Here is a 144,179-nt window from a genome sequence, read left to right on the forward strand (position 1 = left end):
CCTCGCCTTAACCTGCCTCATGGCAAAATCTCAGGTTTCTTTCATTCCTAATCAGGGACCCTGGCATTTAATATTCATTAAATGAAATGGATATATGACACTGAGAAAGTTCCTGCATCATTAGGCACAGGCTAGAATTTCTTTCCAGGGTAGCAGCTATCCCACTGAAGCACACACTCTCTTGCTTTTCCTCTTCCTTCTTGCTCCCCAATCATCTGCTCCTAGTTGCCAAAATGTATTGGCTTTTAAAGAAGGACTGGAGAAGAGGGGGTTGGACTCAATGATTGGGGGTCGAACTCGATGATCTATTGAGGTTCCTTCCGACCCTAACATCTATGAATCTATGAAGATTATAGATGATGCTGATTCTGTGCCCTGGCAGCTTGCACACTTTGCTGGGAGCAAGAGATGCCAGGTCAAATCCCTCCAAGTGACCGGGACTGAGAACTTGGGACTCCCACTCCCTGGACAAGTGATCTCACTGCCCTTCTCCTCTGTTTTCCTTCCAGTCGTTACATGCAAGGGCTAATTCTATTTCACCACAGGGAGGCAAAACGTCTTAGTCTATCCGAGTTCCCAAACTGTAGTTAGATGGCTATGGATGCACCACTTGGGCACAGAAAGTGAAATAGCATTTCAGTCTAAGGATTTGGTTTAAGTTTTATGTATATATTAGCAAAGTGCCCGTCAAGGATGATGGCAGCGGGGACACAGTGCCATCACCCACCACCCTGAGCTGCTGCCACTCCACATCTGGCTGCATGCACTCCCCCCCACCCCACCCCCAGCCCCTCTGCTCTGGGTCCAGCCCTATGCGCCCCCCCTCACACCTCAGAGACACATCCAGCCACATGCCACACCCACCCACCCACACCCACCCACCATCCAGCCACATGCCACACACCCACCCACCAACACAGCACACACACAGCCACACACCACACACATCCAGCTACCCACCAAACCACACACCCCACACACACCCAGCCACATGCCACATACACGCACATCCACCCAGCCACGTACGCGCACACACACACACACAAACCCAGCCACATGCCATACACCCACACCCAGCCACATGCCACATACACACACAGCCACCCACCAAGCCACCCCCCCACACACAGCCAGATGCCACACACACATACATCCACCCAGCCACACACACACAGAAATCCAGCTATATGCCACACACACACACCCAGCCACATGCCACACACACAAACCCAGACACACCCACACTCAGCGACATGCCACAACCAGCCAGCCACATGCCACACATACAAACATGCCCAACCACCCACATTCCACCCACCAAGCCACACACACACATGCCACAGCCACCCACCCAGCCACACCCAGCCACAGGCCACACCCACCCAGCCACACACCCACCCAGCCACACACACACACCTGCACGCCCCACCCCCATAGCCTGTGGGTGGTCCTGGTATGGGAAGGGGCATGGTGTGTGGTGTGTGGCTATAGGGTGCAACACAGGGAGTGTGCATGGGGGATGTGCCCTGCCCCATGGCTGTGTGATGCATTCAGTTGGTGCTGCCCACGTCCCCCTACCCGCTGCCTGCATGGCACCCTGAGGCCATGCACCATGCCCTCTCCCCCCATGCAAGGCATGCTCCCCATGCTGACTTCCCACATGGCATTCTGCAGCCATGCACACAGCTAAGCGCTTCCCATGTGGGCAGGGGTGTGGCTGCATGGTTCCCCGCCTCACAGCCATGGCTGGCCTTGTGACTTCCTGTGGTGGCACACCATGCCCCCCAACACGGCCATACGTCATACCCCCCCTCCAAGATCACAAGCCACGCCCTCCATGGCAATAAGTCACAATCCCGCATGGCCGGTTTCTGGTCCCCACAGCGGAGAGCACATCCTGGCTCTGCCCGCCCCAGCCCCTACCTCTGCCTCCACTTGTCCATCTGTCTGTCCTAAGGCTCTGGGCCGCACATGAATAGTTGGTTCGGAGAGTTATGGACAGAGAGATGGAAGTGGTATGGCTTTTACTGGATTAGAATATTTACATATATCTGTGAGAGAGAAAGAGACTTGGGGGTGGAGGGAGAGGAGGTGTGGGGGGGGTTTGACTTTTTAAACCTTTATCATGAAAATATAAATACCAGAAAGGTGGACATGAAAAAGTGTCTGTGACCTCCCCACCACCCCCAAGGGCTGAGAATGAAACATTAATCGAAAAAACACCTGTATCACTAGAGATTGAAATTCCCTAGCCTCCAGCAACCTTCATGGGGTTAAACATGAGGCCAGCTGCCTGTCTTTCACCTTGCATTGTGCCCCCACAGTGGCCCAACATAATGCAAAATGGTCCACATCATGTAACAAGGTGAAGTATCCAAACTCAAATGAGACGTGTTCAGACCATGAAGCAGAAGAGTCAGGGAACATCAATGAAACCAAACCCTCCAAGCAGGTTTCTGCAGCTGTTCAGGGTTACCATTTTGGCCTGGCCCAGCAAGGAATTGGCCAGGCAGATTACGCTCCCTTCAGCTACTTAGTACAAGATAGCACAAATGTTCACTGTCTTGCAGAAGTACAAGTCCAACACACCAAGCAGGGTTCTGAGGGCAGTAGGGAGCCAGGGACTGATCAGAAAGGGGAAGCCAGTCTCTACCATCTCCTCCTTACAGAAAGGGCAGGCTGCTGGCACTGCTCAGTCTAAGTGGTGGACAGAGGTGTCCATGGCCAGAGCTCTGTGCAGTGGTTATCAATGAAGGTCATGAGTTCTTCTGGTGATGGGCAACTTGTACAGGGTGTGCCAGGCCAGGTAGTTTTGTTCTGATGTTGCCACCAACATCATAACAAGATGGGGTCATCTGACCTCGGTTCTCTTTCCTGCCAGTGGCAGGGGGTCGGACACGATGATCCATTGTGGTCCCTTCCAACTCTACAATCTATGAATCTATGAACCACTGGGTGCCACCTCCAGGAAGCTTGATGCATGGGCATGATGCACATGATGCACTTGGACTGCCCATGTGTACAATGCCTTCCCAGACAAGATCTCAAAACAGATCCCACCACTGTTCTCACTGGGCATGGGGAGGGACCACAAGGTACTGGGCCTGCCACTCTCACCACTGTCTATGGCCAGAGACGTAGGCAGCAATGGCGGGATGGGAGAGGGGCGCTGCCTAGCAAGAGAGTGGAAACAACATACTAAAGGAAAAGAAAAGTATTTTTTTGAAACAACAAACAGATTATGAATATATTTAGAGCCATCTAAACTTATTCCTTTCCATAAATAAGGTTAGATAGACCTCCTTCTAAGTTACTTCAGCACACTAGAACTAATTTGCTTTCTCTGGACCCATGTAGGTCCTGTTGAGTGTCTATGAGATAATTAAAATACCTTTGATCCAATACTTACATTACAACCTGTTTCCAACAAACAGGAGAGAAAAAAAAAAAAACTATACATTTTATTGCCTAGCTCTCTTCTACATTTGCCTGCCTAAATTTAAAAAAAAAAATCCACTTTTCATGACAGGTACCAAGTCCATTTGTGGTATCTTAATAATGAAAATCCTTTCACATGGACAGAATCTAACTGGATATCCACTGATATCCATGGAGTTTTCTGCAGACCCATGGAGCATATCACAGAATCAGGGCTATGGTTTTCAGAGATGTGTATTTTCTGGAAAGCAGCATCCACAGCATCTGTAATTAACACCAGCATAGAAATTAATCCAGTTGTTCCTGTATTGAGTCCAAAATCTTGCATTTAACCAGAACATATTTTCAAGCCAGGCATCTGACCTTGATTGGAAGATATCAAGAGAGACTCCATCACTTCCCTTGGTAACTTGTTCTAATGTCTAATAAATGTTATTGTGAAAAAAAATACCATCAGATGTTGACTAGGTCTGACTTTGGCTTCTAGCTGTAGATCCTGGGTGTTCCTTTTCCTAATGGACCAAAGAAAAGAAATAAGATATTTGATGCCTAAGCAAAATAGGGTTCCTCAAACCTTATTGGCATCATGGGGAATTAGAGCAGTATAAATACTAATGGTGTCCCCACCAACCATACTTTCTTTCTTCTTTATAACTCTGAACTAATCTTTCCTGTTGTGGGTTTAGAAATATAGCAAGTTTGTGTAGTGTTTATTTTCTTCTTGCTTATTTGTTATCATCGTGTCACTGTTTTATTTATTTCTGCTGCCTTATATGCTGTAAGCAAATTTTAACTGGAGATAAAGAAATGCCTGTCCAGACATTTCCATTGTTGACTGATTTGTATAATAGTGGGTGCATCTACATATGACATTATGTTGCCATAGGAATACGATACAGCAACGTAGCATCGACAGCCACAAACCGTGGCTCTGCAGCTACGTTGCTGTAGCAATGCGCTCCCTTGTTATAGTGCATTGCTATGGTGACATAGCAGCTAAAAAATAACCGTGTGTAGCACATACAGCTCACTATGGGCTGTTACTGCGCCATCATTTAGTACTTCCTTTTGGTGTTGTAAGGACATGTGTAGATGCAACCAATAAGTAGTTCATGGTACACTTTTCCATCTTCATTTTTCCCTCTTGTCTTTTTTAGTATCCACAGACCATATTGGAGTAACCCATTGGATGCCATGTGATCAGCAGATAATCCAGTTTTCTCTATTAAACTTCCCTTGAGAATAATTAGAAAGTACTTGTAAATAAATATAGGACTAGTATCTGAAACCATGCAGCAAGCAAAGTTCAGAATAGCTCACCAGGGACTGAGAAGCAGAATTGTTTGCCATCTGTACCATTTCTGACCAGCCATCTGGAATTAGCATCAAGCATAGCTCGGTCCATTTACTTTCCTCTGCATAACCCATGGAAAGTCTTTTCCAAGACAAAGGCAGCCTACTTCCATGGAATGGCTTGTGGCATGTTTGATGCCCATGAAAAAATTCATATTTAGTCATTTCTTTTTCAGCTTTTCAATCTAACCCTGGCCGCCAAAAATAACAGACTCTCTAAAGAGCTTCATCTAGAACCTGGGCCTTACCAGGAAGATTCTGTGGCTCCAGAAAACTATTTGTTATCACTCTGTAATACTTTTCCAAATATGTTACAAAACTCAGGGGAACTGTTTGTAGTGTGGGGGAATCTCTTAGAAGAAAACCTGAGACGATCACAGCTGTGCTAATATATTCTATTGCAGTGACAATTGAATATATGCCATTGAAGGAGAAGGAGAAACATCTGTAATAATGATTAACCATTAAGCAAACAGTGCTAAATATCTGATGTGGAAGCAGTGGCAGCCCATGGTAAGGTATTTGTACTTTGCCAATTAGGTAAAATCATCAAGATGTCCTTTCCACAGGTGTTTGGCAGCAGCTAGTAAAACGTAACCACAATAGAACAAATTGTTTTTAGATTCTTTTATTCAATAACAGCCATTAAATAGACAAGTCTATGGCATGAACTATTTATCCTTCTCTGTCACAAGATTTTCTGTTTGGTTACCCAGCATAAACAAGCCACTAAATGTGCTATACCTAAAATTAAAATCGAACAACATGGATCTCTTGAACTGCATTGTACTTAATTATGCTGGAGAAGCTTACCTTCTGGGTAAGCTTGGGCCAGGTTCCATTCCAGCTGTTAGGAGCCCGTAAGTGGATGTAGATACCGAAGTATGATTCTATTCTACTCAGCTCAAGTCCCTAAAAAACTGTTAATGTAAAAGGTAGGCAGATCCTCTTTCCCTTCAGTGTGTGTGCTCACGTGCATGCACGTGTGTGCACCCACACGTACGTGCACCCACACGTGCATGTTATTTTATTCAATATTAAAGGCGAGATGATGGTATGTTACAAAAGTAGAGCCATTACTGGATTCTTCAGGACTTAAACAGGGTAAAGCAGAATCACCCTTATGCACTTAAGTCCACTTAGAGTAATGGGCAGCATTGAATGTGGCCCCTTGACACGAAAATGTATTTAATCCAAGAAAACAATTGGAAGGTACAGCAAAGAGAAGAGGGATGCTCATATATTAATAACAGGGCATGTCTACATGTGCATTAATCTGCTTCAGTGAATGCACATTCAATCTAGTACCTCCATGGAGAGGCACTAAGCAAGTGCCCATTAGCCTGTCTTAATGCATATTAAGTAAACTGCAGGTTGTTGTTTTTTTCAGTGATGCTTTAATGCGCATTAAAATAGGCTAATGCACATTAAATTGAACTTGTAAACATGCTTATAGTCTCCACACATGAACTTTTCCTCTCTTTTGTAATAGCATGCATTGCATCATTCCTTGTGATCATTAAACATTGTTCCATTCACTGTGGATGCGTCTACATATGTGCTTTAAATATTTTAATACACATTAGAGAGCCACTAAAAAAAATGCTATTTAGTCAATACACATTAAAATAAGCTAATGTGCATTAAGCGCCACTTTAAAAATTACTCTTTATTTAATGCACATTAAGACAGGTCAATACACATTTTCTTAGTACCTCACAATGGAGGTGCTAGCTTTAATGTGCATTAATTAAAGTTTGTTAACACTTGTGTAGAGGCATCCTATATGGGAAGATAGTTCTTGAGATATTCTGCTGTGATTTTTTTTTAGTTAAAAGACTGTGATTCTTTTGTTAAAGGAATTGTGATATGCTTAAATAAAACTTGATCACAGTCCGAATGTCTCCACTCAAATTAATTCTGAGATGCAGAACTACAAGTTATAGATGACATATGCAACTGAAACTATGGTATGGGACCAAAATGAAGATGCCTATTCCCTATTTTGATATTTCTAGTTCTCTGCACTGTTTTCACCATGTTTTTTAAAGGATTTAGCTTACGCTGTCCCCTTTTCTCTTCTCATTTCTTTCTGTCAGCTTAATCTTCCTTTCACTCTAGTAAATAAGGAAGATAATCCTAAGAAAGTATGATTATGCATGTCTGACTCCTTGAAATTAGAAGACATCTTATCCTGGTTAAGGATATTAATTGCAGTAGCAAGGCAATGCCCTTGTATTTTATACATGGTAAACCATTTAACAACATTCGCATATAAATGAAAATGTAATTCAACATTATAAAGTTATAGGGCAATTTCTGACAAAATAGGCTTTCTTTGGAAAGGGTCAATTAGACAAAAACCAATGTTTTATAAAAACCTGTTCTGCTGAGTTTCCAAGGAAACACAAGTGGGTTCCAATGGAATTCACCTGGTTTCATGCTCACTTGCCTGTTTGATTACTGGACCATCTGGGCTTCTAGATACCACCACTGCAGTGCCCCCACCACCATTTTGAAGTATGGTGACACTGAATAAATGAGACGCCAAGGCTGCTGAAGCATGCCGATAAGCATGCTCCAGCAGACTCGATTAATTGAGTATACTCTGACATGCTATAATTATAATGCGTCGGAGCAGATGCCCGCACATCTACAGGCACCCAAACCGTGCATCTTTGATACAGCATATCTCAGGTCATTTAGGGACTTCCCATCATATCTATTTTATTTCCCAGATTTTATTAAATTTATTTTTAATCCGCAGTCAAGGGAATTAAATTTGGTGCTAGGATCTGGATCCAGAGCCCCACATGCCTGCCAGAGCAAGCATGGAGAGGTATAGCAGGAGTGAGAAGAGGAGGTGCCGCTAGAGGCAGGGGGTGCAGTCACACCAAGGACAGCCCCGACCGAAGCTGTGCACTGACCAAGAACCAGGCTAGTGGGTGCTGGTGGGAGTGGGCAGAGCATGGCTCCATGTGGAGTACTGCAGGGGCATCGTGGGTCAGATCCAGTCACCTGACAGGCTGGATCCAGCCCGTGGGCCATATTTTACCCACCTCTGTTTTAGAATGTGTTGCTCCCTAACTCTTTGTTCTTTCCTCTAAATCTCACAGCCCCTCATCTGAAACGATTGTTCACACTACTGCAATTATAAGACTTATGCACCAAAGCCAGGAATGCTACTGATGCTTATTCTTCATGATGGCCCTCTGCGGAGATGAATTTCGACCATGGAGAGCAAATGCAACTGATACATGATTTATTGATCACACCCAATTGCATAAAGGGTCTTCACTCACCCAGTCCTTCAGTTGCTATTCCATTTCTTCGGCAGGAAGAGTTTTCACAATACCCAACGGAAACAAGATACTGTTCTTCAGGCCCTAAATTGAGGTTGCCATAACAACTCGATACAGGTCTAATAATCCTATTTTTATTACACATCTTTAAGTCAAAAGAACAAGATATATTTGTTCTCAGTAAAGTAACTACAACTCAGTCAGTCAAAGGAGACCTTGCTCTTTAATTAGACATAAGGCACCCCATTCACATCTCGGTTACAGCAGCGTATAGCTACAGTAACCCCACTGGAATCAGTAGAATTAGTTTGGATTTATACAGGTGTAGCCAAACTCTGAGTGTTGCCCAATGAAGACTAGGCCTAGAAAAAGAAAGAAAACTTTGTAGTGCACACCTGAAAGGATGAAAAGCAGCCAAACCACTGGAATACAGCACAGGTGCAAATCACAGCAGAACAAAGGCTTTTTGAAAGTTGGTAAGAAAGACAAATAAGTAGGAGGTAGAAATGTCTGAATTTAACACCCTCGGCTCCAGCTCTGGAGACCTGGCTTCCATTCCCAGTGCTGCAACAGATAGTCTGTGCCACCTCAGGCAAGTCATTTAATCTTCTTAATGCCTTAACTGCCTATAAAATGGAAAAAAAAGTCATCTTTCCTCTCTTCCCATTCTTTTCCTCCCTTGCCAGTTTAAACTTCAGGTGCCTAAGGGCAAGGATTGTTTGTTTGTTCAGCACCTAATGCAACTGGACCTGTATGAGCTCCTCGATTACTAACCGTAATCAATAAGGTCGGCAGAGAATGTAAAAATTTAACTCAAGCTTAAAGAGGAAGAAACAATGAGATGAATGGAGAGAACAAACAAAGGGAGCTATTCACCAGGGAGTTGAATGCAGTTAGTGAAGACCATTTGCGTGGGTTTGGTGACTTTGATTGAGCTGAGCATTCATTAAAAAAAAAAAAACACAATAAAAAAAAGCAGTGACAAAAGAGGTCTTGATTGAGCAAGTAAAATGCCTCTACATGACAGCCTGCTTTTTTATGGTTTATCACACCCATTGGACTGATTGGGAGAGCTTCTCACTTTTGTCACCAGGAAGATTTCTCTCAAAAACATAGTTTGGGACAATGGCACACCTCCTGGATGGTTGATAACACCATAGTCTGGCAACACATCAGCTGGGAGGAGCAAGTGGGTACATACATGTGAAGAAGGGGAGATCGATTAGCATTGTTTCACTGAATGAATAAAACTTTACTGATTTACAGAAAAAATATGCTTTTATGGTGTTTGTGGCATTGCTCAGAATGAAGTGGAAGACCAACATTAATTAACCTTGCTGGGGAAGCCTCGTATTACTATACGGAGAACAAGAGCAACACCACAGCAGCTTCAAAAAATGCTAACACGTTGTCAGAGGAAAAATCAGTGAAGTAAAAAGCAAGTTTCTTGTGCTTCCTCTTCTTTGAAGAGACTCAGCATGATGGATCAGAACATTAAACAATACATGTTATGTGGACTTGGAGGTTCCGCATGAAAATGATTCACAGTAACAGTGTAAATGGAATACAAGAAAAAAACCCACAAATGATCAATTTTCATATTAAAAATATTAGGATTTTGAATTCTTGATTGATATGCAGCTTCTCAGACAATCTTTTTCCTGCTCAGAGATATTTCAACAATCTAGGAGGCTCTTTATGGCAGGGAGGGTAATCATGTCACAGCCAGCATTTGTTTTTCCTAATATTACCCAAAATATCTGTGCATTAGTAACACTGTGGGTTCAGATAGATGACTGGTGGGATGAGAACAGCAACATTGTGCAAACTTGTGGTATTTCAGTATTGCAGTGCAGTTCATTGAAGTGTAAAGTCCCTGTTGAAGTATTGTTCATAGTGTGTGAAATAGTTATATTTCACATTTGATGAAGAAGTTTCGACGCCTATAGCACACAGCAGACCTGATACTCTTTTGCTAGCGTCTGGTGAAGGCACTGATATTTGTACTAAAAGAAGTGTACAGTACTGGAATAAATAATCATACATGTAGACCACATCTACACATGCATTTAACTGCAGAGTAGACTAATTAGCTGCAGAGTAAAGTGTCACCATCTACACATGCAACACTATTAGGCTGCAGTTAACTAATTAATGCCACCATAAGATAGTACTGTCAGGGATGGCACTGTCTTACAGCGGGGTAATTAAGTGTGATTAAATGCACATGTAGATCCTGGCCATGGGTGTAAATTGTGCCCGGTCAGCCCAGCCAGCAGGTGGCCAGATTCCTGCCTGCTGCCTAGCCACACACCTCTGCACTTTCAGCATGCTTATGCCCCAGCCAGCCCCTCTGCTGCCCAACACAACTGCCCAGAGCCAGGGCTGGCCCCCCATTCTCCCAGCTCTGGTATAAACTGCTCTGCTGTGGCTTAAATTGCTGCTGTCCTAGGTGCACATGTAGATGCGGACCTGGGAGTAGTTTAGTCCGGCTCAAACTCTGGAGTTTATTGTTTCAAAGTAATTGCAAATATAGCTGCACCCATGCTGAAGAATAGTGTGGGCCACGTCAGGGGTTTAAACCAGAGATACTGGGCCTCTGTCATCTGAGATAAAGGAGAAACTAGCAAAGGTAGACTGTTGCTCTCTGTTAGGCAAGCCAGTGAAGGGAATGACATGTTAATATGCACTAAATGAGGCTTCAACTCCAGAGTTTTATATTTCACTAACTTGTAGCAATCTTGTGTGACCCTGAAAACCCCAATTAATTTCTCTCATAGGAGAGAGGTAAGAGTTGCAAAGGTTCAAGCATATTTGTCCACATTTTAAATGAACACTTTTGTACTTCTTTCTGCTTTCCCCGAATACTGAAGTCAATGAAATATTATATCAGCTGAGCACTGGGACCTGTGTCACTGGACTTCCAGTTATGCTCTAGCCACACATTTTTGTCTTGAACATTATTCTTTCTTGCAGGCATCTCATAGAAATCTATAGCATTTGGTATTTTTGGCACCATGAGACGATCTCAGACTGTGTGGATGCAAATGTTCTACCTTGACAAAGTTTTAAATAGAACTAGTAAAAAAAAGCAATTAAATAACTGTAGTTATTTGAAAATTATCTTTGTATTTTATATTAATTATTTTGAAAAAAATAATCAGTCTTCTAGTTTTCCATTATTTTGTACATATTCGTCATTCCTTTAAAATATTCTGGACTGAAAATATTACCAAAATGATTTGGGAAATATTTAATTTTTTTTTCTGATGAACTTTTCATTTTAATGCTGGGGTAAACATTGCTGATAATTTCATTATAATAAAAACAATTCCAATAGAAAATTTCAGAGGCTTTTCCTGTGTTTCATTTCACTTGTTTGTTTAATTGGAAAAGTACGAGGATGAAAACATATTTAAAAATTGACACTTCCCACAAACCTACTTCTGAATTTTTCAGCAATCCGGTTTTTAGCCATGTTATTCTGAAATTTCTGAAAGCAGAGCAAACCTCACCACAGCTGTCATTTTGACGTTATTTTCAAATTGTTCATTGTAAAGGTATTTGCATTTCAATGCCAGCCGGCTCCTTGGGGACCTCAAGACAAACTAGCATTTTTCATATTCCATGACACTTTTAGGATGACTTTCCTTATACTAATGGGAGGGCGGGGGTAGTGGTCTCACGATGCCCTGTATGTTTTGGTTTCATAACATAGAGAAAATCAAGTTTAGGGTAGCTGCTTTTCTTTCCCAACGATGATGTCACTTTGAATTCCAGTGCGCACAGAAAAAATTTGTTAATGTTTCCTCCTTGAAAAATAAGAAAGGGGGCTATATTGTCCCCTATATTGTATAGACTTTGGTTTGAATCTTCAGCTGATGTAAAGCACTGCCCTTCCCTGCCTTCAAAGTTTATGTCTTCTGAGAACTCACTCAAAAATCCTCTTTTCTTAACTATGTGCTGAGCTAGACTTGAAATCTGGCCACATTTCCTAATGCCTGCAAGGAAGCTGAGAGCTCAGTTATATATCAAGCCCTTATGGCTCACCAAAGCTGGCATGGAAAGTCTGTCAAAGAGGTAGGACTGCAACCCAGATCTTAAGAACTATATGTGATACCGACCTTTCTGAGTTTTACCTCCCAGTAATTAATTCAAAACTTCATGTGATTATAAACTGCTCTCTGGTTTTGTGTATTGCTTTAGTTTCTCTTAGACTTACTTGGTGTGCAAAAGAATCTGCCAACTGCATGGTATCTTCTCTGGACAGTCATCAGAAATTAGTTTGGATGCCACCTGTCTGATTACTCATCTACTGACGCCAGTTCTTGACCATGCCAAGAGTGGAACAAAGAAGAATGGAAAATGTTCTGCTTTTATACAAGGCAAAATCAGCATCAGGAATTCCCCAGACTCAAAGGAACCTTGATCCAAATTGCATGCACCTCAACTTGTACATGTGCATATGAAAAACATGAAAGGATTGGACTCTAAATCTCTGAAAATTTGAATATCTATGTTTAAAATGTCATATTTAGCAATTTATTTAATTATATGAGATATTCCATACATTCAGGAATGCCTAGGGATTAGCATAGACATGAATTTTCATAAAGAGTCCTAAAACATGCGGTACATTGTGTCTGCAGATCCCAAATGAGGAACTGAACATGAATGACAGGTGCATAATGATTCCATTGAAAGCAATGAGTTTTGCCATTGACTCCAATTAGGCCATTATTTCACCTTCACTGTTTATTTAGACCTCCAAGGTGCTGCGAGATGAGACAGGAAAACATGTCACAACCTCAGGTCTTATAACATTTCCATTGAATCCCATTCCTGACAGACTCAACAATAACACAAGAGTAGGGGATTTCTTTAAACAAAACAAAACACATTATTTGAGCACTTTGAAAGGACAATCATGTTTCTGAACTTCAAAAAAAAAAAAAAAAAAGGTTTAGTGTGAGTTTAGTTATTCACCAAGAACTTGGGAGGGAGGCTTATTCATTATGAAGGAAAATAGCTCTCAAACTTGCAATGAAAGATGCATCTATCATTTGATATGCATCTGGGTTCTGACAATTTACCACTAATTATAGAAGGAATGAAAACCAGTTAATTATTCCAGCAGCTTTATTGGGAGTTAATCAACCAGTTACTGTATGTAACTTTAATGTGTGTAGCTGTCACAGCTCATACATGTTCCTGGTAATTGAGTATTATGTACACCAGCTACTTTAGCATTATATAATCCACAATAGGCCTATGTAGTATGATACAATTTAATATCTTCTGAGTGTTTCTAATGAAATAACCGGGACTGAGGGGTAAAACATAAATAAAGAGAGACAAGCTATTTAATACCTCTTAAAGGACATTAAAAACACTTTGGTTATGGGCACATAAACAAGTTACGATGAGGTAAGCTAGGGTGTGAATTTATAACACAAGAGTTACTGCTCATTAACTGCCTGTGTACATGCTTTTATCCTGAAGCAAATGAGAGGCAGGTAAGCCATCAGTAAATGGGAGGTAACTGCTCTTGTAATCACCCAGTGGAACAAGTGTGCACACAGATACTTACTGAAGAGTAGCTGGCATCAAATCATAGAGAAATAGGATGGGAAGGGACCTTGAGAGGTCATCTAGTCCAATACAGCTGCCTGAGGCAGGATCATCCCTATCCAAACCTTTCAATACAAATCCATTGTCTAAGGTATTAGCAAGATTGCACAGTCAACTCTGACACCACACAAAACATAAGACCCTAACCCGCCACAGGTTAAGCCAGGAGACCATGGCAGCCATGACATTTATCTTGACTGTTGTTTAAGGGTCATTAAAATACACTCAAGAGATCCAAGGAAGAGGGGGACAGCCTGCTGCTACAGAAAAAAGCAAAAACACATAGTCTGTACCATTCTGACCTGGGATAAAATCCCTTCCTGACCCTAATTATGGTGTTTGGTTTGACCCTGAGTGGGAGGCAAGACCCTCTAGCCAGGAATTTTCAGGTTTGAATACCAACACCACCGCTCTCTGGGATGAACCCAGAGAGCGGTGGTGGATGGGTCGGTTTCTACCTGGAAAGATGTGGGCAACGATATTCCCCAAGGCTTTGTCCTGGGACTGGTACTGTTCAATATCTTCATCAGTGATTTGGATGAGGGTATAGAAAGCACTCTGTCCAAATTCACAGATGACACCAAACAATGGGGTACAGTAACCACATTAGAGGATAGGGAGCAAATTCAGTTGGATTTGAATAGACTGGGGGAGTGGGCGGATCAAAATAGGATACAGTTTAACAAAGATAAGTGCAAAGTGCTGCACCTGGGGATAAGGAATCACCAATACACCTACAGACTGGGAAGTACTATTCTAAGTAGCACAGTCTACAAACTCATTGGGGGGAGGCGGAGGTCAGCGGGGAATAGGGAATCCTCTGTTTACCAGGACGCCTCTTGGGGTTACTAGAAACAATGGCCATAAACTAAAGGAAAGTAGATTTAGGTTGGACATCAGGAAGAAATTCTTTATGGTGAGGGTTGCCAAAATATGGAATGGGCTTCCAAGGGAGGTGGGGTTTTCCCCTACCTTGGAGGTGATCAAAAGGAGATTAGACAAGCACCTGGCTGGGGTTACTCGACCCCAGCACTCATTCCTGCCCAGAGCAGAGGGCTGGACTCAATGATCTAATAGGTCCCTTCCGACTCCAGAAATCTCTTAGATCTATAAAATCTATGAAACCAGAAGAAAAACTAGCCTAGCCCAGTTAAAACCCTAGTTCACTTCATGGTGGCTTTTAAAAGTACTGCAGACCTGCCCGCAATCTTCCATCAAATTATTTAAATAGTAAACACTTTGGTCCCAGATCTGGCCATCCACATCCCAGTGGGAATGGAGAGGGAGTGTGCCACACCTCAGTGGTACTGCTTCCCTCTTCTGCCTGCCATCTGCCTACCTCTATAGGCCCCTGCCACACATATTATGCAGTTAACTAATAGCACAATAAATTTAGATGTGCTACACCTGCAAATCATGCCATAAAAATGTCCATCCAGCTACAAAAGTAGTGCTTGAAACTGTGTAACAAATTTATAGCTGGTTTATATCTAATTTTAATTTGAACATGTGGCAGAGCCCTATGGCACGAATAATGTGTGTTGGAGCACAAGGTGTTCTGAGAGTCATAGTCTTGAAGAGCCCCAGTGCAGTTTCCTGCTACCAGTAATCTTTCACCTTATTTTTTGGTGCCAAAATTAATATTTTCATTCTTTTGGACATTGGCTTTGTCAGGGGAAAATGGGGTGAAAATGTCCTCTCTGCAGCAGCAAACTTCATTGCCAATGCAAAGAACTATCATTCCCAGAATGCCTTCCACTCCAGGACCTTACCCACCTCTCTGCTCTGTTCCTGAATCTGCAATGCAGGGGGGGGGAGGGGGGGGGGCTTTCCAGGACACATTTTTTCCACACCACATCTCTGTTGTTTAATATTTTTATTAATGACTTGTTTGCAAGAACAGAGAGCCTTCATGACAGTTTGTAGCTGACAGAAAACTAGGAGGAGCTGCAAACATTTTAGAGGGCAGGAGTAGAATTCAAAAATGTTTTTAGAAGATTGGGCTATAGATAACACAAAATTGAGCAAAGACAAATGTGAGGTGCACAAATACAAGATGAGGAATAATGGGATGGGCAATATTATTGCTGATAAGAATCAGGGGGATTTTGGTAGGTCACACACTGAACATGAATCAGCCATGTTAAGCACCTGCTTAAAACCAACAAATGCAATGCAACTCCTTTAACAGAAGTATTGTATACATGACATAAAGGTCATAGTATTGCTCTACTCCATGCTGTTTAGGCTTCAGCTGGAATATTGTGTACAGTTGTGGGCTCTACATTTTTTAAAGCATGCGGAGAAATGGGGGAAAAACAGCAATAAAGATAAAATGGCTGGAATGCAGGTTACATGAGAAATGTCTGAGAGAACTAGGTAGATTCAGTTTGGAGAAAAAGAGACTGCAGGGGGGAGCATATTACCTATTTTCAAATATTTAAAGGCTGCCACAAAGATGGAAGAGAACAACTGCTCTCCTTTGACACAGAACGCCTAGCACAGGTGAATTGGTGTCAACTGAAGCAATGTAGGCTCTCTTTAACTGTTGGGAGTAGAACTTCATAACTGGAAGAACTTCAGGACCATGCAACGAGCTGCCCAGGGAAGTTGTGAAGCTTCCTTCATTTCCGGAAGAGGTTGGCTAAGCATTTGACTGACATGGCATAGAAATAACACCTCCTCCATTGCTGCAAGCATTGGACTCAATAATCATTGAGGTCCCTTCCAAAACCATGACTCCATGATTGACTGGGCCACAGATATTCTGTAGTATCTGATGATTATAGGAGTATTAATCATATTGCTGTTACCTTGTGTTTCCTGGATCTCTTCTATGGATCTGTGTCATCTTGGCAAGAAGTGGGCAGTGGTGTCCTGCAGAGGTTGGTTCTTGTTCCTGTATTTTTCAACATCTTCATCAGTGATTTGTATGAGGGGGTAAAGAGATCACTGGCCAAGTTCACAGATGACACCAAGTTATGGGGAAGTGTGGTCATGCCTGAAGATAGACTACAGATACAGGCGGATCTAGATAGGCTAGCAAGTTGGGCGAGTCAGAACCAGATGAAGTGCAATGTTGAGAAATGTAAAGTGCTCCACCTGGGGATGAACAATCCCCTGCACACCTACAGGTTTGGCAATGCCAACCTGACCAGCGCTATGAATGAAAGAGACCAGGGGGTAATAATAGACCACAGCATGAATATGAGCCGGCAGTCCAACTCTGTTGCCAGCAGGGCAAATAATACTCTGGCACACATCAATCGATGCATCTCCAGCAAGACCAAGGAGGTGATTCTTCCACTCTACTCAGCATGGGTGAGACCCCAACTGGAGTATTGTGTCCAGTTCTGGGCACCACACTTTAACAAGGATGTGGCACAACTTGAGAGAGTCTGGAGAAGGGCCACCTGATGATCAGAGACTTGTGTGGCAAGCTATACAAAGAAAGGCTGAGGGACCTGGGACTCTTCATCTTCAAAAAGAGAAGGCTGAGAAGGGACTTGGTAGAAGTTTACCACTACCTCAGGAGAATACACCAGGGGCTCGGTGAACAACTGTTCATCAGGGTACCTTTGGGGAGAACCAGAAGTAAGGGCCGCAAACTCCTGGAAAACCATTTCAGATTCAACATTAGGAAAAACTTCTTCACAGCTAGGGTGTCCAGACTGTGGAATAAGCTCCTCCAGAGATGGTGCAATCACCTACCTTGGAAATCTAGAAGAGGAGACTGGACAGTCACCTTGCTGGCATCACCTGACCCCACCTGCCTTTCCTGCTTGATGCAAGGGGCTGGACCTAATGATCTTCCAAAGTCCGTTGCAGCCTTAAAATCTATAAATCTATTCATTGTAGTCACCTCATCATATACTATGAGGTTTCAGGGGCATGGACCATCATTTTATTATGCATGTAAACAGTACCTAGTACAAAGGGCTTTGTTCCCTGATTTGCTGCCTTTAGGTATTACAGAAATGTCAATAGTAAAATATTAAAAGTATGAAAATGGATATCTGTTGCTATATTTTGTACATCAAATGATTGACCACTGTGTTAAGATGATAATATGAGTCCAGTGATAGAGGAGTCTATTTATGCTAAAACCTGAGAGCTAAACAGGTAGTATTTTTTTTTATACTACTTATATACTGATTAGATCTATATGGCAAATTAAAGTAATATACCAGCCTCTGCACTGCTGCTTTCCTACCACTAGTGATGAAACATTTATTTCTGAGGGGGCATGTCTACATGTGCATTTATGTTGGCTTAAATTTACTGTGCAGTAAATTACTGTGAAGTAAGCAGAAATAGGCCAGAATTTACAAGTGCAGGTGTTAAAATACATTAACACTGTAGGTGGACTGACTTGGGACTAAATTTAGTTCCAAGTCAGTCCACACACACAGTGTTACTGCTCAGTAAGGCATCTACATATGTGTTACTGCACAGTAACTAAATTGGGTGTAAATTTATGCTCAAGTCAGCCTAAGTCACCATATTTACTGCACAGTACAGGCATGCATGTGTAGACACACATCCATACTGTGCAGTGATTGTGGTTACTGCTCAGTAAATGCTCCTGTGTAGATGCACCAGGGTGTTATAAAAAGACATCAATAGTTCACTCATTGAGGATAGCAGTGTCATAGCGCCAATACACAAGATGGCATAATAAAGCCTATGGGACTTCAAAGCAGTCAAAACAAGGTAGAGGGTCAAAAGCAACAGAGAAAAAAGGACAGTGTATACTGGAAAACATCTTTAAAAACTACAGGTATAAGAAAGATGAGCTCAGACAGAATATGATACATTATAGCTGGACAAAGGTTATAGCTTCTATCAAATTCTCTGGGGCGGAAGTCACACAGACAAAAGCAACAATGATGAGCACAAGGCCATTGCCTATGGGGACTTTATATAGAAAGGTGTGGTGGAAGAAGGCAACCTCTTTCAACACTCCCATGGAATCAGCATCTGTTAGGTTGATCTGCAAAAAGTATTTGCCTTGAATCCTTCACAGTAATTCTTGTTTGTCTTAAACAATATATGAGCTACTGAACAGTGGACTATATCACAGCTAGCCACTCTCGGAGGTAGAAACCTACAGTGACCACATACAGCTTTAGGCCCAGATGCTGTTATACCTCTAAGACATCTACATGACATTTATACTGCCTTTAGGCATATAAGGATGGACTACTTTACCCTCTGTGCACCTAAAGTGGCAGTTTCCCAGCTGCATAGGTGGCTTCTTGGCACTTGCACTTAAGCAGCAATTCTATTACCCCTGTGCAGTGGATGCATAAGCATAGCTGCATAGATTGAGCATGCTCAGTAAGTCATGTAGTTATGAGGCTTCATATGCCCTGAAAAAAAAGGAGGGGAAGAAGGATCCTCCAGCCTTTTAGTCCCCATAGGTAAGCAAGATTCTATGTCCCCTGTTTGCAAAGGGGGTTTGCACCTGCATTTCTCCAACTTCTCAGCTAGGGTTGCCAACTATCTGTAAATTTACAGACACTCCATTAAAAAAAACAAACCCAAAAAACTAAAAAAGCTCTCTCTGTAAAAAGATTTTCGCTTCTGTAAAAAAAACATGTTTAGTAGTTTTCAACATGTGGTCTGCAGACCCTTGGAGATCCATAGACTATGTCCAAGGAGTCCCCAGAAGATGACTATGATCAATCAAAAGTCTGTGGATATGCACACTTACAATTCAAATGGGTTTGCACTTTCCTTTGAAATTTTTTAGGAATCCGCAGATGAAAAAAAGATTGAAAACTGCTGCTCTAGCTTACACTTTTCCTTCTAGCCCCCACATTACCTCCCTCTCTTGGCTGCCCAGGGGACCAGCTTCAAAAGAAGCACTGTGGGATCTAGGTAATACATAACCTGTGGTGTAATAGTAATAGCACTATGCTGGGAAGTCAAGGAAATACAGGTTCAAGCCACTTCTGTGCATGATGGAGCCTGCACCCTCTAAGGCCAACATTCATTTTACTCCATTCAGCCTCAGGGATCACAGAATCATAGAAAATTAGGGTTGGAAGAGACCTCAGGAAGTCACCTAGTCAAATCCCCTGTTCAAAGCAGGACCATCCCCAACTAGATCATCCTAGTCAAGGCTCTGTCTACCCAGGTCTTAAAAACCTCCACCAATGCAGATTCCACCACCTCTCTGGGCAACCTGTTCCAGTATTTTACTACCTTCCTAGTGAGAAAATTCTTCTTAATATCTAATCTAAACTTCCCTTGCTGCAACTTGAGGCCATTGCTCCTTGTTATGTCATCTGCCACCACTGAAAACAGTTTATCTCCATCTTCTATGGAACCCCCCTTTAGGTAGTTAAAGGCAGGTATCAAATCCCCCCTCAGTCATCTCTTCTCTAGACTAAAGAAGTCCAGTTCTCTCAGGCTCTCCTCACAAGTCATGTGCTCCAGCCCCTGAACCATTTTTTATTGCCCTTCGCTGGACTCTTTCCAAATTGTCCACATCCTTTCTGTAGTAGGGGGTCCAAAACTGGACACAGTACTCCAGATGTGGCCTGACCAGTGCTGAATAGAGAGGAAGAATCACTTTCCTTGATCTGCTGGCAGTTCACCTACCAATACAGACCAGTATGCCGTTAGCCTTCCTGGCAACAAGGGCACACTGCTGGTTCACATTCAGCTTATTGTCCTCTGTAACTTCCAGGTCCTTTTCTGCAGAGCTGCTGCCCAGCCAGCCAGCCCCCAGCCTGTCCCAGTGCATGGGATTGTTCTGCCCTAAGTGCATGACTTTGCACTTGTCCTTGTTGAATCTCATGAGATTTCTTTTGGTCCAGTCCTCCAACTGGATCAACCCCTAACACTGACTTAGTGAAGGAGAGCCCAAACAGCCAAGTCAGGAAGCTAGGGATAGGCAAAGGCATCACCCCTTTGCTGTCGAATCTGAGTTACTAAGCAGACGAGAGCAAAATGTATGGAATCTGGAGGCTGACTGTGTAGCTTATTAAGGTTGTGACCTTCACCACCAATGTTGTTTATCTGATGCCATTTAATGCAAAAACAAACAGCATTAAAAAGAGGTGGCAGCACTCAGGTTTCCCACCTTCCCAGGAGAGTGCCTGCCTCACTGGGCTAGTCAAGCCCCATCTTTCATGCTTTCTGATTGTTTCAGCGGGTGTAGTTTATAAAAATGTTGTTACAAGTGATCTCCTTCTTTCCAGATTACTGCTGAACACATTGAAACACAGATTCTTTTCCTTGCATTCTCAAGAAGATAAATCAATGACACAGATCTCAAAACAACGTTGCAAAACTAAGAGAAGGAGGTTAAGGACAAGCAACAAAAAGTATTAGTGGCCTGGAAAAACTCCTATCTGAAAGACTGAGATCATTTACCATAGACACAAGATCAATGAAGCAGGGACAGGATAAAATGGATGTATGCAAAAGAAAAGCCATGAGGAGGTAATCTGGGAGCTTCTCTTCTTCCTATTTCATATTGCAAGAGCAAAGGGACAATACATTGGTGGTAAATTCAAACCAATAAAAATAAATTCTTCACACCATTGCAATGTGGAATTATTTGCCATTCATTGTTGTGGAGTTGAAAAATATATCTAGATAGCAATAGTAGCTATCTATAATGATAGTTGATACTAACTTGGGATGAGACAGAGCACCTCATTCTTCATCTTTTAAAGATGTTATAAATTAGAATCTCTAATTGGAGGGCAGATTAATTCTCATCTAAAGAATATGAGGTTTCTTAAACCTTCCCATGAAGCATCTAATACTGGCCACTATTGAGGATGAAATACTAGAGAACAGATGGAGGTCTGATCTAATACCATATTTTTTTCACATGTAACCTCAGCCTCAACCCCCACAAAAAAATTAGCCTCTCAAAACTGAGGTAAGTGGGGAAGCTGATTGTCTGTCTGGGATAGAAGCACCCTGCTTTGATTCCTGCTCCACAATGCAGTAGTTGTTGCATTACTATTCAGGTAGCTCAGAGAATCAAATGACTTACTGGCTCTTTGTACTTAACAATTGTCTCTCTTTCAATGGTCTTGATGGTCTATTAATCAAGCTAACCTTTCTTAGGGCAATTTTGCACTCTGCTAGCTGATCTTGGTCTCTTGCCTCCTATTCCACAGCCTGGAAGACTCTTTAGCTCATTTCAAAACTGTAGATCCATCCATGAAGTCCAATCTTTAGCAGCTGCAATGGTTGAGTTTCAGTTGAGTAGGAAAGGGGGAATGGGAGAGTGGAGTCAGCTGATGATTAGGCTCTGTCCCTGCTCTATGCAACCATAACTCTGGAAAAAGTTTTTGGGTTTTGTTTTTTTTTTCCTTTAGTGTGATTTTAAAAAGTAAGGTACTTATTACATTGTGGGCCATACTGTATGCAGGAAGATATAGCATGTCTATGAATATATAGGCTCGTAGAAGCACAGTAGGTTTCAAAATTAAGCTTTACCAGAATCATCGTGGTTTAACAGCTCACATTTTTTTGTGCTATAGGCAAACTTATGCTTTGATCTCTCTTGAAATAGAGTCCAGATAGCAGATGATAAAGCTAACAGAGCTCCATATATTTCATACGCTCAGGGGCTTGACAAACTATCTTATTTCCAGCATAAGAAGGGAACTTACTTTCTATCACCGCTCCCTTTTTTTTCTTTCTTAGATAGAGAACATAGGTTCAGTGATAAATAGACCAAATGAACAATATCAAACAAAACAGGGATCATAGCTGAAGTTCCTGATCAATCAACACAAAGTATTTCATGAGCTACAGAAACAAAAGTATTAGGTAGCTTTCCTTACCCATTTTCTCAAACACTGGAATAAGTGGGGAGGTTTGTCCTTCACAATTGTTGAAATAAGGTTAAGAAGCCTTGCATACTTTTCTATATTTTCCATACTTCCAAGAGATCAATTTATGGGATGTAGTAAATATGTATGGCACCATTTAAACCTGTTTTATATCATTTGCTTTTGTACTTTATTGCGGGAAAGGAAGTGGCTACTAATATATTCAGATTGCACTAATACCTGGAAACAATCAACCATATAATTCAGTCATTACCCAGCGAGTAATAAATATCAAATGCAATTTTTAAAGTGAAGAAATAAATCTTTCTGGCTAATATTTTTCTAAGATGTGGAGAGATTTCTGATGTCAGTATGTATATCTCCACCCTGACCAAAGTCTATCTTTATTGGATGAACAGGCAAGTTGAACTGTTATGCAAATGTGACCTTCAAGAAAATTGAGACAGTGATAATAATAAAAAAAAAAAGATAACATCATCTGTCCAGAAGTATCTTGCAAATGCTTATTTTTAAGCAAAGGAGTTACTTTTATGCTTTAAGATCTCAAGTTTAATCATCAAAACAATCTCTTTGTGTGCTCTGTAACATAAAAAGGCTTACTGCAAAATGTCCTTGCCAGTCTCTAACCTCAGTTCTGAGAAGAAACCAAGTAATGTGAGAATTCCTAAGGCATAAGTGATATGCCTTAATATCTGAATATCTGAAGTTTGTTTGGTTTTATTTTTATGGATAGCTTGGGGATTGCAAACTGTATAATCCAAAGACCAATACTCTAGTAGGATAATTCTGTCAGTCATCATTTTTGAAGGATCTCTAAGCCAACTCCATGCTTAAAGAGTTGCAAACAGAATGCTCTGACTCAAGCAAATACATAAAAAACGTTTGAGATGAGCACTGAATTAACTGAAATCCCAGCAATTTGAAGAAACGTGACTCATCTACAAGGTATAAGGCACCTGTAGTAAGTGCTGCTCTTGGGTTGAGGTGCCTAACTCTTCTCCCTAACTTAGGGATCTACTTTCAGCTGGGGCACAAAAATATCAATGTTGTATTGCTTGGTGTGGAAGTGCCTAAGGGTATGTCTATACAGCACAGTCATAGGATCTTAGTAAAGTAGACTTCACAAGGTCATCTAGCCCACCCCCCCTACTCTAGGCAGAATCACCGCTGGCCAAACCATCCCATCCCAAGTGTCTGTCCAGCCCACTTCTTTAGGTAGCCTGTTCCAGCTATGACCATGCTCATAGTAAGACAGTTCCTCCTAATCTCCAACCTAAATTCCCTGTGACGCAGCTTGAGGCTGTTGCTCCCTGTCCTCTTCCAGAGAAAAGTCCATCTCTTCCTGTCTGCAATACCCTTCAGGTATTTGAAGAGTTTCATCTAATCCCTCCTGCTTTCCACTTCTGCAGACTAAATTATCCTATTTTTCAGTCTTTCCCCTTTATAATATAAAAACATATTTTGAATTATCTGGATTCTTCCTGCATTTTTTTTTAAAGTGACCCTCATGCAGCCTCATCTTTTGACAATACAGTTTGAATGTGATGGCCATGAGTTCTAGGAAAAGAGGCATGATGCACAGAAGGTTTATTGCTATATGATGGTTCCCATTTATAGCAAACTCAAAGAGAAGTAGAATGGCAGTCACTTTCTTGTTTTGCAATAACTGTTAATTTTTTTGTTTAATTATAATCAACCTCCGCCTTTAAGGACTAATTCAGAGCTCACTGAAGCTAATAGAAATCTTAACTAATTCCCCACACCAGTCTTCAAGGCCTAGGGTGTGTCCAGGAATGTGGACCTTATAAGATAACATGCCAATGTACAGTCTTCTAACACAGAAGGAATTTGATTTGTTGCTATATAATAATAAAATAATACGACCACGGCTACTGTTTTGCAGTTTTCCCCGTTTCTGAATTTTGAATCATTGCTGCCAAGGAGGACTGTGCTAGTTGTCACATCAGAATCCTTCTTTTGCATACCGTTCATGAAATATTGAAAAATAACGCAACACTCCAATGTTTATTGGCATGACTGTTCCATTTGCTTAAAGCATAAATATTTATAATCAATGCATGGCTAGTACTGTGACAAGGCACCTCTCAAATACAATAATGTTGCATATTCTGAAGAGATAGGGATGTCTTCACAACAGTGACTGTATCTAAGCCTCTATCACACAGGCAATATTAGGCACATCAACCAACATTTGGGATTTTGACACTAGATGGTACCCCATTACAAAAAGTGGCTTTGTATTTGGGAATTAAGCTAAAGAAAATGATTAATATTATTCACTGAAATGAGGTTTTGTCAAATCAGGCCATGCGAATAATATATTTGTATAAATTATTAGGAAGTGGGTTTTAATATCCTCTAGCACTCGTTACATATTTGATCATTAATAATTATGGTGCCTAGAGGATGTAAGTGGCACCTAGACCACCCCATGCTAGATTATACATAACCAGATAGTAAAAGGCAGCCCCTGCCATCAGAAAGCCTGAATAAGAAAGAGTTGAAAGGTGAAGGAGAGGGAAAGGTGAAGGAGAGATCCAATCAGATTAAGTGATTATAGCCAGGTATTTCAGTGGTCAGTGTCCGAAACCAAACCCAGGTCTTCAGACCTTAGCCCAGTGCTTTGACTGTGAGAACAAACTTCCCTTGCTCTGAACTGTATTGGTAATTATTACTTTTATGGGCAGCCAACATGTCACTCATGGTAAAACTGGTTGGAAAATGTTTGTTCAGGGGACATTTCAGTGCAAAAAGCTCCTTTGTGTTGAAAAATAAATAAATAAATTGATTAATTAATTAATAGGATTTAACTGCATTTGGGGAACAGAAAGAAAACAAAGTATTTCAACACTTTCATAACAGAGTTTTTCACAGATTTCAAGGCCAGAAGAAATCAATGGTTTATCTAAGCTAATTCCATGAAACTTCTCCCAGATACTAACTCTAGTTGGACTAAAGCATTTCTGATTGCAGGGAACTAAGGTGTCATAGCACAGATAGAAAATGAGAGAAACCAGAATCCTATCAATTCACCAGATCTCTGTAAGGGTGTGGAGTCAAATGAGTATAATAGACTCATATAAGTTTAATAAATGATCCATTTACCATGTTGCAGCGGAAGGCAAAATCTCTCAAGGTTGCAATCAGTTTGAGCTGGGGAAAACTTCATTCCCAACCCTACATTTGGTCTCTATTATCCATTAGAGTCCAAGATATGCTAGTTGCACACTGAAGCAGTGGCTTTCTCTGTATCACAAAAGTACTGGTCTATCATGTCCTTGATCCCGCCACCAGCTTTAATGTTTCAGGTGAAAGCAAAGAAACCCAGAATACATCTAGCCAATTTGACCAACTCTGTCCTGGCCAAGTATTCTAGCATTTCCCGACCCAGCAGAAGGTAAATGATGGAAGCATAAGATTTGGTTATCATTGTCTTAACAGGTCTTAAAACAAATGTTATGAGCATGGTGAGACAATGCAGACAAGGCATTTGGACTCAGTAAATGGCAAAAGCATTGATTCTTTATATAGAAAAAAAAATAAACATTTTGAACAGTATAAAATGAGCATGAAAAAATCTGATTTGTAAAAAGTGTAATTTAGACAGGATCTTTGGAAGAATTTAAAATGTCACACTTTGGAATGGGAGAAAAAGTCAAACTTGAAGAATTTCCCTCAAAGACAGAAAAAAAATGAGTCCTGTCCTGCTCTAATTTTCAGATGAGCTGACTTTTATAGGAAGCTTACACCAGTTGAACAAGCTAAATAAACTACAGCTGTCGAATAAACTACACCTTTTATGGCATGCATTTATAAAGTAGCACATAATTTGCCTTTGATTTAAGACAGAGGATTAGTAATTGGTAAATGTAAATAAAATGTCTAATACAAAATCATCAGCATTAAAAGCCGGTGTGTTAGTGAGAGGCAGTTTCCCTCCCTCCCCGGGAACTCACTTCAGTGAAAGTATGGTGTTTTGACTGAATGCCTTTTGACAGAAAATTTACATTTTTAAATTGAAATTTGTCCTGAAATAGTTCATCTTTTGGATATTGAAAATTGATTTTTGTGGGTTTGGGGGGTTTAATACTCTCCTCCTCAAAAAGCCATGAAGAGAAACATATTAGAAAGAAAACATCAATTTTTAGAGACGTCGAAGATGGCATTTCTAGCATTTTCATGAACAACACTGAGCTCCCGTATAAAAGAAACTTCATTTTTACAGCAGAGGTAATATTTTTAAAGTGCCACGAGCACAGTTAGGTTGGAATGTAGCTGTTTTATTGTGATTTTCTCCATTTTCTATTTCCATCAGTTTGAATGATTGTTGTGGTCACTTTTAACTTTAAAATGCATTTATTCATGGGAGCAGTGTTTCACTACAGTATTGTATATGGTGCTTTTACAAATACAAGTATTATGCAGACCTAGCTCTCCTTTCTTCAACCTCTTACATCAGTGTGTGGCCTCTGTACTAGGAACACCAGTCAAGAAGTTACTGGTGACATAAATGCCACCATTATCATTATTTAAGCTACAGCAGTACACTCAGCCCAGTACCAGGAGCCTAACCACAATGATTCTACAAATAGTCCTGCTCCTAGGCCCAGCATAGTAACCAGCCCATAAATAAATTGCCCACACTGAAATGCACTGAGACACCCGCGGGGTGATGTTAATTTTGGCTCTAACCCTGCAACTCAGTCCACACATTATAGCACACTAATGTCACATTAGAGCATGAATGAAACCCCGCTTCCAGAAACCCCACTTTCCAATATGGAGACTGCACTTCAGAGTGTATTTCTTTTGTTACAGAAATACCTAGGAAACGTAAGCAAGATTATTATCCCACTACCTTTGGGCGTTGCACAAACATACCGAGGGACACAGGTGCTAGGGGTTCTCTCCACAAAAATTATTCATTTCAACAGACATACGCTTTGGGAGAAAAAAGTTTGGAAAATGTCAAAGTGACAAGTTTGAGCATTTCTAAGGGAAAAAAAACAAAAAAACAATTTTACCTTTCAAGATACTATATTTTACATAAAGCAGAATGTATCAAGATCAAGAAGAAATGAACATGAAATGATTTTTTTTTCCCCCTTCAGAATCTCATTTTATTAAAAGCTTTGAAATGTTGCCTGTCATCCCAATTTAGGATGGCTCTGGCTATGTGTGTACCCAGGGGAGGGTCATTTACATGTTGGACCTCCAAAAAACGATTTTGGTAAAGGAGGTTTTCCAGCTTTTCAGCTGGTACAAAGAAAAGTCTTTCTACTTATATCAATGCAGCCAAGCCAAAAAGAAACTTTTCATGATCTGGCCCAGTGATTTAACTGGAGCTAAGGGAACCTGCGCTGGGAGTATCTACACTTGCCCCTATGGCACTGTTGTGACTGCGCTGTCATTTAGTACTTCCTTTTAGTACTACACATAGTGTCACATGTAGACACACCCACTGTTTCCATCTGGCCCTCTTATTTCAGTAGAGCTCTGTATCATACACACAAAAAAATATTTTAAACTGATTTGCACCTTCTTAAAAACCTGGGGTTTTCTACTGCAACAGATGAACCACTCCACTTTGTGAGCTCACCATTTCTCCTTGCCAAATACAACCTTAATGGATGTTGGCTGCTTTAGCAATGGAATGAAGTGCCAGATGAAAAGTGCTGATGGCAGAATGGTCATGCCCAAGAAAAGAGGAAATAACTTGGGGGACATTATTGAATCTACAAAACAAGCACTTTGAATGCATTTCATCTTCCATTTCACTGAATAGGAGAGACTGGCAGAGAATGAACAAACAGCCATATTGTGAGGAGAGAGAGGGAGCCAGGCAAATTAGCTCTGATATCCCAAATGAGGATAAGAGGAAATATTTTGAGCTCATATATCAAGGTATTACAGAAAACATGCCTATTGAGGCTAAACATAATAGGCTAGAGGTGAGTGTGGCAGGAATGGACCCCCATAGAAAATGCACTTAGTCAAAAATATTTCATTACCAAGTAGTACTCAAAGGTTTCCAGAAATGGCCAGCACTGGCCTAGACCTGTTCCTGCTTTGGTCTTGGGAAATTATACCATAAGCAGGTACAATTATGTCAACATTGAACACTGTTGAAAATCTTTCCCTATATTTCCAAAGACATCTTGTTAACAAACTACTTGCTAGACACAGATAAGTCCAAGATTTCCTTTCACTCTGGAGATAATGCCTTGAGTTTATAGGCAGGAAAGCTTGAAAATCCCCTATGAGCTGGCACCTATTAGGGACGCTGAAATCCATTAGATTAAAAAAAAATAATAATTCGCTTAATTGTTTGATGAATACCTTAGATTTTTTCAGAGGCAGAAAAAAGTGTAGTCTAATGAGCTGAGCATATGCCTGGAAGACAACCTTCTGAGTTTATCTTGGCAGCCTTTGCAAACTCGAATACATTTTCTTCCAGAAAATGCAGGCTGTGCTTTTACCTGTTTCCAGTTTATTCCTGCCAGTTGATAGCCCCGCAAAGTTAAAATCCTTCTTTAGCAGTCTTCTGCTGACACTGGCAAAAATGGCCATTCATCAGACCAGGAGAAACAAGCTGTACAGAGTTACCTCACTGTGACTATGGGGCCTATTTCTTTCCATTTTTTCATTCAAGTATCCGGGCAGAGTTCCTCCGGGTGATATCCACCAATTCCTTGCCTTCTTTCTGGGAACAGTGGGCATTTCCAGGAGCTCTCTGCTCAGTGACAGAAGAGGGTAGCTTGGCACCTGGCTGACATCTCACCCCAGTCAGAATAGAGGAACAACCCAGTGTCTCCCTGTCTCCAGGTGAGTTCCTAGACACGAGCCATGCTCCCTATGGCTTTGTCTCTTTCTGGCCAAGTGAATCCCGAATATATTCTTTGGCACAGCTTCATTGTGGGGGTAGAGAGCATCCACACTCAGAATAGCTTGTAGTTAGGTGGGAGAAATGAGTTCGAACCCACTCAGGACTTGAATCCAAGTCCTCTCACTTGCTGGGAAAGTCCTGTAGTTCCTAGGCTGTTGTATAAAACAGGGGCCACTTCTTTTGAATGTGTTTTAAAAAAGAGTGAGTTCTGCAATGCTCTGAAAGAAAGGGGATACATGCCTACATCCCAGAGTGGGATCTCAATAAAGCCCTGGTAGAGGCAGATCTGAAGATATCCTTATGTCCTGACAGCAGCAAGTGGTCCCTGCTCAGCGTGCTGACTGCAGGCAGCTTCCTGTTCAACATGTGTATAGTCCTGGATTCCTTTTTAAGGTGCCTTTTTCACACTAGGTAGAGAGCGCAGTGAGGAGGCAGAAGCTAAAGACGAAGATTAAGACCGTTAGTCTTTTACTGGACCTAGCCCTAAGTGTTTTGGTGGCACATTAGAGCCAGCCTGATGAGAGAACATGCTAAAGGAACTCAACGGGCAGTCTGCACATTTCCCACGGCCAGAGAAGGAGGTCAGCAGTCAGTTCAGACACTGCATCAGTGAAAATCCAGAAGCAGCTGTCATTTTGTAATGCATTTATACCTACAGCTGGTCTTATCTGGATGAAGGGAAAAGAGCAAAGGCATCATGTTGATAGTTACTCCTATAGATGAGCCTCTCTGTTGGTTTGTATGGGGAAGGTAAAACACAGGAGGAAGGGATGGTACTCACACGTCAGCTTTCTGGGAGAACAGAGGGATTGGCCAGATGTTAGTTAGAGGTGGATGCTACCTGATGGTATTTGTAGCTGAAACTGTTCTTCTGATCAGGGTCATTTTGAAGGCTGGGCACAACTGCAGCCTTGTCTAGAAATGCTTAAGATGTATTAAACACAATGGGGCCAGACCTTTTGCCTGGGTAAATTATCATTAGCATTAGTGGTGGCATATCAGTTACACCAACCAGAAACTATGCTGTGCTCTTAATTTTTTACTGTAGCTATTCATGGGACTCTAGGACAGTGTTGGATTTGGGGTCTGTTGTGCCTCAAACTAGTAAACATTTATTTTTTTGGCACAGAAAGGGCAAAGTCAAGGGGAAATGATACTCTGAATTTCATTGATGCTGGGTAGATATCTTTAAGGCATAGATCAAGTTCCCTATTTCAAATAAAAACTCAGGTAAGAAACAAGGGACAGGGTGAGTCAGGGGGCCAAAGGTTTAAGTAGAGGCAGCTTGTCTAGCAGGAAACCGATATTTTTTGTCAGTGTTTGCTTGGTTCCAGTGAAGAAGGAAAGGAGGACATAGAGGGAATGATAAGTAAAATGAGTCACTGTCAGACAGTAACTGGAGGAAAAAAAGTATTATTCATTTTCACTGTGATCTTAGGAGGGCTGGTATCCGGATTTTGGGTTGGACGTTCTGATTCATAAACAATGAGCCAGAACCTGGGAACGAAGGTCTGGTAGCTGATGCACACAATACACATCTTTTCAATCAAAAAGAAATGAGAATTGCAATATATACCTACCTACCCTCAACTACTGAGACGGGGGAGAGGATAGTGTTAAAATATCAACGTATAGCATTAGTATTGAACCTTCAATCTGAGAATCTCAAGATGCAAATGTCAACAAACTAAGCCAATATACAACTGTGGGGGTAAAAAACTGCCCTAGTTAAAAAAACAAAACAAAATAATTAAGTCCCCCCAAAACAACCCCTCTTCACCCAACATTCAGATTCTGTCCCTCTCTTCTAGCCACGCTACAGTAGCCTAGCCTCAAGGTTATGAAGGCATAGATGATGGTGGCCAGATCTGACTCTGAAAGAAAGGGTTGCCACCTTCTCATCAGATGTAGTTGGTGAAAGGAGTCCCCAGTCACCACCGCAACCTAAGAATCCAGGTGCAGTGAGGGACCCAGGAGTACCTCAGATCTGAGTGACAAGACAAGTCTGAACCCCATCAACATTAGATGCCCCAGTTCCCCCCCAGATCCATTGCCCACCATCACACCTGACATGTCTGGATTCAGCTTCAATGGATCACCTGCATCCAGTACCCAACTATAGCCAGTTACTAGGAAAGGACCTGAGCCTGCTGGGCCTGAGCCAGATGAAAGAAAGAGATAGATCTGGGTGTCATCGGCATACTGATGGCACCGCACTTCAAATTTCTACATGAATGACCTCAGATACACATTGAACAGGAAGAGCAACAAGATTGACCATGAGGATCCTACAGGAGAGGGCCCATGGGAATAACAAGCACTTGCCCATCAGCAGCCTCTGGAACCTTCATGTAAGGAAAAAGAGGAGCCAGTTAAGAGCTGTTCTGTAAGTACCCATTGAGACCTGTTATCAACACCCCATGGACAACTGTATCAAAGGCAGCTGGAAGATTTAATAGGATCTGCCTCATAATGAGAATATATCCAGCCTAATATCCAATCTAAATGTTCTGTGTTGTAGTTTAAGACAATTATTCCACCTGCCCCACAGAAAAGATGGCATATGAAGACTCTTGTCAACCCCCACATCAAGTCTTCTCTTCCCCAGACTAAAAACTCCCCATTCTTGCAGTCTTCCCTCTTAAGTCATGTTTCTCAGATCTTTAATAATTGTGTTGCTCGCTGCTGTACTCTAGTTTGCTTATGACTTTTGTGAAGAATAGTGACCAAAACTAGGAATGGTACGCCAAGTGAAGTGCTGAACAACTTCTTCCCCATGACTTGTAAGTGATGTTCCTGTTAACACAGCTATTGGTTTTGTTTTTTGGGGGCAAGGGGTGGGGGGTGTTCATTTGCAACAAGAGCACACAGTTGGCTCATATTCAGCTTATGATTCACTATAACCCCTAGGTCCATCTCTGCAGTAGTGCAGTTTGCCATTTATTCCCCAAACCTGGTAAAGTCTGTGCTACTGAATCTTCTCTGCTCTTGTTAACTATGCTGGTCAAAGGAAGCTGGCCCAGGTCTTGTAGTCCAGTGCTTTTCAACTTGTGGTTCATGCACCCCTGGGGGTCTGCAGTCTATGTTGAAGGCATTCATGGAAGTTGATTGTGATCAATCAGAAGTATGTGAATACCCACACTTACAATTCAAAGGGACCTGCATCTCCACTCAGAAACTTTTAGGGGTCCATCAATTAAAAAAAGGTTGAAAACAGGTGTCCTAGCCCATGCTACAATTGCATTCATTTTGCTGCATAGCCAGATCTTAAGAGAATCAAAGTGATGAAAATGGTTCTTTGACAGCACCTCTCACCTTCCAGTTTTCCAGCATCAGTCAGGTCCCACTACAGCAGAGCAAAAAAATATACTTTCCTTTTTATAAACTGAGTCAATAAAATGGTATGCCAGCATCCTTTTGTCTTAGATCATAATAAAGCAAGATGGTGTTTATTACTAATGAGTTGTTGTTGATCTGGCACATGCAGGATAGTAGGAGTAGGAAGTGGAATACTACGCCAACTTGTCAGAGCAACCTTCCGGCAGCATCGTTCTACTTCTTACCCAGGAAGGGTTTAAGGAAAAAGGAAATTAATTAATTGTTTGTAGATTATTAGATTTAGTGAAGCTAAGGAGTTTGATTAAGAGCCAGGCTAGACCTGCAACAGTAAACAGTAAGAGGCAGACACATTGTTAATTAGGCTGCTGTTATATGAAGCAGAAGTCGGGCAATGGTTCCAAGAAACCAAGGTTATAGAACTGATATGGGATGTCCCTGAAAAATAAATGTAATAAAAACCCACACAGCTGCTTGGCATGCTTGGCTTAAGATGCAACCACAAAACCGTAATAAAAAACCCACATATTAATACAAAATAATCATAGTGTTAAAGAGGCAATGGGGTATATTAAATATACAAACGGGATAAGCTAAGTAGCTAAAGTAATGAGACTAAAATAGTATTAAAAGGGGTGCTAGTCTCCAGTTTAAAATACATATTGGCATGCTGTCTAAACATACTCATAACTGCTTCGGCTTCCGGATGAACTGTGCTTTAAAGTGATGTTTTGCTTTTACAAGTAGTTGCTGTTTTGTGCGATTTTGCCACTATCCTATGGAAATGCTAATCAAATGTCAGAGATCTTTAATATTTTTTTTTCCTGAGGGTTCCTTACATGTCAATATTGTTCCTTTCCAATCCTTCTAGGGTGTCAAAATTAAGCCAATTCCATCAGCGTAATCATGCGGCTAAAATTAAAAGGGAAAACAAACACATGCATGACACACAAGGTAAAAACAGTGCCATGTCTAACCCTCAAGACATGGTTCATTCAAGGAACCTGCAGACTTGCCTCCACTCGAACCATTAAACTATTTATGGAAAAACTACACCAGGGCATGTGGGTCAGCGAGTGGGTGTGAGATCGTCTCACGCTTTTGTTGACTTGCTTTTAAGCTGAACAAATAACATCAGGTCAATGCCAAAACATCCTGCCTTTCTCTTCTCGTTTCTGTAAGCAACACACAGAAGTGGCATGCTGAATATCCCAGAGGCTTTCCTGCAGGAAACATCTTAAAGAAGACCTAGAGGAGTACAAAGCATTGGTGTTTCACTCTGCTCTGCAATACCATGCTTCAGGGGCAAATGAAGCAGATACTTCACTTGGGAAAGGAAAAACAAAAAACAAAAAAAACCCAGAAGTTAGTTTTCCTCCCCTGGAAGAGTGAATGTAAGTGAAAAGTTCCAGCATGAAATCCTGAAGCTGAAGTGTGTAGAATAGATAAGACACAACTGGCTGGAAAAAAAAGACACAATGAGGCTGGAACAATGTCTTTGGGGGAGTTTGTCGGGATCTTTTTTGAACACACATTTAATTTGAAGAACTTTTTATTTAGGGTGGGATGGGGTGAAACTGTAAAAACTGGGATTTTCAAGATAAAATATTCTTTTTTTTTTTCCCAAAAAAAGTCTATCTGGTTCAGTCATTTGAATAGATATACATGGAAAGCCACTTTCTTCCATTAAAATAGTTTTAATGAAAAAAAAATGGAGAAGATGTACTATTTTTAATTATTGAGCAGTACTTTGATACCCCGGGGAGGAGTCTGTGCCTGTATCGGACTTAGTTTCCCTATGGTGTCTAAATCCTAACCTTCAGGGTCACTGCTAACGGTGCAAAGATAGATCAGTTACTAAGGTCTTCTCAGGCACTGGTCATTCTGACACCAAGATGCTAATTAGTGCCATCCATCACCACTGGAAATTTAGCACTTGAAAGTTGTGTTGCCATGTGATAAGCAAATTCAAGTCCTAAGCAATGTACATTTGGGGACTGATTAGTCACTGCACATTCTACTGCCATTGGCATCTGTTCAAAGAAACGAGCAAGGAGAAAATTGGTGTGTCTTGCCACTATGACACCCAGCACAGTGAACCACACTGATTCGGAGGGTAAAATACGTGCTACACAGATATAAAGCTGCAAGGTCCAGATATAGTGCAGCACCTTAGACCTACATTGCCTGCAGAATATCTCATGATTCCAGTAACTCTGCAGTGGATGATCATCCCAGTGTGACATCCTTCCAGTGAAATAGAATTTCACTGGAAATTCCCACAACTGAAACAATTAGACAAAATCAATGACAATTCATGAATAAGTTTTGTTGATCTGAACTTAGATTTTGGATGAGTAAGTCATTCAACCAAAAAAAAAAAAAAATCTCACCCATTGCTCATGTGCTCATGCTCAGCTTTGTCTCTTATGACTTGTAACTGAGAAAAGTAATAGAAGGGTGGCCACCAAAGGTTTGGAAAGAGGACTAGAGCTGAGTGAATAATGGGGAGAAAAAAACAGAGACATCTTAGGGGATTTCAGCAAGAACACAAAAACACCCAGAGCACCTTTTGTTCAACCTGAGACAAAAGTGTACTCTTAAATTAACCTCTCTTCTAATTTAGGACTAGGTTTCATTTCAAAGGTCTGCCATTTAAAAGTTGAAGTTTCTGAAATTTCACAGAAATAGGAGTTTCTGGAAAGTATTTTTTTTTAATTATTCATTTAATGGCATATAGTTTTTTGGGTGTGGGGAGGCATGCATTTAAAGAAAAAATTAGCAAGTACAGCAAAAGCTGTGTTAACCGGCACTTTATTAGCCAGAAAACTCTGTTAACTGGCATCCGAGGGGCACAGCAAAAGTGAAACCGGAAGTACCACTTCTGGGTTTCGCCGCCACCGCAAGCAGAGTTCTTGCCCTTTTCTCGGCCCATGGCCCAGGGTAAAGCAGCCTGTGCAGGGCAAAGCAGCCTGCACAGGGCCCCCCTCCCTGTCCCCCGGCACACTGATGCTGGGGAGTGCACCGGACGGTATACATTTGATTAACCGGAATATTTAATATTTGATTCCCAGGTAATGCCGGATAACAGAGCTTTTACTGTAATGGAATAATGGACACAGTATGATCAAAGGATCCAGTGATTTTTCTCCAGCTTTGATCTTTGTATTATTTAATTTCCCTTCTTTTTTCACCTCTTTTCTCTGCTGCTTTTTCCATCTTTCATTGTGTGCTGATGCTGAGTTGCCACCTGGAGTACCATGGTGAAATTGTCTTGTTCCCTCTCCTTGGCATGAGACTTCATTGTTAGAGGAAAAGCTCACAGAGCACTGTCAACCACTGCTGCAACCTCAGTAAACACTGCAGCCTGGAGAACATGGGTCTGCACTAGGCGTGTGCAAAGTGGGCCCTATTTGATTCAGATTTGGATTCGGCCCGAATCAGGGACAATGATTAGATTCATTGATTTGGAATCACTGTCCCTGATTCGATTCAGCTAAATCTGAATCTGAAGATTCAATGCTGATTTGAAGAATCAGCAATTTGGACATAGATGCAGCTTTAAATGTTTTTTCTACATACCTTGAGGTACCAGCATAGCTTGTGAACACTGTGATGATGGGGCGGATGGAGTGTCACACGGGAGTGCTGGGGGGGGGGGGGGGGGGGGGGCTCCACATGCTCAGCGGTGAACCCAGAAGTGGACCAGAAATACGTCTGGTCCACTCCCAGATCTGCCGGGAAGCATGCAGGGGGGTCCCCCATGACCCCCCCCCCCCCCCGGCTCGGCAATTGGCCATAGGGGGACCTCAGGTGCCCCTCCCTGACCCAGGAGGCACCAGTCACTTAGCCAAGAGGGCACAGGGAGGCCCCTCTGCGTGCTCCCTAGTAGACCGGGAAGTGCTTCTGGTCCACTTCCGGGTGTGCTGCCTAGCACACTGGGGAGCTCCCCGCATGTCTCTGGCATGCTTCATCTACCCCAGCATCTCAGCATTCATGAGCTGCCCGCTACCTAGAGGTATGTAGGAAAAACGTTTAAAGCTGCGTCTATGTCTGAATCTCCAAATCTTTCTGAATCTCTCCGAATTGATTCGGAGGGTTCTGATTCAATTCAGAGAGATTAAAGGGTATTCGGATTTGATTAAGATTTGGAGATTCAGGCTGAATCTCTGCTGAATCGAATCAGGGACCAAAGCTTCACACAGCTTTAGTCTGTATCTTGTAAGTAGGCTAAACTAGAGGGGTTGGATTAGGAGCACAAGTGGAAGAACCTCTGAAGATCAAGAATAAACTTGGGGAAAATCATAAACCAGAGAAATGATGAATCAGCAGAAATTGACTGAAATGTAGCCACACCAAGTGAAGTGACACAGAAGAATATGAATGTGGCCTCCTTCAACTTGTGTTCTCCCAGGTGCAACAGTCTACAAATCTGAGTAACTCCAGCAAAGTTGATCAAATGCAGGGCTTACAGCAGCATAGCAAGGCTGAACCTAGCTAAAGCAGGCACTGTCTTAACAAAATATAAAGAGACTCTTTAAAAAAAAAGGCCTATTAAGAGGACATGGATAATTTAGTCTCTCAGGCCTTCTCTGCAGTGGTGAAAACAAAACATGTGTTCTGAATTCAAGTTAACAAACCTACATGAAAACCAAAAGCTGGCACCGTTACCAGGAAGTTATTATGAATTAACTCAAGTTAGATAATTAAATTTAAAAGCATGTTTTCTAGCGATGACCCTGCTAAGGGGACTCCCATTAACACACTCACTAGGTTTGCAGTACACTTTTCTTTTACTGTCCAATTCAGTCTAGGGAGTTCAAGTCAAACTTCTTTTTAACGTTCTTTAATCATCACTACATAGAGAGATGCTGAGAAAACAATATTTGTTTCAGCTGGAAGTTTTAAAAATGTAGCCCATCTTTCCCCCTGAAACAAGTTGCCCAGGCTCGGATCCAGTCCCCCCCACCCCCCACAGACACACACACAGACACACACAAATCAAAGGTTATTTAGCCTCTGTCTGGGTAAATCCAAACCAGCAGGCCATATGCCCTATGAGCAGCAGATGCCTCAACCTGGATCACTAGACACCTCCCTTTTTGATGCAAAGGCTCTGTAGGCCCTTCAGTTCTGCTTTTGCACATGCCAAGGACTGTTCCGCTCTGAGCATCTAGGCTCCCAGTTTCTGGCTAATGCCCAGTAGGATTCAGAACTTAGGCAAAGTGGTACCCAATTCCATAAGGTTCAGAGGATGTCCAACACCCATTGACAGGATCAGATTCTTCAAAATCCCATTGTGGCTGCATAATTTTTAAAACCCAACCAAACATTGTGGTGATACCAGCACCCACCTTTTATATGATGGCCTGATTTCTGTATGGGAAATTTCAAATTCTTTCTAAACCTTCTGCCCTCTCTAAGCTCTGGGCCCACATGGCAAAATGAGCTTAAAATGGCCAGATGCGGTGGTACAGTCTTCACAACCAATTCCTAAATATAAACTGAAGTGTTTATTACAGGGGGTGGCATATCTGAGAGCACAATGGGCACTTACATATGTGGAGAGTCTGCTCTGATGCACTGAAAATCCAGGACATCAGAGCAGACTCAATTAATCGAGTCTGTTCTGATATCCTGGATTTTCAGTGCATCAGAGCAGATTAATCAGATTAATCGAGTCTGCTGGAGCATGTAAATTGACGTACCTGGCGCTGCATTGGGTGCTGATCTATAAGTGGTGCAGTGCATGTCAGCACTGAGAAAATGTTGGGTGGTATGCTTTGAATGAACATACGTTTGATGCGTTTCAGTTCAAAGTGCGCTGTCATTTTCTCATCGCTGACATGCGCTATGCCACTTATCAACTAGCACCTGGCACAGTGCCAGGCACTTTTAATTAGCACAATTTGCTAATTAAAAAAGTGTCTGGTGCTGCATGAGAAACACATGTAAAAATGCCCAACTTGTTTCACTGGGTTTTCTAACAGCTCTGTTGATTTCATCCATTGCAGTCCCACAATAAACAACCAAATAACCAGGTCAGATTTCATCAATAATTGCAGAAGAGCTCTATATTCATCACAAAAAGTTGATATCATGTATTCAGGAAGTCACCTTACCTTATAATCTCCCTATTAAAATGTTCTTAGTAACTCTACAATTAACTTAGCTAGAAATACGGATCTGGAAACATGAAACAGTTTAAGATATCAGATGGAAGAGATGATCCACAGAGGTAAGAGATTATAAAGATGTGGATCATTTAGTTCATGGACTGAGATTATTTTAACAAACCAAAGTTTCTCACTTTATCATGTTGTTATACACCACGCCAATTAAGCTAAACTGAACTCAATATAAAAACATTTAAGAGTAAGCCATTTGAATCATCCAGGAAAGGTGGGAGGCCACTTCATTTGGAGGATAATAAAATGGCTAGATGGAGAAGTCAGCTGAGTTTAATGGGGAAAAAAGAGCACACCAAAGAACAATCTGTAAAACTGGCACTCATTGATATGATGAAACATTATACCAGAAGACAGCTTAAGGGCTTCAAGCCAGAATGCTTTCTGGATGATTAAGGAGTTCTCTCTGTCTTTCCCCCACTCAACCTCAGAGGAAGTGGGGGGAAGGGTCTGGGGAGTGGGGGAGGAAAACTTTTCAGCAACAAAAGGCATGTGTCTACACATGCATTTATGCTGGCTTAAATTTACTGCACAGTAATTGAGAATAGGCCAGCATCTACATGTGCAGGCATTAAAGCACATTAATGCTGTGTGTGGACTGACTTGGCACTAAAGTTACACAGTGTGTTACACAGTGTGTTAAAGAATTACACAGTGTTAATGTGCTATAAGGCATCAACATGTGCATTACTGCTCAGTAACTAATTAGGTGTAAATTTGATACCTGCATAATGCAGGTATCAAATTTACATTCAAGTCGGTGTAAGTCACCATATTTACTTCACAATATGGGTGTAATTTTTATTATTGTGCAGTAACTGTGTATGTGTAGACAAGCCTACTGAGAGATTGTGGGGTGGGGGGGGGGTTGTTTTCATGTTTAATAAATGCCCAATTTTGGGAGTCTCAAATCCTACTAGCTCTGAGCCAGGGTTGAGGTTTGCAACTTTCTGCTCCCAGTGGAGCTGGGTGACACAAACTACCTGCAACCCAGACCTGGAGGGGACACCTGGCTTTTCCTCTTTATTCCAGCCAAGCTATGTGGTTGGGCCAGCTGTAGGTAGTAATTCAACCTGGCTCACTTTTCAGTTTGTCCTGCAGTTTCCATTTCATCAGGTCTTATAATCCAGCCCCATAGTTTTGGGGTACATGCATGCTGCCTAGAGCTACAGTCACCCCCCCCCCCCACAATACATACATTCTCTCCGTGGGAGCAAAGATCAATGCTCTACCACTTCTCCAGAAGCAACAGGGTCCCTTGCAATGCAGAAGGACCCACACTCTTGAGCAACTCCCCACAGCACAGTGAACCCAAGGAGCAGCTCATAGGACTCTCCAGTGTAGTTCCCCCTCTCCAGCCCATTGCTGAAGGGCAGGTACAGGGGGGCAGGCCCCCAGAAATACCCTTTGGGGATTCCCCAAGTCTGAGACTCCCTAGGTATGGTTGAAGCCTTCCCCAAGAGGGTGCCACCTATAGATTTTGCTTTGTGGTTAATAGTGTTTTCAAGTCATATTTAGTGATATTTTTTTGTTTGTTCATAGATTCATAGATTCATAGATGTTAGGGTCGGAAGGGACCTCAATAGATCATCAAGTCCGACCCCCTGCATACGCAGGAAAGAGTGCTGGGTCTAGATGACCCCAGCTAGATACTCGTCTAACCTCCTCTTGAAGACCCCCAGGGTAGGGGAGAGCACCACCTCCCTTGGGAGCCCGTTCCAGACCTTGGCCACTCGAACTGGGAAGAAGTTCTTCCTAATGTCTAGTCTAAATCTGCTCTCTGCTAGCTTGTGGCCATTGTTTCTTGTAACCCCCGGGGGCGCCTTGGTGAATAAAACCTCACCAATTCCCTTCTGTGCCCCCGTGATGAACTTATAGGCGGCCACAAGGTCACCTCTCAACCTTCTCTTGCGGAGGCTGAAAAGATCCAGTTTCTCTAGTCTCTCCTCGTAGGGCTGGGTCTGCAGGCCCTTGACCATACGAGTTGCCCTTCTCTGGACCCTCTCCAGGTTATCCGCATCCTTCTTGAAGTGTGGCGCCCAGAATTGCACGCAGTACTCCAACTGCGGTCTGACCAACGCCCTATAGAGGGGAAGTATCACCTCCCTGGACCTATTCGTCATGCATCTGCTGATGCACAATAAAGTGCCATTGGCTTTTCTGATGGCTTCGTCACACTGCCGGCTCATGTTCAACTTGGAGTCCACTAGGACTCCAAGATCCCTTTCCACCTCCGTGCCACCCAGCAGGTCATTCCCTAGGCTGTAGGTGTGCTGGACATTTTTCCTCCCTAGGTGCAGCACTTTGCATTTCACCTTGTTGAACTGCATCCTGTTGTTTTCTGCCCACTTGTGCAACCTATCCAGGTCTGCCTGCAGCTGTTCCCTGCCCTCCGGCGTGTCCACTTCTCCCCATAGCTTTGTGTCATCTGCAAACTTGGACAGAGTACACTTCACTCCCTCGTCCAAGTCGCTGATGAAGACATTAAAGAGTATCGGTCCCAGGACCGAGCCCTGCGGGACCCCACTGCCCACACCCTTCCAGGTTGAGACCGACCCATCTACCACGACTCTTTGGGTGCGACCCTCTAGCCAATTCGCCACCTACCAGACTGTGCAGTCATCCACATCACAGCCTCTTAACTTGTTCACCAATATGGGGTGGGATACCGTATCGAAGGCCTTCCTGAAGTATACGACATCCACCCCTCCTCCTGTGTCCAGGCGTTTCGTAACCTGGTCATAAAAAGAGACTAGATTGGTCAGGCACGATCTGCCCGCCACAAACCCATGCTGGTTTCCCCTCAGCATAATTTGCCCTGCCGGGCTCTCACAAATGTGAGCCTTGATAATTTTTTCAAATACTTTACCAAGGATGGAGGTGAGACTGACCGGCCTATAGTTGCCCGGGTCCTCCTTCCTCCCCTTTTTGAAAATGGGGACCACGTTAGCCCTTTTCCAGTCCTCTGGGACTTGGCCCGTGCACCACGAGCGTTCGAATATTCCCGCCAGTGGCTCTGCAATGACGTCGACCAGTGCCTTCAGCACCCTCAGATGGAGCCCATCCAGGCCTGCCGATTTAAAGTCATCCAGTTCTTCCAAGTGACTCTGCACCACCTCAGGATCTACGTATGGAAGTCTGGTGCCTTGCTGCTGCCTCTCTACAATCCCAGTGAGAGACTTGTCGTGCCCCTCACTTAGGAACACTGAGGCAAAGAACTCGTTGAGGAGTTCAGCCTTGTCCCCCCTATCTGTCACCAATTGTTTCTGCCCATTTAGCCCATTTGTTTTTATTCTCTAATAAAATTGTTGGGGTTTTTTGTGCTTACACTGCCTATGAAGAGGGGGTTTGTTTATACAGGACACCCCGGCAAATTCAATGTTCCTAGATTTATGGGTGGAGGCTTGAGCCACTGGTATAATTTATGGGGTGTCCCAAAATGTGTACCTGGCCCTTCTCGCTGCTGACCAATGCCCAGCAGAAGGGTTACATTTGCATCCAGTGCCCCAAGACAGTGTACTCCATCACTGCTCACCCTGAGTACTCTCCTTTCATACTGCAAATTCCAGAAGAGCTCAGGATCAGAATAGAAGGGAGAAAAAAAGATTCCAAAATATGTGCTCGCAGTAATAGCCTGTTCCTGACCCCAGACCAGTGCCTCCTCAAGGCATCCACTGCTATTCTCTTAGCCCTGTCAGACAGGAAACACACTGGCTGCAAGGCAAGATCATCACTGAATTGTTGGTACCAGTTTTCAGATAGCTCAATATGGGGTGAATAGGCCTATTGGTAAGTGTATGGAATTGACACATCCCAGATGCCATGCTTTCCCCTTCATCAGCACTACTGTTTCTGAGAGTGCTGCACACTTGGCAGAAGGAAGCTATGGCTACTTCCTGTTTCTGCCTTATCCTCCCATGGAAACCTGCGTAAGTGGATCTGGTCCATTGCATAAGTGTAGTATATCCAGAAGTGAAAATGCACTGAATTTGAGAGGTGCCCAGGATAAGCTACCCTTTATCTCATTTTCAAGGTGGTCTTGAAGTTTTCACCACAATAGGAAATGATGCATATACCTTGACACCACAGCACCCATGTCTTCTTTTCCTGTCAGGGTCTCAGCTAGGATTTAAGCCAGCATGATTCTATTGATCTCATTGGTGCTATGACAACTAATACCAACTAAGGGTTTGGTTTATGACATTTTCATCTCTGAAATTGTATATTGTTGTCTGGATTATATGAAGTCCATTTCATAATGAGATTCTGCAAGGTTTATGCCATTATGAAAATTCATAGGGGTAGCCTCACTGCAATTCAGCATGAAAATGAACTTGGAATTTATGGCCTTGTTACACATTAATTTTAGGTGACTCTTGGAGAGCTTAATCCCTGGGATTGTCCGTACATTAATACCCGAGACAAATTTTAAGCACACTTTAGGTGTCTTAAAGATATCCCACTCCAGGGCAGGTTGCTCTCTGATTTGTGTTATCCATCTTCTGTGTTCCATTAATGTGTGGCCACCCTCCACAGATGAGTCACCCAAGTTGCAGTCTTCCAGCCTCGCAAGATACAATGTCCTCCGCACCTTTCCTGTTCTATGGGGACAAGCTTTCCAGCCGCTGAACTCTACTGCCCAGAGTACACTTCTGGCACCAAGCTAAGTCCCCATCTCACTTCCAGGGGTGCAACCCCATGAAAACAGCCTGCAGAGAACATACCAGCTAACCAGGTGGGGTCCAGAATTGAGGTCTAGGAGGGGAACACAATAGGGGGCCAGACCATGTTCCCATGAGCAGGGGTTTCCTTCCTGGAGCAGGGGCAGTAGATCCCCCAAAAGTACCTTCTCTCACCATTCCCACCCACCCTTGGAAGTATGCCCAACACCTCCTACATGCCAATTCCAATTTATTAAAGCATACGTCTTTTTTTAATTTACTTCCTTTTTTTCTTTCAAACTTTTTTTAAAACTTTTTTTTATGTCCTTCAGTGGCTGACTTTCTTCATTTCACCACCCTTTCCCTACCCCCTGTTTTTTTTTCCACCTCCCATTTCATTACCTACCCCCATCCCATTAACTCTCCACCTCTTAGCTTCATGTCTTCCTGCAACCCCCACCTAGAGCAAAGATGGAAGCCTGTTCTGACTCATCAGCCCTGGGAATAGCAATTTACAGCTGTAGTGCCTAGTCAGGCCCCTACTTGCCAGTCCTCTGGTGGCAAGGCATAGCTGTGTAGGTGGGGGACAGTCAGAGAAGGTTTTTTGCCTTAAGATGTGATTGTTCCAAACTCGAGCTAGCAATACCACCAATCAACATGTGAGCAGCACAAAAATGCAATATGTAAGAAGGTTCTCTGAGTTAAAATATGCAGAGGGTTTATTTTTAAATTATATACCTTTTAATGACTAACCATATTGCACACAAGAGACTTGCTATATTAAGAAAAGAAAAAAAAAACCCTCTGAAATCACTTCCATCAATTAACAATATTATACTTAAAATCTAGATAATTTACTGAGAAACATCTCTTACTACTGTGGGAAAACCTAAATTGAATAAGAAAATGCAATCACCCCCTCCCTTTCTTTAGGAAAGACTGCACATAAAGTTCCCTCTTGAGTAAGATCCATCATGACCGTGATTCAGTTTGACTTGCTTTCCTTGCAGCTGCTAAGGACTTAAATCAGATTTTGTGTATTTTTAGACAAAAGCAAACAGGTAGAAAGAGACCAAAAGAATTTGGTTGAAATAGGAGTCAACCTGACCCAAACCCAATGTGAAATTCAAAGGGAAACTAATGGTTTAGATTTTTTCTTCTTTGCTGTCCAAAATGTGGTCTGCTAAACTATATTTTCCACTCTGAAGTAGGAGCTAGAAGCAGTCACCCAGCTACTTTGATGGCATGGATACATCAATAATAAAATACGTTCAGAACAAATGCTTATTATGCAACAAATGTCACACTCCTCTCCTCAAAGTTACATTATGGGTGCATGAGGATGCCTGTGACATCCTTAGGCTTCAAATTACAGAACACCGATTCACAAGTCACTTATTGTATTTCTTCATCATGTACTCTCTGAGCGTGATGACAGACAGGTGGGATCCTTGTTTTTCACCATAGGGTTAAGCCACATGTCTTTTTTTTTAAAGAAATTTCTTCGGTGAAGTTGGTCACTGGCATAATAAATGATAGCTTTACAGAAGCACAAATTTGCCCTTGGCAAGAACCAGCACAAGAACTGTGCATCTTGTAAATCATACTTAGTCTATTTTAAGTATTTTGGAAACAGGAGATAAACTTTGTAGTAATATTGTTCGTGCCTAAACATGAGTCTTCTAGGATGTTCCACACTGTTCTGAACATCTCTACACAGTCAGTTTTCACCTGGGATCTGGCATAGACTTGCTAAAATAGCAGAAGGCATGTACACGCTATGCAAACACACACGCACCACACTTTCACACTGTATTTTAGCCAGCAGGCACAAGCTTTCAGGGATCTCATGAAAATCCCAGCTCTGCTTCAACTCAGAAAGGTCAAATCATTTGGGAAAGCATCTAAAATGTCGGGAGTTCATCTGAAATGCTTTCAGAATAGGAAGATTCACAAGTCCCTGTCTGAAATTTAGGATCAGGTTGTGTTTCACCCTTCACTGGGCACTCAAGGAATTTTTCTGGTTCTTGGACAAGGATTACAAAGAACAAATCTCAACAGCTCCCTTAAGCACAATGACTTGTGCTCTTGATGCTATCTAGGATGCTCATCCCAGAAACATCAACGTCACATCTGAGAGAGGTAAGGCCATGTTCCCATCCTGCCTCAGCAGGTTTGATGAACTACCCAATGGACCATAGACAGGTTTCCCTTACTTAATGCAGGTTCTGGGTGTTGAATTTGCTCTTATGTGCTGACCCTTTTTATACCAAAAATTTGTTATATGAGAGGTAAATGCACTCTTATGCAATCAGTGTGGTGGAAACCCGCAGTCAGCTGTTTTGTGCGGTACATTGTGAGAGCAATGTGCACCAAAATATAGTTTCCTGCATGGATCTGTGCTCCTCACTTGTTGTCTGTGATATGTTTCTGTAGTTGCCATCCCCCATTATGGTAACGTTCATCACCACCCTGTGCTTTTGTGTACTGTTTGCTGTTGGTGAGTACCAAAATTGTCTTGCAAAAGTGGTAGAAATGGGTCTGCGGGTCAGTACAGTCGAGGTCTTGGAACATATCCCTACTTGTTACATTATAAAGTGGGTTCCCTTTATGCAAATTCGAGTTATGCGCAGTTTTCCAGAAACGCATGTACAACATAAAGCGAGAGAAACTTGTACTGAAATGTATATGAACAAAGAAGTATGTAACCCAAAAATGTTTCCCAACCCAACTGGGCAATGTGGTTCCTATATAAAGCTGTAGCTCAAAAGCAAGGGATACAGTTCCCCGAGTTAAATCTGTAGTCACTGTTGTTCTCCTCTACCAACCCTGCACCACATAGAAGCTCTCATATACTTTAAATAATCTGATTGAGATGCACCTAATGCAAAACTTCTTTATTTAAGACTATCATGAAAAATATTAGAATTTGTGAGAATTATTTAATAAACAATTTTACTGCAGAAAGGCAGAGGAACACAATACGTATTTCAAAGAAATAAAGATGATAAAAGGTAGGCTTGATCCAAGTCATTTCCATCATGTAATAAAATGGAGTGGTATACCTGCTCAGTGTTTTGGGTGCACTGATGAAAGTCAGGAAGGTTCCTTTGAAGCCAGGTGACACCAGCTGATGATCCTGCCTGAAAAATTCAATTTAAGAGTAAAAAGAAACAAGTTATTGGAAGAGAAAGCAAGCTGGTATTCATGATGTAATGCATCTGAGACACGGAATACTGAACCTGTATGAATCAACTCAGTTTGATATCACTTCAGCAAACTCATCAACCAACTACACCAATTTGCATACTGCAATGATGAGAAGAACTAGAAAGTCCAAAAGATGGACATGGAACAAAGTGTGCGGGGAGGAATCTAAAATTAAAACAAGACAACAAATCTGCTACATCTCCCCCTCCAACCATAACCCTAACCTTAGTAGATTTAATTAAAATGTGGACTCTTCTCTTTTAGACATTATTCTTTCAACTGCTGCTTTGTCACTGAATTTATGGCCCTGGCATAGTTCATAAAATGACATCAGTTTTGCTTAGTAAAGATATCTACTGCCAAAGATCATCAGTGGTGATGTATGATGTCCAGTTGCTAAAGCACAGGGCTCTAATACTCAAGCTAAGAGAGAAACTTGGGGCCTAACTCTCAGGTGATATATGTTGGTGTGGATGTTCATGCCAATGTGGCTACTCCAAGTCAGTGGTTCTCAACCCTTTTTGTACCAGGACCTACCAGGACCTTTGTAAACATTGATGGCCTGTTCCAACCCAGTAAATTGCTTAAGTAGAAAACAGCCCCCTGGCCCTGCCAGTGCCCCTCACTCCTGACCTGTTGCCGCTACCACTAGGCCCCAGCTCCCCAGTGTGTCAGGTTGGAGGGAGTGGGGGGCATGGGGGCCTCCAAGCAGCCTTTTGCAGGCTGGAACTCCGTTTCCTACATTTTTCCTGCTTTAAAGAAAAAACCATTTTTTAAAGCTTGTCCACAACCCTTTCATACATTCCTGTGACCCACTTTTGAGTGGTGACCCATGGGTTGAGAAATGCTGCCCTAAGGGATACCACCAGAGGATTTGGAACCAGCAATCTACTTCAGAGCTATGGGGATTTTTAGGTGCGTCTGTAGTAGGCTTGAACCTGGGAACTCTAAGACTAATTTGTATCTTTAACTTTAGATTGTAGTCCAAAGCATGTGAAATGTTTCAAGACGGAAACCTACTGAGATGAGGAGTTCTGCATTATTTTACCACTATCCCCAATTCATAAAAACAAGTAGGCTTCCAATTCCTTCTCTGATTAAATGTCAGACTCCATGCCTTATGCTGTGCTATGGTTGCCACATTGCTGTGCTCCTGCATCTGACACAAATCAGAAGGGAAAGGGAACCTCAAAATACTTTAAGCAGCTCTCACAAAGCTAACGGACTGTTTGTCTCCGATTATTGCAGAGATCTGTAAGTCACCCATGGCCACAGTTTTTCAGTGATGAGATCCACCCTAAGTGGCCCTGATTATCCTTCAAATTAGGTTTAAAAATATGCTGTGAATACTAGGTTATGAGATTTATTCAATTTTAGTGAACTTCATAATTCACTTAGACTTATGTACTCATTGGTCATTAGAGTGTTTCATAGCATATTAGCTTCAGCTTGGCACATGGTAATTATAGAATATACTACTACATGGATACAATTTCCATTTCAATCTTGTTCTCTCCTCCCATTCAGCAGTGACAGTAGCTATGTAACATTGCATTTTCCATAGTGCCACAAGTAGTACCTAATGCCATAAGAATCCCAGAGGTAAAAGTCTTGTATTCTAATACAATGAAGTACCAACCTTCTAGCTCACTTTCAGAAGCATATAATTTAATTACAAGGATGGCACAAAAAATAAATCACTTAAATTTCATTACATTCTGTAGTACGTTTAAGAGGTGAATGAGATAAAATATCCGAAAAAGAATACTTGCAATAATGATTAGAGTTGGCAGAACAGCAAAAAGAGTCACAATTTGCTGCAAGATTTAGTGTTATATAATTATCCATTTTTCACAATGTTAGGTAGTAGTTGAATGGTCATGTTAACTTTGAGGAAGCTCAGAGGTTTAATAGATTTAGAACAAAACTTTTATTTATCCAACAAGGTCACACCAAATATATGTTGTTTGTTTTTTTTTGCAAATGTTTCTTATCCTGTTTAAGTTTTGAACCAATAGGATAGGGTAACAGGAAAAAAAAAAATGAAGTTGCCAACCATCAGACCTGATTAATGAATAGAGAAGGCAAGTAGGCAAAGTATACCATCTAGAAGAATACCCACAGGTTTGGGGGCTTGTTTGCTTTTTAAAAATTGATCCAAACTAGACCCACTTCAAGTTTCTATCCTGGGTTTCCCACTTTCCTGGCAAGTAGCCTGACTACTAAGTATTATACAACAAGATAGCTGGCTGCTGTTGCTCCTCCTCCATCTACACCTACATCTCCCTGGAAGGAAGCTGAATTGCTATGGAATATAGGCACATAGCTTCCCACTAAAATAAAAGAAAGAGAGAGAGAGAGATGTTTAAGTACTTCCCTGGGTGGTTTAGGTTTTAATGATAGCTGCTTCTGTCAGACTAGGAGGGCTACACACTTGCATCTGTGCAGGGTGGGTTAAGATTGGTCCCTGGGGCGCACCAGACTCTCCATTAATGGAATGGGTGTGTTTTCCCACATAGATTAGGACTGCATGGACAAAATATACATGTTTTGCAATATCTGCAGGAAGGACCAGAAAAAAAAGATGTTGGCCTGAATGGGAGTCACTTAATATCAGCACACAAATGCCTCGAGATGGAGTAAAGGAAATAGATTAAATTTCAGGCATGCCAGTATTCGGTGTCTACAGGGCTTGGGAACCACATTCAGCTGCATAGGGGTATCTTTTTCCATTCAGTCCAGAACCCTCTCCAGTGGGCAGGCAACAGAGCCCTTTCCTACATAAAGGAAGCAAGGATCTATGTTTTACCAAAAAGACTCATTCTTTTCTTGTACAACAAGGGTCAGAGCCTTCACGCAAGACTAGGGGAGCCAGGCTTTGCATTAAACGATAACTGGATAAAATGTTTATAAACAGTTCTAGACTCAGAGATGGGATGGGAATGTAGGATATGTTCCCTAACCACTAGGTAATAGGTCTAGCCATATGCCAAGGTACAAAGGTAGGCACCTGAGGAGCTTTAAAATCAAAGCTAAGGTACCTATGGAATTCAGGGGCTTCCAGGCTTGGGCTACAGAGATGTGAGAAATCTCAGGAGTATTATCCAGGGCTTTGTGCCTTTGAGGGCCAGCATCCTTCTTAACTCCCACTGATTTAAGTTGACTTCAGGAAAGAAGCATGCTTACTCCAGGAAGGCACTTAAGCAATTAATGCCATTGTCTTCTTTAATTCAATAAGTGAAGCTAAGGGAACAGATGCATCTACTTCCAGTTAGTAATCAGGCCCTACCAGGGAACATGAACGAGTCAACAGGATACAGTTACAGAACAAGGTAAATGGCTTTCCAAGACTGTTGCATGTAGGATGTGGGAAAAAGTTGTTGCTTTCTGCTCAACAGTAGTGAGGCCTCAGCTGGAATACTGTGTTCCGTTTGGGCACTGTACTTTAAGAAAAGTAGAGATAAAGTGGAAAGACTCATGGGGGAAGGCAGGAAAAAAAAAAATCAGCAAGTTGTTATCTGCTGGGCCACAACAATTTGGCTGTCAGAGAAAAAAAAAAAGAGAAAGGAAGCCAGAGGTAAGGCATTAGTAAGGATACTCAATCCCTAGAGTGCTATTAGCTTCCCTACTGTCTTTCAGTTCCATTTCCCTTTCAAGTTCCCTGACCTCCCCAACAAAACCACACTCTCTCAAAACAGACCCTGACTTCTGCCAAATTCACCCTAAACCTTTTTCTAAGCTGCTTGTTTCTACTAAGGCATTTTTTTCTTAATAACTGCTCACCAGCACCCCAAAATTCTACTTCGCCTTTATTTTTAGTAATGATCTAGATCTGATTTATACAGACCTCAGGTTCTTCCTACTCCTAGCCACCTCTGAGATAATTAAAGCTAATTGAAGATAACTGTTTAGGTTTCCCCTTCATGTGATTGGTCACTCTGTTGAAAGAACTGGGTTTGTTAGGTCTATAAAAAAAGAGAACCACATAGGGAGTCTTCAAATCTGTTCAATGATCTTGGAAAGGCATAGTGCTTTCTTTTACAGTAGAACCAGTGGGGCTGGAAGAATCTGGCTTAATCTTCAGCAAGGGAGAATTAGCTTGGATATTAGTATAAAACCTTTTTAACAGGAGTATAACAAAGCACTAAAAGAGGCCATCAAGAGAGGTTGTAGAAGCCACATTACTGGAGGTTTTAAGGGGCAGGATAGACAAACAGCTATCAGAGATGGTCTAGTTTTACTTGATCCTGTTTCAATGTAGGGGTATAGGCTACTTGGGTTTCTTTCCAGCCCCACATTGCTATGTTTCTATGAGTTTATGGGTCCCAATCCTGAGCTGGAGCCAAAGCATCAGAATGCCAGTTAGAATATAGTGTTGTTTCTTACTTTTGTTCCTTGCTTTTCTTTTGTATTTATTTATTTGTTTGTTTACTGTTTGTAGAGGATGAATGGCTAAGAAGTTGTAACTGTGAAATGGCACTTAAAGTGAATTGTAGAAAATGGAATAAAAGTCTGAAATATGTCATAGTAATTAATTACTCCCTTACTCCATTCTTTTAATTATTTATTATTTATTTACAAGTGAAAAAAATGTAATGGGAGATAAGTGTGGGGTTTCTCTCCTTTTATAGGGCATTCAGTATTTATAGAAATCAATGGAAAGTGTCCCCTTGATATCATTAGGCATGAATGGCTGAAAAAACTGTTTATGTAAAATTCAGTTTTAAGCCAATGACCTCCAAGTACAAATAGGAATCAACATACGGTGTAAAACAGCTTATTTTAAAATGGTGTAAATCAAAACATTTCTGCTGACTTCAGAGAAGCTCTGCTTATGTATACCAGCTGGCCTTCTATTTTATTTATTGCCACGTCAAAACATCAATTTGTTATGAGTCATATGAACTCTTCCTTTGTTTGAGCTCATACTTCTAAAATTTGCTTTAAGTTTCAGTCTTAAACTAAATTAAAAAGCAAAGGAGAAAAAATCAGCTAAAACTAGAATGATTTGGACAAAGCTGAGATGTCGCAAGACTTCTGATGCTTCTAGAACTTTAATGCAAGACTCACTTAAAATGTATGTTCTACCTTAGAGTCCACCTGTAAGTCAGGGAAGTGCATCCTGGTTTCCATGTCTGTAACTTTCACACAGCTTCATAGTTGTTAGGGGCTAGAAGGGACCTTTCAGATCCTCAGGTCCGCCCCCCCTGCACTTGAGCAGGAAAGACTGCTGGGATCAAATGACCCCAGCAAGATGGGCATCAAAACGCTTTTTGAAGCTCACCAGGGTGGATGACTGTACTACCTCTGGGGGGAGCCTGTTCCAAACCCTTGGCACTCGACTTGTAAAGAACGTTTTCCTTATGTGTAGCCTGAAGTGCCCTTCAATCAGTTTGTGCCTATTGTTTCTTGTTCTCCCCTGGGAGGCCTTGGTGAATAGATGCTCTGCCAGACCCCAATGTATGCCACTGATGTACTGATATGCTGCCACCAAGTTCCCTCTGAGTCTTCTCTTTTCCAGGCTGAACAGTCCCAAGTCTTTCAGCCTCTCCTCATATGACCTAGTCTCTAGGCCTTTAATCATGCGCATGATGCAGACGGCCCCGGCAAGATGAAAACGGTAACCTCATGGCTACACCAGACAAGAAAGCTGATATTTTTTAACAGTTTCTTTGCCTCTGTTTTCTTGAATAGGGACCAGGACATCCCACCTACCAAAGGTAGGGACAATCTCAGGGATAGATCTGTCAGGCCTTCAGTCAGTGCAAGTGTAGTTAAGCATCTTCTGGAAGGGCTAGACATTTTTAAATCTACAGGTCCAGATGCCCTCCACCCAAAGGTGTTGAGGGAGCTGTCAGGGGTCATCATGGAGCCTTTGGCCTGGCTGTATGAGCATTTGTGGCCATCTGGCCAGGTGCCAAGGGATTGGAAACTGGCTAATGTGGTCCCAATTTTCAAGAAAGGGAGGAAGGAGGACCCAAGTAACTATAGGCTTGTAAGCCTCACCTTGTTGCTTGGGAAGATCTTGGAGAGAATCATCAAGGAGCACATCTGTGGGGGGCCTGCAGGGGAGATCATGCTCAGGAGCAATCAGCATGGGTTCATCAACGGCAGGTCCTGCCTGAGCAACCTGATTGCTTTTTATGACCAAGTAACTAAATCCTTGGATGATGGTGTCACCATTAATGTAATCTTTCTAGACTTTAAGAAGGCCTTTGACACTGTCTCTCACCCCATCCTCATCAATAAATTAAGTGACTGTGGCATTGATGTCTACACAGTTGCATGGGTAAAAAATTGGCTGATGGGGCACACCCAGGGAGTAGTGGTGGACGGGTTGTACTCAACCTGGCGAGATGTGAGCAGTGGGGAACCCCAGGGCTCGGTCCTTGGGCCTGCACTGTTTAAAATCTTCATCAGTGACTTGGATGAGGGGTGGAAAGCACACTGTCCAAGTTTGCTAGTGACACTAAGATGTGGGGCGAGATGATATATTTAGACAGACTACAAAAGTGGGCAGATGAGAATAGGATGGGGTTCAATGTAGACAAATGCAGGGTGCTGCACCTTGGGAGAAGGAATCCACAGCATACATACAGGCTGGGGAGTTCCCCTGTTGAAAGCACAGAGGTGGAAAGGGATCTCATAGTCATTATTGACTCCAAGATGAACATGAGCCACCAATGCCAGACCGCAGCCAGCAAGGCCAGCCATACAAAAGATGCATCTCAAGCTGGTCCAGAGAGGTGATACTCCCCTTCTATGCGACTTTGGTCAGGCCGCAGTTGGAGTACTGTGTCCAGTACTGGACGCCGCACTTCAAAAGGGATGTGACCAGCCTGGAGAGGGTTCAGAGGGCCACATGCTTAGTGAGAGAGCAGCAGGACAGGCCCTACAGGGAGAGACTGAGGGACCTGTTCAGCCTCAGCAAGAGGAGGCTGAGGGGGGACCTGGTAGCTGCCTACAAACTCATCAGGCGAGATCAGCAGCAAATAGGCAGAGCCCTTTTCTCCCCATCACCACCTGGGGTGACAAGGAACAATGGCCATAAGCTGATGGAGAATAGATTTAGGTTAGAGATCAGAAGGCAATATTTTACAGTTAGGATGGCCAAAATCTGGAACCAACTTCCCAGGGAAGTGGTCCTCGCCCCTACCTTGGACAAATTCAAGAGGAGGTTGGACAATCACCTGTCTGGGGTCTTGTAAACCCAGCATTCATTCCTGCCTGTGGCAGGGGGTCAGGCTAGACGATTTGTTCAGGTCCCTCCTGACCCTAGCTACTATGAAACTATGACCCTTCTTTGGATTCTCTTGAGTTTCTCCACATCCTTCCTGAAGGGCATCACCCAGAACTGGATACAGTACTCCAGCTGTGGTCTCACCAAGACCAAGTAGAGTGGGAGGCCATCTCGAGCAAGGCTATATCCTTAGATACATGATGCAGACAGAAATGCAGCTCCCCACTATAACTAAGAACACTTTGCAGGAAGTGTTCCAAATTACAACAATTTCCCCAGGCCAAACAGAAGTTCGTTGTCAGTTCCAGGGGGGAGGAGAATCTAGCTGCTGTCTGCCAGCCTGCAGCTTGTTTCCTCTAGAAACAACCCTACCTCTCTCCCAGCCTGTTCCTGTTTCAGTTAAATGAGGGTTAATTTGTTGAGTGATCCGGCACTTTTGAAGCACTCTGCAGCTGTGCATTTCTGTCAGGGCATAGCTGAAGAGCACTTTTAAGGGGCTGTTTGCATGACAGATATCACTTCTGTCAGAGCCTCAGGTGGTCGCTCTAGGACCTATATCTGGATAGGCTTCAAGGGGTACACAGACAGGCCCTGTTCAAGCTAAAGGTCCCAAACAAGAGACGCTCTGAATAATTCATGACTGAAGGTATAAAGCTGGGAACACAGAGATGAGTATTAAGAGACCAAATGCATTATAAACTCAAACTCAGGACAGTATGAACAAATCAAAGCAAATGGGCAAAAAATGTGAAGAATCCTTCCCCACCCCACCACATACACTCTATTGCTTATATGTCAATACCAGGAGTCATGTGGGGTTTACAAGCTGGAGGCCTTATGCAGCCAGCAATAAATCATAGTTTCCAAAAGTTACAAATCATTTTCTTACGCAGAGGATATTGCACTTAACCCAAGGTAATTCTATTTTAGATCTCATTTTTATGAAAAAAGAATGATTAGTCACTGGATTGGTAGTTGTTGGTTGCCTAGGGACCAGGGATCACACTCTGATTACATTTAATATAGGCAAATAAGAGACAGTTCCAGCCAGTTTTATTGAATGCAATTTACTCATGACCACCAGTCCCTAAGCAACCAACAACTTCCAAGCTGATGATTAATTCACCTTTATGAAAATAGCTGTGTCTAAATTTGGTGCTTCATGTAAGCAAAGTTTCCAAAACTTCCAAAATAATTCCCTAAGGAACTTAAGAGCAAAATGATTTGGAGGGAAAACATATTATACAGAAAAAATAAGGTAGAAATTGGGAGTTCTTTAAGAATTGTTTTTAGACAGCCAAGAAACCATGATCCTGAATTCAAGACATAGGACAACTTTGACTAAAAGCCTATTACATGTCAATAACGAAGTGAAAATGACAAATTACATGTAGTTTGGAAGCAAAAGGGGAAAAATGAAAATGAATAGCAATCAGAAAAACTTAGAAGTTCTGAAGAAGAGAACCTCAATTGGGGTAGCTAAAGATATCAAGAAAAACTCCGTGGCCTGATGGCCAAGGGCAATAAAAAGAATCCTAGCAAAAATATAGTACTGTACCATTACATTGTGGAGATGATAAAGAAGGTCCAAAGACCTAATGGGGCATGTCTACATGTGCATTAATGCACCATAATTACAGTGCATTAAGTTTAGTACCTCTAATAACAGGTACTAACTTAATGTGCAGTAATTGGTGCTATTGTGCAATATCACTGGCACGCATCTTTTAAGTGGCACTAACGTGCAGTAGACTAATTCTACTGCACATTAGCACAGCTTTTGCACAGTAGAATTAATCTACTGCACTTTTAGCATCTCATGTAGATGTGCCCATGGTCAGTTTCACTGCTTAAGGCATACTGGTTTCTTACTCAACAACACACAAAGGAATGAGGTAGCCAGCACTAATTCCAGCTGCCTTTGATCCCAGACTAAATAGCAAGCTACTTATATCTGGGTGACTTAATTGGTATCAAACTTTGACATAAGCCCAAAGCGTGGCTGGAATTTACACTTCTGGAGCCCTAGCAAAATACCTTAACTGCTCTGCTACTGCAGATGGTAAATTGTTAATAGTGATGTCAGAAATGGTACAGTCATTCTGTTTAGTCTGTGTAAAGAAGCAGGATTATGTCGTTATAGGAGAAGTATGAAGTGTTTTCATTAGTAATTCAGGAAATGTCTAATGAAACAGCTACATTAAGATCAGTAGGCGTAGATAACGTGCACCGCAAAATCCTGAGAGGTAAGAATCATTTTGATTTTTTTTTAAAGAAAACTTGGAATATTAGGGAGATTCCAGGATACCTGTTTTATCAATATTTAAAAAGAGCAAGCAAGACACCTGGGTAGCTCTGACAAGCTAAAGACTTAATCTGGAGCAAAATAAAGAAAATTGATAGAACATTCAAACAATAAAGAATTCAAGCATGCGGATATTATTAATAGTATGAATGTGGTTCTGTGGAAAACAGGTTTTGTAAAGTAAAGTTGATTGCATTTTGGGTAAAATTATAAGTTTGTTTGATATACCTAATTTACTGAAATACAAAGGTTCTGCATGATGTTCTGTTTTAAAAAGTTAGCATTATACAAAGTAAAACAAAAAAAAAAACACCCCCAAAAACCCAGAAATAACTGATGAACTGACAAATTTAAAAAGTACATGTCAATGAAGAATCATCATTGAATTTGGGTATTTCAAACAGATTTTCTCTGTGATCAGCACCAAGGCAAATGTTAATGAATAGTTTCAGCAATAATCTCAAAGTAAATATATAATCACTTGAATAAAATTTGCAGCTGACAGATATTGGAGAACTGCTAAACAACAGTGACAATGACCCAGTCAAACAGAGCAGTCTGACTCCTTTGCTATAAATGATCCTTTCAACCAAAATAGGTTTTACAATACTAAATGTAGGAACAACAAAGAAAAAATGTAGCAATGCGGTAGGAATTGTATCCTAGAAAGCACCATCTCTGTAAAGGATGTACGTAACAGCCGGAACCAGAGGGATTGATAAGCAATAATATGTGCTTCTTGGAGGCATTTGGTATTTTGCCTAAACAGGTAATATTAGGTAATATAAAGCTTGTAAATTTGTAAACACAAATGTAACTTGTCTGTCATAAGTTTAACCAAAATGATCAATTAACTGTTTGTGGAACTGACTGGGCCCCATAGGTAAAGCTGTAGCTGTGAGATTAGCTGACCTAATGGTTTCTGCTCAGGGTTCAGCTTTATCAATTAAAAAAAATGGATCCAACTGCCTGGCATACCCAACATGTTCCAGGAAAGCACATCCCAAGAAATCATATTCAGAGAAACCTAAAAGGGGTTGGGCTTAGGGGGAGCAATGTCAATTTCAAACCTAAAGGTGCTGCATTGTAATTTGCTTATTGGATAAACCCGAGTGTAGCATAAGACTAGGTATAAAAAGTGTGTGCATCAGGTAACCAGCAGGAAGGAGGGAACAGATAATTCCCTGCTGTTCCACCCCTAGACACCGAAATCCCGGTTTGAGTGAAGATCAGATCCTGATCAAGGGACCTTCCTCTGACAGTGTCAATTGGGGATGCCTGACTGTGCTGAAATCACTTGATGCGTACATGGCATTGAGGGACTATTGATAAGTTGCCAACCCATGTCTGTCTATCTGTTGTCTTGAACAGCCCAGTGGCTAATACCCTCACAGTGCCCAGCTGGCCTGCGACAGAATTGATCTATTTGTTGTTATTATCTATTATTATTATTTACTATTAGCTTTTTAATACTGCATTGTCTGCTTATCGCAGTTATCTTTCTGTTAACTGATGTGTGTGTGTGTGTGTGTGTGTGTGTGTGTGTGTGTGTGTGTGTGTGTAAGCTATAATAAATTTGCCTTTACTTCACTCCTAACTTTGCCTCCTTGATCTGAAACTGGATCAAACAGCCCAGTTGGCCTGTGATAAAATTGATATGCTCACAGTGCCCAGCTGGCCTGTGACAGATGTAGAAGGTCAGACTGGACAAATAATGCAACATGAGCTTCCAGTATGATACTGTGTCAAAAAGAGTGAATGCAACTGTTGATTGTATAAACACGGAAGGAGATGGTTGCAATAGAGAGATTATTTTACCCCTGTATATGTGTAGCATCAATATTTCTGTGCTGACACTACCAAAGTTCCCGGCCCAGCTTAGTACCATGTTCCAACCTCCTCACCCCCTCTTCTGGGCCCGGCGCACGAGTTAGCATGTGAGTTTGCGCAGGAGGGTGAGCGGGAGGGCCCAGGGCCCTGCCTGTGAGCCCCCCAGGGTAAGCGGTCCAAGCCGTAGCCAGCCCACCAGCAGCATGACATGGATGGGCAAGTACCACACCCCAAGGGTCCCTGAGGGGTCTGTGCCCCACGCCCGGCACCTCAGAGACCGCCTCCCGGACAGAGCCCATGGTTCCGAGCTCCACACAGATGGAGCCCCTGGCTCATGGCTGTGGGGGGTGCCTGTCAATTTTTCAGGCTGTGGAGCCTGGGAGCATGGCCACCTCCCTTTGTGGGGTCTGCTCCCTACAGGGGTCTCTGGCACGCCAGCTGGAGGAGCTCCAGGCCACAGTCCAGACACTGCATGCCATCAGGCACTGTGAGCAAGAGATAGACTTCTACTGCCAGACCCTTCTCCCCCGGGAGGTGGAGGGTAGACCACGGTCTCCCTCCAGGACAAAGGAGGACTCAGGAACCTCCCTTACTGTCCAGCCCAGGGGTTGGACCAAGGTAGCGAGGGGCTTCAAGGCCCACCACACCAAGGCCCCTGCCCTGCTAGAGCTTTGCAACAGGTATGAACCTTTTGCAGCAACAGCAGAGCCTGCTGTGTTGCCAGCTCCTGCAGGCAACACAGATGACACTGTAGCTACCGCCTCCGCTCTCCCTAAGACCAAACGCAAAGTGTTTGTTGTGGGAGACTCCATCCTGAGGGGGACTGAAGGGGTAATCTGCTGCTCTGACCCCTTAGCCTGGGAAGTTTGCTACTTCCCCGGAGCCCGTATCTGAGACATTGTGGAGAAGATCCCAAAGCTCCTCCAACCCACTGATCACTATCCCATGCTCCTCATCCATGTGGACATAAGGGATCCCACCCCAGCCCCAGCCCTGGAACAAAATGTAGGCAAGGCAAGGGCCCCCCAAGGGGACACTTGTGTGCCTATACTCAAGTGCCAGGATCCTGGGGAATAAACAGGAGGAACTTGTTCTCCTGCTAAATACAAATAACTATGATGTCATTGGGATAATGGAGACCTGGTGGGACTCCATTCATGACTGGACCACGGGCATAGATGGCTATACCCTGTACAGGAGGTATCTAGTTGACAAAAGGGGCAGGGACATAACTCTCTATGTCAAGGAAAGCTACACATCCCTGCAAGCCAACATTGGCACCCATGACGGATGACTTGACACCCTCTGGGTTAAAATCCGTGGAGAACACAGCACAGGGGATACTATGCTGGGGGTCTACTACAGACCCCCTACCCAGTGTCAAGACCTTGATAAGTATTTCACCAGGTAATTGGCTGAGGCCACATGATCCCAGTGTATGGTTGTCACGGGAGATTTTAACTACCCAGACATCTCATGGGAGGAGCGCTCAGCAAAATCTGAGCAGTCACAAAGCTTTGTCTCGTGTGGATGACCTCTATCTGACGCAGGAAGTCTACGGAGTGACAAGAGGTAAAGCACTGCTTGACCTCATACTGGCAACCAGGAATGACCTAATCAGTGACCTAATGATCGAAGGAAAGTTGGGTGACAGTAACCATGAGTTGATCACCTTCGTGATCTGCCTCAAAGCTGGTAAGTCAGTCAGTAATACAGAAGTCCTTGACTTCAGGAAAGCTGACTTTGACAAGCTAAGGAGGCTTGTCAGAGAGGCCCTAAAAGACCACAGCCCAATGGTGAGGGGAGTTCAGGATGAGTGGTTGCTCCTCAAGGGAGCAATCATGGATGCACAAACAAAGTCCATCCCATCTCGGAAAAAAGGCAGCAAAAGGGCACAGCAGCCCCCTTGGCTCTCCAGGGAACTGGCAGACCTCGTACGTCTTAAAAGGAAGACCTACAAAGGATGGAGGACTGGAACCACCCCTAACGAGGAATACTCTGCTCTGGTCCGGACCTGCAGAGAGCAAATCAGGAAAGTCAAGGCTGTGATGGAACTCCAGCTAGCTAAAAATATCAAAGAAAATAAAAATTCCTTTTTCAGATATGTGGGGAGCCGGAGGAAGAGCAAGGGCAACATTGGACCCCAGCTAAACCAGATGGGACAACTGACAACTGATGCCCAGGAAAAAGTGAACTTGCTAAATGGGTACTTTGAGTCAGTTTTTCACGAGTCCCATGGGATGGCTCTGCCCACTATGGGTGAGGGAGGCCCAGGTGAGGGAGATTCCTTGCGCTCCATCGAAGCTGACCTTGTGAAGGAACATCTTGACAGGCTAGATACCTTCAAGTCAGCCCCTGGCATGGATCTTCAAGAGCTCTTGGCACTCTGGTGAAGTTCCCAATGATTGGAAGAGGGCCAATGTCATGCCTATCTTCAAGAAAGGGAGGAAAGTAGATCTGGCTAACTACAGGCCCATCAGTCTGACCTCTATCCTGGGGAAAGTCTTGGAAAAGATTATCAAAGAGGTCATCCTCAACAGACTAGCTGAAGGCAATATCCTGAGGGATACCCAGCATGGGTTTGTTGTGGGTAGGTCTTGCCTGATCAATCTCATTTCCTTTTATAACCAGGTGACCTAACACCTGGACAAGGGGGAAGAGATCCACATTATATATCTTGACTAAAAAAAACTTCGATCTGGTATCCAACGATCACCTCTTGGCTAAATTGGCTAACTGCAGCCTTGACCTCACCACGATTCGCTGGCTGGGGAATTGGCTCTGGTAGGACCCAGAGGGTGGTGGTTGATGGGAGCCAATCATCTTGGTGCACAGTGACCAGTGGGTTCCCTCAAGGCTCTGTCATAGGGCCTATACCATTTAACTTCATCAATGATGTGGATATTCGTGTCAGAACCAGACTGGCAAAGTTTGCTGATGACACCAAACTCTGGGGTAAAGAAAGCATCCACACCTGAGGACAGGAGGGTGATCCAGGCTGACCTTGACAGGCTCATGAAATGGGCGGATGAAAATCTGATGGTATTCAACACCGAGAAATGCAAGGTTCTCTACCTTGGGAGGAAAAACCTGCAGCACGCTTATGGGCTTGGCAGTGCTACACTGGCTAGCACTACAGATGAAAGGGACTTGGGGGTCATCATTGACCACAAAATGAACATGAGCCTTCAGTGTGATGCTGCAGCTAGTAAAGTGAGCAAAACGCTGGCTTGCATCCATAGATCTTTGTTAAGTAAATCCCGGGATGTCATTGTTCCATTGTACTCAGCCTTGGTGAGGCCGCAGCTGGAGTACTGCGTCCAGTTTTGGGCCCCACAATTCAAAAAGGATGTGGAGAAGCTTGAGAGGGTGCAGAAGAGAGCCACGTGCATGATCAGAGGTCAGGAAAACAGACCTTATGATGAGAGGCTGAGAGCCACGTGGCTCTTTAGCCTGGAAATGCACAGGCTCAGGGGTGATCTGGTGGCCACCTATACATTTATCAGGGGTGCTCATCAGGATCTGAGGGAATGTCTGTTCATCAGAGCGCCCCAGGGGATGACAAGATCAAACAGCCACAAACTCCACCACGACTGATTCAGGCTGGACGTAAGAAAAAACTTCTTCACTTTCTGAGCCCCCAAGGTTTGGAATAGATTGCCACCAGAGGTGGTTCAAGCACCCACTTTGAACGCCTTCAAGACACATTCAGATGCTTATCTTGCTGGCATCCTGTGATCCCTGCTGACTTCCTGCCCCTGGGGTGGGGGGCTGGACTCGATGATCCTCCAGGGTCCCTTCCAGCCCAAATGTCTATGAAATCTATGAAACTCTACTGCATGATAGAAACAACCTATGGTGCAGTAGCTCATTGCTACTGACTACTGAGCAGTGGCATCTCGTGTAGCCAAGCCCAGTAATGGGGAAGAGGCCCTGTTACAATATAATAGTGGTGAGACCTATGATAAAAAACGGTGTCTAGTTCTGTTGTCCATGTTTTCAAAGGGATGTTGAAAAACAAGAGGCAGCCTAGAAAAGAGCCATGAAAAAAATGAGGCCTGGAGATAACACCTTCCAGTGACAGACTTAAAGTGGACAGTTTCCAGTTTAAATTCATCTGCGTTTCTGCTGCAAGGCATTAGTTCTTGGTCTCCCTTTCTTCACTACAGAAAAAGAGAACACTTTTCATACTCAGTATTGTCACCCTGCAAATGAAATCTCCTCTTAATCTCCACTTCCCACATTTCTCTGCTCCAAATTGAGCCCCCCGCTCCCTCACTTTTTTTTAAGCTTACCACCATGGGCTGCCTGTGTGCCCACAGTCTGATACCATGAGCGGTGTAGCAGCCTTGGCATCACAGGTACTGTGAGAAAGGTGAGGGAGAAGTTTCACAGATAGTTTGCTGAGCATGTCAGGAGTCTGAGCAGGTACTCTCATGCTTTTTTAAAGAGCAGTCTCCCTTCATCTTCCCAGAGCTACTTCTGAATAAGTCCAAAGCTTTCCTTAGCCAGCACTGTGTGGGGGTCTCCAATGAATACTTAATTCCCAAGGAAGTAGTAGAAAAAAGCCCCTGGTGACTCCAGGCTGCCTTCAGCCTTTATTTACTTGGTGCTTGTGTGCTTTGGATGGCTCTCTGGAGTCGCATAAGGCTATCCACTACTGGAAGGCACCTCCCCGTGGCAGAATCAGATCGCTCTCTTGAGAAGAAATGTGTGCTTCTGCTGGGAGCTGCCGCATGGACTTAGAGGCCCAGTAAACTGAATAGGATATGGGCATATGAATTTCTTCCCTCTCCTTTCTAATTGTAAAGCAACACCGAGAGAAGGGACATCTCGAGCAGGGAGTCCAATATGAATCACTCAGCATTTGAATGCTGGGTAAAAACATGCACCTCCTAATACACAATTGGCAGTCCAGGCTTTCTGTTTAGCTCCGGCTTTTGCTAGCTCTTCCTTTCTCTCCTGTCTCCCCATGCTTTTGTGTCTTGTTTTGATGGATGAAAGTTCAAGCAGTGAAACACACTGTCAGACTAAAACCATTTGTCACCAAAAGCTGGCACTAGTCTGCGCACAGATACTGGGTCTGAGTCATGTCTTTTCTTTTGACAAGGATGTCAGTGTTATTTGTCACAGCCTTGTTTATCTGCCAGATCAGAATGCCATTTTGCTACCACAGGTCACTGCATAGGGTAAGGAGCTCACCTCCAGTAGCACTATCAAATTACCCTTGGCAGAAAGACGCCCAGGATGGTGTCTTTGTGTTTTTAACTCCAACTAGACAGCATTAAGGAAGCTAACTCGCCAAATTCCCCAAGGCTTGTAGTAAGAAAAGGCAGCTCTCCAACTGAGAATCCACAGAGGAAATATGTAGATGAGTTTAAAAAAAAATGGTTTTAATCTTTATTTTAAACAGAGATATGAGAAATGACCATTTTGATCTTTCCTGTTCTTTTACATTTTGGCATATCCTGTGATCAAAGAATACTTTGGCTACTGACAGTACATTCAGTTAAATGCTGGCTCTTTGGGCTAGATATTAATCCCGTCTTTAATCTTCATGTTAGGAGAGAACTGAATTGCAAATGTAGCCATAAATGGCTGGACTTCATCCCATTATTGGGTTTACAAACATTAATGTGGGATTTTTTTTATTTTTTTATCTAAAGATTGAAGGATTTAGGAAAGGATTTATGTAGTTCTCTTGTTCTTTGAAATCTTTGTTGCATTTCAAACACAAATTACACAGACAAGGGCAAAAGACTTCAGAAAAAATGCTCTAATGTAATACTAGAAAGGCTTTATTTTGGCCTGGAAAAGCAGATTAATATGGTAATAGAAGGGTGGGGGGCAGAGTCAATAAAATAAATATTTCAGATTCATCAGATGACTCCTGATAAGTGCCATTGTGGCTGCCATTCAGAATTACAGCGTTACATATTTCCAAAATGGATTCTCTATTTAACTGAAGGAAAAAATGATCTAGGTAAAGCAGGGCAGATAAAGTAGCCAGTTCTCCTTACACCATTGCAACCACTGTCCACTTCTGGAATCCAATCTGAAGCACTTATCTCAAAGTCTTCCAGAAGCTTGACATTTTTCTTTTCTGTTACATATCTTTTTCCCACGTCCTTTTGGCTCGCTCAAGTCACTCCACTGATTTCAATTGGATTATTTGCATGATGAGAAGATCTGGAGATATGGGGCCAAATCCTATTTCTCCTCTATATGTCTAAATTATACCTTCATGCCCATGGAAATCAGGTTTGGGCACTTACACGATACTTAGATTCTGTTTGCCCTGCTGTAGCTAGGCTCACCCTTCGCTTCCCCTCTGAGCATACTGACCACCTGGCTGAGCTGCATTGTGGCTAGGTAGGATGTAGGGTAGTGTGGAATCATCTGAGTCCACATAAAACACAGTTTAAATCCCCAAAACTTTAGTCTGCGAAAAACAGCATCCAAAACTGCTTGACTGGAGAGAGGAAAGATGAGGGCTCCTATCTTTAGCTCCATAACCTAGTGGTTAGGGGATGTGCTGAGAGAGAGGGATTCACAAGCTCTGGGGCCACCCCCTCCCAGAGGACACTTAGAGCCTATATTTCTTATTCTGCAGCTAAGTGCTCTAACCACTAGGCAATGGGCTAGGCATTGTCCAGAGCACTCTTCAGCCCTCATTTTGCCTACTAGGCACTCGCTTGAAATGGGCAAATCCAGGTTTGGGACCTCAAGTGACAGTACACCAATTGGGGATCTTGGTTTAGTCACATATCTGCCTTAAACCCTGGGTTAATTATACCAACATGGATTTTACTGACCAAATTCCCATATGGGCAGGCAAGAAATCTTCCAGATATGAGTTATAATGAAACCAGTACATTTCTGTTTAAATTATTGGTTTGGACAAATTGGCTTCTTTTTATGAGGGGAAGAAATTATCAAAGACTTCCTGACTCAGCTTTACTCAGACATGTGAACATATGTTTCAAGCAGGATGGAAATCATTCTCTTTCTTTTCCATAGCAAGATAGAAAAATGAGTACCGAAAGGGCAGTGAAAGCTCCTTATCTCTTTAGTGAAGACTAGAGTTTGCATGTACTAGAAATGAAAAATGAGGGGTGGGCTAGCCAATAGGATTGGTAATGGATCTTGTTATGGAAGTTTTCACCTCTGAATTCTGGCTCAATTTCAGTCCAGCTTGTTAAGAAGAAAAACCGTAGCTATGCCGTGTCTCCTTTTTTTGCCTACGTGCAAGGAATTGGTGGTCTCAGTCCTACTGAACTGGTGTCTCTTTCACAAAATCCTCCAACGGCTGACATCCTTCTGATGCACACCAAAAGTGAGACCAGGGATGGAATAGGACATAGAGGCTGAGTTTTGCTATTTACTCTATTGGCATCTCCAGTTCAAGCTGTGGGATTGCTGATGTATGTGTATGAATGCTCTGCAGTGCCTTTGACACCATTTGTCTGGGGGTATAGAAAGGATTTGATTCTCAAGCAGGTGCCTTTCATGAGAAATTTGCTCCAAAGCATAACAAAAAAAGGCCAAGATTTTTGTTTTTCAAGCAAACCTCCAACTTAAGCAAGTGTAAGAGGTGTATGAATAGGAGCTTTAGCATTCGGTCCTAAACCCATTCTGGTGACACCTGAGGGTTTCTTGTTTCTTTTTTTTTTTTTTTTTTTAAACATGTTATTGTGAGAATCTCAGTGTGGGGGGTAAAGGATTTTTTGGGGGGTTTTTTGTTGCTATTCTTGTTCTTTCTTCTTTTAAAGTCAATTTTCTCCAGCCCTTATGATTTCATGGTTCTAGAGGAAATTGAGTAAACATGAGTATGCCTTAAAAAATATACAGAGGGCAAAGGAGAACTCCCCCCCCCCCCCCCGACTCATTATCACAGTCCTGATTCTGGGAGGTCTGAGTAGTCATTTTTGAACTTTCAGGTTTGGCAACCACCTATTTTTCAGTTTGAAATCATTTCAGCAGGGAAGGGCTGTGCTGATGAAGCCCTACCATCATCAAGCAACTTTGAGTAGCCAAATGGATTGCTTGGCGGGTCAGGGAGGGACCACAGAGATACCTGGTATGGATTCATAGGTTCATAGTTGTTATAGGCTGGAACAGACTTTACAGATCATTGGGTCCTGCCCCCCTGAACTTCTGTAACAGACATGCTATATGAACAACTTAACAGTGTTTGTATCGATGAAGGAAAGGAACCACCTGTTGACATGAATGAGTGTTTAATTTTCTGTACAGCAGTAGGTTCAATGACTGTACAGTTATAAATGCTTAAACAACTCTTCACAGATTCCCAGCTGAGGCTTGAAGGCATTGTCCAGCTTTACACACCCTCAATCTCATATGGTTTGAGGTACTTGTGTGGACTCCATGTCATGGAAAGTCCAGGACAGCCGGTAATTGAAATCAATGTGAATTAGGCATCCCAGTATGATTGAGAATATAGGCCTATGACCCTGAGCCAAGTAGCACCATGACAGCTGGGACTGCAATATAGTAATTTTGTGGATCTGTACCTTTTTCTCCAGAATGCAATCAAGACTTAGAGCAGGTCCAACAATGGCTGTGACAGAGGGGGCCTTTGTCAGTATGAAACTGCCTTGGACCGTGGCAGTGCAAAATTGACACAAAATATTGTAACATCACTGTGACACTGTAGGTCCCTAATTGTTACATTCATCATTACATGGTGCTTGTGGGCTGTTACAGGGAGCAGTTCATGTTAGCAGTGAGTGATTTCATGTGATGTGTAATGGTCAGTCACTTCTGCGTGGGCAGGAGCATTTTCCTGCCTGTCTGATTTAATGCGAGTAATTTCTAATGTGCTGGGACAATTTAACTGAGACAGACCCTGCCAGTTTTTGAACAACTTTAACTATGTCCAGTGACTTGGCATTGTCCTCTGCTGCAGGCAACATACTAGTCTCAACATACCTATGATGTGATGTATGGTTATCAGTCTGGACAACACAAAACTAAGCAGACAAGACTCAACATAGCCTTGTGTTACACCAGGTTACAACAGCTTCCAGCATTCCATAAAATGCCACTACATCCTATTTCTACTTGATTGTCAGGGGGAGAGCTTTGATGAAATCCAAAGACCTGTATTCTTACCAAGCCTTTTTTCTGATATGTATGGTCTGATACCTATTTACCAGGTGCTAATCTGAGTGGAATATGTTGTGTATCTTCTGCTGGAAAGGGTAGAGTTCACTGAAACTTTATTTCTTGGTATATCAACACATAAGGAAGCCTACAGCCTCTTTCTCCCCTTGAGATAAGATTTTGAGGACCTCAAAACATCCATAAAGAGTTAAACCCCACAGTAACCTAGTGGGCTGAGGATTAATATTTTCTCTTGCCAATTTATAAGCAGAGGCACATCTTATCTAACCAATTTCTCAGGCACATTTGATGATGAAGTGACTGGGAACTAATTGAATAGAATTAACCTATTCTAGCAATGGACTATGGACTTCAGCTTCATGTTAATAGGTTTGGGGTAGTTCATTTAGCAAACAAAAACCACTAATATCAGTAGATGGACACACAGACGTTAGTGAGACAGTTCAGTTAAGGTAAATGACATTTTGAAGTAAATTAAACCGGTACTGGATTAAAAGAAGTGATCTCTGCTTATGCTTTTAGCGTCATGGGAACCTTGTCTTAAAACATAATCAGAATAGCTTTCATGAGACAAATGAAACAGTCTAATCTGATGATTGGATACACAGGAATTCAATCCCTGTGACCTACTCACCAAAGTTTGCATTAGATCCTCAGCCAGTCTGGTGTGATGATAGCAAAATACACCAGCTGAGGACTAACTATAACATTGTACAGTATCATGCCCTGTTGTTAAGAGTTATGCAAGAGTCATCATATCACCACAGACCACATGCTCTGGGTGCTGATGACTATAGCAAAAAGGGACCTATGCAATCACAGTTTTCTTTAATGGAACAGCATTGTTTCACACTGGCTGAGATCTGTTGCAAGCTTTATGCCAAATGCTTCAAAAAATCCATGTGGTTTTATTTTCAGTTTCAGTTCATACCAGAGCAGACTGAGCCTGGCTGTTAGCAATGATATATGGTTGGAGAAATGAGAGGACAGGATAGTGGCTTCTTTTCTCTTTTTTTCAGATAATTTATAGACCAGACATGATTTCAGGGAAAAAGGGAGATTGCTTCATTTGCATTTGCCTGGGCTAAATACAGACAGTCAAAAAGCCTGAGGCTGAATCAATTCAATCTTTACAGATTAGTCTAAACCGCATAGATTGAACCAATAAGCAACTAAACAGACATTCACTTTTGATTCTGGAAATGCAATCACATTCCTGCAGTGGCCCAGGCCAGAAGTCGGGGGGTGCTAGAGCATGCCTCCTTGCTGGCTGGAGCAGACAGTTTGTGCCAAGACTAGTCCACCCACCCTGCAAACGGAGGGTTTGCGGGGGAAGTGCAAAGCATCAAGGGATACTGGGGAGCTATGAGTTAACTGATTTAGGTTAAATCAGTTTATTGAACTTCTGTCCCAGATTGCCTTCATATTCAAGTTAAGTCTGACACTACATCCATCCAGGTTTATCTTAAATTCGTTTCAGAAAGTGTTTTATGTGCACTGAACTTCTGTTATGTTACGGATTTTAACTGGCTTCTAATCACCTCTACTGATTTATGTGTAATTTCTGTCCTTAGCCCTGAGGGCTGAACAAAGGGACAAGGAGAGGTCCCAGCACCAGGTCCCAGTACCATTTGCTCCTGCCCACAGCTTGGGACTGGAACACAAGATGCAATCCCATAAATGGGCCAAAATGCCTCTTGGTTCTTTCAAGCCTGGGATAGGAATAAATGAGCTCAACAGAAACAATAAAATTGCCATAGAGCCATTGTTGGCTACTAATGACTTGTTGGGGGTTAATCAGCTCCTTCCGGCTGGTCTTTATCCACATGTGGTGCCCAGAATCAAGGTTATCAGCTTCTCCAGCTGCTCTCCTGATCCTCATGTTGTATTACTTGGCTAATGTATTCCTGTAGCCAGTCAGGGTTGTTGTCATCCAGCAAAAAGCCTTTGCAAGAGCACTGCCTCTGCCATGGGCACACACTTCTTGGCTCTATTATTGGAATGAATTCCAGAAAGAGGGATGGAAGAATGTCGCAAAGGTCACGAAAAGCAGACACCACATTAACTCAAGTTGTGCAACAGTGACACTATAATGTAACAAAGTTAATAAGATATAAAACCCGACTACTCATTTTATAAGCAAACTTCCTGGTAATTAAACCAATAGAGCAGAGAAAGTCAATTACGATGATCTGTGGCCATATATATGCAGATACCAGGGATGGCAGCCAGCTATGCACATTCATAGAAGGTATTTGCTTTCTGAATGTACAACCTCAGGCTCTTTAGCCACAGGGCTCTGTTCAGGGGAGCTGCTCTATTAGCTCAGCTAGTAGGAAAATCCTTTACACATGATCAAGTCCATTATATTGCAGTAGAGGGCAGTGACTCACATACAAGTTGGGAAATTAGCAAATCCCTAAAATGAAGAAGACTGCATTTCTAAATGCACAAAGAATGATTGATTTTATATACCTGGATCCCAAAGATGCTAACCTATTCTCAGGAGAGGATTCTGCTCTCCATATGAATTTGGAATGACATTCCTAAAACTGATGGAGTTACTTGGGATATGGCACTGAGATATTTGATAAAGTAGCCTGGGTTTCTCTATAATAATAATAATAATAATAATAATTGTTGCTGTTACTATGATTAGTTTTGTTGTTGTTGTTTCTTTGTTGTTTCTTTGTTGTTAAAATAGATATATTATTATTATTATTATTTAATTAGATACGATACTGTCAATACAACTACTACTAGTAATACTAGATCTTTCCAGGTGAGAGCCAATAATAATACAATGATTCCATCTTGCAGCTTCACTTGGAGTTTCTTTAGGATCTACGAAATGATCATGGAATTATGGTAAATCATTTAAGACTCATTTCCCTTTGATAGTAACCCACTGCAATCAATGGAATTACACCCGGGATGAATGTTAGATATAGAATCATAGATACTAGAGACAGAAAAGACATATTAGATCATTTACTCTGTCCTCTTGCCAATGCACGATTGTTCAGATGCTTAGAAACACATGCACAAACTAAATAGCTCTTTTGCTAACATTCCATGTTTTGATAAATAGGTCCATTAGGAAAATAGTTCTCTAGATAAAATTCAGAAGTGAAAAAACACTCTTTTTTTTTTTTTTTTTTAAGGGAAACAGATACAGACAGCGTTTTGGGTGTAAGTTAAAGAACTTGACCTTCTGTCCAGCACCAGCTCACATGTAGACATGCTTAACAGGTCATGAGATAGCAATGTGTTATTTCAAAGTCAAGTTCTCTTATATTTTTACAATTTGTGCAGGGCTGGAATATTGCCTACATGCTCTGTAGTCCTTGGAGAGAAGCAGATGGATTCAGTTGGCACTAGTAAAACAGAACAATGGTTTTATGTGATGTATCTTTCTATCTATCAATTTTTATTTGTTGCTGGAAGATCTGCATAGACATCACCCCATCACACTATTTAACCCTCTGTAAAACTCAGGGATAACTAGTAATACAATTCCCTTTGGGCAATATAGCTAGAATACTGGGCTGTTCTGTGCAAATTCACTGTGTCATCTTCCTATATCATGTACTCTTCTGCAAAAAGTAGAAACTCCAGTTAAGTCAAAAGGTCTGAATCATCATTGTTTTACACCTTTCAAAGTCATTTACATGTAAGATGCTGCTGAAATCAGCTAACACCGCTTTGTATTCACTTTGCTCAGCTATAAGAGCTGCGTGGCATGGATGAATCGAATCCTGAGGAGTTAGACCAGGGGAGAACCAGTCCCTCCCTCCTTTGTGTTCCTTTTTACCCTATTAAGTCCAATTATATTGGACTGAAATATTTCAATTCTCATGTAGTTCTCTTAGGCCTTTCCCAATGTTTTTTGATATACTTAAATGAAAGAATAGGTTAAGATATTGGGGATGTAAATCAAAAGCAAGTCAATGAAAAAATGTGGTGTACAAGTTCAGGAGAGCCTGGCTTTTGGCATTTAAAATTGACATCATCAGTGCATACTCCATTTGTGTTCCTTGCTTTCTGCTCAGTAAATATCTCTTTGTTCATCAGGAGAGGAGGCATATTTCTCAAGGGATGCTCTTTCATCTCTAAAACAATAAACATATTGACCAGTGGAAACTTGTAATAAGATTTGTACTACATTAGCCAACCATGACTTTCTCTACTCAGTCATTGTTAAAATGCAAGCCTACATGGCATTTTGAAGCAGATAACATGAGATTCCATTGATTTTTTGGGATGCAGTACACATACAACCCACATATTTTATAGATAAGATCGTTCCCTTCCCGCCTGAGCTATCTACCTCTGTAGCCAGATAACCCATGGATGATTGTGTTACATGCACTGAGGTAGTCCATGGAGGATATATGCCAGTTACAGCCCCCCATCAGAGCATTTTAGCTTATCTGTAGCAGCTGGGGCTTCTAGTTTAAACACCACTATTTCATCTATGGTGATGTCCAGCACAGCAACAGAGAGGTTTTTTTATTTGTTCGTTGTTTTTTTTTGTTTTTTTTTTATCTCAGGAAGGATAAATAGTCTGCCTTGTTCTCATATCAGGGAATGATGCCCATTGAGATCGTATACCTTAAGACTTCTATACAAGACATGTTATTGCACTGTTGCCTAATTTACTACACAGTAAGCACATGCACATGCTTACTATGAAGTAGAAACCCCTAATTGCAAATGCAGGTAGCAGATTTAAGCATGATGACTAACTGTGCAGTAATGCACATGTAGAGATGACCCAGCAGCAAATTTGCTGCCAGGGCTGCCCAGCCACTAAGGCGCCGGCATAAGGCCAGCCCCAGGGCTTCTGCCTGGAAAGTTCTCCTGATCACAGGCTGGGCTGCCTCACTGGCAACTGCTGTCTGCAGTGTCTAAAAGCCTGCAGGCATTTTCTGCCCTGGGGCACACATCATGGGCTGTATGGGCCCTATATGCCCCCCTGGGCAGGCCACAGCTGAGCTGTGCCTGTCTTTTTGGAGCCCTTTGATCCAGCATGGTCCTTCACAGCCTTGCTCATACCAGGGCACTGCTATCAGGCAGGTGGGTGTACAAGAGTTGCTTCAGGCTCCTGCAGCCCCTGGCCAGCCTTTCAGCACCCCAGGGCTGCCTGCAGGCTGCTTCTGGCACCAGGGCCAGGGCCACCTGCCTGCTGCACGTGCCCACCAGCCTTCCCTGCATGGAGCTGCTGTGGGACATAGCCTCTGCTACACAGCTACCAGTCCCTTGCCGTGCCCCTGCGCTGGGCACTTCTAGCAGCTGCCCAAGACTGGCAATAGAGGAACAGCTGCATGGGGCCTCAAGATCCAGTTGAGTACCCATGATGGCTTCACCCTCCACATCCATGTCCGCCCCTGCCTGTCTGCACATGCCTGTACCCTCCACCTGGAACCCCAGCTGAAGCCAGGAGAATGTCGGTTACCTCTTGGTGCTCTGGGGTGATGCAGAGGTGCAGGACCAATTTGGGTTGGGTGGGCGCTCAAACATCCATGTTTATAAGGCCTTTTTGGCAGGATGCAGGAGCATGGGCACTCCCAGTTGGTGCAGCAGTTCCACATAAAGATCACAGGCTTTCAGGCACAGTGGGTGGCCATGATCAAACACAATCAGTCAGTAAGACCATGCCTTTTATGTAGCAGCTGACCACCACGGGACCCAGGACACAGCTGTATGTTTTTTACCCTCATGGGCAGCCTGCTCGAGGCCCTGCCCTGCCCAGCTCCACCCCACCCTGACCCCTCTGGTGACATGTCACCAGAGGAGGGACCCTCAGGTGTTCAGTGTCCCACCTCACTCAGCTCCTTGGATTCACAGTCCACAAGTAGCTCGGGGAGCCCTGGCCAGCTCCTGCCTCAGCAGCTGCATAGCCCCAGACCCCACCCAAAGGAATGGCTGACCATGTCACTGCTGGCCATCAGCAGTACCATTTTCTTCCCTGGGAGGAGCCCCCAGCTGAGCACCTGCACGCCATGCACTGCAGGACCAGGACACCAGGCACAGCCGCACACTGTCACCAATGGGGAGGATCACACTGAGCCACTCACCTCACCAATCCTGGACTCATAGTAAGCCTTGCACTGAGGTGAGGTCCCTCCCCACCCCAGCCCCTGGTCCTGCCCCCCAGTCCTGCCCCCTCATCCTTTCCTGGCCTGTCTGCACTTCTCTGGCCCCAGGATTCCCCCCCCCACAGTACTCAGAGAATTGGGACACAGTGCAAAACTTTATTGAGCAGTCCATGCCCCCACATCCAGTTGGCCACAGGCCTCTCACACACAGAAGAAGGCCTTGATGCCAGAGATGATATCATCCTCAGGAGTGGGGGGCAGGGACATGTAGCTCCTATGTTCCCATAGCTCAGGGTCCCAAACCAAGAGCCCATGTATGCCTGGGGCACCAAGAGGATCAGCAGGAGCAGGGTGTAATGCATCAGGCACTCCTCAGTGTGCACAAACAGCTCATTGTACACCATGCAGGGCACATAGATCAGGGGCATGCTTAGGGTGCAGTGGCAGTATGACAGGGGGCTGGCTTCAGGGCACATCCCCAGAGAGTTCCCCTGCAAGGAAAGTCAGGGGTGTGGCCACCTTTTTGTCCCAGTTGTCTGGGAACCCCATGTATACTGAGCCCAGGCACCATGGGCTGGGCAGCAGAGCAGCAGAGGGGTTGTCCTGTAGGTGGAAGAGTGGGGTCTGGAGCCATGGCAGCAGGTGTTGCCAGAAGCCTGGCCTGTCCCACCCTGGATATGAAGCAGAGGAGGCAGGCTTCCTGCAGCCAGCACCCAGTAGCCCATCAGCCTGAGGCAGCTACCTGAGCCTGCCTGCCCAAATTCCCATGGTCCCTGAGTACCCATGAATGACTGACTCCCAATCTGAGGCCAGGCAGCACACAGCACATGGTTCAGAGCATCTTATCTCTACAATGTTGCAAACTCTCACAAAAAGCTTCTTTCTCCTGGGTCTGCATATCCAGCATCTGGACACGAGCAAGGGGCCACAGAGTCCAGAGGGGATGCTGGGTCTGCACCAGAAGTGCATGCAGGATCAGACCCTCCTCCTCCAGCAGTGGGTGGTGGTGTCCAAGAAGTGGGAGGAGACTGCCTGGGCCTGCTGGGAGGAGAGGTGGTAGGAGGAGGACCTGGCCCACCAGGAGAGATGGTGGATGGAAGGCAGCATTGCCTGGGAGGAGTCATTCTGGGCCAACCTCCTGGCTCTGGAGTGGAAGTGGCTCCAGGTCCTGCAAGACCAAAATAGGGTCCTGGGCTGAGCCATGGAGGCCACAGTTGATGACCATTGGACGCTGAGCATGCAGACATGGAGCCAAAATTGCCTGGAGCAGCATCTGGATGGATATTGTCCCTGCTGGGTCTGCACACCACTGGTCAGAGGGGGAACCACTTGTCTCAGAGGAACACTGGGCATTGTCACCCCTGGGTGAGCCCTCCATCCACTGTATGCACAGCAGTGTGTGCACCCATGGGGTAACAACCTGAGGCCCGAGTGCTGGGTACCTGCCCCCTAGGTGCCTCCACTCCAGGACAGCAAAACACAGACTTTGTAAATAGTTTTCAAACTGGAAAGAGGGTTTTTTTTTGTTTTTGTTTTTTTTTTTATTATTGGTAGGTGTGGAGGTGGTGGAGGGGTTCTATTTGTTGGGGAGGGAGGGGGAAGGAGGTTCTTTTTGATGAGGGAGGAGGGAACTCTGTGTCTTAAGTGGGGAGGAGGTGTGCTGTGAGTTGAATAAATATTTCTTCTTCTTGACATGTGTCTTAATGAGTGGTGCTGCGGGTGGACAGAGGGTGTCTGTGGGCAACGGAGAAGGTGGGATAGAGCAGGGAGTGCTGCAGGAGGTGGTCTGCTACAGCCTCCTTCACCTGGTGCCCTGGCCTCCACTGGTGAGTGTGCAGCTCTCCTGGTACCTCAGCAAAGGCAAACTTCCACTACCATAGCTGGTGCTCCCCATTGCCAGGCCTCCTACGTGCACTGTGCCTCCTCCTCCCAGGCCTCATGGAACAGGCTATGATGATGAAGTGGGATGATGAAGTGGGGAAAATCCTGGGGCCAGAGAAGTGCAACAGGCCAGGAAAGGATGAGGGGGCAGGACTGGGGGGCAGGAGCAGGGGCTAGGGTGGGGAGGGACCTTACCTCAGTGCAAGGCTTATTGTGAGTCCAGGACTGGTGAGGTGAATGGCTCAGTGTGATCCTCCCCATCGGTGATAGCATGCGGCTGTGCCTGGTGTTCTGGTCCTGCAGTGCATGGTGTGCAGGTGCTCAGCTGGGGGCTCCTCCCAGGGAAGAAAATGGTACTGCTGATGGCCAGCAGTGACATGGTCAGCCATTCCTTTGGGTGGGGTCTGGGGCTATGTAGCTGCTAAGGCAGGAGCTGGCCAGGGTTCCCTGAGCTACTCGTGGACTGTGAATCCAGGGAGCTGAGTGAGATGGGACACTGAACACCTGAGGGTCCCTCCTCTGGTGACATGTCACCAGAGGGGTCAGGGTGGGGTGGAGCTGGGCAGGGCAGGGTAGGGACTTGAGCAGGCTGCCCAGGGCAGGTTCTGCTCAGGAACCTCTAAGAAGGCACTGAGGGAGTGCCACTAGCCATTAAGGTGGCCAAGGGCATGCTCAACCAGTGCATGGGTCTGGCCCAGGCAGAGATTGATGTGGGCCTCTTGGGGGTCCAGGTGGCTGGTGTAGGGCCCCATCAGTTGGGGCGTGAGGGGCAGACAGGTTCTCTAATCATCAGGGACAGGATGTCCATGGTTCCCAGCTGCAGGTCTGGCAGCCATGGCACGAAGCACCTGCTCTCCAAGAATCCTGCCAGGCTGGAGTTCCTAAAGATGTGGGAGTCATGCATGCTGCCTGCCCAGCTGGTGCTCACATGGCTGAACATGCCCTGGTGGTCTACAACAGCTTGCAGGACCACAGAGTGGAATCCCATGTGGCTATAATAGGGACAGTTTCCATTGGGCAGTCAGGTGACCTGGATGTCGGTCCCATCCAGAGCCCCGATACACTGAGCGAACCCCAGTGCATGAAACCCAGCCACCACGACCAACAGGGGGTCATGGACAAGGACGATGGTGTCCTCCAGCATGTCCTACAGGGTGCTGCACACCTCCAGGACAGGCTACCTGATGGTAGCATTGTCCCTGCTAAACAGGTGGCCCACATATCAGAGGCTGGCAGACATGGCCAGGTTCAACAGTGCCAGGGCTAGTACATGCCAGTGTCATGGCACTCCAGGTGGGGATGGATCTGCTGGAACAGGCCCCTGAAGGTGGTCCAGGTCAGCTGGAAGCCATCCGCCTACTGCTCATTGTCCCAGTTCTACTGGACGAGGTGCTGTCACCAGTGCTTGCTGGTGCAGCAGCCCCAAAGCTGCAGGGCTGGAGGCCCAGGAGGGCAACAGCAGTCCCGACCATGGCCTCATGGAGCCCCTCATTGACATCCCTAAGGGCAGGAGCTGTGCAGTGGTGGCAGCCCTGGGAGGGCATGCTGCAGGTCAGCAGACAGTGGCTGGTTGTGGGGGAGCCAGGTGGGGTGAGTTGGCCATGGGCCAGCCACTGATCAGTGCAGTGGGCCAGCAGAGTGATTGCAGCAGTCAGCAGGATCCTGGGACACTGCTTGTCACTGTCAGGGCCAGGGGTTGGGGCAGCCATAGTGCAGGGAGGCAGGGTGGGCACAAAGCTGCCGCATGCTGCCTCTGTGCTTCCCAAGAGGCTGCCCAGACAGCACAAAGCAGGGCTGCCTTTTAAAGAGGGCTTCCAGGATGGTGACAGCTGGAACCAGAGACTGGAGCACCCCCCTGTGGCCACAGGGGCACATTTCAGGTCTGGAGGGACCTGGGGAAAAAAAAAAAAATTCTGCTTAATCTCTGCACGTGTAGACACCTACCCAAAATCGCTTACTTTACAGTAGCTTACTGTGCTGGAGTAAATGCACATGTAGATTTTCCCTTTGTGTATGTTATGACCTAATAAATAAGGTCTGTGTGCCTCTGAGTTACTCAAAACCTGTGGGAAGATGCTGTGGCCCTTATCACAGAAAATGTTAATTCCTTTACATAGAAGCAACTGTTAAACTTTAGCTGACATTTTCATTACTTTATCCTCTGTTTTAGTATTTCCTTCTCTCAAATATTCCCTGTCTGAGGAGATTAGCAAACAGGGTTGTGATAAGGGAACTCCACCATTAGAGTCTTAAGGTCTCCTGCCTTCTATGACCTTGCTTGTTATATATCTGGATAAGACCTGGGGACTCTGTTGTTGTTGGCTGATGATTTTTTCCTGCCTCATTTGACAGCTTTGATCTTCCTGCTTATACCTGCTGCATTCAAATGCCTCAGTGACCCTGTCTCTTTATTGCTTCATGATTCCAGAGGATGGCATTGGATAAATTGTCCATCTGCCTCCCAAACTCTCTCACATGTGTTTCTAGCCTTCATTCTGAATAAAGGAATCAATGAAAAATTATGGCTGCTAAGGCACATCAATAATGCCTTCTTATCACCAATATTGAAAGCAGCTGTCAGATCTAAAAGAATCAAAATTAACATGTAGTCTTTTTGAAGCACCAGCAGAAGATCCCTATTGCCCCCACCCCCCTCCAGCTAAAGTATGTTAAGTCTGAGATTCTAAACCCTGGAGTATCATATTTTTTATGGAGCTAGAAAAATAAATAAATAACAATGTTTCTCCAAAACCCAATTTGCCATTGAACAATTTCAACAGACAATATTTGACCAGCCATATTCAGAAATGATATCTATATGTCTGTGCAAGCTCAATCTTCACTGTTGCAAAGTTTTGTTTGTGCATTTGTTTTTTAACTGAGATTTCTTCTTGTATTTTCATCACCTGGCTATTTTCTTTTGGCAAGGAGGCATGTTCTTTTTTCTTTTAGCCACAGACTTCCTAGTTGCATAGGATGAGGTAAATGAAATTGCCTCTTTTTAATGGTAGAAGGATGCCTTACCACTCAGTGCAAGCCTTCATGATTGGACATGGCATTACAGACATTATACTCAGCAGTACTCCCAAAACAAATTCTACTTTAGGCTCCACAGGGCACATCTATGTGAGATGTTTGATGAGGAGATGCCTAATTACCTCTCCTGATCCCATCTCCACTGCCTCCCCTGCCTGGGATTCCAAGTGTCCCCTAGTCACCAAGCACCCCAGTTACCCCCAAATACTCCCTAGTGTTAACACACACAGCCACTGAAGTGCATGTTTACGTGTTTATCTATGTGTATGTGTGTGGACCCATAGTGTTGTATGTGCAGTTTGTGTGTGTATAATTTTGTGTCATGATCTCCTGCCTAACACCATGATATTGAGAGCCCAAGTGTTGATCTGACACATGTCAAGAGTACTCATCAATAGATGAATGTCTAACTAAGAGGAGGTATCATGTGGGATCTCCCAGGTTCTGGTTATAGTGCCAGTTCAACAGCTTAATTAACAATTTGGAGCATGGGACTGAATGCACATGTAGTACATTTTCATATGACACTAAATGGATGGATTAGCAGACAGTTTGGAGGATAGGATGGGTTTCAAAACTACCGTGATAAAATGGAGAAATGATCTGAAATTAATTAAATGAAACTTAATAAAGACAAGCATACAGGTCTGTACTTACAACTAAACAGTCAAATGAACAAACACAAATTGAGGAGTGACTGGCTAGGCTGCAGTACTGCAGACAAGGACCTGGGGCTTATATTGGATGGCAATCTGAATTATATTCAACAGTGCCAATGCTGTAAAAAAAAAAAAAAAATAAAAAAAAAAATAAAAAAAAAAAGCTAATAACTTACTTGGATGTAGTAATAGGAGTGACATATGCAAGTCAGCAGTGATTCTTACTTTCACATGTTCAGTTTTGGCACAACACTCCTAGAAAGATGTAGACAAACTGGAAATAATTCAGTGGACATAAAAAAATATGGGTAGAGGTCTAGGACATATGATTTACCAGAAGAGGTTGGAAGAACTGGGATTATTTAGTTTTGAGAAAACTGAGGGTGATTTGAAAAGTCTTCAAATATCTAAAGGCAGCTAAAAAGAGTGTCAGAGGCCAGCTGGGCACTGTGAGTGTATCAGTTCTATCACAGGCCAACTGGGAGCTGTGGGGCTATCAGCCACGGGCTGTTTGGTTCAGTTTCAGATCGAGGAGGCAAAGTTGGGAGTGAAGTAAAGGCAAATTTATTATAGTTTAGACACACACAACAGTTAACAGAATGATAAATATGATAAGCAGATAATGCAGTATTAAAAAGCTAATAGTAATTTATAACAACAGATAACAACAGATAAATAGATCAATCTGTCACAGGCCAGCTGGGCACTGTGAGGGTATGAGCCACTGGGCTGTTTAAAACAACAGATAGACAGACATGTGTTGGCAATTTATCAATAGTCCCTCAATGCCAGGTGCATGCCACGTGATTCCAACAAAGTCAGGAGTCCCAGATTGATGCTGTCAGAGGGATTAACAGGGAAATTCCCTTGATCAGGATCTAATCCTCACTTGCACCAGGAGTCCAGGGTTAGGGCGTGGAACAGCAATAACTGTTCTGTTCCCTCCTTCCTGCTGGTCACCTGATGAACTCACTTTTTATACCTAGTCTTATGCTAATCTGTTGACTTTAGAGCCACTCACAGTCTTGCCCTATAGCTGTTACCCTATGGGATTGAAAGGTGTTAAAAATTATTATAAAAGGTTACTACCTAGACTTGGGTTTATCCAATAAGCAAATTACAATGCAGCACCTTTAGGTTTGTAATTGACATTGCTCCGCCTAAGCCCAACCCCTTTTAGGTTTCTCTGAATATGCTTTCTTGGGAACATGTTGGGTGTGCCATGAGGTTGGATCCAGTTTTTATCATTGAGGCTGACCCCTGAGCAAAAACCATTAGGTCAGCTAATCCTGCAGCTACAGCTTTGCCTATGGGGCCCAGTCAGTTCCAAAACAGTTAATTTATCATTTTGGTTAAACTTATGACAGACAAGTTACATTTGCAGGTTATGAACTTACAAGCTTTTTATTAGCTAATATTACCTATTTAGGCAAAATACCAAATGCCTCCAAGAAGCACATATTTATTGCTTATTAATCCCTCTGGTTCTGGCCATCACAAAAGAGGATGATGATGATAGACTACTCTGTGTGTCCACAGGAGACAGGACAAGGAACAACTATCTTAAATTGCAATAAGGGCAATTTAACTTGGAGGTCATAAAGCCCTTTCTTACTCAAAGGGTGGCTAAAGTGGTTGGAGGCTATAAGGTGGTTGAATCCCCATTATCAGATGGATCTAATTCAGATTAAACAATGGTTGGTTTAGATGGATGGTTTAGATAGAGATGACCCTGCCTTGATCAGCGGGCTGGACTGTCTAATCATCTGAGGTGCTTTTCATTCTTATTTTTCCATGAAACTATTCTCACTGTTCTTTAGCTCCTCTTCTGTGTTAGAGTTACAAGACCTAGGACTTCTCCCAAGGGCCTCTAGATAGCAACACCACTCCCAAAAAATCTCAAACAAACAAATCAGGTTAACCATTTTCTACCCACCTGGCCTTGAGTTTCTAGTACTTCTGCTTATTGAGTGGATCTCAAAGCCTCTTGTTCATTCTGCAGGAGCAAAACATACAGGGCTCCATCCTTAGGTCATTCTTCTCTTCCTCAAGGCCAGTGGTAGCAGGCCTATCTATGACTTGATGTGGCCCTGAACGCTACTAAAATTCTCCACCTCCTCTCTTGCAGTGTGCACAGCTCCCAGTGGAGCTATACATTTACACCAAGTAGAAAATGCAAAAATTAGTGTGTTCAGAGTGTTAATAAGCAATATTTTCCAAACCAAGCACTGTATTATACTTGGCACCTGTTATGCACCCTAGATATCTGTTGACTTCTGTGAGAAATCTAAAGGTTTGTCTTGATGAATACAGTCTTAAAATAGGCTTGATTCTGACTACCCATTGTGACCAGTCTTTAGGGTGCAGAGATAGCAAAGATTTTTTTTCTAGCTGGCTTGATCCATTACTTCAACTCTAGATAATGTATTTTTCTCTCTCCCCCACAGTTTTCAGAAGCAAACCTGCTCTTTTGGTAACAGCTGTGAAAAATTAAAAGCACTTGGAATGTGTGGGGCTGGGAATAAAGGTTTTGAGAAGATTATTTACTCTGCAGGACAGATCCACTTTAAATTTTGCTGTTATTATGACCTTCTGAAGCTCTGAGGTATGCATGAAGAACAATAAAATTTAAAGATTATTTAAATGCTATTTAAACGCTCACAGCTAGTGAATTATTCCTCCAATGAGTAGATGTGCATGAAATCAGGAATACAATTCGGATAAGATTATTTCATTTTTAATATACTAATATGCTCAGGAAACAGGCTCTCTCCCAACTGCATTGATGTTGTTTGTTTTAAAACTGCAAAATTAAAAAAGGCAATGATCCCAGGAGTGCCGTTAAATTCACTATATAGTCTTTCATTATTATCCTATCCATTCTACCTCACCTTTGTGTATGCACATAACGGATGATGCTTAAGATGAGTCACAAGTTGGGATAAGCTCAGACCAGAATTTCCCCAGACTTTGGGAAAGTTTTTGGTTTTTTTTGCATTTGAAGCCTGTAGCTTGATTCCAACTTCTACTGGAAGAAGACATGATTTTACACAAGTTATTTGCCATATGTTAAGCTTGAAAAAAATATTGGTAATGAGGTATCATGTAGGGAGGAATTCTATTTGCCTTTGCACACCAAAATGACAGTTTTTTGTAGATGCAAATGATAGTTTTGATCCATGCTTGCAAGTTGTGATTCTATTACCCCAGCACTATGGGTGAGTTAAGTGTGCAGGCACACACTGAAAATGCCCTGACCAGAAACATAGGTGAATATATGTATGTGCACCCATTGTGCATGTTTAAGTGCGTGTACCCAATGAATAACCCATAGCTAAGGGTCATTTGATGGTGAGACTCATATGACAGCTCTCCTTCTCCCACCCACCCCCTTTGCTCCCCCATCTGCACACACTTTTCCAAGAGGAGATTTGGACCTATCATGCTGTGACTTCTTAGCAGTGTTTTACTTTCTCCAATGCTCCTTTTGAAACTGTCCCCCCTGACAGGTGAGAGAGAGAGATGGATGTGAGGCCAAGAGAAAGAGTGCAAATCAAGCAGTGGATGCACATAACAATTAAAACATTTTAAATGCCTTTGAAACATTTCAAAGGGCCAGATGTGCACTCATACAGGTCCTTTGAAATATTCCAAAAAGCAGCTGAAGCTTTCATAAAAAGCACCTCTTTAAATGAAGTACTATTTTAGAGTGTTTCAACTTTAGTTTTGTCTGGATGGGGGAGGAACGGAGGCTGAAAGCTTGCTTGCTGTCCAGCTGAGTCCCCAGAGAGATCTCTGCACCCACCCCACTGCCACTAGAGCCAGGCACACCAGACCCAGACCCCTCTGCTGGGCTGAGAGAGGGGGAGAGGAGAGGTAGAAAAGATTGGAGCTAGAGTGACAGACTCCCAGCGAAGGGGCCGTAGAGCTGATGTTTTTGCCATCCCCTCCCTCCATCCTACCCAGATTGCTACTTTACTCCAGGGTCTTCATTCTCCCCTCCTCCTTATATCCTGTCCCTGGGGCTGACACTAGAGGAGGCTGCAACATTTGGAAACATTCCAGCCATGAATGGCACAGAAGCATGTTTAACCCTTGGAAGAAAGGTTTCTAAGTGTGCTTCACCTAGAAACGTTTTAATCGTTACTTCTGTCTGCACCCTCTGAGGCTAGGTACAGACATTCAAAAAGCCTGAGGCAGAACCAAGCTAAGTTATGTGTTTTTGTGTCAGTGGCATGGTTTAGATAGGTAGCTAACAGAGTGCACATCCACGCTTTGGTGGTGGGGAAGGTGGCACATCGTAGACCCAGTTCTGCAATTTTTCAACCAGTCGATGTGTGCTGAACTTCTGTTCTGTTACGGGTATAGACCTATTTCTGATCAATCATATTGGTAGAAGTGTAATGTCTGTTCACGGCCTGAGGGTGTGTGTGCCTCAGTGAGATGGATACTGTTTTGTAAAAGAAAGGCCTCTTGCTTCTAGCTGGAACTCTTCTTCCTAACAGGGTGGAAACTTGTGAATTGTCCTGTTTCCATTGTATTCAATTACTATTTGATGCCATGGGGAATGGTACAGATTTAAAAGGAGCACACAGAGAGTAACATGGCTTGCCCAAGGTCTGAGAACAGGTAAGTGGCAGAGTCCTGTGCTCCTGCCACTAGAACATGCTGCTTCTAGGATAAAACATAATAACAGATTATCACATATTTCATTGTTAGCAGAGAGAATATCTGCTGCTGATGAAAACTGGACAAAGCAGTCCTATTGAAAGGTAACTCCCAAAGAAATTTGAAGTAAATGAAATTCGCAGTGCAAATGCAGCAGGTAGAGTTTTTCACACACAAAAGCCATACAGACGTATTTTTATCAGCTTATTGAATTAGAATTTCATTACTGTTTCTTTCCCTGAGGTCTGGCAAATTATTTTTTTTCTTTGGAATCAAGAAGCAAGGCTCTAATCCTATTTCACGGAGTCAGAAAGAACAATTGTCATTATCTGGTCTGACTTTGTGTCAGACATCATCTCACAGTTCTTGTATTTAGCCTAAAAACGTGTCCATACACTTGTGATATTGGTCATAATGACACTGAATTTCCATGTAACCTCTGACAGGTCACTTTATCCATTTGTGATTCACTGAAATATAGACAGTGATTATTATCTGATTCATGCCAGTGCTGTGAGGCACCAATCAATGATTTTTTTTGAAAGAGGTACATACAGAATCATCAGAACAATTAGAAGCAAAAAGAAAATTCTGTGATTCCTGGCCCCTTGGCCTATGGTCATTTCACTATGAGCACATGAACCTTATGGATAGATCCTCATTGGCATTGTACAGATGAGAATTAGTTATCCAGACTGATGGATTATTTTTTTTTTTTACGAGTTACCATTAAATACTCAGCTCTTTGCAATGTTACGGCCATAAAAATATATAAGAGAAATGAATAAAAAAGAGTTGCTTGAAAAAAAGTGCCAGAATTTTCATCAGGTCCATGCAGGTCACTTGAGGATGATAATGGAATTTTCTCTCCTTTACTGCCATGCTGTTTTCACCATGATATGGTTTTCAAAATGTTATTTGTATAAAGTCATACTGTGTGCTGACCACATGTAGGTAGTAGGGCTATGTGACTCCAATCATTGATTTGATTCGGTGGAGATTCAACCTGATTTGGTGGCTGAATCTCCAAATCTGAATCAAAGAAGGAGACCCTTTAATCTCTACGAATCGAATTGGAACCCTCCAAATTGATTCAGAAAGATTCAGAAAGATTTGATGATTCAGACATAGACACAGCTTTAAATGTTTTTTTCTGCATACCTCAAGGTACCAGGCAGCTTGTGAATGCTGAGATAGTGGGATGGATGGAGCATCCCACAGGAGCATGGAGGGGTCCCCAGCACACTTGGCAGCAGACCTGGAAGTGGACCAGAAGCACTTCCAGTCCACTTCCAGGTCTGCCAGGAAACATGCTGGGCCTCCTCCCCCATGCTCCCCTGGCTCAGCGACTGGTGCCTCCTGAGTCTGGGGGGGGGGGGGGGGGCTCCCAGGGTCCCCCCACAGCTGATCACTGAGTTGGGGGTGGTGCAGGGGCCTGTGCGCTCCCTGGTGGACCTGGAAGTGGACCAGAAGTACTTTCCATCCATTTTCTGATTCAGCGCTGAGCACACAGCCTCCCTCCTGCCTCCCCCCTGAGCTCCTATGGGATACTCCATCCACCCCACCATCATAGCAATCACAAGCCACGCCTGGTACCTCAAGGTATGTAGAAAAACATTTAAAGCTGTGTCTATGGCTGAATTGCTGATTCTCTGAATCAGCACCGAATCTTCAGATTCAGATTTGGCCGAATCGAATCAGGGACAGTGATTCGAATCAATGAATCAAATCACTGTCCCTAATTCGGGCCAAATCAGAATCAAATATGGCCTGTTTCGCCCAACCCTAGTAGGTAGCTACATGGGACAAACAGAAGTTTTGGCATTTGAATACAGTAGAAACCACCCAAGCATTGAGCACTGAAGACACACATAGGCAAATCCCTTTGGAGAATGAGTTCAGGGGTGGAGGGTGCTACATCTGGATATGTACTGCTACACACTTAGGGCTGAGTTCTGTTCTCAGTCTTCTTTCATATGACTTTAGGAGCAAGAGCTATCATCATAGTTTTAATTCCATATTCCCCAAACAGACCAATACCCTGCTAGAAAGTGAAACTCCAAGGTGTTGCCTTCAAACTTGTATCTGAGGCAGGATGTTATTATATGCTCCATTGTTTGGTCAGGGTTTCCACAGTCACAGCCAGGTGAGATTTTTAGGCACCACTTGTACATCAGGTGGCCACACCAGCCATACCCAGTCCGTATCCTATTAAGGGTTGTCCACATGCTCTGTAAAAGGCTGAAGACCAGTTGTTGTATTGATGGATAGGCTGAAGAGTCCCACAGCTCTCAGCCTATCATCCAAAGGTCTATTTTCCTGACCTCTGATCATGTGTGTGGCTCTCCTCTGAACTCTCTCAAGCTTCTCCACATCCTTTTTGACTTGTGGGGACCAAAACTAGATGCAGTACTCCAGCTGCGGCCATACCAAGGCCAAGTAAAATGGAAGAAGGATGTCGCGGGATTTGCTTAAGAAGCATCTATGGATGCAAACCAGCATTTTGCCCACTTTACTAGCTGCAGCATCACATTGAAGGCTCATGTTCATCTTGTGGTGAATCATAACCCACAAGTCCCTTTCATCTGTACTGCTAACCAGCATAGCACTGCCGAGCCTATAAGCGTGCTGCAGGTTTTTCCTCTCAAGATGGAGAACCTTGCATTTTTAACTGTTAAACCATAATGTTTTCATCCACCCATTTCCTGAGCCTGTCAAGGTCAGCCTGGATCAACCTCCTGTCCTCATATGTGGATGCTTTACCCCAGAGTTTGGTATCAGCAGCAAACTTGGCCAGTCTGCTTCTGACTCCAATGTCCACATCATAAATGAAGAGGTTGAACAAAATAGGTCCAAAGACAGAACCATGGGGGACCCCACTGGTCACAGGGCACCATGACGATTGACTTCCGTCAACCACCACCCTCTGGGTCTGACCACAGAGACAGTTCCCAGCCAATGGATCATGGTAGACCTGAGACTGCTTTTGGCCAGTTTTGCCAAGAGGTGATCATGGGCAGATCAAAGTCTTTTTTGAAGTCAAGATATATGACATCAATCTCCTCTCCCTTGTCCAGGTATTAGGTTACCTGGTCATAAAAGGAAATAAGATTGGTCAAGCAAAACCTACCTTAAAAAAAAACCCATGCTGGCTATCCCTAAGGATGTTGCCATCAGCCAGTCTGTTAAGAATGGCTTCTTTAATAATCCTTTCCAAGACCTTCCCCAGGATAGGGCCTCTGCAAGACACAAACGGTAATCTGGTGGCCACTCCAGACAAGAAAGCTGATGTTTTTAACAGTTTCTTTGCCTCTGTTTTCCTGAACAGGGACCGGGATATCCCACCTACCTAAGGTATGGACAATCTTGGGGATAGCTCTATCAAGCCTTCAGTCAGTGCAGATGTAGTTCAGAATCTTCTGTAAGGGCTAGACATTTTAAAATCTGCAGGTCCAGATGCCCTCCACCCAAGGGTGTTGAGGGAGCTTGCAGGGGTGATCATGGAGCCTTTGGCCTGGCTGTATGAGCATTCATGATCATCTGGCCAGGTGCCGGGGGATTGGCAAGTGGCTAATGTGGTCCCTATATTTAAGAAGGGAAGGAAAGAGGACCCAAGTAATTATAGGCTTGTAAGCCTCACCTCGGTGCTCGAGAAGCTCTTGGAGAGGATCACCAAGGAGCACATCTGTGGGGGGCCTGCAGGGAAGATCATGCTCAGGGGCAATCAGCATGGCTTCACCAAAGGCAGGTCCTGCCAGACCAACCTGATTGCCTTTTATGACCAAGTAACTCAGTCCTTGGATGATGGTGTCGCTGTAGACATAGTCTTTCTAGACATTAAGAAGGCCTTTGACGCTGTCTCTCACCCCATCCTCATCAAGAAATTAAGTGAATGCGGCATTGATGCCTGCACAGTTGGATGGGTAAAAAATTGGCTGATGGGGCTCACCCAGAGAGTAGTGGTGAACAGGTTGTACTCAACCTGGTGAGATGTGAGCAGTTGGGTACCCCAGGCCTTGGTCCTCGGGCCCACACTGTTTAACATCTTCATCAGTGACTTGGATGAGGGGGTGGAAAGCACGCTGTCCAAGTTTGCTGATGACACTAAGATGTGGGGCAAGGTGGACACACTTGAAGGGAGAGAGAGGCTGCAACTAGATCTAGACAGACTACAAAAGTGGGCAGACGAGACTAGGCTGGGGTTCAACATAGACAAATGCAGGGTGCTGCACCTTGGGAGAAGGAATCCACAGCATACGTACAGGCTGGGGAGTTCCCATCTTGAAAGCACAGAGGTTCTTCCCCCTCTATGCGACTTTGGTCAGGCCGCAGTTGGAGTACTGCATCCAGTACTGGGCACCACACTTCAAAAGGGATGTGGCCAGCCTGGAGAGGGTTCAGAGGACGGCCACCCACTTGGTGAGAGGGCAGCAGGACAGGCCCTATGAGGAGAGACTGAAGGACATGAACCTGTTCAGGCTCAGCAAGAGCTGGGTGAGGGGGGACCTGGTGGCTGCCTACAAGCTCATCAGGGGAGATCAACAGCAAATTGGCAGAGCTCTTTTCTCCACAGCACCACCTGAGGTGACAAGAAAGAATGGTCATAAGCTGATGGAGAATAGGTTTAGGTTAGAGAACAGAAGGCAATATTTTACAGTTAGGATGGCCATAATCTGGAACCAACTTCCCAGGGAAGTGGTCCTCGCCTCTACCTTAGGCATATTCAAGAGGAGTTTGGACGATCACCTGTCTGGGGTCTTGTGAACCCAGCATTAATTCCTGCCTGTGGCAGGGGTCAGGCTAGATGATCTGTTCAGGTCCCTCCTGACCCTAGCTACTATGAAACTATGAATAGAGGTCAGGCTGATGGGCCTGTAGTTAGCCGAATCCACTTTCCTCCCTTTCTTGAAGATAGGCACCACATTGGCCTTCTTCCAATATTTGAGCACTTCACCAGAGTGCCATGAGTTCTTGAAGATCTATGCCAGGGGCTGGGCTATGATGCTACCCAGCTCTTTGAGTACACTGGGGTGCAGATTGTCAGGGCCAGCTGAGCCAGTCCAGACTCTCAAGGTGTTCCTTCATGAGGTCAACACTGATGGAGGGCAGGGAATCTCCATCACCCAGGCCTCCCTGTCCTGTAATGGGCATGGATGTCCCATGGAACTGATGAAAGACTGACACAAAGTACCCATTTAATAGGTTGCATTTTTCCTAGCTGTCGGTTGTCAGTTGTCCCTTCTGCTTTAGCAGGGGTCCAACATTGCCCTTGCTTTTTCCTCTGGTTCCCCACATATCTTAAAAAGGACTTTTTATTGTGCTTGATACTTATAGCTAGTTGGAGTTCAGTTGCAGCATTGGCTTTCCTGGTTTGCTCCCTGCAGGACCGGACAAGTGTGGAATATTCCTCCTTGGAGGTGGATCCCATCCTCCATCTTTTGTAGGCCTTTCTTTTTAGCTGCAGGAGGTCTGCTAGTTCCCTGGAGAGCCAGGGGGGCTGCTGTGCCCTTTTGCTGCTTTTCCTCTGAGATGGAATAGAATTAGCTTGTGCATTGAGGATTGCTCCTTTAAGGAGCAACCACTCTCCTGAAATCCCCTCCCCTTGGGATCATGGTCCTTTAGGGCTTCACCGACAAGCCTCTTGAGCTTTAAAAGTCAGCTTTCCTGAAGCCAAGGACTTATGTATTGCTGACTGACTTGCCAGCTTTACAGCAGATGGTGAAGGTGATCAGCTCGTGGTTGCTGTCACCCAGCTTCCCATCAATTTTTAGGTCACTGATTAGGTCATCCCCAGATTCCAGTACCAGGTTGAGCAGCACTTTAGATCTCATTGACCCGTAGACCTTTTGTGTCATATACAGCTCATCCATGCATGAGAGGAAGCTTTGTGACTGCTTGGATTTAGCCAAGCATTCCTCCCACGAGATGTCTGGGTAGTTGAAGTCACCCATGACAACCATGTACCTGGAGCATGTGGCCTCAGCCAACTCCCTGGTGAACTACTGGTCAAGCTCTTGACTTTGGGTGGGAGGTCTGCAGTAGACTCCCACCATCATGTCCCCTGTGCCGTGTTTCTGATGGATTTTAACCCAGAAGGTCTCCAGCTATCCACCCTGGTTCCCAATATCAGCTTGCAGGGACATGTAGCTCTCTTTTAACATAGAGATCTACACCTCTGCCTCTTTTGTCCCCTCGATCTCTACTGCACAGGGTATCGCCATCTATACCCATGGTCCAATCATGGGTGGAGTCCCAGCAGGTCTCTGTTATCCCTATGACATCACAATTATTTGCGTTAAGCAGAAGGACAAGTTCCTCCTGTTTATTACCCAAGCTCCTGGCATTTCTGTACAGGCAGGCAAATGCCACCTTGGGGCCCTTGCCTTGCCTACCACTTTTTCCAGGGCTGGGGCAGGGGTGGGATCCCTTAATTGCCTTGGACTGCTGGCTTTGCAAGGGTTGCTCAGTGGGCCAGCAGTGGCTGTAGTCCCCCGGTAGGCTTAGTTTAAAGCCCAGTGGAGCAGTTCATAGATTCATAGATTCATAGATGTTAGGGTCGGAAGGGACCTCAATAGATCATCGAGTCCGACCCCCTGCATAAGCAGGAAAGAGTGCTGGGTCTAGATGACCCCAGCTAGATAATCATCCAACCTCCTCTTGAAGACCCCCAGGTTAGGGGAGAGCACCACCTCCCTTGGGAGCCCGTTCCAGACCCTGGCCACTCAAACTGTGAAGAAGTTCTTCCTAATGTCCAATCTAAATCTGCTCTCTGCTAGCTTGTGGCCATTATTTCTTGTAACCCCCGCGGGGCGCCTTGGTGAATACATACTCTCCAATTCCCTTCTGTGCCCCCGTGATGAACTTATAGGCGGCCACAAGGTCGCCTCTCAACCTTCTCTTGCGGAGCCTGAAAAGGTCCAGTTTCTCTAGTCTCTCTTCGTAGGGCTTGGTCTGCAGGCCCTTAACCATACGAGTGGCCCTTCTCTGGACTCTCTCCAGGTTATCCGCATGCCTCTTAAATTGCGGCGCCCAGAATTGCACACAGTACTCCAACTGCGGTCTGACCAGTGCCCAGTAGAGGGAAAGTATCACCTCCTTGGACCTATTCGTCATGCATCTGCTGATGCACGATAAAGTGCCATTGGCTTTTCTGACGGCTTCATCACACTGCCGGCTCATGTTCATCTTGGAGTCCACTAGGACTCCAAGATCCCTTTCCACTTCCGTACCACCCAGCAGGTCATTCCCTAGGCTGTAGATGTGCTGGACATTTTTCCTCCCTAGGTGCAGCACTTTGCATTTCTCCTTGTTGAACTGTTGTTTTCTGCCCACTTATGCAACCTGTCCAGATCTGCTTGCAGCTGTTCCCTGCCCTCCGGCGTGTCCACTTCTCCCCATAGCTTTGTGTCATCTGCAAACTTGGACAGAGTACATTTGACTCCCTCGTCCAAGTCACTGATGAAGACATTAAAGAATATTGGTCCAAGGACCGAACCCTGCGGGACCCCATTGCCCACACCCTTCCAGTTCAGCCAGTCTGGCTGAGAAGAGCCTCCTCCCCCGTGGAGAGAGATGGAGGCCGTCCTATCCCTATCGCGGTGGGGCACGGGAAATGTGGCGGGCAGGAAGGGCCAGGAGTGGGACTCCTGTAGGGGTACGGCGTAGACACCACGCAGGTCTACAAACAGCATCTTATAGAATGGTGTCTACGAGGAGTGCTGCTAGGGCCTCTGCCCAGGGGGACAAGGCTACCCGGGGCAGGTCTGAGGCCTCCACCCAGACTGAGCCCATGGGGGAGCTGATGTCCCCTTACCTCCTGGCCTGTGGGGGATCCCCAGCAGGGCCGGGGGGGGCAGAGATTGGGGGCCCCCACACCTGTCCAGCAGATGCCCATCTTAGGCTCTGGAGGTGCAGGTGAGGGAGCTCCGGGAGGAGGTTAGCAGGATGAGGGGGATCAGGGAGGCAGAGGATGAAATTGACAGATATTTCCTTTCCCTGCAGGCCCAGGCACCCAAGAAAGAAGCAGCCCAGGGAATGCCCTCCACAGCAGAGTGGCAGACGGTCACAGCCAGGACCGGAGAAGCTCGCAGAGAACCGGTACCAGATTCTCCCGTCCGACTGGTGAACAGGTACGAGGCCCTGGCAACCCTGTAGGAGATGGAAGGGGAGCAGGAAACCCTTGGGCAAGAAGAAACACCACGTTCATCACACTCCAAACAGAACAAGAGATCCACGAGGACCCAGAGGAGGAGGCGACGAGTGCTCGTCATAGGCAACTCCATCCTGAGAGATACGGAAGGACCCATCTGTCGCCAGGACCCCTCGGCACGAGAGGTATACTGCCTCCCTGGAGCAAAGATTCGGGATGTGACGGAGGTAATCCAGGCCAGGATCAAGCCCACTGATTATTACCTCATGGTCCTAGTCCATGTGGGTACTAATGATGCGGCCAGGAGAACCCCCGATCACCTGATGGCGGACTACAGTGCTCTGGGTGGCGTGCTGAAGGAGTTCGGTGCACAGGTGGTTTTCTCTTCCATCCTACCAGTGACCAGACGAGGAAGACGGCAGGAGAACTGCATCAGAGAGACCAACTGGCGGCTTCGGCAGTGGTGTCTCGAGGCAGGCTTTGGATTCCTGGACAATGACCCGCACATCACGACGAGGGACATGCTCAGCTGGGATGGGCTTCACCCGTCCCCCAAAGGTAAGCGTGTGTTTTCTACTAGGTTGGCGGATCCCCTCCGGCGGGCTTTAAACTAGGCTCGTCGGGGGGAGGGGAGTACGAGGGCAGGGGAAGCTGTGGACCACCAAACCATGTGGCACCCACAAGGACAGCCCAGCCTGAAGAAGGAGAACATTGGAAACCTGAAAGCCATGGGGAGACCAGCACTACAGAACAGGTAAGAAACAAGGAGGTAAGAAACAATGGGCCCCTGGGGACTCGGAGCGGGGGGGCAGCAAAGGCACCAGTCGCAGGGCTCAAGTGCCTATATACTAATGCTAGGAGCATGGGGAACAAGCAGGATGAACTAGCGCTCCTGCTTGCACTAAACACCTATGACTTAGTGGGGCTAACAGAGACCTGGTGGGATTCATCCCATGACTGGGCAGTACATATTGAGGGCTATAGATTGTATAGAAAGGACAGGTCGGGGAAGAAAGGGGGGGGGGGGGTTGCACTTTATGTCAGTGAGCAATATACATCAACCCTCATCAAGACAGAATCCAAGGTTGAGGAAGTAGAAGGATTGTGGGTTAGGCTACATGGGGGGCAAGGAGAAAGGGATTTGGTGGTAGGGGTCTGCTACAGACCCCCACACCAAGGGGAAGAAATAGATGCGGGGCTCCTGAGGCAACTCTCGAAGACCATAAAAGCTAAAGAGGCGGCAGTCATGGGGGACCTAAACTACCCAGACATCTGCTGGGAGACGCAGACAGCAAGGTCCCATCACTCACGCAGGTTTCTAACCTGTATACAGGACCTCCACCTGACACAGGAGGTGCATGGTCCCACTAGGGGGAATGCCATACTGGATCTGGTATTGGCAGCGGGAGATGACATGATAGGGGACCTCCAGATCGGTAGCCATTTGAGAGACAGTGATCACCTTATAATAGAATTCAACATAAGACGGCGAGTGGGTAAGGTAACTAGTAGGGTGAAAGTGCTAGACTTTAGGAAAGCTGATCTCAATGCACTCAGGCGATTAGTCAAGGAAGCACTGCAGAGTAGGACTTTTGAAGGGATGGGAGCCCAAGAAGGGTGGCTGTGCCTAAAGGAAACGATCCTTCGGGCACAAAGCAAGATGATCCCCAAGCGAGGCAAAAGAGGGAAAGGGGCCAGAAGGCTTCCATGGCTGACCAGAGAAATCCAGGGCAGCCTAAGGGCCAAAAGGGGAGCACATAAAAAGTGGAAACAGGGTGAGATCACTAAAGATGAATATACCTCCTCTGCTCGTGCTTGTAGGGAGGCAGTTAGGCGGGCCAAAGCTACCATGGAGCTGAGGATGGCAACCCAAGTAAAAGACAACAAGAAATTGTTTTTTAGATATATTGGGAGTAAAAGGAAGGCCCAGGGAGGAATAGGACCCCTGCTAAATGGGCAGAAGCAATTGGTGACAGATAGGGGGGACAAGGCTGAACTCCTCAACGAGTTCTTTACCTCAGTGTTCCTAAGCGAGGGACACGACAAGTCTCTCACTGGGGTTGTAGAGAGGCAGCAGCAAGGCGCCAGACTTCCATACGTAGATCCTGAGGTGGTGCAGAGTCATTTGGAAGAACTGGATGCCTTTAAATCGGCAGGCCGGGATGAGCTCCATCCGAGGGTGCTGAAGGCACAGGCCGACATCATTGCAGAACCACTGGCGGGAATATTCGAACGCTCGTGGCGCACGGGCCAAGTCCCGGAGGACTGGAAAAGGGCTAACGTGGTCCCCATTTTCAAAAAGGGGAGAAAGGAGGACCCAGGCAACTATAGGCCAGTCAGTCTCACCTCCAACCTTGGTAAAGTCTTTGAAAAAATTATCAAGGCTCACATTTGTGAGAGCCTGGCAGGGCAGATTATGCTGAGGGGAAACCAGCACGGGTTTGTGGTGGGCAGATCGTGCCTGACCAACCTAGTCTCTTTCTATGACCAGGTTACGAAACGCCTGGACACAGGAGGAGGGGTGGATGTTGTATACTTAGACTTCAGGAAGGCCTTTGATACGGTATCCCACCCCATACTGGTGAACAAGTTAAGAGGCTGTGACGTGGGTGACTGCACAGTCCGGTGGGTCGCGAATTGGCTAGAGGGTTGCACCCAAAGAGTCGTGGTAGATGGGTCGGTCTCAACCTGGAAGGGTGTGGGCAGTGGGGTCCCGCAGGGTTCGGTCCTTGGACCGATACTCTTTAATGTCTTTATCAGCGACTTGGACGAGGGAGTCAAATATACTCTGTCCAAGTTTGCAGATGACACAAAGCTATGGGGAGAAGTGGACACGCCGGAGGGCAGGGAACAGCTGCAGGCAGACCTGGATAGGTTGGACAAGTGGGCAGAAAACAACAGGATGCAGTTCAACAAGGAGAAATGCAAAGTGCTGCACCTAGGGAGGAAGAATGTCCAGCACACCTACAGCCTAGGGAATGACCTGCTGGGTGGCACGGAGGTGGAAAGGGATCTTGGAGTCCTAGTGGACTCCAAGATGAACATGAGCCGGCAGTGTGACGAAGCCATCAGAAAAGCCAAAGGCACTTTATCATGCATCAGCAGATGCATGACGAACAGGCCCAAGGAGGTGATACTTCCCCTCTATAGGGCGTTGGTCAGACCGCAGTTGGAGTACTGCGTGCAATTCTGTGCGCCACACTTCAAAAAGGATGCGGATTACCTGGAGAGGGTCCAGAGAAGGGCAACTCGTATGGTCAAGGGCCTGCAGACCAAGCCCTACGAGGAGAGACTAGAGAAACTGGACCTTTTCAGGCTCCGCAAGAGAAGGTTGAGAGGCGACCTTGTGGCTGCCTACAAGTTCATCACGGGGGCACAGAAGGGAATTGGTGAGTATTTATTCACCAAGGCGCCCCCGGGGGTTACAAGAAACAATGGCCACAAGCTAGCAGAGAGCAGATTTAGATTGAACATTAAGAACTTCTTCACAGTTCGAGTGGCCAAGGTCTGGAACGGGCTCCCAAGGGAGGTGGTGCTCTCCCCTACCCTGGGGGTCTTCAAGAGGAGGTTAGATGAGCATCTAGCTGGGGTCATCTAGACCCAGCACTCTTTCCTGCTTATGCAGGGGGTCGGACTCGATGATCTATTGAGGTCCCTTCCGATCCTAACATCTATGAATCTATGAATCTATGAATCCCAGCAGCTTGCTGCCTCTCACCAAATAGCGGACTGTGGTCATGGAAGCCAAAGCCTTCCCGTTGACACCAGTGCCACAGTCTTTGGTTGACTACCTGTATCCTCCTCTCCCTCCTCAGCCCATAGCCCGAGACTGGGAGGATCAAGGAAAACACCACTTGCACCCCCAGACCCTTCAGCCCCACTCCCAAATCCCTGTAGCACCTCATGACCTGGCTGGGAGTGCTCCAAGCCGTGTCACTGGTGCTAACATGGATGAGGAGCATGGTATAGTGGTCAGTGGGCTGGAGGAGTTTAGGGTTTTTCTCCACAATGTCTCGGATGCAAGCACCTGGGAAGCAGCAGACTTCCTGGGATAAGGTGGAGGAGCAGCAGATGGCCCCCTCAGTCCCCCTCAGGATGAAGTCTCCCATGACAAACACTTTAATTTTTGTCTTGAGGAGAGTGGGGACAGTAGCTACAGTAGAGGCTCTGTTGCTTGTGGGAGCTGGCAACTCAGCAGGCTCAGCTGAGGCTGCAAGAGGTTCGTACCTGTTGCATAGATCCAGTGGGGCAGGGGCCTTGGTGCAGCAGGCCTGGGGGCCCTAGACCACCTTGGTCCAACCCCTTGACTGGACAGAAGGGGAGGTCCCTGGGTTCTCCCTTTTCCTGGAGGGAGACCATGGTCCACCCTCTGTCTCCTGCGGGAGAAAGGTCTGGCAGTAGTCTATCTCCTGCTCTCTCCCTCATGGCACACAGTCTCTGGACTGTAACCTGGAGCTCCTCCAACTGGCGTGCTAGAGACTCCAAAAGGGAGCAGACCCCACAAGGGAATGTGAACATGCTCTCAGGCCCCTGGGCCTGAAAAAGCAATAGGCAGCCCCCACAGCCGAGTGCCAGGGGCTCTGTCTGGGTGGCAGTCTCTGAAGAGCCTGAGTGATGGTCTGGAGACCCTTAGGGGATCCTCAGGTTGTAGTGCGTGCCCATCCATGTCATGCCGCTGGTGGGCTTTCTACGGCTGGGACTGGCTTCCCTAGGGTGGGGGTGCACAGGGAAGGCCTCAGGCCCTGTCACTCGCCATCCTGCGCAAACTCCACTCTAACTCACATGCTGGGAAGACAACCACACCTGTTTTCATAGCCTGTTTCATAGATTTCATAGATTTCATAGACATTAGGGCTGGAAGGGACCTCGGAAGATCATCGAGTCCAGCCCCCTGCCCAAAGGGCAGGAAGTCAGCTGGGGTCATAGGATCCCAGCAAGATAAGCATCCAGTTTCATCTTGAAGGTGTTCAATGAAGGCGCTTGAACCACCTCCGGTGGCAGGCTGTTCCAGACCTTAGGGGCTCGGACAGTAAAGAAATTCTTCCTTTATGTCCAGCCTGAAACGGTCTTGTAGTAGTTTATGACCATTCGACCTAGTCGTCATCCCTTGGGGCGCTCTGGTGAACAAACGTTCCCCCAGATACTGGTGGTCACCCCTGATAAACTTATAGGTGGCCATCAGATCACCCCTGAGCCTGTGCTCTTCCAGGTTAAAGAGCCCCAGGGCTCTCAGCCTGTCATCGTAGGGTCTGCTTCCCTGACCTCTGATCATGCACGTGGCTCTTCTCTGGACTCTCTCAAGCTTCTCCACATCCTTTTCGAATTGTGGAGCCCAAAAGTGGACGCAGTACTCCAGCTGCGGCCTCACTAAGGCCGAGTACAGGGGGAGAATGACGTCCCGGGATTTGCTTGAGAAGCATCTATGGATGCAAGCCAGCGTTTTGGTCGCTTGACTAGCCACAGCATCACATTGCAGGCTCATGTTCATCTTGTGGTCAATGATGACCCCCAAGTCTCTTTCTTGCATAGTGCTAGCCAACATAGCACTGCCGAGCCTATAAGGATGCTGCGGGTTTTTCTTCCCAAGGTGGAGAACCTTGCATTTATCGGCTTTGAACACCATCAGATTCTCATCCGCCCACTTGCTGAGCCTGTCCAGGTCAGCCTGGATCACCCGCCTGTCTTCTGGTGTGGATGCTTTTCCCCAAAGTTTGGTGTCATCAGTGAACTTGGCCAGTCCGCTTCTGACTCCAGTGTCCACATCATTAATGAAGATGTTCCCGCAGCTCCCTGGGGAACTGGGCAAAGTAGGGGCTGGGGGGGCAAGACCCTCCCCATTCCACTCAGCCGCCTCCTCCCAGTATCTGGGGTTAACCCCTTCCCACCATGGGCCCTGCTTACCTCTGGCTGTGCTTGGGGTTGGCGGGGTGCTCCACAGTGGCTGGGGGTCACTGGAGGGCTTTGGGGGAGCGGGGGTGCAGCAGGCTTTCACCCATGCGTCTCTCACCGCTCCCAGAGTCTGTCTGATATAATTATTATCAAGACACTCACAGGGGCAATTTAGTAATAACATCATGAGAGTTGGCAACACTGCAACAAATACCCAGGACGCTAATGCACGATAGTCTAGGAGAGCCTTTTTTCACAACTCCTGATCACACCTTCATTCTTGGCCCAGTTGCTATTTTAGTTCCAGCTGATGTTTGGTAGGATGATGGGTCACAATTTCCTCCCATCTGTGTGCAAGTAACTGTGAAGGTGTCAGGAACAAATTAATGGAGTTGGTGTTGTATATGGTCATTTTTTTTAATCCTGAGCAATGAAAAACTCAATTCACAGCATAATTCTTCTCCTTGCTCCTGCAACTAACCTTCATACAACCAGTCTCTTCAGTGAGCTAGCCCAATTCTGTGGCTAATGTTCAAGTAATTGAACTGTTGGTGATCAATACATATCCATTGGACCAGCCCTAGGGTATCAAAGAAGGCAAGGCAAGATCATTCATCCCACTGTCACTGCCACTGCCACTGCCACCTTTAATTTACTTAAATAATTAGCTCCCAAAGCAATCTGTTTCAATGTGTGTATGTTATTATTTAAGTGCCATGTTTGCTTAACACAATTATTGCTACTGGGTTATAGAAGTCAACACGATACGTAATTCAATACAACAAAATGTAATCTACATCTGGTGATTGTTTTCGTAGGTTTGCTGTTATTTCACTCCTGTGAAAATGAAGACTGGTGCTCACCATCCTGTTAGCCTAGCTGACAAATACTAAAGCAAAGTAGGATGTATCTTGTGTGTTTTCTCACCGGGTCTGGTCTTAGAGTATTTTTTTTTTTATCCTGATTTTTGTGTCCACACCTGGTATTGTAAGTGGGGCCTGTAAAAGGCAGCACAGCTTTTGGAGAGAAAGGTCTCTCTACCTCTCAATTTTGGATCATTCTGGGAACCAAAAATGGTTCCTGACACTTTTTTTAGGAAGTCCAAGAAGCTCCTGTAAGTAAGGCAACCTATTCCAGAAGCATTCAGATGGTTGTTGATAGTGTGACGTGTACAGTCTTACATCCCAACATACTCCCTAAGCCCAGACTTACAAAGAAATCATATTCAGGAAAGCTGACTTCCTATGGAAGTCTTTCCCTGCAATCTGCATGGCTACAGCAGAGGGCAAATTCTTCTATCTAGATCCCCAGTTGCATACTGACCAGCCATCTCTATTTCATAGATTTCATAGACATTAGGGCTGGAAGGGACCTCAGAAGATCATCAAGTCCAGCCCCCCGCTCGAGGGCAGGAAGTCAGCTGTGGTCAAAGGATCCCATCAAGATGAGCATCCAATTTTCTCTTGATGGTGTTCAAAGTAGGTGCTTGAACCACCTCTGATGGCAGGATATTCCAGACCTTGGGGGCTCGGACAGTAAAGAAATTCTTCCCTGTGTCCAGCCTGAAACAGTCTTGCAGTAGTTTATAAGCGTTCAACCTCATCATCCCTTGTGGTGCTCTGGTGAACAGACGTTCCTCCAGATACTGGTGGCCTGATAAACTTATAGGTGGCCACCAGATCACCCCTGAGCCTATGCTTTTCCAGGATAAAGAACCCCATAGCTCTCAGCCTGTTGTTGCAAGGTCTGTTTTCTTGACCTCTGATCATGCACGTGGCTCTTCTCTGAACTCTCTCAAGCTTCTCCACATCTTTAATTCTGGGGCCCAAAACCGGACGCAGTACTCCAGCTGTGGCCTCACCAAGGCTGAGTATAAGGGGAGAATGACATCCCGGGATTTGCTTGAGAAGCATCTATGGATGCAAGCCAGTGTTTTGGTCACTTTACTAGCCACATCATCACATTGAAGGCTCATTTTCATCTTGTGGCCAATGAGTACCCACAAGTCTCTTTCCTCCATAGTGCTAGCCAGTTTAGCACAGCTGAACATATAAGCATGCTGCATGTTTTTCCTCCTAAGGTGGAGAGCCTTGCATTTTTCAATGTTGAACACCATCAGGTTCTCATCCGTCCATTTGCTGAGCCTGTCCAGGTCATTCTGGATCACTCTCCTCTCCTCAGGTGTGGATACTTTGCCCCAAACTTTAGTGTCGTCGGCGAACTTGGCAAGTCCGCTTCTGATGTCAATTCCCACATCATTAATGAAGATGTTGAACAATATAGGCCCAAGGACAGAGCCTTAAGGGACCCCACTGGTCACAGGGCATCATGACAATTGACTTCCGTCAACCACCACTCTCTGGGTCTGACAACATAGCCTATTTCCCAGCCAGCAGATTGTGGGGAAGCCAAGGCTGCAGTTGGCCATTTTTGCCAAGAGGTGATCTTGGGATACCAGATTGAAGGTTTTTTTAAAGTCAAGATATATGACATCAATCTCTTCTCCCTTGTCCAGGTGATAGGTCACCTGGTCATAAAAGGAAATGAGATTGGTCAAGCAAGACCTACCCACAACAAACCCATCCTGGCTATCCCTCAGGATGTTGGCATCAGCCAGTCCATTAAGGATGGCCTCTTTAATAAACATTTCTAAGCCCTTCCCTGGGATAGAGGTCAGGGTGATGGATGTATAGTTTGCCGGATCCACTTTCCTCCCTTTCTTGAAGAAAAGCACTGCATTGGCCTTCTTCCAGTCTTCAGGCACAACACCAGAGCACCAGGAGTTCTCAAAAATCCATGCCAGGGACTGGGCTATGATGCTTGCCAGCTCCTTGAGTACCCTGGGGTGTAAGCTGTCAGGACCGGCTGACTTGAAGGTGTGCAGCCTCTCAAGGTGTTCCTTCATGAGGTCAGCATTGATGGAGTGCAGGGGATCTCCCTTACCTGGGACCTCCCTCTCCTGAAGTGGACATGGACATCCCATAGAACTGATAAAAGACCGACGCAAAGTACCCATTTAATAGGTTGGCTTTTTCCTGGGTGTCAGTTGTCAGTTGTCCCATCTGATTTAGCAGAGGTCCAAGGTTGCCCTTGCTTTTCCTCTGGCTCCCCACATATCTGAAAAAAGACTTTTTATTGTCCTTGATGCTCAAAGATAGTTGGAGTTCAGTTGCATCCTTGGTTTTCCTGGTTTGCTCCCTGAAGCACTGGACCAGTGCAGAATATTCCTCCTTGGAGGTGAATCCCATCCTCCATCCAGGACAAATTATGCTGAGGGGAAACCAGCATGGGTTCGTAGCAGGCAGATCGTGCCTGACTAATCTAGTCTCTTTTTATGACCAGGTTACGAAACGCCTGGATACAGGAGGAGGGGTGGATGCCGTGTACTTAGACTTCAGGAAGGCCTTCAATACGGTATCCCACCCCATACTGGTGAACAAGTTAAGAGGCTGTGACTTGGATGACTATACAGTCCGGTGGGTGGTGAATTGGCTAGAGGTTCGCACCCAGAAAGTCGTGGTGGATGGGTCGGTTTCGACCTGGAAGGGTGTGGGCAGTGGGGTCCCACAGGGCTCGGTCCTGGGACCGATACTCTTTAATGTCTTCATCAGCGACTTGGACGAGGGAGTGAAATGTACTCTGTCCAAGTTTGCAGATGACACAAAGCTATGGGGAGATGTGGACATGCCGGAGGGCAGGGAACAGCTGCAAGCAGACCTGGACAGGTTGGACAAGTGGGCAGAAAACAACAGGATGCAGTTCAACAAGGAGAAATGCAAAGTGCTGCACCTAGGGAGGAAAAATGTCTGGCACACCTAAAGCTTAGGAAATGACCTGCTGGGTGGCACGGAAGTGGAAAGGGAACTTGGAGTCCTAGTTGACTCCAAGATGAACATGAGTCGGCAGTGTGACGAAGCCATCAGAAAAGCCAATGGCACTTTATCGTACATCAGCAGATGCATGACGAATAGATCCAAGGAGGTGATACTTCCCCTCTATTGGGCACTAGTCAGACCGCAGTTGGGGTACTGCATGCAATTCTGGGCGCCCACTTCAAGAGGGATGTGGATAACCTGGAGAGGGTCCAGAGAAGGGCAACTCGTATGGTTAAGGGCTTGCAGGCCAAGCCCTACGAGGAGAGACTAGAGAACCTGGACCTTTTCAGCCTCTGCAAGAGAAGGTTGAGAGGTGACCTTGTGGCTGCCTATAAGTTCATCACGGGGGCACAGAAGGGAATTGGTTAGGATTTATTCACCAAGGCGCCCCCAGGGGTTACAAGAAATAATGGCCACAAGCTACCAGAGAGCAATTTTAGATTGGATATTAGAAAGAACTTCTTCACAGCTATAGTGGCCAAGGTCTGGAACGGGCTCCCAAGGGAGGTGGTGCTCTCCCCTACCCTGGTGGTCTTCAAGAGGAGATTAGATAGCCATCTAGCTGGGGTCATCTAGACCCAGCATTCTTTCCTGCCTATGCAGGGGGTCGGACTCGATGATCTATTGAGGTCCCTTCTGACCCTAACATCTATGAATCTATGAATCCTTTGTAGTCCTTTCTTTTTAGCCTCAGGAGGTCTGCTAGATCCCTGGAGAGCCAGGGGGGGCTGCTGTGCCCTCTTTCTGCCTTTCCTCCAAGATGGAATAGAATTAGCTTGTGCATTGAGGATTGCTCCCTTGAGGAGCAACCACTCTTCCTGGACTCCCCTCCCCTGGTGTCGTGTTCCCTTAGGGCCTCACTGACAAGCCTCCGGTGCTTGTCAAAGTCAGCTTTCCTGAAGTCAAGGACTTCAGTGTTGCTGAGTGATTTGCCAGCTTTACAGCAGATGGTAAAGGTGATCAGCTCGTGTTCGCTGTCACCCAGCTTCCCATCGATCACTAGGTCACCGATTAGGTCATCCCCAGTAGCCCATACCAGGTCATGCAGCACTTATACCAGGTTGAGCAGCGCTTTGGATCTCAACATTGGTCTTGGCTTGCTGAATCTGAACAGAGCCCAAGCACTGCTCTGCTATTAGCATTCGAGGCTCACAGATATTCAATGGAGCAGCCCCTTGTGAGATCTGGGACTCTGCAGAGCCTATACTCCTAAACTAATGCTGGTTTCACTATACTCTCCTGGTCAGGTTGGCAGGAACTGACAAAAACACCTGAATCTGTTCAATCTAAGCATTATACCAATGGTTTATGGCACATTGGGTCTCATGATTTGGGTACCACAATTGTATTCTTGCATTTTCCATCAATACTCTTATCACCATATATGACCTTGAAGCTTGACCTTTTTGAACAGCAACATTTGAAATACAACATATCTTTACCATCTTATTGTCTACAACATTGTCTGGTCTGTGGCAGAAATACTTCTTTCCTACTTCTAGCACATACTTCTTGCAGAATGCCCAGTGCACAATGCTGTCAAATTTGTCATGTTTTATATCATGCTCTTGCCAAATTGGGAATGTACATTATAACTGATAGTTTCTGGGGCCTAGCCACACAGCCAACACTCTATCCAAAGTAGATATTTCCTGCCATCTATCTACTTTCACCATATCTTGTGTGAATGGCCTGTTCTTAGAATTACAATTTGATTTTCTCTTTTTAATCTTTCTTTGACAAGCCACTTTTAATTTGCCACTTTCTTTTCAGAGTTGTTCCAAAAAAGGGCTTTGTGCAGTTTGTCTGGGTTGTTATCATTATTATGCATTTCTATCCAAGTGTGCCTTGTTGTCTATCCAGTGACTCTGTTACTAGGAGTATATTCCTCGTTTAGTTTTGGAATGTGGCCCCAAATCAAGTCAGCCTGTCTTCTGTGTCTCATATTGCCTGATATTCACAACATCCTTCACTTCTCTCAGCCCCCTAAAATTTGTCCACACCTGAGTTCATGTTCTTTACCTTATTCGGTGCTAACCTCCTCCTGGTCCTTGTGGCATGACAGAAGGGAGTGCTACTATGCTGAGCCATCTACCTTGCTGTGCCATGCCCAAAATCATGCCCTAGGAGTCTCCCTTGGGTGCCTATGTCTGGCTTTCCCCCTTCCTGGAGCCTCCCACAAGCCTGGGGTAATGTTGCCACCATCCAGACACTGGTTTCTGTTAGGGCTCTGTGTAGCCCAGGGTACACATAGCCAGACAACCTTGGGGGTGTTTTGCCCATTAGTAATATTTCTGGGTGCTCCTTGTAGCCTGAAGCCTCCCAGGATAAACTCAGGTAGTCAGGAAATATCCAAGTTCTCTCTCCCCTCAGGAATTCACAGCCAGGAATGCTGAGCCAGATACCTTTTTTATTGAGGAGGACAGAATGGGTGAGTGGTAGGACAAGGGAAGTTTAAGAGAAAACCAAAACATCTTGAGCAATACAGAATAAATTGACCCTCTTGAGCAGTACAAATAAATTTCATCAAGTGTGGGTTTGGAGACTCTCTTAATACACACCTAAAATTACTTAATCCTAATCTACTGGTTAAATTTCCAAATCTACTCACAGTAAAATCATCCAGAAAGACTCTCTCAGTCTCTCTCTGGAGGCCCAAGCATGTGTGTGTCGCAAAAGGACTGCCACAAGAAGAGAAAGACAGAAAGCTCCCCTCCCCTCAGGAATTTTTGCATCCCAGTTGCCTAGGCTACCAGGTTGACCAAAACCAGACAGAGAAAATCAGAGGTGGGGCTGGAATGTCCTCTTCCAAGGAAACGAGAGGGATTTCTTCACAGTGCTCCTCTCAATCTCCTTAAAATCAGTCATTAATTCACTACAACACCAGACCACCATATAACTTGAATGGCACATGTTCATTGCCTTGACTGTATTTTCTGTGTTGTCAAGAGTTTTACTAATATCAAAAAATATGATTTTTCCAAAGTTTCCTTCATTTATTTGTCACAGCCCTGTTTGTTCTGAAGAGCTGCTAAATATTTAAAATTTCCAAATGAATTGATGTTTTCTGCTGGCTTGTTATGTGTATCTATTCCCTCAGACAGTTGTGCTGTTCCTTTTAGAATATTAAGATAGGCTCACTTAATTAACCCAAAAGCCATTCCTACATCTTTAAAAAAAATCTGTGATTTTTAATCATGTAATAATATGAATTATTTTTAAAAGCCTTATTCTTAGTCCCTCCACTTACATGATGATGATGATGATTGTACTGTAACTCTCTTTCCTCTTGTGTGCCTTTCATCTTTATGAGAGAGAAATGCATGTTGAAAATGCTTTTACAGGTGTGTTTAAACAATATAACAGTGGTTCTCAACCTTTTAAGACCTAGAGCACACCTCAAAAATATCATCTCTTAGCTTTGACTCATTTTTAACTACAGGAACAAATCTTGTATTGCAAAGAACCACAGAAGGACCACAGCAGGTCAAAATGTTTTGACATTATGGATTCCTATTTCAAACATGTGAGTTTATTTTGTGAATTGTGTGCAAATCTAATAATGCTAATATTGTCCTTTATCTCACCCAACACTTAAAAGTATCTCATACTTAAAAGTATCCCAGAGTGGTGCAACACCATAGTTGAGAATTACTCAGTAGAAGTGTGGCTGATGCAGGTTTAGCACAAACAAAGCTTCTGTTGTTTTTTGTGGGATTACACCTGCACATGGACTTCAGGATTATGCTTTTCCTAAAGAGTTATTTTTCATCAGCTTTAGAAAATTAAAACATGTTGCAGTTTTATCACAAACATATCATTATATTCTACAGTTGTTAAAGGGATTTCAGTGTCTTTATGGATGGCTGGGACATGGAATAAACTCCCTGTTCTTATTCCTACCTAAATTCCATGTCTAACACCTTGTGTCCCCTGCCTTAAACAGAGATTTTGTATCCATGCCATTCATTCACATTGAGAGTATATTTACACTGACATTTAGGGTTGACTTTGAGGCTTGCCCTCAGCCATCCAACACCACATGCACTTTTTCTTTTTGTCCATATCTTATATAAGGAAAACTCATTTTTCCTTTCTTTTCTGTGAGCAGAGCTCTTCTAAAAATCAGCCAGCAATCTGCTTGTCTCCCTTTGTGTGCTTGACCCAGATTATGGGCAATGTATACAGAAAGTAGAGTGTAAAAGGGCCAGAAGTCAGGGGACTTGTGGGATTGCTGAATCTCTGTGTATGTGCTGTGAGTGAATTCTAAACACACCGCAATGTGCTCACTCCACAGATTGGTCCTGGAGGAAGCTCCACCTTAGACTGTGAGACTGAGCTGTGCTTTGAGGGTAAGGTTGGACTGCTACTTGAAGTCAAGCAAAGTACTACGGTACTAATAGTGTTGACAAAACCTGAGAATCTCCAGAGTTATCCATCATCCCTTCAGTCTCTATAGGTATCTGTAGAAAGACCATTTTTCCATGGAGATGGGACTGTAGTTCAGGGTCAATCAAAATCAGTTACCTTGAACTGAAGCCTTGATAACTTACAGTGAGGTTCTCTCAAGGAGATGACAAAAACACCTTACCCAAGCCATACAATTGTCTAGAGCGCAGCATACTGAGCTAGATACCTGTAAGTGGACTCTATTTCCCTCCATGCACCTAAATAGCAGGGGTCTTGCCACACAAGTGGCATTTTGAAACTTATACAGAGGTGGGAATTCTAATTATCCTGCAAAGTGGTTGGTGAAGTTTGTCCTTCTGCTAAACACAAATAAATATGATGTTATAGGGATGACAGAGACCTGGTGGGACTCCACCCATGACTGGGCCACAGGTATAGATGGCTATACCCTGTACAGGAGAGATTATGTGGACAAAAGGGCAGGGGTGTAGCTTTCTATGTCAAGGAAAGCTACGCAACCCTGCAAGCCGACATTGGCACCCAGGGTGGATGACTGGAGACCCTCTGGATGAAAATCCATAGGGAACACAACACAAGGGACACAATGGTGGGAGTCTATTACAGACCTCCTACCCAGGATCAAGACCTTGACCAGGAGTTCACCAGGGAATTGGCCAAGGCCACACGCTCCTGGTCCATGATTGTCATGGGAGACTTTAACTACCCGGGCATCTTGTGGGAAGAGCGCTCGGCCAAATCTGAATGGTCACAAAGTTTTCTCATATGTGTGGTTGACATCTATCTGATGCAAGAAGTCTACAGGCCAATGAGAGTTAAAGCACTGCTTGACCTGGTACTGGCAATGTGGGATGACCTTATCAGTGACCTAACAATAGAAGTGAAGCTGGGTGTCAGTGACCAGGAGCTGATCACCATCTGCCACAAAGCTGGTAAGTCAATCAGCAATATAGAAGTCCTTGACTTTAGGAAATCTGACTTTCACAAGATCAGGAGTCTTGTCAGTGAGGCCCTAAAGGGCCTCAGCCCAAAGGGGAGGGGAGTTCAGGATGAGTGGTTGCTCCTCAAGGGAGCAATCTCCAGTGCGCAAGCAAAGTCTATCCCATATCATAGAAAAGGCAGCAAAAGGGCCTTTACAAGACCCCTTGGCTCTACAGGGAACTAGCAGACCTCATGCATCTAAAAAGAAAGGCCTACAAAGGATGGAGGATGGGATCCACTTCCAAGGAGAAATATTCTGCACTGGTTTGGATCTGCAGAGACCAAACCAGGAAAGACAAGGCTGCAACTGAACTCCAACTGGCTACAAGTATTAAGGACAATAAGAAGTCCTTTTTTAATTTGTGGGGAGCCAGAGGAAAAGCAAGGGCAACGTTGGACCCCTGCTAAATCAGATGGGACATGTGACAACCAATGCCCATCAAAAAGCCAACTTGCTAAATGGGTACTTTGCATCCGTCTTTCACCAGTCCCAAGGGACGTCCCTGCCCATTATGGGACAGGAAGGCCTGGGTGAGGGAGATTCCTTACCCTGCATCAATGTTAACCTCATGAAGGAACACCTTGAGAGGCTGCATACCTTCAAGGCAGCCAGCCCTGACAGCTTACACCCCAGGGTATTCAAGGAGCTGGCAAGCATCATAGCCCAGCTTCTGGTACAGATCTTCAAGAACTCATGGCGCTTTGGTGAAGTGCCCAATGATTGGAAGGAGGCCAGTGTAGTGCCTATCCTCAAGAAGGGGAGGAAAGTTGATCCATCAAACTACAGGCCCATCAGCCTGACCTCTATCCTGGGGAGGGTCTTAGAAAAAAATCATCAAAGAGGCCATTCTCAACAGACTGGCCGATGGCAAAATCCTGAGGGATAGCCAGCACAGGTTTGCTGCAGGTAGGTCTTGCTTGACCAATCTTATTTCCTTTTACGACCAGGTAACCTATCACCTGGACAAGGGGGAAGAGATTGATGCCATATATCTTGACTTTAAAAAAGCCTTCGATCTGGTATCCCATGATCACCTCTTGGCAAAACTGGCCAACTGCAGCCTTGGCTTCTCCACAATCCTCTGGCTGGGGAATTGGCTATGTGGTCAGACCCAGAGAGTGGTGGTTGATGGAAGTCAATCATCATGGTGCCCTGTGACCAGTGGGGTCCCTTAAGGCTCTGTCCTTGGGCCTATATTGTTCAATATCTTCATTAATGATGTGTACATTGGCATCAGAAGCGGACTGGCCAAGTTCACCGATGACACCAAACTTTTAGGTAAAGCGTCCACACCTGAGGACAGGAGGGCAATCCAGGTTGACCTCAACAGGCTCAAGAAATGGGCAGATGAGAACCTGATGGCATTTAACACTGAAAAATTCAAGGTCCTCCATCTGGGGAGGAAAAACCCGCAACATGCTTATAGGTTTGGCTGTACTACACTGGCTAACACTTTGGATGAAATTAATTTGGGGGTCATGATTGACCACAAGATGAACATGAGCCTTCAATGTGATGTTGCAGCTAGTAAGGCAAGCAAAACACTGACTTACATCCATATATGCTTCTCTAGAAAATCCCAAGATGTCATTCTCCTGTTTTACTCAGTCCTGGTGAGGCCACAGCTGGAGTACTATATTCAGTTTTGAGCTCCACAATTCAAAAAGGATGTGGAGAAGTTTGGAGAGTCCAGAGGAGAGCCACATGCATAATAAGAGGTCAGGAAAACAGACCTTATGAGAGAGGCTGAGAGCTATAGGACTCTTCAGCCTGGAAAAGTGCAAGCTCAGGGGTGATCTGGTGGCCACCTATAAGTTTATCGGGGTGGTCATCAGGATCTGGGGGAATGTCTGTTCACCAGAACACCCCAAGGGATGTCAATATCGAATGGTCACAAACTCCTCCGTGACTGTTTCAGGCTGGACAAAAGGAAGAACTTCTTCGCTGTCTGAGCCCCCAAGGTTTGAAATAGACTGCAGCTGAAGGTAGTTCAGTCACCTGCCTTGAATGCCTTCAAGAGACATTTGGATGTCTATCTTGCTGGGATCATATGACCCCTGCTAACTTCCTGCCCTTTGGGCAGGGGGCTGGACTCAATGATCTTCCCAGGTCCCTTCCAGCCCTAATGTTTATGAATCTATGAATCTATGCAGACTAAGCACGTGCAGGAGGCTCCACACTGACTGGGCAGTTATATGAATATGTATACACACCCATTCTGGATGCATACCCATGAATAAGTCCTGAAAATGTAGGCAGACAAAAAACCATCAAGAGTAGTTGTTAGACTTGAAAAGAGTGACCTCCCATATTTTAGTCTTAATAGCCAAGTGATTTATGGTACTGAGTCAGGGAGCCATAGACCCAGCTACTAGCCACTCCTCACCCCCCTTGTTCAGAAAATATTTGAATCTGCATCTCTCTGATTTCTCAGCATGATGCCCTAACCACTAAGCCACAGATTAGGCATTAGCCAGTCATTCTGTGTTGCTCCTTTCAATTTTGCCTCCTGGATAGCCAAGCAAGAGGTCAGGAGACAGAGACCAAACTAGAGGGTTTGTGGCACGGTGGGATGGCTGCTGCCACTAGAAAGGACCAGACCTTTGGTTCCAGTGTTGACCCTGGCTTCTTAACTGAGCAGAAATTTCCCTACCATCCATCCACTAGCTATTAGATGCAAAAAGAAATGCTTAGCACAAAAAGGAAGGCTAAAAAGAGGTCGAGATAATCAGTGTGTTGGGAGGTCTATGTTCAAATCACTCCAAGTGAAAGGGAATCCTCCAATCCTCCAGCTTCCCACGTGAGTGCCCTACCCTTCACCTCCTGGGATGTACAGTTAGGTGTTCAGGGGTATAGAGGGCAGTGTGTAACCCTACTGTGCACTGTCAGCCTATGTGTACAGACCTATGTATCCACAGTAAAAGCCACAGCTGAAAACATCCAGAGAGATGACTAGAAAACTGTCCTATAGAGCCACAGCCAGAAATGGATTTATGCCTTTAGTGTGCACTAAGGTTGGTTCTGTGCAGTGATGTCCTCCACTTTTAAACCATACAAACCATGGAAATGTTTGCCTAAGGTTTTCTAAATGATTTGCATGGCATTGCCCTATGGCAGGGCTGGCAGAGGACCCCAGCTGCTCTGACTCCTGGCCATGAGCAATGGAAAATGTGCTTTCTATTTTCAGATGTGTATAGTTGAGTAACATCAGTTGTTTCTGTATCAATTCTGGTTCTGCACAAGTATGCAATGGTAATCTACTTCAAAAAATCAAATTAAATAACTCTGTGTTATAATCACAACAAAATTCTCTCCAGCTTGTTCAGGTATCTGAGTAAGACTTATGATTGTGCAAATAAAAATCTGTAATGAGAATGTGGTAGACTTGTACCATATCCTAATCTCCTCTTAATCATTATCTTTAGAAGGGATTCATTTGGTGCCACTTTCTGTTCTCATTACAATCTTTGTTATGAGTTCGCATAAGAATTTTAATGACCAGTACAGTCTGTTCAAAACCATAAACTCCTAATGGACTTAGGAGTCCTAGAGATATAAACAGGTAGCAGCAAGAATGGGAAAAGCAGAAAGCTAAGCACTTTAAAGGTAAATGTCAGCTGAAAGGAGGGGCACATGGCAGGGGACTGGAAGTCAGAAGACTTGGGTTTCACTGAATGCGTCACTATGTGGCCATAGGCAAGTCATTCCAGCAAATGTTGTCAAATGTTAACTACAGAGAGGTAGTTGGCCGTGTTAGTCTGAAGTCAGGCAGAAGGCAACATAGTGGCACTTTGAAGATTAACTTGGTTGGAAAGGCATACGTTTTTATAGGCAACAGCCTACTTCAGATTCTGTGAAAAAACTGCAGAGAGCAGAAGTACCGAATAGAAAGAACAAAGCAATTTAATAATAACAAGTGATTTAATAAAAAATGGACTGAATTTTCAGAGGTATAGCCCCTATAATGCCCACTAAAACCAATGCACATGACTTCTCTGTACCTACATATTGCTGACACTTTTCCTTCAGAAGGATTTTTCAGTGAAAAGTAGCATTAATTCATAACATTGGGAATTTCAACAGAAAAATCAGAAAAAAAAACAACTTGTTGGGGTGGTGGATGAAATGGGTTACTGAGAAACCAAAATTTGGGGCACTTTTTAAATTCTTATTTTAGCAAAAAGCACATTTCTATATCTTTCAGCAAAGAGAAGAAAATAAAAATAAATACAAAAAAAAAGGCATTCAGATTTTGAACAAAAGCCAAAAAACGTGTGCAGAAAAAAATTATGGGAAAACATTTTTTATTGGTGTTTAAACAGTTTTTTGGAAATGAAAAATAATATTTTCTGATCAGCTCTATGCATATCTGAAAATCATAAGGGAATGAATACCTACCCCACACAGATGGGATTTATGAGTGTAGTTCAGAACTATTTATAAATGTTTTGACAGCCACAAGGTTCTACATATGTGAAAATAATAATAATAATATTTAATAAGAATAAGATGCTACTTTGGATGTGTTAAACGATGAATTAGAATGTGGACCAATTAGCTTCTAATTACCAATGGCTATCTGCTTTATTATTTTTCTCTGTTTTCCCTGTTTGTATGTCTCTAGGGTATAGACAAAACTAATGGTTTTACTCAATTCAACCTAAAAAAAGTCCCAAATTCAAAAGCAAACACATTTGATGCTAATTTAATTTAGGTTTTCTACATACTTTCTTCTCTGAACGGTACAGAGATTCTCTACATTAACTCTGGTATCACACAAGGATATTCCTTCTTGAGAACCTTAAAGAACAAAAAAAAAAAAAAAGTACAGATGTGGGAAATGTGAATGTGAAGCAGGTAGTCTCCATAGCAACAATAACCAGGCCAAAGCTCCCAGAACACCCTCTCTCCTATAAACATGCATATCTGCTTAGCAATTCAGATCATGCAGATTGTGGAAGTTGAGATGGGGAATTTGATTGGAATTTATTGTAGTAGGTGAAGAAGAGCAAGAGGTAGCAAAGACCATTTCCTTTGTCCAGCTTAACATTTCTATCAAGTTGGATGAGTTGATTACACTACTGGATAGGTCTTACAACTGGAAAATGCATAATTTTTCAAGTTTCCTTGACATCAGCTCCACTTAGGAATCAGTCTTAGATTGTGATCTAGAAACTAGGAAATGAAGACATATCTGTTTTTTAAACACAGTGATAGGGACATGGTTAAATGTGGTGACTGATTGTTTTTTCAAAGTAGGCTAGGGGACTAAGCACTCTGATTCCATTAACATTAATGAAAGATACGTGTCTCAACCCTCTAAAGATATTGTGAAAGGTGTAAATGGCAAGTCGATAAGACATGTCCAAAATTTGAATTGATAAAACATCGTTCTCATACTTCAAGCATTTTCAATGATTGGATTGACAGAGGATATAGAATATATGTAGGATCATAGGAAAGTATATCTGTATGCTGGACTTTTTCCAAACTGTCTTTCTTGAAGTGTGAGGCCCAGCACTCTAGGTGAGGCCTTAGATTCATAGATTCATAGATGTTAGGGTCGGAAGGGACCTCAATAGATCATCGAGTCCGACCCCCTGCATAAGCAGGAAAGAGTGCTGGGTCTAGATGACCCCAGCTAGATAATCATCCAACCTCCTCTTGAAGACCCCCAGGGTAGGGGAGAGCACCACCTCCCTTGGGAGCCCGTTCCAGACCTTGGCCACTCAAACTGTGAAGAAGTTCTTCCTAATGTCCAATCTAAATCTGCTCTCTGCTAGCTTGTGGCCATTGTTTCTTGTAACCCCCGCGGGGCGCCTTGGTGAATAAATACTCACCAATTCCCTTCTGTGCCCCCGTGATGAACTTAAAGGCAGCCACAAGGTCGCCTCTCAACCTTCTCTTGCGGAGGCTGAAAAGGTCCAGGTTCTCTAGTCTCTCCTCATAGGGCTTGGTCTGCAGGCCCTTGACCATACGAGTTGCCCTTCTCTGGACCCTCTCCAGGTTATCCGCATCCTTCTTGAAGTGTGGCGCCCAGAATTTCATGCAGTACTCCAACTGCGGTCTCACCAGCGCCCGATAGAGGGGAAGTATCACCTCCCTGGACCTATTTGTCATGCATCTGCTGATGCACGATAAAGTGCCACTGGCTTTTCTGATGGCTTCGTCACACTGCCGGCTCATGTTCATCTTGGAGTCCACTAGAACTCCAAGATCCCTTTCCACCTCTGTGCCACCCAGCAGGTCATTCCCTAGGCTGTAGGTGTGCTGGACATTTTTCCTCCCTAGGTGCAGCACTTTGCATTTCTCCTTGTTGAACTGCATCCTGTTGTTTTCTGCCCACTTGTCCAACCTGTCCAGGTCTGCCTGCAGCTGTTCCCTGCCCTCCGGCGTGTCCCCTTCTCCCCATAGCTTTGTGTCATCTGCAAACTTGGACAGAGTACACTTCACTCCCTCGTCCAAGTCGCTGATGAAGACATTAAAGAGTATCGGTCCCAGGACCGAGCCCTGCGGGACCCCACTGCCCACACCCTTCCAGGTCGAGACCGACACATCTACCATGACTCTTTGGGTGCGACCCTCTAGCCAATTCACCACCCACCGGACTGTGCAGTCATCCACGTCACAGCCTCTTAACTTGTTCACCAGTATGGGGTGGGATACCGTATCGAAGGCCTTCCTGAAGTCTAAGTATATGACATCCACCCCTCCTCCTGTGTCCAGGCGTTTCGTAACCTGGTCATAGAAAGAGACTAGATTGGTCAGGCACAATCTGCCCGCCACAAACCCGTGCTGGTTTCCCCTCAGCATAATCTGCCCTGCCGGGCTCTCACAAATGTGAGCCTTGATAATTTTTTCAAAGACTTTCCCAAGGATGGAGGTGAGACTGACTGGCCTATAGTTGCCCGGGTCCTCCTTCGTCCCCTTTTTGAAAATGGGGACCACGTTAGCCCTTTTCCAGTCCTCCAGGACTTGGCCCGTGCGCCATGAGCGTTCGAATATTCCTGCCAGTGGCTCTGCAATGATGTCGGCCAGTGCCTTCAGCACCATCGGATGGAGCCCATCCAGGCCTGCCGATTTAAAGGCATCCAGTTCTTCCAAATGACTCTGCACCACCTCAGGATCTACGTATGGAAGTCTGGCGCCTTGCTGCTGCCTCTCTACAACCCCAGTGAGAGACTTGTCGTGTCCCTCACTTAGGAACACTGAGGCAAAGAACTCGTTGAGGAGTTCAGCCTTGTCCCCCCTATCTGTCACCAATTGTTTCTGCCCATTTAGCAGTGGTCCTATTCCTCCCTGGGCCTTCCTTTTACTCCCAATATATCTAAAAAACAATTTCTTGTTGTCTTTTACTTGGGTTGCCATCCTCAGCTCCATGGTAGCTTTGGCCCGCCTAACTGCCTCCCTACAAGAACGAGCAGAGGAGGTATATTCATCTTTAGTGATCTCACCCTGTTTCCACTTTTTATGTGCTCCCCTTTTGGCCCTTAGGCTGCTCTGGATTTCTCTGGTCAGCCATGGAAGCCTCCTAGCCCCTTTCCCTCTTTTTTTCCTCGCTTGGGGATCATCTTGCTTTGTGCCCGAAGGATCGTTTCCTTTAGGCACAGCCACCCTTCTTGGGCTCCCATCCCTTCAAAAGTCCTACTCTGCGGTGCTTCCTTGACTAATCGCCTGAGTGCATTGAGATCAGCTTTCCTAAAGTCTAGCACTTTCACCCTACTAGTTACCTTACCCACTCGCCGTCTTATGTTGAATTCTATTATAAGGTGATCACTGTCTCCCAAATGGCTACTGATCTGGAGGTCCCCTATCATGTCATCCCCTGTTGCCAATACCAGATCCAGTATGGCATTCCCCCTAGTGGGACCATGCACCTCCTGTGTCAGGTGGAGGTCCTGTACACAAGTTAGAAACCTGCGTGAGCAATGGGACCTTGCTGTCTGCGTCTCCCAGCAGATGTCCGGGTAGTTTAGGTCCCCCATGACTACCACCTCCTTAGCTTTTATGGTCTCTGAGAGTTGCCTCAGGAGCCCCGCATCTATTTCTTCCCCTTGGTGTGGGGGTCTGTAGCAGACCCCTACCACCAAATCCCTTTCTCCTTGCCCCCCATGTAGCCTAACCCACAATCCTTCTACTTCCTCAACCTTGGATTCTGTCTTGATGAGGGTTGATGTATATTGCTCACTGACATAAAGTGCAACCCCCCCCCCCCTTTCTTCCCCGACCCGTCCTTTCTATACAATCTATAGCCCTCAATACGTACTGCCCAGTCATGGGATGAATCCCACCAGGTCTCTGTTAGCCCCACTAAGTCATAGGTGTTTAGTGCAAGCAGGAGCGCTAGTTCATCCTGCTTGTTCCCCATGGTCCTAGCATTAGTATATAGGCACTTGAGCCCTGCGACTGGTGCCTTTGCTGCCCCCCTGCTCTGAGTCCCAAGGGGCCCATTGTTTCTTACCTTCATGTTTCTTACCTGTTCTGTAGTGCTGGTCTCCCCATGGCTTTCAGGTTTCCAATGTTCTCCTTCTTCAGGCTGGGCTGTCCTTGTGGGTGCCACATGGTTTGGTGGTCCACAGCTTCCCCTGCCCTCTTACTCCCCTCCCCCTGATGAGCCTAGTTAAAAGCCCACCGGAGGAGATCCGCCAACCTAGTAGAAAACACACGCTTACCTTTGGGGGACAGGTGAAGCCCATCCCAGCTGAGCATGTCCCTTGTCGTGATGTGCGGGTCATTGTCCAGGAATCTGAAGCCTGCCTCGAGACACCACTGCCGAAGCTGCCAGTTGGCTCCTGCCGTCTTCCTCGTCCGGTCACTGGTAGGGTGGAAGAGAAAACCACCTGTGCACCGAACTCCTTCAGCACGCCACCCAGAGCACTGTAGTCCGCCATCAGGTGATCGGGGGTTCTCCTGGCCGCATCATTAGTACCCACATGGACTAGGACCATTGGGTAGTAATCGGTGGGCTTGATCCTGGCCTGGATTACCTCCGTCACATCCCGAATCTTTGCTCCAGGGAGGCAGCATACCTCTGCTGCCTCCGAGGGGTCCTGGCGACAGATGGGTCCTTCCGTACCTCTCAGGATGGAGTCGCCTATGACGAGCACTTGTCGCCTCCTCCTCTGGGTCCTCGTGGATCTCTTGATCTGTTTGGAGTGTGAAGAACGTGGTGTTTCTTCTTGCCCAAGGGTTTCCTCCTCCCCTTCCATCTCCTGCAGGGTCACCAGGGCCTCGTACCTGTTCACCAGTCAGACTGGAGAAGCTGGTACCAGTTCACTGCGAGCTGCTCTGGTCCTGGCTGTGACCGTCTGCCACTCTGCTGCGGGGGGCATTCCCTGGGCTGCTTCTTCCTTGGGTGCCTGGGCCTGCAGGGAAAGGAAATATCTGTCAATTTCATCCTCCGCCTCCCTGATCCCCCTCAGCCTGCTAACCTCCTCCCGGAGCTCCCTCACCTGCGCCTCCAGAGCCCTAAGACGGGCACCTGCCGGACAGGTGTGGGGTCCCCCAATCTCTGCCCCCCCGGCCCTGCTGGGGATCCCCCACAGGCCAGGAGGTAGGGGGACATCAGCTCCCCCATGGGCTCGGTCTGGGTGGAGGCCTCAGACCTGCCCCGGGTAGCCTTGTCCCCCTGGGCAGAGGCCCTAGCAGCACTCCTCATAGACACCATTCTATAAGATGCTGTTTGTAGACCTGCGCGGTGTCTATGCCCTACCCCTACAGGAGTCCCACTCCTGGCTCTTCCTGCCCGCCCGCCGGCGCGAATGCCTGCACAAACCCCGGCGTGCTCTTATAGAGCGTGCCTGTTTGTGCGCTCTGTTCGCGCCACGCGGCTCCCTACCGGCTCAGCTATATGGGACCTGGGGGGCTTCCCCTCCGGATCCGGCTCAGTTGTGCTGGGTCCCTCCGCCCCACTTACCTTTGAGGGATCAGCTGCTGCTGCCCCCACTGCCATTTCCTCTGCTGCTGCTGCCGCCGCCGCCTCCGGTCAGTCAGTTGGTAAAAGGGACACACATGCGTGCGGGACACATGTGTGCTGACTCCTCTCCTTCCCGCTGCTGGTTCCCTTGTTAGTGCTGATTAGACTGGAAAAAAATACTCCCCTTGACTTGTAAGTGAAAGTCCTGTTAATACAACCCAGGATGCTGTTGGCATTTTTGCAACAGGATCAAACTGTTGACTCATATTCAGTGTAGGGTCTACTGTAACCCTCAGATACATCTCTGGAGTACTTCAGCCTTGTCAATCCAATTGCCTTCTATGATGAGATGCCTGGTTCTGAGGACATGGGGAGACTCATAGATGTGGCGTACCTTGATTTTAGCAAGGCTTTTGTTACCATCTCCCACAACATTTTCCCAGGCTAAGGGAGCTAAGGAAGTATGGGTTGGATGAATGAACTATAAGGTGGATAGAAAACTGGCTGAAGCATCGGGCTCAGAGAGTAATAATCAATGGTTTGATGTCTACTTAGCTACCGGTATCAAGTTGAGTCCCCTGGGGGTCAGTCCTGCGGCTCGTTTTGTTCAATATCTTCATCAGTGACCTGGAAGCTACCATAGAGTGCACCCTCAGCAAGTTTGTAGATGACACCAAGCTGGGGGGAAGTAGTAGATACGATAGAGGGTAGGGCTAAGATTCAGAATAATTTAGACAAATTGAAGGATTGGGCCAAAATAAATGTCATGTGGTTCAACAAGGACAAATGAAAGTTCTGCATTTAGGATGGAACAATCCCAGGTACCGGGACAGGCTGGAGCTGACTGGCTGGGCAGCAGGTCTGCAGAAAAGGACCTGAAGTTTACAGTGGACAATAAGCTGAATAGGAGCCATCAGTGTGCCCTTGTTGCCAAGGAATCTAATGACATGCTGGGCTTCATTGGTAGGAGCGCTGCCAGCAGGTCAAGGGAAGTGATTATTCCCCTCTATTCAGTGCTGGTGAGGCCACGTCTGGAGTACTGTGTTCAGTTATGTGCCCCAACTACAGAAAGGGTGTGGACAAATTAGGGAGAGTCCAGCAGAGGGCAACGGAAATGTGAAAGGGCTGGGGGACATGACTTCCGAGGAGAGGCTGAGGGAACTGGGCTTATTTACTCTGCAGAAGAGAAGAACGAGAGGTAATTTAATAGCAACCTTCAACTGCCTGAAGTAGGGTTCCAAAATGATGAAGCTGGACTGTTCTCAGTGGTGACAGGTGGCAGAACAAGCAGCAATGGTCTAAAGTGGCAGCAAGGGAAGTTTAGGTTAGATATTCGAAATAATTTTCTCACTCGGAGGCTAGTAAAACACTAGAACAGGTTACTCAGGAGATTGCACCACCTCTGCACCACCTGCAGAGGTGGTGCAATCTCCATCCTTGGAGATTCTTAAGACCTGGCAGGACAAAGCTTTGACTGGGATGATCTAGCTGGGGGTGTTCCTGTTTTGAGCCGTGGGTTGGACTAGATGTGATCTCCTGAGGTACCTTCCAGCTGTCATTTTCTATGATTCTATGAGTCTATGCCAAATGAGTATAACCCTTATTCCAAAAATATGCTACAACTAGATCAAGGCAATTTATTCATTTTGTTTTGTCTCATTCTGAGTCAGAGATGGTTAATTTAAATATTTGAACACATATCTGAGGGGATTATTTCCTAATACACACCCTTTTCCATTATAGCTTAACCCACCCTTACAAATTTGTTAAAGACTCATCACATAAATGAGACTCAACACAGACTCATCACAGACTCAAGCTCATGCATGATCAGAGGACAAGAAAACAAGTCATATGAGGAAAGGCGGAGAGGAATGGGACTCTTCAGCTTGGAGAAGTGAAGGTTCAGTGGGAACTTGGTGGCAACTTATAAGGGGTGTGCATCAGGAACTGGAAGAATGTCTGTTCACCAGGGCACCCCAAGGGAAGACAAAGTCTAATGGTCACAAACTCCAAGAAGACCAGTTTTGGTTGCACATAAGAAAAAAAAAAACTTCTTTACCACCTGAGTCCCCAGAGTATGGAATAGACTCCCCCCAGAAGTGGTGCAAGCACCTACTCTGGACACCTTTAAAACATCCTTGGATGCTTATCTTGCTTGGATCATATGACCCCAGCAGACTTCCTGCCCTTGGAGCAGGGGGCTGGACCCGATGATCCTGTGAGGTCCCTTCCAGCCCTAATGTCTATGAATTTTATGAAATAGGAGGACTCATCCTCATCTGCAGTAGGCGGGCTCAATTTCTGTGTGTCCTCAAGAGCTGTCTTTCCTTAGTTCCTATTGGACCATGCCACACATACAGCAGGAAGTTTTCATCTATTTCAGAGACCTGCAGGGAAGCAGGAATAGTTTGCTCAACATTGCTTATGTCTGAGCCATTGACCAGGACTCCTGATCTTGCCTCAGATCCTATATTCAGCCAAGACATTAAGGCCTTTCCAAAAGGCTGGTCATTTTTTGAAGAAGTTTAAGAACAGGGACATTTATTTGGTCCATACAACCAATATTTTGAGTGGATAGCAGACTCTCTGAAGTAAGGCACACAGGATGCAATGTATGTAATCGTGGTCAAGTCTCCACTTAGATCAATTTATTCCACCACATAAATTTTTCATAGTGAGGATCAGGTCTGGGATAATAGAGAAGCTAAAGGTCAGGATGGCGTGTGCATGTAGAACTCCACATGGAGCCTCGTTCAGGGCATACTCATTTCTAAATGGTTTTCGGATGTGGTGGCAGTGTTGCCAACTCTTGAAACATTGTATCACAACCCTCACTGTATGTGCTATTTTTATAAAATTCTGCTTCCAGAAGATAAATGCTTATATGAAAAAATGAGTTTTTAGTTTAAAATAAAGCTAGTTTCTAGCCTTTACGTTCCAAAGAAAAGCTTGAAGATGTGAACACAGAAATACCACAACCATAAGGTATATAAAAAAACACACACAAAAAAAAAACCTCTTAAAAATTTATTTAAAAAAAAAATGATTTTCAAACTGATTTCATGAGACTGGGGACTGATTCATGCTTTTAGAATGGTTGGTGTGAGCAATGCTTTTGCAAGTCCTTGAAAATTTCAGGGGTAGAGACCTTAAACATTTAAGATCTCAACTGGCTATTGATCCTCACACAAAAATGAGAAGTTAAACAGAATGCGACTACATATGAAATGCGAACAGTTTGATCCCTTAAAGTGCACTTATGTCTTAATTTAGTGTCTAGTTTATGATATGGAGGTAAGGAATTATTTTTGAATGCTTAACAGTGTACAGGATTCACCCTGCGGAAAAGAACCCACACAAAGAATGCACGCTGGCCCCACATTCACCTTCTACTGATCAGTCTCCAAGCTATTGAAATCAATTTTCTTGTGTGAGGATTTTTGTGCTTTTTATTTATATCAATAGAAGGAAGGAAAAGGATGAAATAGGAAGTATTCTTTTTCATAAACTTTACAGAAAAGGAAATGCGCTTAAGCGGTAATGTTATTTTCTTTCATCTAACACTGACCACAGACTCTGGCACAATGTACACTATGGCATCCACTTAGATTAATGCACCAGGAAGAATTACTCTGCTAAAAATGTTTGCAAACTATACAGTTGTGAAGGTGACTTTTGCTTAATTCATTAATTAAAAAAAAAAAGAGACAGAAACTATAAGCCATGATTTCACTTCTTTTTAATTAAATTTTGGAAAGCCATCTCTTTTTAAGAAATGGGCCTCTTTCCTGGCTCAGCCTCTTATCAACAACTGTAAGGTTATATACAAGGTGCTTTTAGTGTCTAATTGAATATTAATGCAAGAAAGTTACGCTCATTTTCTAAAGCTGGAAATTAAACATTAAAAAATTTCTAAGGTGCAGTACTAATTTAAAAGAAAAGTGGGTTCTGTTTAGGACCAGTCTAAATAACCTATTTTCTCTATTTAATCATAGAATGTGCTGAGAAAGTATAATACTTAATAAACGAGTATGACAATCTTTATAGCAACTCTATGGCAATGTAAATCAAGAGTAGCTTCTTTAATGCCAGTGCAGAGCAAATGGGGCTGCAAACAAGGGAGGAGGACAAGGAATATACTCTATTATTTTGATTATTAGACACACTTAAGAAAAATTAAATATCTCTTGGCTTGCCTCTTACAGTCCAGGAAAACAAAAAACTAAACATCTCTTCTATGAGCCATAGAAGTTCCATTCTTGTAAACGTGTCTTGGTTCATTTTGAAATCGAGAGGTCAGAAAATGTAGATGGGTTTTAAATGTATGTGTATCTTATGTTTGAAGCAATGCAGTAGGAAAAAAACAAATATGCATCTCAATGTGAAAAGGTCCAGCACCAGCAGTAATGTAGGGGTGGTATTGGTTCTACCTCGTCTGCATTTAACCAGTTAAGGCACTCCACTGGGAGACATGTTTCCAGACACCTCAGCCAAGGGGCCCTGGACATAGTTGTCCTGCTCCCTAGGCCAGTGGTTTTCAAGCTGAGCTCCCTGGAACCCAGGGGTTCTGCAGTAGGTCATCAGGGGTTCTGCAAAGAGATTGGGAGTAATGGCAAAATGGGTTGGGAGGTAGTGCACTGCTATTTCTGGGCCAGGTTGCCTGGCTCTGCATCTTCTCACACAGCCTTTAGGATAGTGGTCAGGGTTTGAAAGCAGAAGAGATATGAAAGGGCTTCATAACTTTAGGGAATTTTAAAAGCACTGCATTAGGCACTGGGTTATGGCTCCCTAGTGCCTTCCCCTCCCATCATTTGGGGCATGTGTAGATGAAACAGGGGCCCTAAATTGAAGCGGTGGTGTTTAAAAAACACAGCTTTAATTTAGGCATTATTAAACCCCCATGTCATGCACACATTAACCCCCACCCCCCTCGTTGACTTACTTGCCTCTCAGGCAGGGAGGGGAGGGTGAGCTGCTGGTGGGTGGAGCAGTCCCTGGGCTGCAGCAGGGAGGGGGCTGGTGCTTCCCTCTGTGGCAGTGGCACCCTCCCCCAGGTGACAGCCGCCCACAGGCACCTGGCTTGGGCGGTCCCGGGGGGCACCGCAGCCATGACAAGAAGCACCGGGCCCCCACGCAGCTCAGGCAGGCAGGCTCGGAGGAGGGGAGGGGGGCAGCAAATCAGACTCACCACTTTTCTTGGGTGGAGCTGCTTTCCCAGGCTGCTGTCAGGCTGCTTGCAGGGTTTCCTGCAGAGCTGCATGGAGCCTGGGGCTTCACATCACACCTACAGGAGCAGCAAACAAAAACTCCTTGAAGGAGTTTTAGTTTGCTGGACCCCCAAGTCATTTAAGGTGCGTTATGCCGCCGAATTTCTTGCAGCAGCTGGAATTAATGCACAATACATGGCCAAGGCATGCAAACACTGATGCCATTAAAGCAGTGCAAAAGCATTTAGCCTGCTTTAAAGTGTCATGAACACACACCTCTTCTTTCATCTACACACAGCCTTGTATATCTCCAGGGTGATTTAGACATTTCTCAAAGTGAGCTGGATCCCCCTATGGAAGGGTGGACAAGAACACCAGGCTTTTCTTAGTGGATTAGGACTGGTGAAAGCTGGTTATTGTCAGAATAGGAGAGGTATATGTATTTCCAGGGTGGATTAGAATTGTCCTTAGGGGGCTCACTAGTCTGCCCATGGGACAAAAAGAAAACTCTACATCTTCCTAAGGGGACTTGGATCACACATCTGAGTGACAACTTGTAATTTTTGCATTGCCTGTGGCAGAAATTTAGGGCCCTGGAACACAGTACATTTAAGACATGATTAAGGTGTTAATCATGCCATAAACAGTACCCTATACACACGTTAAAGCCAATTCACGGCACGATAATGTAGAGAATAAGATACAAAAATATTCTGTGTATTATAGGCAGCATATCTATGAGTCTTTTGTACCACATGTTAAATTGAACATGCGGCATGTCGGAATGGACCCATAGCAGATCCCAATGCTCAACTGTAGGAATCTGGCATGGAGCAGCCCCAAGGTCCAGACACAACTGTCCCCTACCTTGTCAGTGGTATTGGGCTGAACCCAGAGCCCCAACCCAATCCCTAAAGGCAGATGGGAGGGATGTCCTAACTTCAACATCAAGGGGGCATCTACCTGATCTCAGGCTCGCTGTGCCCCAGACCTTTAAAAAGCAGGTATACAGCCAGGAACTCCAACCACATGCCTATTTTTTAAACTTTTCCAGGATACTGTTGGAAGTAGTGGCTGGGGAGCTGGAAGCTCCACTCCTCATTTGCAGGCCCTGCTCACAGCAGAGGAGCCAGGAGCTTCCCGCTGCCCATGCCCCACATCACAAGCACTGGCACGTGGGAGCTGTAAAGATCATGCCTACAACAGGGCTTCAGCCATGCTTTTTAAAGCTCCCTAGGCACTCAGACCCAGACAGTGTGAAGAGGTTCTCTGGTTTCCGACTTCCCCACTAGGAACTTTTAACTCTGTCTGAGCTGCCAGGGATCAAAGTTTCTTGGCAGGGTGTGAAGTGCCCTCATTCCCCTGAGCCTCTGATCCCTGTACCCAGCATCCTGGCTACAGTTGTCAGGCACTGGGTTTTGACAACCAGTTGATTTGTCAGCCCAACCCAGACAGCCCCAGTCTCAAAATGAACCCAAACGTGTCTCAGCTGATTGTCAGCCCAGCCCCAGACTGCATCAGAGAGTTTTCAAGTCCCTCTTGCAGTCGGGGGGGCAATCAGCTGATTGTTGGTCCCCCTGGACCTGCAGGCACCTCTGTTTCAACTTGCTGATGCAGGGGGAGCCTGGGATAATGACCCCAGGTTCCCCCCTGCATTGGCAAATAGTAACAGCACAACTGGCATCTGATCCCTGATCCTAAAAGCTGTGCTCTCTGTCATGTGGTATGTCAGGAGGCATGGTGGTTGAAATCAAGGATCAGATCTCATTAATCCATTAAATGAACATGTGCCAAGGGCCTTAGAGATGGCAAAAATAAATGGAAATGAACCTGGAAGCACTGCAACTCTTTAGACTTGCATTGAGGGTTCTCAGTTTCCCTTACACTAGGTGAGAGCCAACTCACAGAATTGTTACACATTAATTTTAGGCAGCTCCTGGAGCTGTTAACCCTTGAATTGTCCACACCTTAACACCTTGAAACTAGTTTTAAGCACAGTCTGACAGGGGGAAATCTCCCAGGCCCCGTCACACTGCTGGCCCACCCACCTGTCTTTGGGCAAGCCACCCACCTGATTGTTCTGCCATGCCTTGTTGTAAATTAATTAAGAAGTTAATTAGGTGGGAGGCTGCCCTTCGTGCACTCTGATGTCAAAGGGTGGTATACACATGACTCCAACCTTCCCTTATCATGTCCCATGCCTCACAGATGACATTCGTGAGTTGTGCTATGGTCTGGCTTGAGGCTGGGCCCAACTCAGCACAGTATTAAGTCTCTCTCATATTGCCCTTTTCTTGGCCTCAGATATACTGCCCCCTCTCACTGGGGCCTCTACCACTCTGCCTGCTCTCACCGGGTCTGTGGCACTCTTGCCCTTTACTGGGTCACATTCAACCTGCCCTGCTCCCTTGAGAAACCACATAGGCCATCAGGCTTGTCCCTCCACTCCTTAGCTGGCCCTGGCACAGCCTTTCAGGCCTCTCCTAGGACCCTTATTTGCACGGTGGCTGGGCAATTAACCAAACACTGGGCTAACTCTGCCCCTGACTCCTCATCAGGTAACACACCCAACTGGTTTCCTAACTGGGGACAATGATTCACCCCTTCCACTTGCGGCTCTCTCTATGCTGCCTCCCTTGGTCTCAGGTCCACTTGTGGCCTCAGGCATCCCAAGACTTACCTTGGCCTCTCTGCCCCCTTCTCTGGGGCCTCAACATGCTCACTCCTCCTCTCTGGGGCCTCAACACACTCTCCCCTGTGCTGAGGTTCTGGGGTCTTACACCCCCATGGGCTCAGATGCCACTCCCATGGGTATGCCTGGACTCATTACTCACATTGGGCTTAGGTGCCTCCCCTTAGCCTGGCCCCACTACTCTCTGGGGCCTTTCACCCCCACTGAAATCACATGAAGACCTGAAGCACACTCAGGTCTCAGGATTTCCAAGGGACTTGTGGATAGTAGCACTATATAATGTCATGACGACCTAAGGCTTATTAAACCAAGTGCTTAAACACATGCCTAAAATCATGTCTACTCTGTAAATCTTTCAGAGTCCAATCCAGATTGGTCTGAGCACCTAGATGCCTCACTCCTACTTAAGCTCCATTTAAGTCACAGATGTAGAGTATCAAAGTCCTCACAAGGGTCCACATGCTTGAGGTTTTTTCAGGGCATATCTATCTCACACTGATAGCACCAGGTTCAGTACAAAACCCTGCAGCTGCAGACACTCCCATTAAAGAAAATGAAGGGATTCAAGCACCCCATTTTTCACTTCCCAGCAGAGTACCCTAACCAAAAGGTACAGAATAGGTTGGCTGGAGGACAGTATAGCTTCAGCCAGATTCTTAGCTAATGTCAATTAACCCAGCTTCCTGGAAGTTCAGCTGAGGGTTTGGCGCACTGTTTTGACAGTCTTTTTTGGCAGGAATGTTTGTGCCTGTGGTAAGCCAGTTGTAATTTGTTCAAAAAATAACATAAAATAAGGAGAAATGTGTTCAAATACATTAATGAGCTAATAATATACTATTAATTTGCATTCAATTATATATTGAATCACTCCATTTTAGAAATGGCAAAAGCCCTGGGCATGATGCCCTGATTACTGAGTCTGATTTTTTTTTTCTTTGTACATGTTACAATAATTGTAACTAGTAATCATTTAGGTTTCCTGTTTTAAGTCTTGGTTTGCTTTTTAAAAAAGGAAGAAATAGAGAGAGGAAAAGAGAGAAAGCGTGGGTGTGTCTATACGTGTATTTACATTGGCTTAAGTTTACTGTACAGTAAGTTACTGTGCAGTAGGGCTGTGCAAAACTTTGGTAGCCAATTCAATTCGGAGGAGATTCAGCCTGATTTGGCAACTGAATCTCCAAATCTGAATCAGATCAGGAAACCAATTAAAAGCTCTGAATCATATAGCAAGCCTCTGAATCATTCAGAATGGATTTGGCTAATTAGTGTAGACTGTGATAAAGAAAAAGAAAATATAAATGACCAAACGCCAAGCATGAGAGCAAGTTGTGCTCGTGGCGTGGGGGAAGTAGTGGGTGCGGCCTGATAGCCGCGAGATCGGCGGTCCCGGGCTGATTTGCAGGGGGCGGGTGGATGAACCCCTTTTAAAAGAAAAAGCGCGCGTGCCAAAAAGCTGGGACCCATGCCATATCAGAGAGGCCTGATCACCCTCACCGGAGGTCCTGCGTCCACAAAATCCCTTCGCCCCGGACGCCCCCCATCACGACCGAGTATATCATTCAAACGTGTTTAGAGCTCTCAAGTCACCAGCAAGTTTAATCTTGAAACTGCTGTAAAGGAAACCACCTATACAAAAGTGTGAGTAAAGCATTTATTTGTTAAACCGCCTCCTTAATTGTTTTTCTGTCAATGAGAGGAGAGATAAGAGAAGGAGAAACAAGGTCCCGTAACCCTTTCATCCCCAGCCTGTTTGCGCAGTACCTTTCTGGGTCCAACCACCCACCATCAGGTTGGCCATAGATGAGCCCAGCAATTAGGAAAAAAATGTCACTGGTATTACTCTACTTATGTCACTGAGGTACAGTCAGGGATGAATCTGACCCAGCATGGGATACAGTATGATAATACTTGGTTAAGAGCTTCCTGCCAGTCCATGGATACACTGAGTTGTCTTGCTACCTTTGCATGAAACCTATAATTTCATAGTTTCATAGTTGGTAGGGTCGGAAGGGACCTGAGCAGATCATCAAGTTTGACCCCCTGCCTTGGTAGGAAAGAGTACTGGGGTCAAATGACCCCAACAAGGTGTTTGTCTAGCCTCCTCTTAAAGACCCCCAGGGTAGGAGCCAGCACCGCTTCTCTTGGAAGTTGGTTCCAGATCCTAGCCGCCCTGACAGTGAAGTAGCGCCTCCTGATGTCTAGTTTGAATCTACCCTCTGCCAGCTTGTGACCATTATTTCTAGTCACTCCTGGTAGTGCTTGGGGGAACAGACTCCCCCAATGCCTGCTGGTCCCTTCTGACTAGTTTGTAAAAGGTCACTAGATCCCCCCTCAGCCTTCTCTTGTGGAGGCTGAACAGGCTCAGGTCCCTTAGCCTCTCCTCGTAGGGCCTGCCCTGCTGCCCCCTGATCATGTGAGTGTCCCTCCTCTGGACCCTCTCCATGTTGTCCACATCCCTCCTGAAGTGCGGCTCCCAGAACTGGATGCAGTACTCCAACTGAGGCCTGACCAGTGTTGCATAGAGGGGGAGGATCACCTCCTTGGACCTGCTTGAGATGCATCTGTGGAGACATGAAAAGGTACAGTTGGCCTTCCTGATCGTGTCCCCACACTGTCAGCCCATGTTCATTCTGGGATCAATAATGACTCCAAGATCCTTTTCTGCCTCTGTGCTGATAAGAAGGGAGTTCCCCAGCCTGTAGGTATGCTGCTGGTTCTTCCCCCCCAGGTGCAGTACCTTGCACTTGTTACGGTTGAAACCCATCCTGTTCTCATCCACCCACCTCTGTAACCTGTCTAGGTCCAATTGCAGCCTATTCCTCCCTTCTAGAATGCCCACTTCCCCCCCACATCTTAGTGTCATCTGAGAATTTGAACAGGGTGCTTTTTACCCCCTCGTCCAAGTCACTGATGAAGATGTTGAACAGTGCAGGCCCAAGGACCGAGCCCTGGGGAACCCCACTGCCCACATCCCTCAGGTCAAATAGGACCCATACACCACCACTCTCTGGGTGCATGCCTCCAGTCAGTTAGTGACCCATTTGACTGTGTAGGTGTCGATGCCACAGTCCCCTAGTTTTTAAATGAGAATGGGGTGAGGGAGTGTCGAAGGCCCTCCTAAAGTTCACAAAGACTACGTCCACTGCTACACCTGCATCTAAGGATTTTGTGACCTGGTCATAGATGGCCACCAGGTTGGTCTGACAGGACCTGCCTCTAATGAACCCATGGTGGTTGTCTCTAAGCATAATCTCCCCTGCTGGCCCCTCACGGACATGCGCCAGGATAATTCTTTCAAAAAGCTTACCCAGGATCAAGGTAAGACTAACTGGCCTATAGTTTCCTGGGTTCTCCTTCCTTCCTTTTTTGAAAATGTGAACCAAATTGGCCCTTTTCCAGTCCTCTGGCACCACACCAGAGCATAATGAGTGCTCATAAAGCCGTGCCAGGGGTCCCCCAATGACCTCTGCTAATTCCCTGAGCACTCTGGGGTGGAGATCATCAGGACCTGCTGATTTAAATATGTCCAGTCCCTCCAGAAGTTCCCTGACTAGATCCTCACTGACCCTAGGTCTGGGTGCACCTCCCCTGGGGCTTACGGGGGTCCTGGTGGGCGGGCGGGGTGGGGGGTGACCCGGTCCCTGTTCAGAAAAATGGAGGCAAAGAAATTGTTAAATAGGTTAGCTTTGTTGTCTGGACCAATGACCAGATTTCCTAGCGTGCCTTGCAGAGGCCCCAGATTACCCGGTACCTTCTTTTTACCCACTATGTATTTAAAAAAGGACTTCCTGTTATCCTTGATCCCGGTCGCTAGTCCCAGTTCCATCCCTGCCTTGGCCTTCCTGACTGCCCCGCTACAGCCCCGAGCAACTGAGGTATAGTCCTCCCTGGTGATGGCCCCTCCCTTCCATTGGGTGTACACCTCCTTTTTAGCTAGTAGATGTTCCCGTATGCTTTTGGTGAGCCATGGGGGCTTTTGTGCCATCTTGCCCCCTTTGATCTGCATTGGGAATACCTCCCTTTGGGCTTGGAGGATTGTCTCCTTAAGGAACGACCACTCTTCTTGGACACCTGACTCCTCTCCCATCCGGGACCTCAGTGCCTCCCCAACTATTCTCCTTACCTCTTGAAGTCCGCCCTCCTGAAGTTCAGGTCTTCTGCGTTGCTGCAGGTCTTTGCCACCTTGCATTGGATGGTGAATTCCAACAGGCGATGATCAGTGTCGTCCAGGTGGTCGAGCACCTGCAGACCCCTCAACAGGTCGTCGCTCATGGCCAGGACCAGATCCAACAAGGCATCTCCCCTGGTGGGGCTGTGTACCTCCTGAGTTAGATGGAGGTCCTGTATCTCGGCTAGAAACCTACATGAGTGGTCAGACCTGGCTGACTGCTCTTCCCAGCAGATGTCTGGAAAGTTTAGGTCACCCATGATGACCACGTCCTTTGACCTAACTACCTCCATGAGCTGACTTAAGAATTCCCAGTCTAGCTCTTCCCCTTGGTTGGGTGGTCTGTAGTTAACCTGATTTTGGTACTAATATTTCCCTGGTATCAACATAGCAATCTGGGCATCTCAGAGTCTGTAATGCATGCATTCCCGTAATACCTACATGAAGTAAAGCAGTTCAGGTTTTTTTCATTCTGCAGCTCGAGAACTGAGGTACAGGGAGGCTAAGACTCAGCTTTCCAAAGGTATTTAGGGACATAACTACTCAGATGAGCAAGCACTCACACAGATGAAACAATCTATTCCATTAAATATAATCATTACCTCTACATCAGGGGGGTAACCATCAGACCACCAATGGTGACTGTAGTCATGTTACCTGTTCGGTAAATATTACACTGCCCTCCTACCCCTTGTCAATTAAAAGTTTGAGATTAAGGTGAATAGTGTTCAGTTGACAGGCATTCATTGGTCTAAAGTGTTTGGGAGCCAAGTCTCTATATATAGTAAATATATCATAGTTTGAAACAAACAGTGAGGGCATAAAGAGATTTTCTACAGGAAATAAATGATCTTTTTCATCTCTTATTTCCATTTTCCCCTTTATTTTTATATCAGATTAGGTATGCAATTTAACACGTTTATACCATGACATTAACTGATAACAGGCAAAGAGAAAAATAACTTGGAAGGATTAAAATAATATTAAAAAAACAAACAAACTCAGAATTTCTGCTGTAAATTTATCATGGTTCTGACAGGTGAATGTGATCTCTCTGTTATGTGTCATGGGCTTCTGGGAGTCCTAAGTTTATATCCTTACTAAGAGGGTTATTGCTTGTTTGTAACCACTGGAAAATGCTTAAACAGCCCAGGGAACAGGGATCAAAATCCAGGACTCCCAGGGAAGTATCATAACCATAAGAAAAGAAGACTCCTTTTTTGCTTAGTGTCCTTCTGGCCTGGCAACTCTTGAACTATTTGCTGCCCAATAGCAGTGTTTCAGCTGAAAAGATAGCTAATGCCCTCATCTAGCCAGTGCTATGGTCTGGTGCTTTGGGAACTTCTCTGGGAAGTAGGGTTAGGGTTTAACTGGGTAAAGGGTAAAGGGAGGGTAGAGTAAAGGGAGGGTGCCTAGAAATCGCCACCTGCTCAGATATTCCAACTGTTAGACTACTGGGGAAGCAGGAGAATACAATTGGCACACGAGTAAACCTGGGTGTTGTGAGCTGCCTGCCTTCAGAAGGCCCTGCACCCAGAACTGGACCTTTTCAGTGTGAATTGCAAGTGAATGGTGATGACTCATGGGTAGTCCTAATCAAGCATCTAAGCCCCTAGGAGGGGCAGGCACTCAATCAAAGCACAAACTGAGCTCAAATGAATCCCAACCTTAGATCATTTAAGCCAAAGTTCAATTTCTGTAAGGAATAGCAAGGGTTGAAGTGGTAGTTGACAGAAACAGTCTCTCTCCCTCCCCTCTCCCCTTCTTTACTCCTCCCCCTTAATTTTCAGTTAAATCCAAAGCAGCAGAAACATTTACAGCAGCTGGTCTTTGTTTCTACTAGAAATGTCCAATACTGCATTCTTGAAAGTCCTGAATAGATTCAGAATTATCTGTTTTCTACTGCTTCTAAATACTATGGTAAATCTGAAAGCATATTCGGATCTGCACATGAGCACTCAGGGGTCTATTGATGGAATCTTCCAGGTGAATCAATAGCCACTCAGCTTCCTTTTACAGGAGAGACTATGCAGTATTCATTTCTAGGAGAGAAAGTGTAAATATATATGTCAGGAAGAGATTTCCATTGACTGTCTCTTCCTTTGCAACAAAGAAATCCCTCCCAAATTTAAGTGAAATAGAGGCTGAAATGTAATTCTCCGTGTGTGTGTTCAAGTTCTAAAGTCCTGAAGTGGCAGACAAGGTTCTTTGGGTGAATCTGATATCTTTTATTATACCAACTAAATAGTTGGAGGAGAGTTATTAAGCAAGCTTTTGGGTTCAAAAACCCTTCGTCAGGCTAAGGAAGTTTCAGCACTTGGTGTGTGCTCTTCCTGGATGGAATGAAAAGTAAAGAAGCCAGGGGCTGGGCTGGTATGCATAGAAGACAGGCAGTCAGTAAAAATGTAGATTGAGGAGTCAATGGGTGAGAGACAGGCTGGGGGGTGGGGGGGGAGAGAGGAGTGGGATGAATAGTGGAGAGAGATCTTGGGAGTCAGATGTCAGGCAGGTTATAATGTGTCATAAATCCAATGTCTATATTTAATCCATGATTTTTAGTATCCAGGAGGTTGATGGCGTGGAGTTCATAGGCTCATCTCTGGGAAGTGTTTTGTAGGTTTCCTTTGAGGATCAAGACCGAGAGATTGGAGAGAGAGTGGTTTTCTTGTGAGAAATGTGCCTCCATGGGTAACTGGGTATTCTTGTCTTTGATAGATTTTCAGTGTTCGTGCCTTCTGGTGCGCAGTTGTTGTTTGGTCTGTCCTATATATTTTCCATCAGGGCGTTTGGTGCATTGTATGAGATATATTACATTTCTGGAGGTGCAGCTGGAAGATCCAGGAATGCTGATGGCTCAGTTGCGGGGTGTAGCGATTGTGGGGGTGGTGGAGATGTGTTGGCAGGTTTTGCATTTCTTGTCATGGTATGGTCTGGATCCTTTTGGTGTGTTCTGGGTCTGAGGAAGTTTGCTTCTGGTGATGAGGTTGGTGAGGTTTGGTGCTTGTTTGAAAGGATCTTGGGATACAGTGGGCAATAAGCTGAATATTAGCCAACAGTGTGCCCTTGTTGCCAAGAAGATTAACAGCATACTGGGCTGCATTGGTAGGTGCATTGCCAGCAAGTCAAGGGAAGTGATTGTTCCCCTTTATTCATCACTGGTGAGGCCACATCTGGAGTACTGTGTTCAGTTTTGGGCCCTCCACTATAGAAAGCATGTGGACAAGTTGAAGGGAGTCCAGCAGAGGGCAATGAAAATCGTTAGGGGGTTGGTGCACATGATATGTGAGGAGAGGCTGTGGGAACTGGGCCTGCATGCAAACCAGGTATGAGACACTGTGGTATATAAACAACTTTGCAAGTCCCTTGCATTTCATCAGTAAGCAGGCTCAAAGGACTGTTCTATCTCAGCAAAAATTATGGGCTTGAATCATTAGGTAAATGTCTATGGCCCACGTTCTGCAGGAGGTCAGACTAGATGACCAAAATACTCCCTTCTGGCCCCAAAAATCTTTGACTCTATGAATAGCTGTAATGAGTAATCTATTGACCCACATTTTGTTTGTATAAATATCCCTTGAATAAGTTAATGAAGCGAATGCATTTAAAAAAGCACAGTCCATCTGCATACCATTCAGGGGGAAAAAGCTAAATTAGCAGTCTAAATTGGTTATTTGCATTTGATGCAGGAGGCCATGATAAGATAAGGGCCAAATATGCTGCACATATAGATAGGGAGAGAAAGAGTCCCTGGTCCCCAAAATTTAAATAGACAAGACAGGCACAGTTTGGGAGGGGAAATAAAGATGAAGCATTTTGTCCGAAGTCTCAAAGCACTCCTGATGCCATTAACTAGTCTCAGAAGCCAATCTCCTACAGACCAGATGACTGCTTCAAAGTAGCATAGCAAAGGGGCACAGCTGATGCACTGCCCTGGGCACCAACACAGGGTAAGGAGGAAAAATAGCAGCAGCTGACGCTGCCCCATGGCCATGTGCCACTAGCTGCTCAGGATGCTTTAGCCTTTAGTTCTGTGTTCGCTGCTTCATCACTAAAACTGCTTCACATCATCCTACTCTACTAGCAATGCCTCAATTATTTCTTTATTTTGTCACAAATGCATAACTGGCCAGATTTCATAGATTCATAGATGTTAGGGTCGGAAGGAACCTCAATAGATCATCGAGTCCAACCTCCTGCATAGGCAGGAAAGAGTGCTGGGTCTAGATGACCTCAGCTAGATGCCTATCTAACCTCCTCTTGAAGACCCCCAGGGTAGGGGAGAACATCACCTCCCTTGGAAGCCCATTCCAGACCTTGGCTACTCTAACTGTGAAGAAGTTCTTCCTAATGTCCAGTCTAAATCTGCTCTCTGCTAGCTTGTGGCCATTATTTCTTGTAACCCCCAGGGGTGCCTTGGTGAGTAAAGCCTCACCAATTCCCTTCTGTGCCCCCATGATGAACTTATAGGCAGCCACAAGGTCACCTCTCAACCTTCTTTTGCGGAGGCTGAAGAGGTCCAGGTGCCCTAGTCTCTCCTCGTAGGGCTTGGCCTGCAAGCCCTTAACCATACGAGTGGCCCTTCTCTGGACCCTCTCCAGGTTTTCCACATCCCTCTTGAAGTGCAGCGCCCAAAATTGCACACAGTATTCCAACTGCAGTCTGACCAGTGCCCGTTAGAGGGGAAGTATCACCTCCTTGGTTCTGTTCGTCATGCATCTGCTGATGCATGATAAAGTGCCATTAGCTTTTCTGATGACTTCGTCACACTGCCGACTCATGTTCATCTTGGAGTCCACTAGGACTCCAAGATCCCTTTCTGCTTCTGTGCCACCAAGCAGGTCATTTCCTAGGCAGTAGGTGTGCTGGACATTTTTCCTCCCTAGGTGCAGCACTTTGCATTTCTCCTTGTTGAACTGCATCCTGTTTTCTGCCCATTTGTCCAACCTGTCCAGGTCTGCTTGTAGTTGTTCCCTGCCCTCCAGTGTGTCCACTTCTCCCCACAGTTTTGTGTCATCGCAAACTTGGACAGAGTACACATCACTCCCTCGTCCAAGTCGCTGATGAAGACATTGAAGAGTATTGGTCCAAGGACCGAGCCCTGCGGGACCCCACTACCCACAACCTTCCAGGTCGAAACCGACCCATCCACTATGACTCTCTGGGTACGACCCTCTAGCCAATTCGCCACCCACCGGACCATGTAGTCATCCAAGTCACAGCCTCTTAATTTGTCCTGGGGAACAGACTCATACGTGATAAGGCTTGTGTTCAGGGGGGCCCGGAATGGGGTCAGGAGGACTCAAGGCCTCAACAACATGGAGCACAGTGGGTTCAGGATGCTGCTGTGAGAGGAGGTTCAACTGCCACCAGCAAGGTTAAGTCTCCCCTGGTCCCACAACTGGATCCTCATTTGCTTTATACAATTGCAGCAAATCACTGAATTTGGTGGTGCCTACAGGGCTGGGGAAGGGTTAACTTGGTTCTTGGTGGCAACACCAGTGGTTGTGTCCTATGGTGGGATGATAAGGAGACTCCTGACCTTGCTGTGCTCTATCTGGCTAGAAGCTCTTCTGCCCCCATACTACATTGTGGTGCCACCCTTTACTGAGCTCCTTGGGCCCATGCCCCAGTCACCCACCTTAGGTACACTACTCTTGACACATCTAATACTGCAGTCTCACCATGGTGAGCTTTGGAGGTCTGACACAATCCAGCATGAAGCAGTAGGGCCTCATAAGGGAAATCCCAACTCTAATATCCCATTCTCATTAAAAACCTAGGGGACTGTGACGTTTACACCTACACAGTCAAATGGGTCACTAACTGGCTGGAGGGGCACACCCAGAGAGTGGTGGTGGATGGGTCATTTTTGACCTGGAGGGATGAGGGCAAAGGGGTCCCCCAGGGCTCAGTCCTCGGGCACGCACTGTTCAACATCTTAATCAGTGACTTGGATGAAGGGGTAAAAAGTACCCTGTTCAAATCCGCAGACAATGCAAAGGTGTGGGGGAAGTGGGAATGCTAGAAGGGAGGGACAGTCTGCAATTTGACCTAGACAGGTTACAGGGGTGGGCAGATGAGAACAGGATGGGTTTCAACACTGAGAAGTGCAAGGTGCTGCACCTGGGGAGGAAGATCCAGCAGCATACCTACATGCTGGGGAACTCCCTTCTCATTAGCACAGAGGCAGAAAAGGATCTTGGAGCCATTATTGATGCCAAAATGAACACGGGCCGACAGTGTGGGGATGCAGTCAGGAAGGCCAACTGCACCATGTCATGCATCCACAGATGCATCATGAGCAGGTCCAAGGAGGTGATCTTCCCCCTCTATGTGGCACTGGTCAGGCTGCAGTTGGAGTACTGTGTCCAGTTCTGGGCACCGCACTTCAGGAGGGATGTGGCCAACATGGAGCAGGTCCAGAGGAGGGCCACCCACATGATCAGAGGGCAGCAGGGCAGGCCCTACGAGGAGAGGCTAGGGGACCTGAACCTGTTCAGCCTCCACAAGAGAAGGCTGAGGGGGGATCTAGTGGCCATTTACAAACTAGTCAGGGGGGCCCAGCAGGCATTGGGGGAGTCCCTTTTCCCCCGAGCACTACCAGGAGTGACTAGAAATAATGGTCACAAGCTGGCAGAGGATAGATTCAGACTAGACATCAGGAGGTGCTACTTCACAGTCAGGGCGGCTAGGATCTTGAACCAACTTCCAAGAGAAGTGGTGCTGGCTCCTACCCTGGGGGTCTTTAAGAGGAGGCTAGACAAACACCTTGCTGGGGTCGTTTGACCCCAGTACTCTTTCCTGCCATGGCAGGGGGTTAGACTTGATGATCTTTTCAGGTCCCTTCCGACCCGACCAACTATGAAACTATGAAAAGGCAAATGACATTTCACCTAGGTAGGGTGTTTTACTTTGTAAAACAACGTATTGTAGCAGGCAGTCTCTCCTGCATACTTTGGGGTCCACCCACTCTTTGCCTCTGACAGATGCCTGCACTTTAATTCAGTTCTTTACCTTATATACATGTGCCAGTTAGATTAGGAAAAATAGAAGAAGGAATCAGTTCATTCCTGAAAGGTAGCAGAGCTTAGGGACAAGGACAGAAACCCTACCCCCAATACTCTGGGGTGGGGGGGGGAAGCATAAGAGTTGTGCTAACTTAAAGCCCTGATACCTCTGTCCTTAAGGGACTGGTGGTAGCCAAGAATAGCATATGCATGGGCATGCCTTGGTCATTGGAGCATCCACTGCAATGTCCCCAGACATGCTGGGCAAGAGATGTGTGTGAGGACTCAGAGATGCCTTGTGACAGGACCTTGAGTGGACCAAGACCATGAGGGTGTAAAATCCCCTTGATGTATAATAACCAATTAAAAGGAGAGCCAAAAGTCAGAATTAAAAAAAAAAAAAAAAAAAGAGGCCAACTTGAATAATTAAGGAAAAACACTACAGCGTAACTGGGAGAAACAAAACTTTAAATAAACGTTTAAAACACACTCACACCTAGCACTTCTCACTGTCACCACAGGGGGACCCTGGCTGCCCCCCCAGACCCAGGAGCACCAGTCACTGAGCTGGACGGGCATGGGAGGACTCCCCCATGTGCTCCCCGGTGGACCCGGAAGTGGACCAGAAGTGCTACTGGTCTACTTCTGGGTCTGCTGCCGTGTGTGCTGGGGACACACCCGCACTTTCATGGGACGCTCCATGCACCCCAGCATCACAGCATTCACAAGCCACCTGCTACCTAGAGGTATGTAGAAAAAACATTTAAACCTGTGTCTATGTCTGAATCATCAAATCTTTTTAAATCTCTCTGAAATGATTCAGAGGGTTTCGATTTGATTCGGAGAGATTAAAGGGTCTCCTGATTAGATTTGGATTTGGAGATTTGGCCAACAAATAGGGCCAAATTTCTTCTGAACTGAATCAACAACCAAAGCTTCGCACAGCCCTACTAGCCAGTGCTTACTACTTGATCCCCAGTTGGTTCCAGTAGCGGATAGGAATTATCAATGTCTCTGCAGCAAAACTCTCCCTTATTCCCAGAGGTCTCAGCTTCTCTGCTCATCTCTAGGACAGGTTGCCTCTGCTCCGCCACTCCAATCTGTCCCATCACAGACCCGACTTGGCAGACTTCCTCCATCTCCACTCCCTGGGGCTTCATTCCAGCAGGCTTCAGCAGATTTCAACGTGTCACAGGCTGACAGGCACCCACACATACATAGGCATGTGAACTCTCTGCTTATATTTCCTCCCTGCAACTTCTAGAAAGAACTCAAGTTCTCAGGAAAGGGTCCTTTCAGCACCATCCAGAGGATGAAGTGCCACACACAGCCTGTCTGCAATTCAGTCATTAATGCTTTCTACACCAGAACAAAAAAAATCCAAAAACATTTGCAACCCAGAAGATCAAAACATATTATACAACCACATAATCATCATATACCCCTTGGCTTTTCAGGTGCTATCAGAGTGGAACATCATATCACCTTTTGGGTTGCATTACAAAGGCATGGACTGATGCAAAACGACCACAGCATTGGCTGGGGTCTGGAGTAGGATTCCCCATAAGGGATGAGAGCAGGTATACAAACTGCACATGAAACAACTGTATTCTTTGAAAGCTTCCTATCCAGGGAGTGTGCCAAAATGATGAGAAACATCTGGAGAATGTCACCTGCACCACAGCTCCATACCTTGGAGTCTTGCAAGGACCAATTCTTCCTCTTGTCTTGTTTGGCACCTACAATTCAGTCATTAGGTTGAGCATGCAAGATGACATGGACTCAAGTGCCATGGAAAATGCAAGCAACACCCAACTCTTTCTGTTGGTCACTGCTGATGCTTACCCTTCTACATCCAAAATGTCTTGGGGTCTGGACGAGATAAGTTCATGGAGGAAGGACAACCTGTTGAAGCTGAATCTGAGCAAGACAGAAGTAATACTGATGTGAAAAAGAAAGCATGTTAAAGAGTCTGAAGCAACAGTGCAGCATCCTTTGTAGAAGACACATAACCCACAACTATTCAGTTCAGTCCATTGTTTAGGAGTGCGCCTGGATTCATTATTGATAAAGCTCTCACAAAGCAGCATCAATGAGTAAATCTTTCTACTATAGCCATTTTCTTGATACCCTTTGTACCATCCTGGAGGGTGGTGACCTGGCCTTAGTCAGTCATGCTTTCATCTCCTCTTGACTTGGCTACAGCAATTCAATATTACCTGGGCATGAAGCCATCAGCACCGAGGAAACTCCAAATAGTGCACAATACCACAGCATGTGTCCTCAGCCACACAGGCTACTGCAAACCTATCAGAATCACTCTCTACTCTTTACATTGGTTTCCCAGAGAACAGTGACTCAAATTCAAAGAATCAGTTTTCATCTACAAGACACTCAATGGCCTCAGTCCAACGTATAAAAGATCACCTATTGCTTTTCGCTAAAGACTGTGATTCCCAACTCCACTTACTGGCACAACTAGACATTTTACCATGTGTAGAAAGATCCTCTCAACAAAAAAAACCAAACAAACATAGCTTTCTTGCTGGCCACTTTGAGAACATGAAATAAATTGGCCCAGGAACTAAGCACTCACCAGAAACCTCATCACTTGCCTCTCTGAGAGCAAGGCACACTTCTTTGCTCTGCCTTATCTAATACATTATTATCTGAGCAGCAGGGACAATTTTAAAAAGTCAAACAAAACCCAAACACTCCACTGCATATAGGATTCTTGCCCTGGGAAATGGATGGAAGAAAGAATGAGCTATACGTGACAGACGTTCATCACATTACTTAATGTACTACTGGAAGGTGTTCAACTGCTGCGGTGATGAAAATGGTATAAGAATTTATACAGAATAAAACACAAAGTGCTTAGAACAGGCAGAGGGGGGAGATTGTGAATAGGACCTGATTTATTTTATCAACTACACAGCAGTCAAAGCTGTTCCAATGAAGATAAATGAAGAACTCCATCATCTTACTTTGTAGACTTATTTAACCAACAGACTGTCTGCTATATGATTTGTGATGGCTTTACACATTAGAAACTAACTGAGATATATCATGGCTGTCAAATCCTGGTATTCCTGTGGGTTTCACGTACAGTACAATAGAACCACTTTCATTATCTTTGTGTTACAGATAATGGATAATAAACCATCTTACAGTACCCAAAGGAGAGTCTCCTGGAGCATAGAAACACTCCTAATACATGGCATATATTTTAAACCTTTCTTTTTTCTGAAAATGCCTTTGAATCAAAATGAAGATGGCTTTATTTGTTAAAAGCTGTGATCATTTTTTTCAGAATTTGGGGGCTGAAGAGATACTTAAAACAACCAGAGTAGCAGTAACCATGTTGCTATGCTTCCTTACCAAAGCATGTTTTTCCTTTCAAAGGAAAACGGTAAGGGTTTGTAAGAAATCAGCCCCAAAATAGTGCATGACTCCATCATCTGATTGTGGTCTCTCCATCTTCCCAGACCCTATAGTGTTTCGTCTTCCCAGCACTTAGTTATGCCGGTCTCCTCTCCTCTTACTTTCCTAGACATGTCCCTGCCCACTACTCTTTTCTACCTCCTCAACTCCTTCTTCCCCAGTATTTTCCCATATGCCAACACTTTCCTCTTTACCTTCAAATAACTCCCAACTGAACCATCACCTTGTTCTGATATTGGCTAGAGTCATCCCTTGTTAGGTGATGGTGTAGCATAAACAGGTAGTTCCCTTACTGAGGTGAAAATTCATGGGTCAGTTGTTCGAGCCACAGCCAGGACATCTCCCCCTGCCTCAGATCCGCCTTCCCTTCCCACCTTGCCTTCACTCCACCCTGGGACTCCTCCAGTGCCTTGGTTTTTGCTGTAGGACAATTCAGTGTTCAGTTTCCACCAAGCAGAGAAGCCTCTTGAGCTAAGGATTGCACCATGTTCCCTGCACATCAGGCTACATGGTGTATGGGGGGGGGGCAGACCGATGAAGAATCAGTTCCATCAAGTCTGCATTATATGTGCTGTCCTCCTTGTTCCTTATTCTAGTACATACTATCATTATGCATTTATTGGCACTGTGATAATACCTAGGCCACTAATAATAGCTCATGGGCTCGTTATGTTAGGTGCTGTACAAACATATAATAACAATGGTCTCTCCACCAAAACAGTGCAAATCTAAATAGAAATAAAATAATAACAATAAAATATCCTTCCTCTACGTAATTACATTCACTTGTACATTGTCTAAAATTCAATCAAAAACTCCCCAAAGCATAGGCTATATCTTTTATGTCTTAGCATGATGCATGGCACAATTTTTAGCACTGGGTTCTTACAATAATGTTAATAATAAATGTAATTAATATGCACTTTTGTTGGTTCATTAGTGTATCCAGTGCACCCTTATTTTGTAAATATTTAACTATCTTCTGTATTATAATTAGTCACTGCAGGGTTTTTCCATCTCAGTGTCCTTCTGTTAAAGTTACACAGCAGCTTTATATGTTCAATAAATCTGCTTTTTTAAAAAAAGAAGAAAGCTATGGAAGAAAGTGCTGACTTTGTGCACGTCCTTTCACAGTATCTCATGAAGTGAACTTCAGCACAAGAAAGCTAGATAATATATATGTGTGTGTGTGTGTGTGTGTGTGTGTGTGTGTGTGTGTGTGTGTGTATATGCGGCTGTATATGTGTGTGTCTATCAATCTATCGATCTATCGATCTATAGATAGACATACACACACAGGTGTATGCATCTATGTGTATATATGTATATATACGTGCATACACACACACACACACACACACACACACACACTGTGGTCAGTCTATAAGGTGCAGTTGTCTTCTCTCCACAGTAATTCAGCTCATTAGCATGCCTGAGTTTATTGTCAGTTCTGATATGATCACCTGTAAAAAGATGAAGAAAGGACATTACACTTTTAGAAAAATGAAAAGGTTGAAAGATGTTCAGAGGCATGGTTTGAATGGTTATCCAAATTTCTCTTAGAGGTGGGATATACGAGAAGCAATGGTTCTCAAAGTGTCCCTCTTTACAACCAAGGCACCTCTTTGAAAATGTCAGCTCTTAGGGTTTTTGTTTTTGGTTTTTTGTTGTTTTTTTTGGGGGGGGGGGTTGTTTTTTTTTTTTTTTACTGCAGAGCAAAAAACTCAATGACCACAATAGTGCAGAATGTCTGACACTCTGGTTTCCTACTGGATGCCTTTAGATGTATCTTGTGAACGGCATGTAAGTGTATACCCATGTAACAGTGCTAATATTGCATGGCACCCTTCAAAGGATCTCATGGCATCCTCGAGTGCTGCAGCGCCCTGGTTGATAATTATTGGACTAGGACATTGACTGAGGACACGAGAGCTCAGATCTAATCCTAGCATGCTGAGCTATATTGGGGAAGCCTGGCCACCTTTTTTGTTCCTCAGTTTCACCATATGTAGGGAAAATAATGTTTCCTAGCTGCCTTGGTCAAGCTCCGTGGGATCTGTAAGCACACAATCTCAGACTCAGGGGCTATGAAATTACATTGAAGCAAACATACCGACATGTTGAGCTGCACTCTGCCACATGCTAAGGTTCAGTGGTGTGGCACTCACCATCCTCATGAACTTTGCAACATCCACATTAAGTTCCTTATACAATATGTGAGGAGAGTTAGGTGCCTAAGAAATGCCATTTGTCAGTCAAGTTGTAATCCATGTGGACAGAAAGAGAAGAAGAGTCTAAGGGAGTTTGGCTCAGTAGCTCAATGAGGAATTGTGGGTTTTGGCCTCTGTTATGTTATCCTGCTTTTTTGTTGTTGCTTTTTTTAAAGCAACGGCCTTCTAATATAAAACACACAAACAGCACAGGAAGCCAATTGGAGGAAATATGACTCTATACCTAGTAGTAATCATACTCCACTAGATGCTATTTGCAGCTGTTGGGGTTGTTTTTGGTGATGGGAACCTAGAATCCAGGTTTCCCTAATCCTGACAAAGGGACTATTGACAGGACCATTGGTTGTCTGCAAGTAGACGACTGGGCTAAAGATGTGCTCCTCTGAACATTTAAGAGGGAACAGCTGAGTTGATCTTTTTACTGAGTGTTGTTCTGAGGCACGCAGAGTGTTTTCTCGGGTGGTATCAGGCTGCTGCCGCTTTTGATACACAGGCTGCTGGAGCCTGCGTGTTGTGGGCGGCCAATACTAGCACGTTGTCTTTCAGATTCTTAAAGCGAAGCAGAAAAAAACTACTTGGATCCATGTTCAGTAGCAAAAGCTCAGAAAGGTTTATTGTTGTCGGACAGTACACCACTTGGTCTGATTAACTGTCAGTCCAATTTAGTGAAGCTTGTTCTTTACAGGTAGAGACACCATAGGTTATTCACACTCCGCTAAGTTTCTATGTGGGACAGGTCTCCCAACCCCCATATTTATACTTTCTGCCCCGCTGTGCCCTTGTCCTCCCTGTTTCAGGCTAATTCTTCTCTCTGTCAAGATATTTATCTCTACTTGTTTCATTTGCCAAATTTATACACCTGCACTTCAGTTCTGGTTATCTCTGTCTCATTACTGTGTTCTTACTTTTTACATTTGTCCTCAAGTTTTTTTAGCTGTTTGTGTTTTGTTTTTTTTATACTCCCTTCAGTGTCTTTTTTGCTCATTGGTGTGTTTTTATTATTTGTTTTTCTTTCTAATCGGGTCATCCAGCACTCATAAGGACCCATTCTCCCATGCTGCTTTTTGGCACCCTAGCTTACTATGGCTTAGCATGACTTTGGCCTAGCACAACCAGAACTCCTACACTAAGCCAAGTATTGTAATCAATTAGATGCCTTCCCTTTAAGCAGGATGGACCCTTGCATGATGTAAGTACCTCTCTTACAGCCCCGAGGCAGCTTCCCAGGCTCCAAAAAGTGAGAACTCAGGAGCACCCCTGTGTTTTGTGCTTCTATGGGTTGGCTGTAGGCTGTAGTCCATTATCCGTGGGTTATACCTGTAGGCTTTGTGGATTGCAATTAGCCTCCTCATGAACAGCATAGGAAGGTCAGGTATCTAATCCTATCAATGGGGCTGAACCAAGGTGCTTCAATTTTAAACACTGCAGTGCCTAATCTGGTTCCTTAGAGGTCAGCTAGAATCTAGGCCTTAGGATCTTCTGCTCAGATCCTCACATTTAGGCACTACACTCCTACTTTATCTCTTTGAGGAGCTGAGTCTTTTGGACTAATACACCTCCCAATAAGTGATAGGAAAAATGACTGCTTAGGACTCATTACTAAGGCCCCCACTACATGTTACATAGGCTCCCTCTTCACAAGACATTTAAGGTGTGATTAACCAGTCAATTGCCTTAAGTTGTGACCCAGCTACACATTCAACCTATTACTGGTGTGATAAAACAAGCAATAAGCTACAAAGTTATTCCACAAAAAAACATGTCATAACGTTGTAGTTCGCTCTAATCACACCATTAATTGACCATGGGGTCAGGTGCCCCCCTGTGCCTGGGAGTCTCATCAACTGAGGGGTTTCCAACTACCAGGCTGCACCACTCACTGCTAGCCCCGCAGTGGACAAGGCTGGAAGTGGTGGCAGCGTTCCCTGTGCTGCCCCATTGGGAACCTCATCAGTTGTGGGGCTTGCAGTAGGGACACCACTTCCCCCTATGAGCCTCATTGGTTGTAGGGCTCCCTGTGGGGTCAGCAAGGAGAACCCTGCCCCTGCTAAGACCTCCTCTCACAAGGCTTACAGCGGCGCCCCCATGGTGAACCTCACAGTTTAAGCCTCTGTGGAGGATTGCTACCTGTACACGCCTCCACTCTAGTAGGTGTTCCCGCGCCGCCTTCGCCCGGGCCCTAGATCTTGCGGGCCCTGGGCTTACAGGTGGGCCCTGGAGGCTACCTCTGCTGAAGTCAGGAGGACTCCTGAACTCGCCTGCCACGACTTTGAATGTAATCTCAGTGGGGGGTCCTTCCTTGGGGTAGCCACCAGAGTTGGCGTGGTCCCTAGCGGGCGGTCTTCGGGCTCCGTCCTCCCCTACACCCCAGCCACTCGCCACCTGTGGTTCTACCTTCTCTTGGCTTCCCCGATGTCCTAGGCCCACCGCTGTCTCACCCCCAACCTGCCAGTCGTCCGTACAGGTC

This window comes from Alligator mississippiensis, chromosome 3, assembly GCF_030867095.1.
Source record: "Alligator mississippiensis isolate rAllMis1 chromosome 3, rAllMis1, whole genome shotgun sequence".
NCBI classification, from domain to species: domain Eukaryota; kingdom Metazoa; phylum Chordata; order Crocodylia; family Alligatoridae; genus Alligator; species Alligator mississippiensis.